General features: G+C 43.0%; 4 protein-coding genes across 8 annotated transcripts; 1 reads left to right on the top strand and 3 right to left on the bottom strand.

Moving 5' to 3' along the window:
* Positions 1-2,327: 2,327 nt before the first annotated feature.
* Positions 2,328-26,372, bottom strand: NR1D2 (nuclear receptor subfamily 1 group D member 2). Its single transcript, XM_050316477.1, is given in 9 exon segments — positions 2,328-5,375; positions 9,743-9,953; positions 13,829-14,014; positions 17,215-17,514; positions 17,516-17,832; positions 19,416-19,560; positions 20,497-20,585; positions 22,513-22,773; positions 26,093-26,372. Coding segments are annotated over 9 exon segments (1,722 nt in total). The 5' UTR covers positions 26,109-26,372; the 3' UTR covers positions 2,328-5,178.
* Positions 26,373-40,988: 14,616 nt separating this feature from the next.
* On the bottom strand, positions 40,989-46,732 carry RPL15 (ribosomal protein L15). Of its 2 annotated transcripts, none has more exons than XM_050316554.1 (4): positions 46,676-46,732; positions 45,053-45,234; positions 43,557-43,693; positions 40,989-41,628 (listed from the first exon to the last, which is right to left on the bottom strand). In XM_050316554.1, the coding sequence occupies exons 2-4, from the start codon at positions 45,222-45,224 to the stop codon at positions 41,323-41,325; spliced, it is 615 nt and encodes a 204-aa protein (XP_050172511.1). In that variant the 5' UTR covers positions 45,225-45,234; positions 46,676-46,732; the 3' UTR covers positions 40,989-41,322. The 2 variants fall into 2 exon arrangements, with proteins under 2 accessions (XP_050172511.1, XP_050172520.1); XM_050316563.1 differs by having other exon boundaries at positions 45,053-45,237; positions 46,676-46,718.
* A 113-nt stretch (positions 46,733-46,845) lies between these two features.
* NKIRAS1 (NFKB inhibitor interacting Ras like 1) lies at positions 46,846-62,079 on the top strand. Of its 2 annotated transcripts, XM_050316607.1 has the most exons (5): positions 46,846-46,910; positions 47,899-47,993; positions 48,685-48,811; positions 55,906-56,147; positions 59,001-62,079. In XM_050316607.1, exons 3-5 carry the CDS (start codon positions 48,718-48,720, stop codon positions 59,238-59,240), a joined length of 576 nt encoding a protein of 191 aa, XP_050172564.1. In that variant the 5' UTR covers positions 46,846-46,910; positions 47,899-47,993; positions 48,685-48,717; the 3' UTR covers positions 59,241-62,079. The 2 variants fall into 2 exon arrangements, with proteins under 2 accessions (XP_050172564.1, XP_050172573.1); XM_050316616.1 differs by lacking the exon at positions 48,685-48,811 and having other exon boundaries at positions 46,873-46,910.
* A 1,094-nt stretch (positions 62,080-63,173) lies between these two features.
* Positions 63,174-108,866, bottom strand: LOC126640591 (ubiquitin-conjugating enzyme E2 E1). 3 transcript variants are annotated; one of them, XM_050316543.1, is made up of 8 exons: positions 108,678-108,866; positions 108,522-108,558; positions 107,946-108,010; positions 106,498-106,676; positions 104,315-104,365; positions 72,420-72,552; positions 65,059-65,206; positions 63,174-64,121 (listed from the first exon to the last, which is right to left on the bottom strand). In XM_050316543.1, exons 1-8 carry the CDS (start codon positions 108,855-108,857, stop codon positions 64,024-64,026), a joined length of 891 nt encoding a protein of 296 aa, XP_050172500.1. In that variant the 5' UTR covers positions 108,858-108,866; the 3' UTR covers positions 63,174-64,023. The 3 variants fall into 3 exon arrangements, with proteins under 3 accessions (XP_050172500.1, XP_050172492.1, XP_050172485.1); XM_050316535.1 differs by lacking the exons at positions 107,946-108,010; positions 108,522-108,558 and having other exon boundaries at positions 106,498-106,586; XM_050316528.1 differs by lacking the exons at positions 107,946-108,010; positions 108,522-108,558 and having other exon boundaries at positions 108,678-108,796.
* Positions 108,867-144,179: the final 35,313 nt, after the last annotated feature.

The following is a 144,179-nucleotide window of genomic DNA, read 5'->3' on the forward strand; positions in this document are numbered from 1 at the left end:
GGGCTTCTGCATAAGCAGAGGGAAGGGGACCAAAGGGTACTTGAGGTTCTCCTCAAGATCCTCCCTTATTCTGGGACTGTGCAAGAACCAAGTCAGTCTCCAACCTAGGTCAGAGACAATCTTCAGCTGTGTTCTGGCAACTGAGCCCGCCGAAGAGGCATATAAGAGGGCATTAGTGTCAGCCTCATTTTATACAGCATTACCACTTCAGCTAATCCAGGGCTGCCTGCACAAGGTCTGTGGATTATCACACATGATGGAGAAGAGCTGTTGTACAGCAACAGCCTAGCAGCAGACCTCTCTAGATGTGCTTCCTTTTGAGCTGCAGCTCCTGAGGCAGATGAGCTTCCACCATGTATTTTTCTCCACTTTGTACCACCTCGATGGTGCTGCATGGAAGAATTCGAGACACAATCTTCTTAAACTGGGGTAAAGGGGAGGAGGGGGGTGGGTGGGCAGAGAGAAGGGCCCTTTGAGAAGATACCCCCCCAACCCCATCAAGTTTTAAGTATGTAACTTCACAAGTAACTCCCTGAGGGTCCTCCTCCAGCCAGAGGCAAAGGCAGCCCTGGAGCACAATGCAGGGGAGCGACTGTCAAGGATAACAATGAGGCCTGCCATAGGGATTCAGGAAGGAGACAGAAGAGTTCAGCCCCCTGTCCCCACACGCTCTGCCTTCACACAGAACTAGGGTAAGCATTTACAGCAAGTATAAACTGTTCTGTGATGGGATCTGGCATGGCAGAGCAGTGTCTGCACAGAGTGAAGTTTTCTGGCGTGGGTGGGTACATCTGTTCCAAATAACCAGGAATGTGCAGCCTTGCAGCCTCCACGCACACCTGCTCAGCTCTTCTCTCTCTCTCTCTCTCTCGCTGGTGCTGTGGCTGTGTCCTTGACCAACTTTCTTGCCCAGCAAGCATTGTCTCCACTGTGTTTTTAAGAAGCTGCCCAGTCAGCTGCCATGGGGGGGTTTCCAGGCTCTCCTCACACCTGGATGTTCCTCCCTCCCCACTCCAAACTTCAACCTTAAAAGAAATGAATTAGAAGGAAAAAAAAGGAAGGTATTCACTGATGAAGGCTCTAGGAGCTGCTCCCTGTGCTCATCAAAGAAGAGGAAGTGCCAAGTACTTCCTTGTAGGAACTGTTTCTGTAATCAAAGTGCTCTGCGGTTGAGCTGCGAATGCCGATTCCCTCCCGCCCAACACAGCTCCTGGGTCATGAGCCAGAACAGGAGGTCGCTGGCTGCCCACACCCTCGTCAGTTTACACTTTCACACAGCAACACTCATACCTCTGTTTTCCTTGTGACATTCACCATTTCCTGGTGGAGTGAGGACAGAGCCAGGCCAGGCTGCTGCTGTGAGCACATTCACACTCAAGGCAGCACTGTAACTCAGAGACCAAGCAAGATTCCCATGAAAAAGCACAAACGCTTCATTTCCCTATCCCCAAACCATCTTGCCAAACTGGGAGGGTGGGAGAGTGGTGGGAACAGAATCGTGTTTTTGCTGGAAGTGTCACTCCTGTGTCCCACCCCCCCCATTTGCTGTGGTAAGGCTCTTACAGCCAAACAGGGAAAACTTAATCATGGCCCATCCAGAGCATCCAAGTAAAAGCTGAAAAGAGGACTGAGGACCTCCCAGGCCCTGAAACCTCTGTGGCTCACAGCACTGTTCACAGGGCTCAGACTTTGTGGCAACAAGGAAAACCATATGCAAACATGCCACCAGAAAAACATGCCAAGAAAAAAAAGAAAGCATTTTTGAGCTGTTACTTTTTCCAATCCTGGTCAATCAATCATAATTTTGGGTTTTGTGTGTGTGCTTTTTTTTTAAACACCAATATAACATTACCTGGAGAAGCTTCTCTTATCTCCTAAAACAGTGGACACTCCAAACGACAAAATCAAGCTGAAAAGTCAACCAAATCTTTGCCCTTCAAGTTCTGTTTTCCATCTCTCTCTCTTAAAACTTGAAGACTTGTCTTAAACAGTATCCTTTCTTTTTTTTATCCTCTACCATATCCTTTTTTCAGTTACAAAGTTATATTCTCCAAGTTAATGCAGTGTTTAAAGCAACTATACCCAAAAAAGTCCTCTAACTTGCAGCAAATGAAGTGCACCAGAAAACTCTATCCAACCACTTGGCAAGTCAGACCAGGATCACAGGCAGAGTGAGATGCTGGCTCCCTGCCACTGTGCACCAGCACAGCCCTCGTGACCTTAGAGCAGCTGATGTTCTCATCCATTCTTCTGCTCTGTTCATCTCAGCGTGCCATCCTCCCCACCAGATTTTGTACAGAGAAACAGAGAGGACACAGGAACACAAGTTTAGCTTGCTGACATAATGCCCATATTTAATCTTTTAAAACAAGAACAAAATCAAGAATAAAATCAAGAATAAAAATTTCATTTAAGTCATACAGTACATTAATCTTTCAGCAATGACCCAATCTACAGTACTCAAATGCCTGGCATGAAGTCTATTATCTCAGCATTTAACAAGTGTATAACCAGTGACACAGTAAAAGAAGAGCTCACAATACACAGCTAACACAATGAGTTTAGATTTTCTTCTAAGAGTCCAGCTAGTGTTTGTAATACATGGGTCACTTCTGAACCATACTTTAAGCATCTTTTTGTTCAGTCAATCTGTTTGGGGCTTTTTTTTTTCTGTTATGTGAGTTTTTCCATTATGTACAGGAAGATTATTTCAAATCAAATTGCACAAGTTAGAATATCTACCTATAGGCATACATGGTCAAACTAACTAAAAAATTTAATAAGCAGTAATTACTCAGTCCTGGTTATACATTCCTAAAGGCTTAATAATACAGTTTTAAGAAGAAAAAAAAGTTAAAACAAAACACAACAAAACACAGTTGTAGGGTGGCAATCTCTGTATGAAGCCTCCTTCCCTCCCAAAACAACCAAGGGTTAACTGTACTTTCTATGTGTGAAATGGGATCTACAAAGAAGTAATTTCGGCTCCTAAAAACTATAAAACGTGACTGTGTCCTTCCTAAAAGTCTGAATGGTTCGATGCGTAATTCAGTGAAGCTCTCAAACAAATAATACTGGTAGGATGCAGACTGTTAACAGAAATTAGGACAATATGCCCCGATAGTACATTTGGGTAGCAAAACCTATGTATTAAGGAGCCATTATCCAGTGGTTAAAGCAGCTTGAAGCAGGACAGCTCTCCCTCCAGCAGTTGCAGAGGAAGAGAAAGGGTGGGATCTTCTGCTCCTTAGTCAAGGCTACAGCCGAATTCTGCCCTCCTCTTCCTGCTCTCAGCCCCGTACTCCTTTCTGAGGGGGAACCTCCAGCCCAGAGACAACCTGAGCACGGCAGGGTGCAAGCCACCCTCTAGCCATCCCAACTCCTGATGCTCAGGGACTGGCAAAGGTCTGCTCCCGCTCCAGCTCCACTGCAGGCATGAGGGCTCCCATCAGCTCACTGCAGTGCAAACAGGAGCTTCTGCAGTCTGGTGGCTTTCTGTGTCCTGGCCTCGACTATCACGTACATCTTGATGCAGTAACACACGGAGAGGTCCCTCCCTCCAGAGTAGTGTTACCAAGCACTACAGACCCAGAAAGCTACCTCTAAGGCAAGTTAACTAAACACAAGGGTGATGGAGCGTCTTCTTCCCACATTAGCAAAACAGAAATATAACTAATTAACACAACTGCTTTGACTTCTTTTAATCTCTTTTTTCTGGTGCCAGGTCTTGCTACAAATGGAAAAGAAAAACCCATAGAGAGCCACTTTCCTAGATGGAAAAGTAGCAGAATCTTAAGCCTTGAGGATCTGCTTTGTAATTTGCTACTGGCATAAAGAACAAAAAAAAAGTCCCATTTGTTTGGTTGGTTTTTGGTGGGTTTTTTTAAGAAAAAAAAATCCAGACCATCCAGTGCACCTTCTCTGCACGTCACACACACTCACATGCACACGCACTAACAGAGAGCTCCAGAAGAACAAGCATGAGAACCACAAAGCCCAAATGGTGAAAAGACGTGGGGAAATCTCACCTTTTTTTTCAATTCTCATTTAGCAATGAAGCAGCAAAATGATGTATTGCAAGAAATAATCTGTCACAGAACGCACATACACCCAAACGCAACCATGGATACGTTTTTCCCACTTTTTTTTTTCTGATACATGTTGTTATTCATCTGATAATTTCTTTCTGGCTGTGCTGAAGTTTTTGAAGAGCATCTGGTGCTTCTTTAACCTTTATCAAAATGCAAGAACCTCAGTGGCAATGGACATTCAATCTCATTAGTGCTGCAACCAACCATCTCCACTTGAGATTCTCCACAAGCCCCTTTTGGAAGTTGAATCTGACTCTGACTCTTCAGTGCCACTCTTGGTTGTTTGTTTTTTTTCTAAATTAACAAACACAGCATATTAATGCAAATTCGATGTTTTCTAAAAAATGCTCAGATAATTAGTTCAGCAATATGCAAAGTGCATCTATTTGGTTCTTTCCATAGATCACCTTCTGTTTTAAGTTTAAATTCCTTCACAGTTTAAAATATTGTGAAGAAATTATATGTATACTTTATGTATAGAACTATTTATATACATACACATATATACACACAACTCTGTACTTTATATAGCCATAAACACTCACTACTTAACTATTTATATTATATACACATGGCATGAACACACGCTCAGTGAAGAGTTGGTGCAGGCTGAAATCATTCCATTGCATTTAAATGGAATTACAGCAGTGAAACCATGGGTGAGTTATCAAGAGACACAGACATATATCTATTAGATAAGTGAAAGACCAATTAAATCAGCTCTTCCATTTTCCTATTAGCACAGGATTGCTACCACCCCATTCCATGCTCCGTATGCACATAGACAGTTATTTTGTGTTCAGTTTACGTTGAGAGGGCAGTGGTGGTTCTTTTTTTCCTAAATGAAAGAACAGTCCGTATTTACTCAGGCTCATTGCAACCTCTTCTGCAGAAGTGGACTCCGAATGCTGTGCCGTCTTTAGCTGAAAGCACCTGCCAAAGCTTTATTGCATGGTTATGGGACAGCTATCAACTGTTCACAGTCTGTGAACTCTCTCCAACAAGTGGTACAACTGTATAAATACATATTTTAGCACAAAACAGTTTAACACGAGGCAAGTCCAAGTACAAATTGAGACCTAAAGGCCTACGGGTGAACTTTAAAGGCCAACAGTTCTTCAGAGTGCATGTTGTTTAAGGAACGCAAGTCGGGTAATTTCAAAAGAAGTTTTGTGAAAATAGAGGCTTCGTTCGGGTGGTTTTTCATAATTAAGGTCCTTAATGCACGGATTAGTGTTTCCTGAAGTGCCTCCACAGAATTGACATTTTCTATTCCGGAGCGATCTAAACAAAAGGGCAGGGTGAGGAGAAGAGAAGGAGAGAGAGAAATTAAAAAACCAGGAGGGTGGGGCTAAAAAACAAACAAACAAAAAGACTGAACAGATGTAGTTTGCAACATAAAGTCACTGCAAGAATCACTCACCAAATTAACAAGCACAAGAAAAATTAGATACTTAAGCCAGAAGTTCCAAATCCATATAATGAAGGCTTTCAAACATTATTTAGCATTATCTTTGCAAGTTAAGGAAGCTCATGCCAAACTGGCAGCATTTGACCACCACTTCTGGTGATCAGATCATAATCCCCTATCCACGTGTCCAGAAAAGGACATACCGAAGCACACACTTAAATATGTTGCTGAATCACAACTTTCAACACAAGGAGAGAGACAGGGCACAGGAAAGTAAAAATTTCAAACATTTCTCAAAGCTGGACATAGAATCCTAAACCTAAACTGGAGGTTAGAGGAGGAAATCCCCCTCAGGACAAGCCACACTCATATCTGCACAATGGGATCCTCAGGGGCAAAGGGAAGATACAAGTGGCCACTATTTCCAAGCATGTTCTGAAGCACTCACAAAATGAAATATGAGGCACCCAAGAACTCCTCAACTGAGGAAAAGAAGAATGTCAACACCAAGATAAATATTATGCTTTCACATCCTGAACTCACCCCACCCCTGAAGCATCTCTTTCAAGAGAGCTGTATTTAAGACCACACCTGATATCCTTAGGTGGAACCTAAGTAAGCAGCTTAAAAGGATGAATTTTTAAGTAAAACATCTCACCTAATAACCATGAACAGTAGCTGGTTTTTTTCCAAGCTGTAGCCTCTTTTCTTAAATGCTATGTAAATTCAGCAGGACACGTACATACCCATGTGACGGACAGGAACAGAAATGTGCTTTGATGTGTACATGTACTTAAGCACTTTGCAGAACTGGGACATGGAATGACAACAGCTTTCTGGAGTAACACTGAGTCAGATCGTACAGTCAGAGTGGGAATCCCTTCCTTATGCTGTCAGTGTCAATCCAATCAGACCGCTCAGGTGAACAGAGTCTAGGAAGTCCTCCTGGACTATTCAGTACAGTTCCCAACTGCTATGGGAAAAATTATTACATAATCCACTTAAGGATGCATCTTGAAGCAGTTAATGTGTTTTGTTCCCTTAGGAAAACTGTTCCAGAATCTTCTACTGTTAACAATTAGGAGCTCTGATTACTACCAAACAATTCCACTCTGTGAAGACTGTCTGTTAGGTTTGATAGCTGCCGTTCAAGGTAACATGAGTGAAGAGATGTCTCTCTGCCTTTATTGATGAAATAATTATTTCTGCTTGCCCTGTGCTCTGCAAAAGGTTTGCTTTATTCCAAGCAGGTATGACAACATTTGCATAGAATACGTCTGATGAAGTTTCTCAAGAGCTCTGTACAGTGACAGTGGTACTGCCTTGCCTCCGGAGGTGGAAGAATGCAGTCCAACCTTTCCTGGCTGCCTTGGGCAAGTTAACGTAGCCTCCTCTCCTTCAATTAGTCCAAGTCTTTCTTTTCCCTCTCAGTCTACTTCCAGTTGCTCCCAGTGGCCACCAGAAGAGTCTGTTAGTACTACCCCAGTAAGAGAGAATAATAGAGGGTGTGTATTTTATATTCTTCTACCACAGTGCATCACCCTTAGTTAAGGAATCACCTAGTCTCTAGACCTGCATGAACCCCACTCTTTCAGCTTTGCTTCTACCTTGCTTTTTCCTTCTTCAGTGAGCATAATCCACCTTGCTATCTCCCCTCCCTCTTCACTGCATCCAATTCACTGAAACCAGAGGTGAAGCATTCTTTCCCTTTTGGAATGGTACCAAGGTAATTCCTTAGCACCACCCAAGCAGGACCCTGCCTTTTCTTTCTTTTCTACAGGATGTGAAAACAAGAGGATGTACAGAGTTATACGCAGTCCTTGCTACTATCCCTGCTTCTTCTGCAGATTCTAAATATCCCTCTTAAAAGTGGTTATTCATCCAGTGTTATGTGGAGATGTTTCTGACAGGTATTCTCCCCACTAGCACTACAAAGAGCCTTACTTCTTTTTTTCCAGTGGTGGTTTGGGTTTTTTTTCTTCATTTTAAGCAACTGAAAGTCTTCTAAGATTTTTAACTCATGCACCATGGTACTTTATCTTCTGGATCACCTAATCAGCATTCAACAGTCACACTCCTGTCTGCTTCTGGAACTGATATAAATCTTGACTGCTCTCTTCCTTTCAATATCCTCTCAAATAACTTTTATTCTGAGATGAAGTCTTAATGGCCTTTTTCTTTCACCTTCAGTTCTTCTCACATTTATGGTATATTTTGCCTTTGCCTGTATCTCCATGTCATTCTCTCTGATCCTGTTCTTCAATTCTTCCTCCACCTCCCCTTATGGAAAATGACTCTTTGCATCACACCCCTCCTTGAGAAGTGGGGTGCAGGGGATCTGTCTTTCAAGATCTGTTTAATCAGCAGATGCCCACAATCCTTCAGTTCTACAGATGCCTTTTCCTCCTGGCAAGCCCTCACGCTGTGAGCATCTTCCCCAGGACCTCTGTTCTCTTCAGTGCCTGCTCGAGCACGAAGTTTGCTCACTTACTCACTTGCACAAAGTAATGACTGCAGCATTTCAATCCAGTCACAAGCTACAGAGTAAAGCTGACCTGAAAATTTCTGAACTCACAGTAATCATCAAGGTTACTGTTGTGTCTGGAATACGGCCCCCACATCGACTAATGAAGCCGTACTTTATAAAACCCCAGAAGTATTTTGTGAAGATGTCCAGGAAGGCTGTGATTAGACTGCAGATCACGAGGTAGCTAAGATAGGTAGCAATAATGTCCTAAAAAAATATGATCTGAAAGATCCTCAGCATCTATGCAAGAAGCCTGAATACCAAAAACCTCTTTTTGTCCTGTTGCACAGCTCTGACATTACATGCTGTATATGCTACATACCATCCCCTAAGCTAATCCCTACTGGGAGTCGGCAATCAGAGCACTGCTTAAAAGCCTAAGGGGGCCTGACTCTGGGCTACAAGAACATTTAACAGAACAGATACAGCCATTTACATTAAGAACAGTTGGCACAGAGATTGTGATATTCCAGGACTCAGTAGCTGAGCAAGCAAGAAGAGCAGCTGTAAGCCTAGTTACATTGCACAAGAAGGGAAAAGTCCTGTCAGTCCTAATTTTAAAGGTTGCCTCCAGTTCTTGTCAAAAAGGACAAAATTTGTAGAGTCTGGAATAGTAACTAATACCCCAGGTTTCTCTCTGCTACCTGAACATTTTCACTAACAGATTACAGTCCCATGCCTCCTTCACAGTGCCATTTGTTCTGGCTCTTCAAGCTCTGTGTCGCCCTTCACTCATTATCATGGCTTACAGACTCAAGAGGTGACAGCTGCCCCCTCCTGTGCTGTAACCTTTCAGTTTGGCCATGCACAAAGCTGTTAGACTGAACTGTCCCTACCTTGTTTACAGAGGTTTCACGTGCCTACAGCACCATGCCCAGGGTGCCCCTCCCTGATAAAAAAGACGTGGGTCTGAATCACTTATGCGAAAGAGGTGCACTTGTTCAAGGACTTGAGTGCTCCCCAACTAGCTGGCTTGCTGTCTGAAGTAGGCCTTTACGAGCATTCCTGCTACCAGCCTCTAAAAAGCTTCTTAAACTGCAAGCCTGGATTCTGCATCTTGTATTCCAGGCATTATATGCAGAGCTAATGTGCCTAATTTGAGGCTTGAGATAATACTACAGAAGTAGGTGCTTAATCCTTCTTTGAATCTGGGCCAGGGTGTTCTGTACATCCAGGGACTGAAACAAGATAGGAGGCCAGTGAAGATGTTAGTGGATTGGCAGGCCTTTAGTGGTAAGAGGTCATGATGCAGATGACAGGGCTGTCTTGCTGACATGGGCAGAGATCAAACTGTTGGATTTAGACTTAAGTAAAATACGCAATAAACTTAAATGACAATACCTGGAAGTAAAAATACCACCTTATCTAAAGACTTCTGCTGTGCAAGTCAGGAGTAATTTCAGTGATGCTGTCCTGTGAAACTCAGAGGAGTCAGACAAATACCACCTAAATGGCCATGGGGCAGTTAGGAGATGTGTTTTTTGCGTTCTATAGAAAGCAGCAGGAAAACATAAGCCCATTGTCACATTTTTTCAAAAGGCAATACTAGAAAGACTAGGTATGTAAAAAAGTAGATTACAGGCTGCTAGTAGCTTAAAACCTACTTGATTACACTTCAACATGAAATAACAGCCTATAAATTTTATGGAAAACTTTTAATGCAGAGCCACATTCAAATCTTGACAAAGGTGCAAGTTAACTTTCTCTCCTTACCAGCAGATACCAGGACAACCGCAGTAAACAAACTCATTTCCTCATCACTAAGTTGCAGGGCATTTAATTTCTCACTGAATTCAAACATCGAGTTGAGCAGATCACCAGCTCCCATTGAATGCAAGTCATCCACACTGTACTTCTTTCCACTCAGGAAGGTGACGGTACGTTCCTTTGCATCAAACAAAGATGCAAACCGTACCATTAAAACCTGGTGAAAGAAAAAAAAAACAAAACAAAACAATAAAAACAGATAAATGCAAGTGCATGTCTAGAAAAGCCAAAGAAAAATATTAAACCTTTCAACATCATTCAAATCGTCTCATTGACTGCTCTACAAGCATTTTATACAGAAAGTGTGAGCATGCTGTTGAGCTGTAAAACACAGTGCAAGCTCTGGCCCAGTAATCTAAGAGAAACAAACAAGTGGCAAAATTAGCGAGTGGATGCAGGGGAGGGAATACAGCACATGAAAGGGAGGAAAATTAAAATTTAAACCTCAGACAGCCTGAGCCACACGGACCATGTCATTCATAAATATGCCAGTAGGACAACTTGCTTAAGCTACTCAACAGCCAAAGGCATAGAGAGCGTTAAAAGAAATATTTTTCTGGCCACACGTATGAGGAGCAAAATGAAGGTACCGAACCAGATTCTCGCTTGGCATAAACTAGAGCAGCTTACAGAAATAATGCTGATTTATACTACCTCATGATCAGGCCCCCTAGGCATTCTTTGGGAAAGTACCATGCCGCATCACTGTACCCACAGGAATGTTAATGAGCTCTGGTAGAAAGGAGCCACATGTGTGGCTTTCAGCTTTTGAAAGGCTAGGGAAGCACAGCTTGAGATGGCACCTGGTCTGTAGCAGCTGGGAATACCCCTTTGCTACAAGCACCAGGGCTGGAGCAGCTGATGTGAGCTAAACTTACCCCTCTGGGCTGAAATTTCTCCTGTGGTTTTGTCAGTCGTACTGTGAAAAGTTTCCCTCTGGAATGGCTTGTAAAGTTTCATTTGCTGATGTTCAACAACCTTATTTACATTTTCAACGTTTAAGTTACACAGAACAGCCTTCTTATTTGGAGAAAATGAACCAACTGGCATTGGTTAAAACTTCAGACTCACTGTAATCTGGTGTGACAGCTGTCTCTTCTCACTTAACCTACGTAACTGCATTAATTTAAATGTTTACTACAGGTGAGAGGAGCACTAGGGTTTCAAAGACTGGTGTCTTTGACAAGCTTAAAAACAGGAGTGTTCAAAACAAATGAAAACGTTTGAGAATTCAAATACCGTTCATGCACATCCCATGACCTGCGCCTAAATTTTTACAGCCAAATGACATGCAGCAACCTTGATGGACACATGAGCACTGTGCACTATTCACCTTCATCAGCTAAGCTGTATGTCCTGTGCTGACATTAACTACAGAGTGCAGAAACCTAGGTGCAGAAGCCCTCAGAATACAACAAAAAAAAGACAAAGGGCAAACAGACAAAGCTGAACTTGTGCATTAGCACAGATCCAACTGGGTATTCAACAGCCTTTCAGTTCCAAATGGTACTCTCCCTACAGAACTGGGCTTTAGAAACAAACTTTAAATAATGAACAACCAGTATTAACACTAGTATTCAAAACTGAAGCTGATTCAAAACTGAAGCCCATAACGTTGTGCTGACTTGTACTAAGGCAAAGAGATTTCAATGCCACCATTCTAACATATGAAGAACAGTTTAGACTATGGCATAGCACAGGATTGATTCATCCCATTTCACTTCAAGCCAGACTCCTATTTGTGCATGCTGAGGATATACCTGATCAATCCTAGCACTCAACCACAGCAACATAAGCACACAAAAACCTCCACACTTGAAGGTTGCTTGCTCACTTCCCTACGACCTGTAGTTAAATGACCAGGTTTGTGAGTCTGCCAAGAAACTGAGTCACTACTCAAATGGATCCATTTTAGTAGCGACTTGCTAGCTCTACCATCAACTACATTTGGAGGGAAGGTGGGGGAGGGCCCACTGAAAACCAGTCAAGTTCCTTATTTCACACTTACTGCTTTTTCTGAGCTGGCTATCATAGAAGCCATGCAAATGCCACCACAACACACTGAGCTCCCCAGTACTCCCAGTTCCAAGAACCTTTTTAGCTTACACGTGTGTGAATAAATATAGCTATGCAGCCTCTGCACCAACATTATCTCCATGTGTCTTCTTACCCATAAACGAACAAGCACTCCTTGAATTCGAGCTGCTAAGAAGCACAGTGCCAAGCCAGCCACACCAGGCTTGGAGGCAGCACTTTTACACAGGTTCTCCTATTAGCATGCAGACATCAGAACATCCCAGTTCAGTTACCCTCAAGAGAGAAATGACCTTGTATGCACCAGGCTTTCAAGATGCTTGTTGCCTCTATTGCAATGGATTCATAAATCCTGTTGTGTTTGTTGGGGTTTTTTTCCACTGCTCTGCAGCATCACATTGTTTTCTGTTGCTAAGAGGCCACATAGGCCTTTAACTACAAGTACCAGCTCACTAACAGAAATCATTAATGTTTCTTATTTATAAGTGAATAGTGAAAAGCATGCAGCCATATATTATAAATTCTCCTGGATACAGAAACCTTCTTATCAGCAGTGCTTGTAACTGGCAAAAAAGCATACGAATGAGGCCTGAGAAAAGCTTGAGGTGAAAAGAGGCCAAGACAAAACCTTTTACTTGCAAAACAGGAAGATTTGGCTTCACTTTATAGGAACAGTTCAAGCCCAATTTTCCGCCCTCCTTGAGGGCACTGGACAGCAGAGGAAGGAACCTCTCACATTTGTGTAATGTGAATAGCAGTGTAAGAGACTGTAGCTGAAGAAGTGAAAATACAGCCCCTTTGCCACAGGAGTTGTAGATGAATATTAAAAGGTCAAGAATAAGTACAACAGAAAAAAATACAGGACAGGAATATGAAAGCAACAAAAAAACTGACACGCTCCAGGCACCAAGTCTTCCAGTGTAACTTGTACCTTCCAACCCAACAATTATCCATCTTAGAACTGGGCTGTGTAAATGCAGACAGACGACCCAACACACTACACAAGAAATGTCTTCAGTTTGGGTAAAACCAAAATCCAGCACATCTCTTTGAAAGAATAAATCAAGTAAACAAGATCAAAGACACCACCAACTCTACCCTCTCCAAGAAAGCACAGTAACATCAAACACTTGGGACTTCAACTCCTCTGGCCCTCCATATTCAAATTTCACATCTGAATTCAAATTTCACACTTGAATATTTATAAAATGTGTATGATCTCCAACAGACACAAGGGTCTGAAGAACAACTAAAGCCTTAAGTAAAGGTCATCTTGTGAAGGTCACTAATTATAAAACAGCACCAAGCTCCGTGGTATCACTTCCAAATTAACACCACTAATTCACATATACGTCATGACCACAAGTGGATGAAATGAACCACGAGGACCTAGAGGGATTAGTCTAGAGTAAGTCAGGCTGCAGCTGGCACACAGCATCTACAGAGCTGCAGCAGTACAGCTCATTCCTACTGTTACTGCATCAGACAGGGAAGCTTCAGACACCCCCAGCTGCCACCAAAGGCTAGTGGTGACTGGTCAGGATAGATACTCTGGCTTTGGCAGGAAGCAGAGTGGCACAAGGAAAGACACAGAGAGCAGTAAACACATTTCTCGACAAAACTTGTAAGTCAATAGACAGCTTTCTAAACTATCCACCCTTTCAGATGCAGTACACTTCTCCAGAGTAGGCAAAGGTAGCTGTCAGTGTAACCACTACTATACAAAACCAAGAAACCCCTAATTACCCATTTATTAATGTCCAGGGAAGAAGAAGCGGTAGAAGGGCTGAGACGTTCTGAGCCAGCCGGAAGAGGGACAGTTCACCAAGATCTGACAAAACAGATCCCTTGGACACCACCTTCCAGGAGAGCTCAGAGCTACCACCCATGAACACGCTGGTTTCACCTGATGTAACCCAGTTCTATTTGGTTTTGTTCTTACAGGGTCAGACTGATGCACAGCTTGTCGGGTTCACAATATACACACAGTGGTCTCACCTCAAAGGTCCCAGCTTTCAGAAGATTGACCTGGTCATGCTGGGAGAGATCTCGGAATCCTGGGATGCGCTTGGCAAACTCCACCACTTCCTTCACTGCAGGGGTAAAACTCAGGGAAAACTCTTCCCACACTTCATGGCCAGATTTGTTTGGGTCCACATGGGGAGTCTTACTCATTGGGCAGACCTGATGTTTACAAAACACAGAAAACAACTTTTAAAGATATCACTCTGAATCCTGACTGAGAAGAAACAGTTTTATTCTTCTACAAAACTTAGCGATAATGACATATAGAGAAAAAAAGATCAGTATTCTTTAGTCAGCTCCCAAAGCAACTGGATTTCTCTCCTTTCCTTTAAAACAACCAACCAGCCAAAAAATTCGTGGCGGATTGTCAGCAATTCATTTATAAATTTGCTGACTTTGGAAACTACAAAAGTGTTCACTGCAGAAGATCTGAGTGAACCAATGTTATGTGATTCTTCCCTGATCTCAACTGATGTCTGACAGCTGGATTTCTCTTGTTTGTATTATCCTTGTAATTTCATGGTTAATCATGATTTCAAAATCAATTGATTGTAATCTCACAGTCACGACTACATTCATTTTCCTATCTGTCTTGTTTTGCAGGCAACTGAAGTGCTTCAGTCAAGGTGACAAAGGTGTCAACACGAGAGCAAGGAAGAGAGCCTTGGTTTCCAGAGTCACAAGTTTACACCCTCATTACGAGGATAACCTTCCTTTACAAGTTTTCTTTTACTTGTATCACTGAAGGAGGATCACCAAGGAACTGGTATTCCAACTTTTCTCAGTCACAGGATGACAAAATGCCCTTTCTTTTATACAAATATACGGTGATTTTTTAGTAACAAAGTCTGAATCCATTACAATGAGATCAGATGTATCAGTCAAGGCTGACTGCCAATAAATTCCCTTTGCAAGATCCAACCAGAAGCTCTGAGATATTTTCAGTTCTGCTTTCTAAAATTTACAACTTTTAATGAAGTTTAAACCTTTTAATATTCATTTCACCTGTCATCATCAAGGACGAGAATTCCTTTTAAGTATTCCTCACAAGTATACTAAATGGTCTATGTAATCCTACATAATGTCAGTAAAACAAAGAGAAAACAGTGAAATAGATTAGCAATTCCTCAGAGCTCTGTTGTTTTTGCAGGGTATCTTGAATATGGTAATTGCATAGCAATTCTTTGTGTGGAAGGTTCTAAGACTACAAGAATATATATATTTTGGCAAAAGGAAAGGTCTAGGCATACAAACAGAAGGGTGGCAGATGCTAACCACTGCTCTGTTCATGATACTGCAATGGCTCACACAGATATTGTTAAAAATACAGTATTCTCTGAAAATAAGGAATCTCTTGCTCCTCACTGGACACCAAAATCACCGTAACTTGTCATCCTACGATGGTTTAGCTTCACCCACAGGCACTCAGTCCTAAGGGGAAACTACCACTTCTCCACCCTGTGCATTGTGTTTACACTATCTTGACAGACCTCTGCCCAAGAGTCATACAGTATCTCAAGTTAGAAGAGACTCATAAGGATTGAGTCCAACTCTCCGCTCCTTGCAGAACTACCAAAAACTAAACCATATGCTAAAAGAGCGTCACCAGGTGCTCCTTGAACTCTGACAGGCTTCCTATGGAAGCAGTTGTCAGATATACAGTCAGCAGCTCTCTTTAGAAGAATGTCTTCAGGAACAACCTGTTGTGCTTTTTTGGTTACAGGGGTATTGAGTAAAAAATATCAAACCCCTGAATATCTGTCTCCATACTGGTTAAGAGCCTAATTACATGCCCTTATTGCTACTGACTCATTTTGGCTGGATCCTGATCTCAGTGAGTTCTCAGGTAAAACCCTCATTCACGTGGGGCAGGGAGGGGGAGCTGCAGTGCTCTGTTGGATTCAGTTTTGTTTCCTCATCGTTGGCTGTGTAAAGCTTCCCTGCAGCTGCCATGCACAGGTCAAACTGACTGGTTGAGCCTCTGCAAGGCAGCACCACTCCCTGCCCGCCCATACTGATGGGTTTAACCTCTGCTTCTCAGGAGTGCCAAGAATGCCATTGTAGTGACACCACATACTTTCCCTGCAAGGAAGAAAGGTTGGGAATTATTATGATTTGCCATGGTGTAGTGCCCAGAGTTTGCAATTAAGGTCAGACCCTCCTAGGGGTGGCATAGTCTCCATATGCAGTAGCCAAAGAAGGGAAAAATTCCCCCCAAAAAACAACAAAAAAAACCTCCATGAAAATACAGCAAAATCAACAAATAAACACTTTCACTGTGGAAACTTCCGGGGGTCTTCAAGAACCTGTGAAGGATCTTTATAAACTAAGGGGAACAAAAACACCAGCAGCTCAAGCACTTCAGAAAGGTCAGGGTCTCGCGCTTCACAACAGGAGTGCAGGATGAGAACGAGGATGTTATGTTCTCTCATCCCAGGCGGTTGCAGTGATAAAGAGAAGGACAATCTATTTTAAGGGACTTACAGAACTGGTTGCCTGAACAGCAAAGAAACAGCAGGTGCAAGGCAAATGAGAGGGAACTGTTAAGGAAAGACCAAAAAAAAAAAAAACCAAACAACCAAAAAAACCCAACAACTATATGTAAAAAAACCCAGGAAACATCCTTGTTAAGAATTCAGTGAGAAAATGCTCAAGTGAAGTCATCTAAGGTACCCAGAAGTGTGTCCAAAGCCTCACTCATGCAAGTACTACAGAAAAGACCCTGAACTTTTCTCAAGTGGTTTAGCTGTACACCTTTCTCCTGCCTCTGTTCATATCTGAAGATGTTCTAGGGTGAAAAGGATGCACAGCCTGTGGGCCCCATTAAAACAAAACAAACAAACAAAAAACCCCACACCAAAAAACCAGCATACCCAGCAAGAGAGATTTTAGAACACACCAGCAAGGCGTGTACACTGGCTTGAAATCCTCGCCCTGGGGTTTCACCCCAGAAATTTGCTCCGAATACCCTTAATGAAAATACAGTATATCTGTGTAGATTATTTTAAAGTCTTCAAAAGGATTGAGTGAAAAGGGGAATTTATAAAGTGTTATTTTCATTTCAAAGTCAATTCACTTAAAAAAACCACTGTGAGTTTACTTCAACCAATGCTCTCTGATGTTCACCTACTTTCAGTTAGCTAAAAAACAAGCCAAGAAACCCCATCACTTGTACGATTTCAGATCCTCCAAACAACTTGAGCTATTACCTCCTTCGTCACAATTTGTGCTATCGATTTTATGTCAACATTTTAAGTTTCAGCAGTGTGTGCAGCTCCACTGACTACTAAGACACAGCTGGATCACACCCACCACTAAGCGTTTCACTAAGTCAAATCAAGCAATTGATATCAATATACCAGATGCATTCTTCCTCCAGTGCTGCAAGGGTAAGTGGTATTCTTGTTTGGAGAAAAGCCATCTTCTGGGATCCTATCACACATTCGCTGAGTATAACCACTGGTGAAGTTCATGCAGTGGCCATTTGTGAAGCACATGGCGTGCCCGCTTGGATAATGCATTGTGCTTCTCCCTTTGTACTGTCCACCAAGGTGCTGCTCCCTTTCAGGGTACTGAGGGCCACCGAGGCCTCCAACACAGTGCTCACTGCTCAACATGTACTGCTCGGTGTTCTTCGACACTCTCTCCCCACTCTGGGGTCTGCATCATCTCTGCGGGGTTTTGGGACTGTTCTTGGTTGTACATGAAAGTGTCTTTGTGGGCTCTAGTGACCATCCCGATCACTTCTTCCTTAGCCACGTCAGAAGCAGGAGGGGGAGAAGGGCTTTTGATGGTTTCCCGCTCTTGTTTGGGCTTGGAGGAAAGGTCTTCTTGAGGTGCTTGGTCTTGATGTTCTGTTAATGCTTCGTTGGGTAAGTGGCCATTGAACTGACTGTTCATCATGGTTTTCATGGCACTCTGCATTTCAATCAGCATCCTCTGTTTTTCACGTTTGGGAATACGGCCAAATCGAACAGCTACCAAGGTGGAGAAATAGAAGGTGGTGGGAAGGAAAAAAAAAAAAAAGTCAATTCTGAAAGTGTTGGTACACACACACACAAAACACACACCCCAACAAAAAACCTTGCCTTTTAAGGAAAGATATTAACTGCTCTCACCAATACTACAGTAGGGATATTACCAGTGAAGTCAAGGAGCTTCCAGTGCACGAGACTGGTGTGAGGTATGAAATGCATGCTGTTGTTTGCATACAAAGAGAAGGCAGCTCTGAAGCACAGAGTCTATAAAGCCTTTTCCCCTTTTGCCTCAAACCTGGCTGTGGAGTACACATGCAATTGTGTTAACTGATGAAATGTTGGGCTTTAAGATTGGATCTATTAAATCAGTACAACTCTGTGAGCTGATAATTAGCTGAATGTAAACACAGTTTGTATCATATTTGAATAGAAGTCCTACAAGACACGTCCTCAAGGACTAATTATATAACTTGCCAAAACAAGAGAATCAATGCTGAACAAAGCTTACCTTGGCAAATTTCCTTGATAACTTTGCCTTGACAAGGACATTTTCTGCTGGCAAGGGGATGGGCATCATTGTGGCTGCAACACTTTTGACCCTGTCCTAGGGAACCTACAACTGCCTCTACCACCCTGTCCAACCACAGCTGCACAAGGGCTTATAACCAGTTTCGACTGATGTAATTATGTTCATGCAGTAGTCCATCATTAATGTAACTAAGTCTCTTTCATTAAAGCAGGTGCAATCTTATGCGCAAATAAGTGCCTAGGGGATGAAATAACTCCTATGCACGACAAGAACTCAGAACAATTATTTAAAATAAGTTTTAACACTCCACCCACTAAATTATTAACAGCCCAAGATTCCTAGTTCTTGTGAAATAAACACACAGAGAAAATTAAAAAGTGAAACAGAAGAAAGAGTCCTGGTTTGTGACAGTAAGTTGTAGCAGAGAAATTAACTACACTTTCAGCATTACATATTAAAAAGTCTCAAGGAGTGGACATCCAGCAAGGTGGTCAGAGACACAGCTCAACACTACCATTTCCTCCTTGCCTTTCCTCTCTCTCCAAGAAAAGAAAGAAAGAAAAAAAGAAAGAAAAATTCAGAAGCAGATACGTACTCATCCTATGTACCCAAACCTAACTCTTTAGGCTCTGTAGCAATTACTCTAAGGCTACCAGCTTGGGCAGAATTCCCTTTCATTGAAAAAGCAACAGTAACAAAACAAAAAAGGGAAAAAAAAAAAAAGAAAAATATGAGTCTTGTTCAGATTCAGGCAGGATACACAAAATTGAGGCACTTGTTACAACCATCCCCCTAACAGACCACTGCAGCATATCCCACTGCATCAGCCTCCACAGGCAGGAGAACAGCTCTGCAGCTGTCCGCAGAATTACGTTACCAGTCCAGGAAGAGTCATGGAGCAAGAAGACAAGCTGATCTAAATGTTCTCAGACAGCGAACCTGTTCTTGACAACAGGGCTGGCTGCATTATCTGCCATTAAGACTCTCAGCAATCAGTTCTGAGGTGGGCAGCAGATTCCCTCTCAGAGGATCCCTGCTCAGTACAGGAACGTACCATCTCTTGACATCCCAACAGACAGGCATTTTTTGAAACGACACTGCTGGCATCTGTTCCTATTCATTCTCATTATAGAGCAGTTGTTATTTTTCAAGCACTTCTTATACTGGATGTTCTGCTGAATGCTTCTTCTGAAAAAACCCTGTAAACAAACAAACAAAAAAGCCCCACAACTATCATTACAGCACATGTCAAATTCTTCTGCCAAGATTCATCCTCTGCAAGCACAGAAAACCTCACTGTCTCTCATCAACTGCTTCAGAGCCATCCGCCCCAAGTGATTTTAAAGAACCTGATACTCCTCATGACTTACTTCCCCTTTGTGTGTGATCCATATATAATGCCAACTAGTTATGATTTCTAATTACAGAAGACGCTAAGTTGTTCCCTGCACAGTCAGCACCAAAGAGCAAAATATCTCCAAGACCGTACTAACAGTTTGCAAGATGCTCTCAAACAGCTCTGACATCAAGTGCAAAGATGGGAATCAGAAATCAGATCTTTTGACATCAATCTCTGCAGTTTGGCAACAAAACCATCCTGCTGCACCACACGACCTTCAAAGGTGATTCTTTCACATAACACTTAAGCTGATAAACTCCTTCAAAGAATATAACATTTGCAGTGTTACAGATTCAGAAAATACACATTTAGTGATGCATGAGCATGGAAGCATCCAGTTCTGGTAAAGAACTGCTTTTCTGGTAAAGAATTGCTTTTCCAAAGCTGTTTTGTTCTGTGCCCCAGCCCAGGTGACAACCCACACTCACTATCTCTTAATGCAATTAACATGCACATGTCTTGCGTGACATGGTCCTCACCACCTCTGCCTCCAGTTCTTGTTCTCTGCCATGCACTCCAGGTCAGGTAGGATACAGGGGTGAGAACAGAAAGTACTGCAGAGCTTGGAAAATACTGTGTATTGCTAAGTGGTTTGCCTTTTCTTTACAAGCTCTGAAATTTGTCATATTTAACAGATAAATACACACACTTTTTTTTTTGCAGTATCACCCCTTTTCCCCAGTGGGGAGAACTTGAGCATTTCATCAGCAGAGAGGTGAGCAGAAATGTAACTCACCTTGCAGCCCTCACAGGCATGAACACCATAATGAAATCCTGAAGCGACATCTCCACAGACTTTGCAAAGAAGAACCATGCCATTAAATTCTAGAATCAGAACAAAAAAGTCAAGGATATAGAAAACCGATGACAACTGCAGAAATATGTTTCCAGCTTTTAAAACCTGGACTTAAAATACATCAGGTCAGCTCAACATACTAAAAAGTAAGCAGAAGAACAGACATCAAGAATGTACAAAACTGAACAGTTCAGAAGGTACTGAGGCAAAGGAGGGGGGAAAAGACAAATATGAAGCACTCAACAGAATAGGTAGAAAGCACAGATTCAACGGGCTTTCAATCACAGTAGCACTGCACTCAACTGTAGAAAAAGAAAGTCTGCTTACATTTAGGCACTTTTAAAAGGACCATTCAGTTAACTAGGCCACTAAAGTTCAGGCTCAATCTGTTTTTTCCATCAGGACAAGTAAGCCTATAAAGGGCTACAGTTTTCCCAACAGAGAATAAACATCTTTTCTTAAAAACCAGAAATATTACAGGACACTTTACTATATATTAAAAACAAGCAACACACTCCAACTGTTTGATAACAATTTAGGACTGCTAACTCAGTCATATCTACATATGTAAAGACCACTCATTTGAGTGCATATCCAGAATGGCATACTTGCACACTTGAACTTGAAAATACCTTCTCAGTCCTGTATGTATGTTCATGGTTTGTTTGGGTTTTTTTTTTTAAGTTTCGTCCCACGTTTTTTACTTCAGCTTGTCAATAAAGATTTTTTGCAAGTCCTAAGTTCTGATCTAACACTGGTTTCACCAAAGCCAACAGGAATTTTATTAGTGACTTCAGTAACCCCAAAGGTACCTTAATACATGAGAAAACTGGAAATACTACCACTATTCTACCAGAAAAGTGACTTATTTGACATTTGGGTTTCATTTGTAAAGAAGAACTAAAACATTTTTTTAAGGTTTTCAAAAAGAACCAAACCACAATTTTTTTTTTTTTAACACAACTAGTACTAAGCTAGAAGTGTTATCTATCTATCCATCTGAACAGTTTACAAGAGGTTTCATCTCAGGAAATTCTGCCCTGATACTAAGAAACAGGGAAATTTTTAAGAAGTAAAGCTTCCTAATGAACCTAGGGTAGGAACACCTTAAAAAAACAAAACAAAACAAAACAAAACCTTTTAAGGCAGAACTGCTAGATATTTATTCTAACTTCATAACAATCCAAAAGAATAAAACAATTCTGCCAATAAAAGAATTGAGCCTTCAAAAGACTAAATTCCAGCTGAGTGTTTGCTGAATCACTCATTACAGTACTCAGTTTGATTCCTACCCTTCCAAAACTGTTTAAATACAGTTCTCTACCACTGATCTTCTCCAATTACCAAAAGAAGTGTGAGGCGAATAGGTGAAGTTAGATTGTTAAATGCCTTTTAAAAGGCTATCCTTTAGTTCCAGTTTACAAATATTTTGTTTTTTACATCAACAAATTAAGACTTGGAATCAGAAAGATAACTGTTCCAACCGCAGCTATGTAAATACTATGTTTGGGCAATTTATTTATTTTGTTCCTCAAAATTGGAGGGGAAAGGAAAAGTGAAGGGGTAACGGAGAGCATATGAAAAAACAGAGAAACCAGATTTCCAAGACAGCTCCATAAATACTCTTGAAGGCAATTTCTGATTGCTATTACCTTTACTTCATTACTTCCTTTTAATTGTTTGATTTTACTAAGATCAGTTCTCACTAACGAAGATTTGAAGTAAAGCCGGACTGTATTTATGGACTGTTTGAAGGCGGCAGCAATGGGACCTCCATCTTATTAGCATTTGTATGGCAACACCAGCTGTATTACCACACACATAATGCCAAAAGATAAAAACAGAGGCTTTGCTATGTGTCTTCACCACAAGCCACATGGAGGACTTGGTTGTAACACATGAGGTTGTAATATAAAAGGGGGAAACAGTGTTTTAAGGAACCAGCACCAAACATACTTGTGACTCCATTATGGCCTTTTGTCAAACCAGCAACACTGGACTGGTTTGTTTTAACAGTCTCCTCCAGACGATCGTTCTTCGGTGCCCCATCAGAGCCTTCGCTGCTCCGGCCATTGCATCCGCTTTCCGAGGAGGAGCTGTTCGGAGAAGATGGTACAGGCGAAGAGGATGACTGGAAACCGCTGTCTGAGCTCTCACTGTGACATGAGGCTGGGCTAGATGCCGAGCTCGAAGAGCTGATGTAAGCTATCACACCCCCTAAGGCAAGAAAAAAAAAAAAAGGCGGCACATAGTGACATAACCAGCAGACATGCACCGCTGCCATGTGAGCCACGCCGTGACCCAGCACCACCAGATCAGCCATTACGTGCTCCTGGGAGCACTCCTCTCCCTCCCTCCCTCCCTCGATCCTGTTTGTCTCCATCCGTTTTCAATGGCTGATCTCCCAGTCTGCCCCATCCCCTTCTCCCATCTTATCAGCCTTCTCTGATCCAAGCCAAGATGAAACAGCAGAACCAACAGATGGAGCAACAAGCCATGGTGCTGTAAGGATGGGGTAGCAGGGACAGAGCACGGGGTGGCCCAGGGAGGGTTTCCCTGGCCACCCTCTGAGCAGAGCTCATCTGGAGCCTCAGCAAAGACAGGATCTTACAGTGCTGTGGAGCCAGAATGCAAACAAGCTAGGTTAGCAACAGAAATAGGGCAGAGAGAAAGCCTTCATGCAGGCTATGCGCCAGAGGCACAGAAAGGAAGGGCTGGGAGGTGCTCACGATGCAGAAGGGAAGAGGGCAATGGAAAGAAATAGCACTGCAGCCTGGTTAGCCTACTGAATGCCATTTGTCCGACTGCAAGGCTTTGTAGCTTTTCTAACAGCAGCCGAACTCCAACTGCCAGGCTGTTATTGCAAACAGTCTCTGTCCTGCCGCGTCTTGCAATCTGACACACTTGAGAATCCCTCAGATGAAACAGCTTTTTGTCCTCAGGCAGACCTGGGAGCAGTTCTGGCTTTTCACAGGCTCCTTCTTGCTCGTAAGCAAGAGACACTGTTTGCGCTTCATTTGAGTTTGTCTCCGAGACTCAACACTTCAAAAGTCAATATAAAATCATTTGATATTTCACACAAAAATTTCAACAGCCATAGCCATGCAACTGTTTAAATAATTACACTCAGTATCTTCTATGTTTTATGCCTCCACTGCTCTGTAGAGTCTCTTCACAGACAACTCAGGACATTGCAGCAAGGAACTCCACATGCCAGTAAGAATTAAAAAGGGCCAGGCACTGCCTTCTTTTAGAGATAAAAAGCACTGGTGTTTGTAGAGTCCTCAATCAACTGAATTAGCATCACAGGTTGAGGCTGTAGCCCCTTACATCAGCCATCACCTCCTCACAAATAAAGGCAGCGGTGTTATACAACCCTGGACACATCGCTGCTTGCAGGGAGCAATTCTGACTTACAAATTTTCAATACTTCTATCAGCTGTAATGATCCTCTTAGCATCTCTGCAGCAACTTTTCCTCTTTAACATTTAACTTTTTCTCTACCAAGGAAACCCTTGGTAAAAAGGTTCCCTAAAGAGCATGCAGCCCAGGAGCTCCTGGCAGAGCCACCTCAGAGTAAAAGTCAGACTAAGGGGCCGTGTGACACGTGCACTACACAGACTGCTGCTCACGTTTCTGGACACTGGTGCCCCTACACCCTGCCACAGCCGCTGTTCCTGCAGAGATTTTTCAAGAAATCCTCCACACAGCATAGCACGCATTCCGGATCAGGTTTTCGGAGAAAGGAGGATTGGCAACAGAGTCACGGGTTCAGCAACAGCATGAGAAACGAGGCATCCTCAGACACCCGTGGTAGGCTAAGACACCACCTGTTTGACAAAGGTCTGTGCCATCCCCCAGCGCTGCACGCGCCTCTGCCAGGTGCCAGGTCAAAGCTCGCAGTCCACCTGGTCCATGGGAGGCACCCGGTTTCTCAGCAGGCGCCATCCTTATCTGCAAGGGGCAGACCAGGACACGCAAGCACAGCCCCTGCAGGGAACTCCATGTTTCTCCACACTGCCACCGCGCCCCGTTATCTTTAAACCCTGCTCATGAAAGAGATTCCTCTTTTTTCCTCAGGGGTAACACCAATGTCATACGGAAGCACGGAACGAGTGTGTCTACGGTTTCACCCCTCTTCTTCTGAAAGCCGGAGGAGCCCCAGACAGCTGGGCTGCTCCTGCACCCTGGAGAGCCAGGCAGTCTTGTCTGCGTCACAGTCTAGATTCCCTGTATTTTTATTTCAGAAGCTGCACTTCCCTGTGAACTCTGGTTTTGTTTGGTCAGCAGTCAAAAGTTGAATCTCTCACACAGCGCAGGGTGACATCTCAGAACAAAGAGCACAGACACAGTGACCTCTGAGCGTGCCCGTACACGTGCACCCGCACGCCGCTGCTCTGCAGAACGGGGGTACCGGGGTGTTCGCCGGGGAAGGCGGCGTGGGGAATGGGAACTGCCCGAGCTTTGCCTCGGGAATCCGAGTCCTTGGGGCTACGTGGGTCCGCGCTGCTAACGCTGCTGCGGAGGCACCTTCAGCTGAGTGACAGGGACCCTTCGGGCTCTACCTGGAGGGATTTACTTAAGGGGAGGGAAGGGTATGGAAGGGGGGCACCGCGCGGTGCCGGTGTTTCATTTACACAGCGATCCGGGAAGCTGCACCGCCGCAGGGGCGCGCTGGCTTGGCGATGAACCCGGCCCCGGGACGCTGCGGCAGCGGGGTCTCCCCGGCAGGCACCCCCGACCTCGCTCGTTAACCACGCGAGAAGGCAGTGGGGACCGCGATCCCCGTGCCCGCAACTGCCCTCCCTCCCGCCCCATCCCACCGCACCGGGGCTGCGGCTTTTCCCTGCCGCGGTCACGCGGCGCCGGGGCTGGAAGCGCCGGGCCCGCCCTGCGCTGCCCCAGGCCGCCCCCTGCCCGTTACACAACGCCGCCCCCGCGCACCGGGACGGGCCGCGTGCCGCCGCCGCCGCACACGGCCGCACCGCGTGTCCTGCCGCGACCCCGAGCGCTCCTCCCGCCCCTCCCCGCCGACCCCGGCCACCCTCCCCCGCACTCCACCGCGGCGGGGCGGAGCCGCAGGAGCCGCGGGGGCGGGCCCTCCCGGCGCCGCAGCGGCGGCGCGGCCCCACGTGTCCCCGGCGCGCCCCCGCCGCCGCCGCCGCCCCGAATGTAGGTCACCAAAACAGCGCCCGCCCGCGCGCCTCACGTGTCCGCGCCGCGCGCTGCCCCGCGCCGCCGCCCCGCCGCTATTATGCAATGCGCGCGTCACCGCCCCGCGCGGCCAATGAGCGGGCGCGCCGCGCGGAACGTAAACACAGCGCGCACATGGCTCGCCCGGCGGGTCCATGTGAGGCGGCGCGGGGCCGTCCCGGCCGCCAGCGGGGCCCGGGCCGGGCAGCGCCGCCGCCCGCCGCACTCCCCCGCCCCGCCGCGCCCCGCACCGGCCCGCCCGCGCCCCCGCGCCCGCTCGGCCCTGCACGACCACCCCGAGCGACCCGCCCGGCTCCCCCCGCCGCGGCCGCCCCCCGCTTACCCGCGCTGACTTCCATGGCGGCCACCTCCCGCAGGGGCACGGGCGGCGCCGCGCTGGGTTCGGCCGGACACGGCTCGGCTCCGGTCGGCGCGCCGCAGCTCCGTTCGGTCGTTGTCCTCCCGGCTCCGTGCCCCCGTTGCCGCAGCCCTACATGCAGCCGGCGGGAGGGAGGGAGGGAAGGAGGGAGGGAGAGCGGGAGGCAGCCGCGCTGTCGCCTGTCAGAGCGGCGGGTGCGCGTCCCCGCTGCGGCGCCCTCCCCTTTACAACAAAAGCGCTCTCGGGGAGCCGCGCAGAGCCGAGTGCGGCACCGCCGCCCGCCCCGCCCCGGCCCCGCCCCGGCCCGGCGGCCGCCCGCCCGCCCCGGCCGCCCCCCTCACCCAGTGACACACTTTCCGCGCCGGCGGCAGCGCTCACGTGCGGCGGGAGCGTGCGGAGTGCGGGGCACTGCGGCGGCGGCGGGAGCGCACCGGGGGGGTCCCCCCCTCCCCCGGCCGAGCGGTGCGGCGGGGGAGCCCCGCTGGAGTCACCGCCACCGCCGCAGTCGGCGCTCCGCTCGCCCACCGCGGGGCACGGCGGTGTGTGTCAGCCGCTCCGCCGCCGAGCACTGGCAGGAAATGCCACCGCTCTGAGTGCCGCAGCTGGCGAGCTGCTCGCTCCCATCCGGACACGAGCGTGTGACAGCTCCCAGTTCCAACTGTCAGCGCTCCGTCCCCTGTCAGCCGCGTGTTTTCCCTTTGCCGGGGAAAAGGAAAATCCGGGAGAGACCCCCTTCGTCAGCGCACACACAGCACTGCAGACATGGTCTCTCCCTATGCAGCATAGGGAGAGGCCATCACGCTATTGCTCCCTATCTCAATCTCTCCTGTTTTTCAACCAGGACATGATTTTGTCGCTCCCAGAGAGATTCCAGCCTCTAATATCTTCTGCCATGCAGTGATGTCTCTGGGCACAAGTCCGCAGAAACGGGAGAGGGATGCGCTCCCAGAGGACCTAAGCAGGGGTGTCCCTGCTGGGGTCCTCATCTCCCACTGCCAGAAGAGAACCCGCAAAGAAAATGCACCACAGCAGTAAAGGGAACACGGAGTTGGGGAAGGTTCTCCATTAAGGGAATGCAGAGCTCAAAATGAAGCTCTGTCCCTCCTTGACCCCTGGGAGACAGAAGCAGATGCGTGGCTTCATGGAGCATATTGACCTCCAGACTGAGAAGGAGGCAGTGGGGTTAAATGAGGTTAACAAGCAGAGGTTAAATGCAGCTAAATGTAGTTTGCTGCCTCCTAATTTGGGTGAGTTTCCTCTCCACTCAAATGAGGTAAACAGGTCAGTTTGGGTGAGCTTTCTCTCTTTTGAATAAGGTAAGCAGGTGAGTTTTCCCATTTTTTTGCCTGTGGCTCAGTGGTTGGGAGGCATACAGCTTTCTTCTTGGTCCACAGACAGCATCCACCACTATCTCCAGACCCTCTATCCCCCAACCCCCATTTCCTACAGCAAAAGCTTTTTGTCCTCCTTATGTTCCCAGTTTTTCTCCTTATACCAACTCCAAACTTCATTTCCTAAGCCCTACCACATCCCTCTGGCTCTTGTACAGTCCCTGCCCAGTCGGCTGGATACTGGGCAGTGCTCTCTGCCCTGGCATGGCCAGGTACAGGGCACGATGTCCTACCCTCCCTTCCCATGCTCAGGGCACCTGGCTGGGTTTCTGCCTCACTCCTCTGCCTGGCTTCTGGTCTTTTGTGGACAGTGCACAAAAGATGTATTTGATATTAGCCTATTGGGACATGCCAGACTCCTCAACAAATTAAATTGGCCTACAAACTGAAAAGAAAAGATAGTGAATTAATCAGATGCTCTTACTTGAACAACAGGACCAAAAGCAGAGCAAGTCCTCTCTGCGCATTCTCTGTCTCTGGGATTTTTAATGTTATTTTTGGATTTCAGCAAAGCCGATGTTTTAGTAATATTTATTAACCAGTAGGGCACCAGCCCTAGATATTCACTGAGTCTACTAAAAAAAGAACTACATAAGGCAAGCTCTTGCTGTTGGATAAAGCAGGAGACTTTGCAGGTGGTGATGGAAGTACTCAGAGGTGAGTATGGAAGCACTGGCACTCAGACCAAAGGTCCACCTGGCCTGCAGGCAGGCTGTGGTGCTCAAGGGAAGCTCCAAGTTTTTCAAGTGCATGGACTCCATTCCTGAGAGGGGCCAATAAAGGGAAGGACTGCTCATTCACTTCCTCTGTGGGCAAAGATAAATGCTGTTGCTCCTGCCTGGCTGGACAAATGGGAAAGGCAATGTACGCAGGTTTGTAGGATGCTATAGGGAGAGGCCACCACGCTATTGCTCCCAATCTCAGTCTCTCCTGTTTACTGTCAGGACATGATTTTGTCACTCCCAGATTGATTCCAGCCTCTAGTATCTTCTACCATCTGCTTCTGAGACTCTTGAGGATCATTATAGCAGTTTCGGCCTCCTCTTGCCTCTGGTACTTCACTTTTCAGCCCTGGAGCCAACCCCCACCCATCTTCAAGAATGCATTTATTTTGCTTCTCTCTCCTATCTCAGATCAGCCCATTCCTTAGTGACCTTGGACTGCTCTGTGTGTTCCCATAGTACATTCTTTCTGCTTCCTTCCCTGAGGTGGCTCCACACACACACATGGTTTGCAAGAGCCAAGCGCTTCTCTTAGGGACAGAGTATGGCAAAAGGCAACTAATGGGACCACCACCCAGCCTTGCACTCAGGATCCTTGTCCACATCAGAGGACACCAAAAGGTGTTTCCTTAGAAGGTCCAGCAGGTAGAGCTGGCTATGGATAGCCACAGGATGATGCAAGCAGTGTAACTCCTGTCCTGGAGTTCCTAATGGAGGAGGTCTCAGAAATGGCCCTGTCCACTCCTACGCTGCAGGTCTGCTGGTCAGCACTGAGCTAGGGACTGCCACAGTAGTCCATGAGAGGCACTTCATTGTTTGGAGGAGAAAACTGTCTTAGAGAGCATTAAGTTTTTTATTCTGCCCTGTAACCTCGAAGAAGATTCCACTCTGCCAGTGCAATGTGAGGGTTCAAATTCTTGGAGCCTCTTTCCACCTATCTCCTCCAAACCCAACAAACAAACAACTGGCAACCTGGTGCTCTGGGTGCTGGCCAAGTCATGGTACCTGGGCTTCTTCTCGAGGGGCTGCTCTTTGATTGTAGCTTGGCTGCTAAAGCCCTGGTGGGGGGCTGCTGAGCTGCAACATTCCCTTAAAGATGTAATTCTCAGTGGATATTCCCTGATCCCCAAGAGGGACTCTGATTCCCTCCATGTTGTTCAGCTTTCCAAGAAGGGCAAAACAAATCCTTTTTATTATGGAGAGGCAGTGTGTTTCTGGCATTCACAGTGGCATGGCACTTCTCCAACCCAAAGGCCGGGCAGGCACTAGAATGATCCATGGAAGAGCAATTGGGAATCCATGTGTTTGGTTAGTCCTTAGACTCCTTCAGCATCTGTTTACTGAGGCTGCTGCTCTCTGCAGAAGACTCGTGGTTCTGGGAAGAGACTGAAGTGAGGCATTGAAACAAGAGGAAAAAAAGCACAGAAGATGGGACAGAAAGCTTCTTCAAACCCCTTCCCACCCCTGAGAAGGAACACAAATATTTCTCCCTCTTTCCTCCCAGCCCACACACGTGGAGCAGGTCAAACTGCATGTTTAAATTTCAGAGGTTGCAGAGTGGCTTCCATCTGTGCTACAAACTCTTCTGCTTCTGGGTGGGAGATGGTACGACGGTGTTGCACCAACTAATGCTGACTTAAATGTTAAGTGCAGCTGATAGTCGGACGGTGGGACAGGATGCACTTCGGCCACCTCACCAGAGGTATGTAGAGGCCAATGACTCTTTTTCCTTAGGCCTGAAATGCTGGTGGTTACTCAGGTTGGAGCAGAATGCCTGCACCTTTCTGTCCCCGTGCAGAGGCCCTCCTAATCCTGGTAAACATCCACACACCAGCCAGGAATGCAGGAGTTTCTATCAGCAGGCATATGTCTGCTTTTGGATGAGTTGGATTTCTCATTTTCCAATTATATTAGCTTGATACCCGAGCATAGACTTTGCAAAGAGAAAAACATTGTTTACTTGAAGAGTGCCAAGAAGCAGCATTTTTTCATGCCTCAACAGCTCCTGATGTTTTCTATTTCTTTTTAACTTATTACCTCAGGAAAAAAATTCCTAACCTCTTATTTGTCTTTTTGACTGATGCTCAGAAGAGCTCTGACATTTGCACAGATCTACAGTAAGTCCAAATTCTCTTTCCTGGTCATTTACAGCTTATAATGGTTATAACAGAAGTTATTTTTTTCCTCTTGTATAAAATTCTTTATCGCTCTTTTTCTATATGGTCAGTCTGTTTGAAAAGACACTTTTGAAACCCTCAGTAATCTGTCTGTCCTGAATAGTTTGTGCTCCACAATTGCAGGTGGAACTTGTTCATACAAGTACTCTTCTCTTAGGTGAGGCAACTGATAGCAAACCTATCCTTGCCTTTCCAGTTTCTTTAAAGCAAAGATTCACTTACTATCTTCAGTAACTATCTTAAATATTGCCCTCTAAAAGTCTTTATAAAGATAGCTATAACTGTGACTTCTTTTATACATTAAATGATATAAATAGCCATAACTCATCTAACTAATCTTAGCCTTTGGAAGCCAATGGAAATTTTTCTATTGATTAGAGTCAGCTTGGGTCAAGCCCTACACAGTGTTTTCTGACCTCTTGCCCTACTTTTTATCCATTTCTATTTCACATATATATCTAACTCTTTCAATTGTTGCACTTTTTTCTCTCTGTTGAAGAGAAATCCTGATAAGGAGATCCCAGAGAAGTCTTTAGCTTGTCATCACAACCCTTCATAGCCTGAATGTGTGCAGAATGCTTTAGGAAGAAACAAAAGCTAAATATAGAATAATTTAAAGCCTACCCATTAAGGGCATGTCTACATGACACAAATGCAACCAGCTTAGGTACAGGGAGTGGCGTAGTCACAGAGCTAAGTATAACCAAAACAGAGGATGTGGCTCACAAGCCATCTCCTTGCACTCACATCCTGTCTCTCAGTATCAAAGCCTTAGAGGAAGATATAAAAGCTCATAATAGACAGTTATATACTAACTTGCCCATAGGGTAACTCTCTTCCTGATTAAGCTCTTCAGCAGTCAGTTTATGGCCTGAAGCACATAAGACTGCCACTTTTTTCTCTTATCTAGTGTTACTGCAAGTGTGCTTTTTATTCACATATATGGGTAATACAATTGGTTGCCTAGGCTGGTCAAAATGATGGGAAATAACCTCATTCAATAGTGACCTATTACAATTAGCCTCAGCTACCCCTGCAGATTTTAATGGAAGGTGATGACTTGGACCTTTAGTCCAGAAAGACAAAGCATTAATTCTACATTAATTAAGCCTATCTTATATGACAGTAATATCACTGCCCACCTTCTCCTTTTTGTGATGTAAGTTACTTAATCTGTCAGTATGTCATCTATTTATCTTGAAATAAAATCATCAGCTAATGAAAAGAAAGGTGAGAATATATACTGCTTGACTGGGCCAAATGTGATTTTTATAGAGAAGCAGAATGGATAGTGCAAAGGATGTACAAAGAGCTACCCTTTACTTCTGCTAAAACACTGAGAGTCATGTGATTTAGGTACGGGTGATTTCTGACACATTGTCCTGTCTTGGAGAAGGCATCAGCAGTGTTGTATTGAAGGCACAGTCAGCAGACAACTGCTGCCTTATGTTCTGACAGCTGCCAATCCCTTTTCGCCAACATCCCAACCACTCCAGAGATAACTGCATTTCTCCCTCTGGTATCTTCTGTAATAAATATCCTTTTAAGACTAGATTTTTGGATTTTCCTCTGCCTTTTTAAAATTCTATCACAGTGTCCTGCAGAGCGCCTTATTTCAAAGCACCATTGCTCTCTAGGAAGCTAGCTAAGCTGCCAGCAATCATGTTGGCACTGTATGACGTGGTGCAGGCCAGGACATCCCCGGTGTGGTGTCATTGCTGTCACCAGATCAAAACCATTGCTTCAGAAGTCATGTAGCTCAGACCAACCATTTCCCTTCTGAACCCTCCAGGCCACCAAAACATAAATCCAGCTTGCTTTTTCTCTTAATAAGCTATGTTAATTCTTGGGGGGAAGGAGTGTAACACAAACACAGAGCTCACCCTGAGCAGAGCAGAGACGCAAATGATGCCTTCTACTTGTTTTGGGAAAACTCTGCAGGTTGTATGGAGGGGACATACAGTCAGAAATTACAGCCCCAGCTCTTGCAAGGTTTTGTGTGTCACCCTTGCTTCTCTCCTCTGCAGCAGCACAAGCTTACAGCAATTACTGGTGTAATTTACAAGGAGAATTCCAGAGTAAACTCAGCTCAGTCATGAAGAAAGGCAAATACCACTTGCACCTGGGCCCTTAAAGCACAAGTTTGTAGAAAATGAACAGCTTTCATTACAGGTGCCATTGGTCCCTGTGCATTGGCCCAGAGAGTGAGAACTGCCTTTACACATACAGGCAAAACAAAGGCCACTACAGTGAAATCTGAACGAATTCTCTGGGGTATAAACCAAAATGAATTTTGACCCCAAGAATTATTACCTGTAACTAACCAAAGTATAGTTGGCAGTTCAAGGGTCAAGGCAGCTTCAGACTCTATACAGTACAGTGGGTTTTCCCCTATCATTGTCTCACCCTGGCTAACTTGGAGGTCCAAAGATGACTTAAGGCCTAATACTTCAAGGTGCCGAGTTGAATCAAGAGATGACACACAGGACACTGTATTGCATCTTGTGTGCTGCTGAATTAGGCTCAACTGGTCAAATTCTTGTTTTGAAAAGCTGGTTTCTGTGTTCTGCTAAGAGCCTGAACAGTTAAAGTTATTAACTGGCTTCAGAATAAAATGCATTAGGAATAAATATGCTTTAGGATAAACCTATTAAATGGATAAAAATGCCATTACCAGGGGTGAAATATGATTGTGTGACCTTTTAAATAAATAAGCCTGCTATGCACCAAATTATGTCAGATAATAAGCTTTATACATGATAAAGTCATGCACTAGGTCTCAGTCTTCAGGCATTCAATGAAATATCGCTAGCCATAAAGGGCTCCTGAAATGTTACACTAAAGAAAATTGCTTCCAGCTATAAAAACTTAACAGTTAAAACAAATGGAGTTTCTCTCATAAAATCCTACGCAAGGCATTAATAGCAAGAGTGAAAGCTTACTAGAAACAAACCTGAGGTATTTGAACTATTTTGCAAGTACACAATGCTTCTTAAAATAATTCAGATTCCAGATAAATCTGGAATAACTCTATCGAAAGCAGAAGGGTGTAATCCTGAAACACTGGTGTAAGATCCAAATTGTGTTTATAGGGCCTTAGAAATACCTTGGTGGGATATCTCTGGATACAAACTCTGCTGTGTATCCAAACCAATCTGCACTTGCAGTTTTGGCACTTGTACAAGCAGTGGAAATCACTGACCTCTGTGGCTGCCTCGAATCTTGGGTCTGACTGCGTTATGCCTCAGCGACTTGCCCAGATTACTCCTGACACAATTATATTCCTATTAAGAGGCCATTCATATTTGATGTGATGGAAACAGAGCTGGATATTATCAACCTCGTGAATAAAGACAGATGTGCATTTAGTTAGATTCAGCTAACAGCTTCACACGTGGCAAAAATGGCCCTCTCTACATTAAGTCAGAGTAAGAACTTTCTTCTTTAAACCATTACAAACAAGAAGGAAGGAAGCCAATTCTCTCATTCGTTCTAGCAATCATGGGCAAACCAACAAAACCTCCTGGTGAGCCTCTTACAGTTTTAATAAAATCATCATGGTCACTTCATCTCTTGTTATGTGAACACCAGCAAATAAATGCAATTCCCAGCTAGGATCTTGTGCCGGTTTTGGCTGGGGTAGAGTTAATTAGTCTCAAACACAGTTCCAAGGACTGAAAATACTCTTGGAATTCCCTGACATAATCAATTATCTTCTGCAAAAGTTGATATCAGATAATAACAGAAAGGATCATTCCTGTTTCTTCTGGGGTTTTAGGGTTTGGTTTTGCTTTGTTTTGTTTTTTGGTTTGGTTTGGGTTGGTTTTGGTTTGTTGTTGTTGTTGGTTGTTTTTCTTTTAATTTTTGTTTCATGGAGGTTTTTTATGTGTGGTTGTTAGCTATTTTTTTCCCTGAACTGAGACAATGCAGGTTAGAAAGGATCTTCTTAACCTTCACCAACATACACTAGCAATTTTTACCAAAGCTCAATCCAGTACTGTCTTTTCCAGAAGGGGCACACAAAGAGACATAGTGAAATTCAAGTACTTAGAATAAGCCAGCCTTGATCCAGCTCCCAAAAAGATCACTCTCTGAACCTTAGCAAAGAAACAGGTATATTCTCCACATCTAGTGCCTCTGCTACATAGATTGAGGTAGACCATGCCAAGCACAACTTAAACAGGACCACTGCAAAGGAATGGGTGGCATTATGAGGATAATAGTGAAATTTTATCATCTTTTCCTAAACAACTGCAGTGCAATGCCTAGAAACAAAAGATAGATTTGTTCCAGGCAGGAGCTCGGTTGCATCCTGAAGACGTCTCCAGGCACTTGCCATTTTGTTTTACTGCTATTCTTCAAAACTGGTCAATTAAAAGCATCAGTCTCACAGAGAAGACAGGTTATCAGGGGTGAAGGACAACTGCTTGTTATATAATCCTGCCAAATCCTTGATACAGCAGTTCTCAGCAAACAACCATCTTGCTGTGAGTCATCTGGAAAGTCTCTGGTTCAGTGAGCTTCCAGGAGCAGACCATCAAAACAGGTTGTATTTCCACTTCCCATTTCAAATTACAGGAGGCACCCATGAGTCAAGGCAATAATTTTCTCTTTATCTACCTTCAGATGCCATTCTGCATAAGGATCCAGCCTGTGCACCTGCTGAGCCAGAAGCCCTGTGGGAGTTCCCAGTCAGTACTGGATGTCACAGCTGCAGCTGTCCTGGGTGGCTGCTGGCACGAGGGTAACCACAGCGTGAGGAAATCCTTACCCTGCCCTTCAGAGAACTGGAGATGCTGCACGTGGGCTTGGACTTGCTCTGCGCTCACCACCCTTTCTCCAAACACCCGTCGCTGGTCTCTGTCAAAAGTGGATACCAAGCCCCTTAGACCTCTGGGCTGGCCCTGCATGACCATTCGCGTGTTGGGAGGCCAGGAGCTGTCAAATGCTGCATCCTTGCTCTTGTCACCAGAGCCAGGGGTTTGATTAGCTCATACTTAATTCTTTTTTTTTTTTTTTTTATCTTTGAGGCAATGCCAAGTCTTAATCCAGTGCCAGGTCACAGATCCCAGCAGGAGACACTACACTGGGTCTGTCTGAATTAGGAAGTCTCCTGCCTCAGATCTGGCCAGCTCACGACCTACTCCTCTCCCACCTCTGCTCCTCCCCACTGTGCCCGACAGACAGTCAGAATCAGCTCTTGAGACAACAGTGTTGGCAACTTTGTGTTGGCACAAGAAGCTGAGCAGCTCATTTTTTACAAACCTAAACAACTACAACTTTGGCAATCTCACTCCTATTGAACAACAACAACAAAAAGGTCCGAGTCAGCAGCAAGCAGTAGCCTGTTGCACAGGGCTGTAAATAAGCCCAGAAGAAACGAGATGGGTCAGCTTGCGTTGGCTGGTAGATGCTGAAAGAGTTGATCTAGGATTACCACTTCAGGCTGGGCCAAAGTGGAGACAGATGGAAGCTAGTTGCTGTCCTGGTACTCTGTCTCACTCCTCTGCACAGGACAAAATTGCTTCAGCCTTTAATACTATTACAAAGTTCTTATGAAAGTAACATACAAATCATTATTCAAACTGTAATGCAATTAATATGATTTTAGGACAATTTGCAAAAACCATCAAGTTTCAGTTCCGTAGTTCATTTCCACACAGTCATAATTCGGCTAAAATAACTATTCATGCTTAAGATAAATATCTTCTTTCCTTATTTTAAAATTATTTTTTCTTAAAATAGATTAAAATTTCAGAATGTTGCCAGAATGGCACCTACTAGAAGGCAAGATTGATTGTTAGAGAGGGATTTTGAAGTTTTCGGTTCTAAATAGATGGAGCCATCACTAGAGAAAATAGAATTCATGTATGCCACATGTTTTACACAGTTTTATAATTCTTGTATTTTTTATTAAACTAGCCAGTGAAATTAATAACTATAGTGGAGTTTTTCATTTAGCCTTGGAAGTCAGAACACTGATTCAGTTGTTCACAGTGGGTTGTTTTCCTTTCTTTTTTCCTTCTTGGCACTATAAATCATAAATCTAAGAATTGGGGTTTCAGTGTAACATAGTAATCAGCATAATTCATGTTTCCCATTGATATGGTGAAACTATTGCTTTAAAATTGCAGTTTGGGACAGCAATAACCTTCCCAGTACAAATCATCAGTGAGCTTCTAGGAGAGAACATGAAAAACTTAGTATCAGCACATACAGGTTTTTAGTCTCTGTCACTTAAGAATGGATGACCAGGTATCTATCAGAAATAAAACTACCTAAATTAAATCTGGGGGCTAGATTCTGCAGATTCAACAGAACCCACTGAATCAAGTATTTTCTAGAAATCTAAAAAAAAAAAAGAATGTTCCTTTCACTTCCACCTTGACTTTCCTTGTGTAGCTGTGTCTTACTTTGTGTCTTTTTCTGTAAAAAGATCTTAAGCACCTATAACAGTAACTTGCAAAGTGAAAAAAATACAAATAATACAAAATTTTCTGTTTTGCTCAAAAAGTTTACTATGACTTTCTCTAACCATGCATTGACAAAACCACTTTCCAAATAGTCAAACATGACAAAGCAACTTATAAAACATCATTTTTATATTTGGCTCTGATAGAACTGAAAATGCAAAGCTCAAAACACAGTATTTATAAAGGTTGCATAACTTGCTATCTAAACTCATCTACTAATCATGAAACCCGTGAGAGAGGCAGGTGGATTGTAACAGCAGATGAGATGAAGGGCCGTGATTCTCATACAAGGAAAGGGTTCAAATAATTGCTTGTTAGTCACAGAAAAACAATGCTGGAAGAAAACTGTATGAATAAATGAATGAGTGAACACTGGACTAATGAGCTACTTCCTCTGCTTGGCTGTATGAGCTCTCTGGGGATGACGACTCATTTAGTTACACGTGTGAACATGATGCAGAGTTAACAAGGTCTTGGTTTCTACCTGCTGCTCTGACTGCTGACACACAGTCCACTGACAAGGCCTGGGAGATGGTGTTGGATGCAGTGTCTTTCACAGCACCAAATGAGAACCATCTTCCTGCTCTGGGTCTGGTGAAGTGCAGCTGCTGTCTGGGTTGGGGTAGCAGATTGACTCCAGCGACAGAGGCGTGTGGAGCTAGTTCTGTGCTGAGGACCTTTGGGTGCTGACAGGTTTATACCATGGGGACGGCACCACACAGACCTGGCTGATGAACCCTGCGTGACCCTGGCCATCTGTAGCCTCCTCTACAGCACCAGGCAGCACCAGAGTGCTAACTGGCTCTCAGTTTACTTGTCCTCTTCTTTGTTCTCCTGCTTTTCTTCCCCACCCCCACCCCCAAAATGCCTCTCTATTCTTGTGTTTCCAAGGGAACTCCTCAGCTTGCACATGGACAGCCAGTTTGGGTTCAGAGGCATTCCTCCACTGCTCTTTTGCAAGAAGATAGACTGCAAAACCCCTATGGAGTCAGCCAGGGCCCAGTGTATTAACTAGCAAGGGCTCTTCCAAAGCCTGGTACAAGGAAGGCAATGCAGGCAGCAGGCTTGGAAGGGGGCTACCTGCCATCTGAGAGAGCAATCTCAGCCAGCATTGGTCTTATCAGAGCCAGGCTTAATTTAATCACTCATCTGCTCCCATCGAGCTCCCTGATCTTCAGGATACCCCAGGTCTCCATTTCCCTGAATGATGGAGAGATGACAGTATTTAATGAGATTAAATGTCATCTTCATTACATAAGAGCCTTTAATTATATCATTGAACATCATTTGATACTGAAGAAAAGCATGCTCTCTTAAATTTCAGGCAGTGACAAGGGGCCCAGAAGAACTGGGTTCCAGTCCTGGCTTTGCCAGGGGCCTCTTCTGGCAAATTAGGTAAGAGCAGGATAGCCACTGAATTAAAGATTGTGTAAGCAGTGCAGCTCAGACACTTCCTAACTGTAGGGAATGAGACTTTGCAACCTAAACACTCTGTGTATAATTATTAAATTGAAGTCGATGCAGAACCTTGACACATGAACGATTCTCAAGCCCTCCATCCTTTCATACAGCTTTACATTTCAAGCAATTACTTAAAAAGGATTGGATCAAAAAGCTGGTGCTTGCTCAAAGCCTCAGAATAGACCGTTCAACTGAAATCCAAATTGCTTTTTTTCTGGCTGATGCTGTGTTTCCATCACTCTGGATATTTTGGCTTGATACTCTCAGAACTAGATCTGTGTGTGCTGCTAAAAAGATGTTCAGGGCAAAAATTACGATGTTTTTTTCCCATATCGGAGAGTGAGTAGATAATAGAGTAGGAATAAGGCTCTATTTTTAGAGTCTAGCTTTTTAATTCATTAGCTGTATGGAAGTCTTCACAGGCAGTCACTTTTCTCTATTGGGTCAAGGCTGGTGAACAACTGCTGCATTACAAGGACAGAGATAAGTGAGAAAGTAGAGCTGTAACTCTTCCCCATCACTAATTACTTCATTCTAAGACCCACACAAAATCACCAGCAAAATCCCATGACCTTCTGCTGCAAGGAAGGAGCCAACTGCCTCCTCCATCAGCATCTGTGCCTTCTGCAGGCAGCAGTCCCGTGTCCCTCGCCCAGCAGCACACAGCTGCCTCGCAGAGACAATGCAAGGAAACAATTACACTCCCTGTTGATTACCGAGTCCCTGCTTTTCAACACAGCTAGTGCTGCCAAGTAATGAGCACTTCTTTTAGCTATGTGGAAGGGAGTTTACTACTTGCTTATTTAAAGAACACCCTAAATCACACAATCTTTTTACACATTCCTCCCCTCAGGAGAGCAGAAATAGTGCCTTTTCTTGGCCCTCACCTTGCACCAAAAGCTAAGTGATCAACTAAACTGGGTGGCTGACACAAAAGTGAATCCAGCCTAATAAAAGCTTACAGTCAACTTTATTTTCAACAGCACTTAATACCAGGCTGGTACTGTACAGTCCCACTTCTCTGCAGTTTAACTGTGGTATTTTGTCTTGCCTAGAAACCAGACAGCTCTTTTAATTACATCCAAAACATGCCTGTTCAGACTGAGAAATGATCAGTCCTGCGAGCAGAGCTAAGTAGGTGGCTTGGAAACAGATTACTGGATTCCTCCATGTCTTAATAGATATCACTGGTGAAATTCCTGATGTTTCCTCCTCCCTTCCCCTGCTCTCCTTTAGCTATACCTTAGTGTCCCTGTTTCAGGGAGACCCTTGGTGGGGTCAACTCAAGTTACAGCCTCTCCGTAGGACTCCTTTCTCAGATGACTGCTTTCCATCACAATCTTATGAAAAACAGACTACTTGCTATCTGTCAAACTTGCACGACAGGTTAAAAAATCAAGCAGGAAAGGCGGAGATCACGTAACCTCTCTCTAACCCGGATTTCCCAAGCCAACAACCGGCCTCCCCCCAGTTCTTCCTCAGTGTTTTGCCTTTTTAAAATACAGACTTTAGTGAAAGATAATTAGCCTTTCTGCTTCATGTGAATACTGCAATGTCCCTCCAAACCCAAAGCACTGTTTAACAGAGCATAAGACACTTCCACTGGGAAAAGATGCTAAGGCAATCTGACTTATCAAATACCTGGAATGAGCCACCTCATTCACCGAATGTGCTCTGAGGAACTTCCAGTACCTGTCCGACACCATCACAGGAGCTGCTCTCAAGAAAACTAGTGCTTCTTCACAGGAGAAGTAAAAAAGACCTCCCTTCTCTAGAGCAGACAGCAGTTTTTAACAGAAGATTCCTTTTGAATTTTGTCTTGTTTGGGTCAAATGAACTGCCTTGAGCTGTTCTCCCTGGCTTGAGGAACACGCTGCCAAAACATCTCTTCTTCAGACTACCACCCTCCTGTAAGAACTGGAAGCAGCAAGTACATTTTCTCAACTGAAGAGAAAATCTTGACACATTCCAGCCCAGCATAAAAAAATAATAATAAAAAAAATCATTCCTTATTCTAAGTTGAAGTTCCAGGAAGACCTGGAAGACACAGTTAATTCTTGGGCCTTCTATTGACCTTTCTGCCCATCACTACCCTAATGGACGTGGTACAGAATCTGTGGAAGCTAGGACAGCCATCCATCTAATTTACCAGCAAGTGCAGTTACTCTCTGTGTTTCTGTGCAAGCTGACTTCATGCTGAAAGGTCATACTGTAATTTCACATAAAGTGTGAAAACCCAAAGTAAATTAATTTATGATCATAACTGCCATCCAAATGTGGTTATTTCTAGCCACCTAACCATACAGAGTAAATAAGAATGCAGTTCTCTAACATCAGAGACGTTCTCTGTTCTGGTATCAAAAGGCAGATTTAAGAAATAGTCTCCACCACAAAATAAACAGGTTGGAATCTTGACAAATTAAGCAATATCTAGTCTACAGTGAGTATTTTATTTAGCCTAAAACTTTATCACTCTTTATGATGTGTCCACACTTACAATACTGTGCACTTTAATGAGCAGAGCAAGCTTTACCTTTCTGTTCTGGGCTTAAGTCGATTTATAAATGTTTGTAGCTAAGACAGGCCCAAGAGCTGGTTCGACACTGAAGATGTACAAAAAAACAGAACTTGAAAAATAAAATTGTCATGAGTATTTAATCACCTATAAAAAATAAACAAGCACTTTCAGTTTATATCCCACTGCACAGGATCAAAGCTGGCCTTCAGTCTAAGCACAGGACACAGAGACCCCAACCTTCACCAAAAGTGAAACGCGTCACAAAATTCTAAACTTGGGGCCTACAACCTTCATTAAGCATCAACTTACATTTTCAAAAGCCTGACAAACTATGGAAACAACGGAGCTCCTGGAGAACTCTACACTTGTGCACACACACCAAGAAGCAGCAGAAGCACTTGTGGAATTTAAGAACCCGCACTGGCTTTATTAGGTGGTTCCGTTTACAAGGATCAGCGGTAGCGGTGCAGCTGCAGGGTGTTGCGCCTCCTCCAGGCGGCGCGGCGGGAGCCACCGATGGTGTGGTGGAACTTGTGGCCCTTGCCAAGGCCACGACTCTTCCGCCCGGCCGACGTCAGCCCACGCATCTCCCTGTGCTTGTGGACGGGCTTGGTGATCCATTGGGTATCGGGGTTGCGTCGGATGGTCTTGTGGAAGGGATCAATCAAAATCACTTCAAAAAACTTGTAAGTGGAATCTTCACCAACCCAATACGAGTTCAAGACTCTCAGAGCCCCACAGTGACGGCCAGCACGTTCCTAGGGGAAAAAAAATAAATGCAAAGGGCTGTAAAACCATGGATGTAGGGTACTCTTCATGCAGAAAGATACGACTTAAACATAACATTCAATTTTCCCCAAGAGATCCTCTTTTCCTGAAAGAACTCTGCCCTCCAGTTGCAAAGATGCAGGAAAAGTAACAGCTGAAAGGAATGCTGTGTTAAAAAAAACCAAACAAAACAAAAAAAAGACTGTCTGGATTCCTACACGAATCAGCTTTTAAAGAACATAAGCAGGAAGGTGCTTGGTTGACAAAAGAAAGAACTCTTTTTACACAGAAGAACCAACCAGTAAATACAGCATTAAAAGTAACTTTAATACGAAAAGACGAGCACAAGCCGCCACTTGGGGCCACAGAACAATCTTTTGTGGGAAGTTATGAAAGCCCAATCAATTTGCACACCCAAAGCTACAGGGGAGAAAGACATTTCTGCAGAGAATAAGCCTGTACTGGTAGGAGAAAAGGAATAGCTGATGTAACAAATCTTTGTACCACTGCTGGCATATTAGTGCTTGCTATTCCTATCATCACTTGTGGTTGGAAAGAAGCAGTCTTAGTTTAAAAAAAAAACAAAACAAGGCAGAAAATAACAATTATGCAACTCCATCTGCCTGTCCTGTCAGGAATGCTCCTAATTTAAAACACTCTGTGTTTAATTGTAGGACTTTATCACCACCATGGGAAAGTATGAACTAAGGGAACACACTCATCTGCTTCCCCAGTGTGATCCCAACCTCTTGCTCCAGGCTCCCATTAAACAGTACTTGACTATTTTCTGCACATGTAATAACATTTTTTCAAGTCCTTGTTTTATTCTAGAAGTAAGAGCAACACCTGTACGAAACACTGAAACACCAACCACCCTCAACCAGCTTCTGTGCGGGGATGGGAGCTCCAATCAAGGCTATGTATTTCTGTAATCTGAAAAATTTAAGTCTTCAAGGAGAGAGTATGTCAGATTGAGAAAATTTCAAGCTAAAACTGAGGGAAAACAATCTCTTGCATAGTTGTCACCTCAAGTGAGCATGTGAGTAGCCATCAGGTATCTGGGAATAGCATATATGAAGAGAATTCCACGATAACACAGAACTGCATTTTTAACTTGAACTCATCATCTGTGTTTCTTTCAAATAAGTTTTTTTTTTCCTTGGAAAAAATATCCCACCATATTCAACCTGATGAAGTCACTTAGGAATACTTCTGAAGTCTTGAGAACAGAAAAGTCTTCTGCTTCAAGACAGAAAGGCAACAAGCAGTCCCCCTGTTAATTCTAACCCACTGAAAAAGTTTTTTTGTAAAGGTGACAACCACATCTCTTCCACACTACTACTGTGAACACAATGTCTCACCTAAAAATAACCTCACCACCAATCTGTGTGCTAGTGGGGTACCCAATTTTTACAAAGAACCAGACAGTCTCTGGCAGGTGCTTTCAGATCCTACGATACAGCCAAGTACAGCAGGCACCACTCCTACTACACAAATGGGGGCTACAGGCTTTAAGACAGGAACTCACCTCTACTTTGTGAAAGGACCCTCACCTACAGCTGGTAATACATACAACACGGCAGGGAACAGAGGTGGGATTTACTGACAAGTCAGACACCTTAGCGTATTTGAATTCTTATTTCCCATGCCTAACTCTTTAATTTACTGTGGCTTGTACCACTTACCTATTTTTATTAGAAATACTGTGGCATACTTTAGAATTATACACTACGAACTTCAATAAACCACCTAAGTTTCCCGAGGTTCCCCGAGACCCCCGAGAAAGAATTCAAGATCTTTTACCCAACATATTAACAAAACAGCTGATTTGGGCTTTTTTTTTTTTGTCTGTGTTTTCAGCTTTTACAGACTAAGACCTTGCTACCCAGATTTGTTAGCAGTAACCAGAAAAACTCACCTCTGCAACAGACTGAAGGCTGCGGGCAAACTTGAGCTGATTAACACCGTGGTGCACAGGTTTGCCATAGGTGGCACCTTTCGGGACTGGGCGCTTGCGGCCACCACGGCGGACACGGACACGGTAGATCACGTAACCTGAAAGAAATGGCAATGTAAGAACTAGGAGAATTCTGGCAGCAATTTTGATGCCCACACTGCACTTCCAACCCCCAAATGTTTACATAAAATGCTGCAAGATTAAAGTCATTATAACAACCTTCACCGAAACTTACAGCTGGAGGTGGGTAGCACAAGATGTTTTCATTATTTTCATCACAACAGAGTAAAGGAAGTGATATCCTCTGGCAACTAGTTTTTGGTTCCAAACCACAGCTTATGGCACTTTTTCACTATTCAGTCTCAAACAGACTAGGAACAGCTACAGCTACATTGTAACATGATTACAAAAGTAAAAAATTTAAAAAAAAAAAAAAGGACAAAAATCACCCCAGAACACCCAACAAAGCCACCACCCAAACCCTGAAATTCCATACTCTGATAGCAGCATTGATAAAGCACTGAAGCACAAGCCATCCACAAATACTGTTGAAATCTAATCACTGAAAAATGACCAGATTAGATGAATGGTGACAGAAGTGTAGAGTCTCAGTTTATTTTCCTAGTGAATAAACATACTGTTTTTTGTAAAAGGATTTGCTCAAGTTACACACAGATGGCCACTTTCCCCACTCCCTTCCCTAAGCAATAACTGTTTTCCAATGACAAACTCCACCATCTTGCTTACTCAAGTGCATGCGGCTGTAACAGAGTCATGGAATCATAGAACGGCTTAGGTTGAAAGGTACCTGAAAGATCATCTAGTTCCAACCCCCTGACATGGACAAGGACGCTTTCTGCTAGAGAACGTTCCTCAGAGCTCCATCCAACGTGGCCTTGAACACCTTCAGGGATGGTGCAACCTGTTCCGGTGTCTCACCACCATCACTAACATTCTTCCTAACATCTAAGCTAAACCTACTCTCTTTCAGTTTGAAGCCATTCCCTCTTGTCCCAGTCTTGTACAAATACCTCCCCAGCTCTCTCGTAGCTCCCTTTAGGTACTGGAAGGCCGCAATTAAGTCACCCTAAAAAAAGTCAAAGTAACACCTGACAACGCTTGGGCAGAGAAAGGACAAACCCAAACCCAAGACAGGACTGCTCAGCTCTGCAGTATCAACAGTGCACAACACCTGGGGCCAAAGCCCACTTGATCTTCATCTGCCAAAACAGCCACAGAAGGGGCAGATGGAAAATTAAGGGGAGTTAGGTTTTACGCTGTGGATGTTGCTACCAATTGAACATGTCTATGATACTCAGCAGATTTTATACTGGACATGAAACGGTTGGTTTATTGGGGGACACTTCAGTTTCGGGTTATTATCCTGCTGTCACTTATGGAAGCTGATGAAAGACCAGGTCACTGCATCCATGGGCTTCACCTCTCCACGCCATTACCTTGCTTGGCCTTGTAGCCCAGGCGGCGGGCTTTGTCCGGGCGGGTGGGGCGCGGTGCCCGGTGCAGGGCCGACAGCTGCCGGTACTGCCAGCAGCGCACACGCAGCAGGAACCGCATCACGTCCGACTGCTTCTTCCTCCACAGCTCCTGGATGTACTTGTAGGCACCCATGTCTGCCTACCTGCTGAACAGAGAGAGGCCGGTGAAAACAACGCAGCACCAAAACCGGATCCCAAGCCCGAGCATCTTCCACCACCAACACTGCGTAAAACCACACACGGAACACCATGGAGAGACAGGGAGCTCACAGGCTCCTCTGCACCGCTGGCACAACCGGAAACAGGGATCACACTTGGCAACCCTCAGCAGTCACCATTCCCAGCAATTTTCCTCCTTTTCATGTGTCCTGAGGTGTTAAAAACTCCTCCACTGAGAAAGTTTCTGATGTGCTATGTCTGATACTACTGAAAACAGCATTCAACACCTGAAAGGAGCTGTAAATATCAACCTACACAGAACCAGGGGAGTGCAAGCACTGTAGTCTTTATTCTTAACACTTACTTTAGTTAAGGTTTCACTGGCAAGTGAAAGCTTAACAGCTGCCTAAGAGATGGAAAGAACTGCCTTGGGACTTCTGTTCCCTCTGTGCTATTCCCATCGTGCCTCCCACATCTCAGGAGAGACAAGGCCTTTCTCCACATCTGCTTTAAGCAAAGGGAGGTGTACTGCTTGTGTCACACATGGAGCAAAAAAGTAAGTGCCACAGCTAAGCGTCCTACTGATGGTGACACCTGAGCCTGCGTTCTGCTCCACAGATGCCTCGTGACTTCTTTTGTTTTAGATTATTTTTAAAAAATTATTTCTGATAAGTACCATCAGGGTCAATTTGTATTGACTTCAGCAGAGCAAGGACTCAACACGAGGTTCCTACTTTGCCCGTAAGAAAACAGCGACTATTACAAACCCCCTTTTCTCTGAGTCCAACACTGCTGAAAAGCTCTGGGCGTTTCAAAAATCAAGTACTACTTTATATTTTCACCACGTTTATAAGCATTGCTTTATATTTTCATCACGTTTATTGCTGGTTCCCTAGAAACCTGAGGTCTCACACGCCTGCAGCAACCAGCACGTGCACCTGCACTGCATCAAACCCCCACCCAACTCACCACCAGGAACACGCAGCCCATTTTATTTACATTAAAGGGAAAATAAACAAACCCAGCTCGTGTGCGATCTGGATACCCCTCGTGTCCGAACCCGCCCGGCTACGGCTCGTCCCTCCCCATCCCCCTGGAGGCCCGCCTTTCCCCCCACTTCGTTATCTCACAGAACGCCGCGAAGGAACCGCAAAACCGGTGCCAAAGCGCGGCCTGAGGGTTCCGTCAGTGGCCCGCAGCCGCCACGTCCCGCCACGGTCCCCCAGCGGGTATCCCGCGGGTGTCCCCGCCGCTCCTCCTCCCTTTCCCTTCCCGCCCCGCCGCGGCGCGCCGCGCCCGGCCGCTCCCGCCTGGCGGCTCCGCGCCTGGAGCAGCCCCGCGCCGGCCGGGTCGGGGCGGATGCGCGGCGGGATCCCGGGATGGGCGCGGATGGAGGGAAAGGCCGCGCGCCGAACATTCCCTCACCTGATGGCGCCCGGCACCGGAAGGGAAGGAGCTGCCTCCCCGCAAACCCTTGCGGCGGGGCCGCGCTTCCGGCGGCCGCCGCGGGGCCTCATGGGTGATGTAGTCCCGGCGGGCGCGGGGGGCCGGGCCGCGCGGGGGGAAGAGGGGGGCGGGCGGGAGGCAGGGGCGTACGCCATCGGGAGAGAGGGGGCGTGGCCAGCGCCGGTCAACGGGTCCGGCGCGAGGCTCTGCCCAGGTGCGCGCGCGCTGCCGTGAGGGTGGGGACGGGGATGGGGTCGCGCGGGGTCCGGGATCTGGGACAGGACGGGGTTTTCGGCGGGATGCGGCATCCTCTGGAAACATCCCCCCAACCCCATTCTCCCTCCCCCAGGGTAGGGATTGGGTGGGGGTGGGGCCTACGGGACTTCCCTCAAAATCCCGCAAAAGAAACCTTTAAAAAAAACCCTCCACAAACCTCTAAAATAATAATTAAAGAAATCATACATTTGTTCAGGCTCGAGAAGAGGAGGCTCAGCGGCGGGTGCCTTATTGCTCTCTACAACTACCTGAAAGGAGATTGTAGGGAGGGGAGGGGTGTCAGTTTCTTCTGCAACCAGAGGACCAAAGGAAATGGCCTTTAAGGCGAGACAGTGGAGATTCACATTAGATATTAGGAAAAAAAAATTCACTGTTAGAATGGTCAGGCGTTGGAATGGCTTGCCCAAGGAGGTGATGGAGTCACCATCCCCTAGAGGCATCTGGATCTAGAGCTGGGTGATGTGGTTTGGGGGTTACAGGGATAGTGCTGGATTGATGGTTGGACTGGATGATCTTGAAGGCCTCTTCCAACCTTGATGATCCTATTCTATTCCAAATAAGAAACCCTAAGGGCTGAAAAAGCCCTAAAACCAACTCCCAAACCTTATCAGTAGGGGTCAAGGGGTAAGGAGCCCCCAGAGCTGCAGCCCTGGGGGATGTTTCCTGACATGGTGAGCATGAGCAGCCCCAGGCTGGGGCCAAGGTCGTGACTTTACCCATCAATCTCCTCCCATCCCTCCTGTGCACAGCGTCACTGAGTGACCTGGTCTGGTGGGTGGCCTCCCTGCACGTGCCAGAGGGGCTGGAAGGAGAGGATCTGTAATCTCCCCTCTAACCCAAGACATTCTATGTTTCTATGAGTTAGGCTTTCCCAGCCTGCAATTCCTTCCTGCCTCTGGCTGCAGGATGACCTTTCTGTTTTTCAGTGTATGCTTTGCAGAGCACCCTGGCTTGTGAAGTGTTACCCCGTTAAAGGAATTGAAGAAGGACAACACCAGCCCCTCCTCATCCAAAAAAAAAGGTACTCTTCATCTCTCTCTGTGGCAAATGGCTCCAAACGACAAACCAAGTTGTGGTCTGCTGCCCTGCCGTGGCTCACTGGCAGAGGGAACTGCCCCTGGCTGCTGGACACCTCCTGCTAAATCCAACCCCCACCCATCCAAACTGGTTTAAAGCAGACTGAGAAAAACCTGCTTCTCCATTTGCTTTCCTGTACTTCTGCCTTTAACACTCCTGCTTTGTAGGTCCTAGTCCGTAAAACTTAGAAGCTTTCTGTGGGTGAAATGAAAGGGAGGGAACCACCATTTTCTTGCATTTCCAGAACCATCCTGGTACCATCAGGTACCATCAGGCCCACTGCAAAACCAGGCAGCCCAATCACACGGTGTTACGCACACGCCAACAAACACAGCCCCTGCCCCCGGGGCCTTCCATGCCGAATCACTCACAGCCTCCCTGAGCCTGACAGGACAGGCGTCGAGGCTGCAGGCAGGCATGAGCACCACCGGCAGCAGCCTAAAAACCTTAAAAAATGGTGTGGGAGGAAACTCCAGTCCTAAAAATATCAGTCTCTGGCGAGCGCCTGGGAGGGAGCTGTGCCTCCGAGTCACCCGCTGCTTCGCGCTTTGCCTCTCGCTTTCCGTGGGCTCTGCTCCCATCGGGAGCCGACCCCTGCCGCCGTGCCAGGCTAACAGCCTCCTGTGTCTGCACAGGGCTCGCCTGCTGACTCTGCTCCCCTGGGAAAGATGGGAAAGGGATACAAAGTGGTGGTTTGTGGAATGGCCTCAGTGGGAAAGACTGCGATTTTGGAGCAGCTTCTCTATGGAAAGCATACTGTTGGTGAGACATTTTTACTTTTGGGGGGGAGGTTGTTTCCTTTTCCAGTGTCCAGTTCTGTGTGGGCCCCAAAACACCTGTAACTGAGTACTCTCAACTGCAGTGAGGTGAAGGAGAAAATTAATGTGGTTTTGTTGCATGTCTGGTCAGTTCTTGAAATTTGTAGTCACTGGCAGATTTTTAAAAGAGCCTTGAAGAATAACCCTTTCCGCGATGTTCCCAGTTATAAAACATGAATGTTTAAAAAGAAACAAACACAAGAAAGTAGGTGATGTGCTTGCTGCCTATTTACATAAGAAATATCTCGTTCCCTGAAGATGCCATAGATGCCTGAAAAATAAATAGATGTCATATGATGAGTGGGGACACTGTTTAGACTTTTGTTTCATCTTCTTAAAGCTTTATTTTGCTTGGTTTTGGCTAACATTTAATCAAAGCTCTGGCAAGAAAAACAGCTCAGCTTTAGGTTCCGCGTTCTGTGCTGAAGTTGAAGGCCAGGCATCTCAGCTCTCAAAGAAATCCTACTGTGGAAAACAGACTTGACAGTGGAGCAGGGGATGTCTGAGATTTTCTGTGCACAAAAGAAAGGGAACAAAGGCAAGACCAGCATGTTTCCCTCTGTTTCCACATGACTTGGCTTTGAGAGGAAGGGCAATGATCATTAAGCTGACAAATTTTTCCTGCCTCACCCAGAAACAAGGGGTGGCACCAGGGTTTTGACAGAAGATGCCCAGTCAGTATGCATCTTTTTCTTGAGTTGTTAAATTAGACCTTGGTATAAGTTACTGCAAACACACCAGGATTTCTAGAACGGTGCTTTGCAGCACTGCACCTTTAAAATGTGTGGATGGGAGGAATTTGCTGGCAAAGCGTGATACAGAGCTGCTTGCTAATAGCCGTGTTTAAAAGGAGGATTTCCTCTAATGTTGCAGCAACATCTGTTTCCAGCATCCTACCGAGCGCCACGCACGTAGCCCCGTGTAGCTTTCAACGTGAAGGCTGCAAAACCCGGAGGCTGAAGGTTTTTCCCTGTGCTACCAACCTGCCTCTCTTCCGCGCTGGGCCGGGTGATTGTCAGGGACACCCGAGCAGCATGAGCAAGGCCACGTTACTTAAATCGTATTGCCTTGCATTAATTCCTGCCTCCTATTAGCAACCCAGGCAGGAAGGATATTCGGGTGTTGCTGATCAGAGGAGCTATTTATGGAGCCAGCCATGTACGTGATTATACAACATCATGGATACTGGCTGACATAACCAGAGGGAGACCTTGTGCCTGGAGTTTAGCTGTGGGTGTCCCTCTGTCGCTCCCAAATGCTCTGCTCCATCTTGGCCATTGAGAAACGCAGAGCTCCACCCCCACATCTTAAAAAAATCAGTTTTCCTTTCCTGCAGCTCTGCTCTTATTTTCTGGAATTACTAGAAAGGGAGGGAGCAGCTGGGGAGAAGGAAGAAGGTAGTCTCCTGTTTTCTGTGATTATAGTCAAATCTTATTCCCAAGACATTCAGAGAAGAGGGCAAACAGCAGGGTCAAGATCAGGATATGGAGAGGGCTCATTATGAAGCCCCTATAGCCCCAAAGGCTGTGGCCCAGCCGTTTTGATGTCACTCATGTGGGCCATCAGGCACATTTAAGGGGATGGACTGGTAAATTGATGTTTTTTTGGCAGTCTTCCTGAGTGGTCATCATCCTCCCTGCCTCTTTCTCAGCACATGGGCATTGTGGCAGAGGATGCCTGAAGTATGGGCTGGTGAAAATGTTTCCCATAAGATCTTCAGCTATTCTTCCACTCTGTACTGATTTAGCCCTCAAACTGCAGAGGCAGGACACCACTGTGAGGGTCTCACTGGGCAAGGACAGAGTTCGAGGAATGGCAAGTCTTTGATTGCTCCTTAGCTAAGCTGCTTTAAACTGCACAGACCCATTGCTGGTGCTATCATTGCAGGGGTAACCTTTCCACACTTGAAACATGATTACTGGGTCACGATCCTCGTTTCCTAAAGCTTGCGAGCGCCAGAAAGCTGACATGTACATTCTGGCTTCTGGCCTTTTTGGCAGGAGGCAAAAAAGACTAGTGTGTTTGCTGAAAGCCTGTCTGTTCAGAGCCAACCAGCAAGGCAGATCACCGGGCATGGCAACACGGACACAAGCTGTTTCAAAACCTGTGCTTCCTGACTGACGTCAGGAGCAGCTCCGTGGCCGGTCTGAGGTCCGGGGAGCCGTGGCGAGGACTGCTGAGCCAATGCATGGAGTCTTTCCATTTTGATGGCATGCACATCCTCCTCCCAGTGACAAGAGGCATGCCTGAACTTAGTTGGAGGCTCAGAGCACAAGGTCTGGTGCCGTCCTCTGAAGTGTTACGGCCATTGACACGAGGGGTTCCTCCTGGCTGTAAATCAGCCATGTGTCTATGTCAGTGCTCATATGCCTCCTAATGACTTTCCTGTAAAAAGAGTGGAGACACAGCTGCTGTCAGGGAAGTGATTGGAGTCCTTGGAGGTTTCACGCTGCTATGTAAAGGCCTTGGCTTTGAGCCCGTGCTCCTGGCTATGCGCTTGGTGATGGTGCTGTAAACCCAGTTGCACTGTGTTTCTTTTCCTAGAAAAATGTGCACCTTCAAGTCTCCCTGGCTTGTCACGGATGAAGTCCCTAAGTGCCGCTGCTGCTCACATGGTCAGCAGCTAACACTCTTGCAAAGGCACTAAGATTACTTGGGGTCAAAGAGGAAAAAGTACTCAGGAGGGAGGAATAACTCTGTGGCATATGAGCAACAATGTGTGGTACTGAATTTTGTGCTAGGCTTTAAACTGCAAGTGAAGCTCTTTGCCTTGTGCCCCAGGTTGGGAAGGGAGAGGGCAAAAAGATGAGAAATGCTCTCAGAGCCACATAAAATAATGTACATATTGCATGGCAGACTCCCTTGCTAAACTAATACAAGGAATCAGAAAAGAAACCAAAAGGAGATGTTTGAAATGGGTGCAGATTTAGCTTTGAGTTATGTAGAGACTATATTGCCATAGGTCAGGACAAATAGTTGTTAAGAATTGCACATATGTATATGATACATATAAATGCACAGCAGTGTGCCCAGGGGGCCAAGGTGGCCAATGGCATCCTCGCTTGTATCAGAAATAGTGTGACCAGCAGGACCAGGGAAGTGATTGTCCCCCTGTACTCGGCAACGGTGAGGCCACAACTCAAATCCTGTGTTCAGTTTTGGGCCCCTCACAACCAGATGGACATTGAGGTGCTGGACTGGGTCCAGAGAAGGACAATAGAGCTGGTGAAGGATCTGGATGCACAAGTCCCATGAGGAGCGACTGAGGGTTGTTCAGCCTGGACAAAAGGAGGTTCAGGGAAGACTCATCACTCTCTACAACTGCATGAAAAGGAGCTTGGAGCAGGTTGGGGTTGGGTCTCTCTTGACTGGGCTAACAGGAGAGTTGTTGCCTTAACTTAGGCATGGGACATATCTGTAAAGAGGATAGTTATTTTTCCTTAAACAGTGGCCCTGTTCAGTGATGGTACTGAAAGGAGTCTTCCTTCTGCCTTTACCTTGAAACCTATGGTAAAGCCTATCAGCTCAACAGGAGGAGATGAGAATTCTTCCTATAGAACACTTATCTCTGCCTCCTGGCTGTGTAAATAGCTGGTATGGCCAGGTTATTCACAAGCAGCTACTTCAGATCCTCTTACTAAGTGGGAATGAAAACACCATATATTACTGTGGTAGAACCCATAATGAGAGAATCTGCCTCACTTGGTCCAGCTGGAGGGATTTGGGGTTTTGGCTTATACAGCTCCAAAGATGTGGAGGCTGATTAACCTAATTATGCATTCATAGAATCATAGAATGGTTTGGGTTGGAAGGGACCCTAAAGGTCACCTCCTTCCAAACCCCTTGCCACGGGAAGAGACACCTCTTTATGTATTTGATTCTCGAATACAGATGTTCACAAATTAAAACTACCTCATGATAGAGGTGCAGTCAGCTTTGCATTTTAGAAATAGTTGAAAATGGAGCTGAATGTATGCAACTGAGGGTCACAACCTGGCTACTTGTTAGCAGCTAAATCTTAATAGGCCAGCTCCTTTTGAGATCTGCCCAGCTCTTCTCTGAGTCAGGGATCCTCTGACAGACTGTCATTTGAGACCTGAGTAAGCAAAGCCCCTTATCCTGCAGTTTACAAACATAAGAAATAGCAGGCTTTAGGAGCTCTTTGCTGAATTCCTCCAGAAAAAGGGAAAAAGAGATTACACAGATCTTCAAAAGTACTTCAGAAGACTCAAAATATGCACTGCATTTATGTTCAAGATTCAATTGCAAACTTATGAAATTCCATCCATTTTGAAATTTTGATTTACTTTGGTATTTGCGATATATCTGCCATGCCAGGCCTGAGTGTGCAGTATTCATTAGTATATTGAGCCTTTTCTTTACCTCATTGGGAAACCACAAAGGTTTGAACACCATCCAATTTATGACTGAGGCTTCCCTTTGCAGTTCCTCTGTGTCACAGTTGGTAACGCAGACGAAGACCCTTCTGCCTCTCCTAAGATTTGCACCAGCTAAGTAGGTATCAGAGAGTGGCATCACTCCTTTCTATTCCTCCTTCCCCTTCCTAACTTTTTTACACCTTTAGTTTTCAAAGAAGACATGAGATTGTGCACTGTCTTGTCAGTTCCCCTTTACCCCTGTGACTTCTGAACCTGAAAGGTGGCCCACTGTAGTGCTCTCCTCCAAAGAAAAGCTGGCAGCAGTCTGCAGGGCGGTAACTTCCCAGCACAAACTGCCCTTGCCCGCCCAGGTAGCGAAGGTGGGAGTGTGCCTGGGGATGTCAGTGAAGGAAAGGAGAAGCAGGGTTCCTGTGGCAGGGAGGGTTGGATGGTGCCAGCACCTTCCTAGGACACTGACTAGTTTTGCTAGTCTTACAACAACTTGCCTGGACCATGTTTGAATGGATACCAGGAAAGCATTTGAATGGGACGGTACTAACAAAAAGTGTAAATATCATTGTCAGCAAGATGTGGCTAGTACATGGTCTGGGCTTTATAAGCAAGCCCCTTGAATAAGGTGGCATAGGTATTTCTAAAAATTATCTGTGTTTACTTAGGAAATTACTTGCATATACTGCCTCCTCCAGTGCACATAGGTGAAATTTCACCTCTGAAATCTGATACTGGTGCATAAATTCCAACTCCCTCCTAAGTGCCCCCCCTATTTCACATCAAAATTTGTTGTTCTATTCTGCTGAATTAAATCCCAGGTCTTAAATTTTCCTCTTCGTTTTCAAATAGGATGTTAAAAACCATAATTTTCACTGCTGCTTTTAATGCCATTAGGAAGAGATTGTCACAGGATAACATGGATATATTAGATGTCATTGAATTACAGTGCAGCATTTAGATGATAAAAAACTGTACAACATTATTCATTGATTTCTAAAAAGAAAACTTAGGTACTTATGGTTCATTCCTTCTTGCCAAAGCTGTATTTACTGATGCTAGATATTTCCTTGACCTGTCTGTACAATGCAACGAGGCAGAGCAAGAATATAGTGCTATGTCTGTACAACAGTGCTATATCCAGAAAGGGCTCCGTTACTACCTCAGTCTTTAAAAATACCTCTATAACACATTCTACAACCACACAGAATGCGTTTTTGTGCTTCCTTTTTTTATTAACCTTTGTTTTGTCCTTCTGTTCTTAGATTTGCTCCCACACATTAGCACGGCTATATTTGGAGGCAAGATAAATTAAATCATTGGAAACCTAATAAGAGTTTGATCTATGCAGACTGCGCAGAGAGGGGCAAAAAGAACAGCTTGTGCCACTTTCCTGCACAGGAATGCTGCATACATCAGGGGAAACCATCAGCGTGGGTGGAATTCTTTAGCTTGTTTGTCGATGTGAAATATTTTGAATAGTGTCATTGAACATAGCAGAATCCTTATTTTCACAGGCCAGATAATCCCTCGTGTTTCCTTAAACAATGCACTAAAATGGTCCCTTTTTGGCAGACAAAGAGAATAATGCAGGATTCATTACTGTAGCCCTGCAACAGCAAACAGTTGTGTATAGGAGTGCAGTGGAGGCAAAAACATGGATTGCAGAGGGTTCATATGAATACTTAAAATCAACTCTGAAAGGGGCCCAGCTACACTATACATAGGTTGTTTGGACCTGTAGCCTTATGCACCTGCATCCAGGAGGAACACAAAGCTAAGGTGATTTATGTGTTTCCAGGTTTGTCTTGGGAAAAAAATAATGGTTTAAATTAGTTCAAAGCAAGCTGCCTTGAATTACCTCGCATTTATCATGGGGAGAGGAGGAGGGAAGGAGGGCCAGTATGTGGACAGTCAACATGGAACAGTTGATACACATATCAAAGCTTATTACCTTGTGCATGCTCTTACCTTGCAGTAAATGAACTTGCTCCTATTAGCAAATCTGAGTCATTTTAAATCCCTAAGGGATGGAAAAACCTCACTGTGCATTTGAGTAAATAGAGCATGCAACTTTTTTTGTATGCAAACATCCCCTTCCCTTTCTGGCTTGGTTTCACTTGGTTAGATGTACCACCAATGCACATTCATTTCCAGAATCATTCCTTTGGCTGTTGCTTCTGCAGTGTGATCCAGCTCATTATGAAACAAAGAAGTAGGCTTATGATGTTAGTACTTGACTATCTGGTGTTTCTCAGCTGTTCTTCCAAAACGGTATGTTCGGGCAGGCCTGTTTGCAGCATGTCTGGCACAGAACTGGTACACTGGGTGGTTGGAGTTTGGAAAACCTGGGGGGAGAACACGCATCTTATCCTATTCTGAATGTTGTATAGATTAATTTTACAGGCATAATCAGATGCTTATACATTAGGTGGTTGTATTTACAGTGGTGCTATTGGAAATAGCTAGTGCGGTCATCTATGAATACAATCCTCCATGGGAATGCCAGGCAAGGTTGGGTCCAAGTCAAGTCACACAAGAAAACATGCACTGAAAGCTATTGTGGGGTGAAATTCCACTGTCCTGCAAATAATTATTATAGTGGTGCTTTACCTATAGCAGTTGAACTTTCCTGCTTGTTTTCAAACAGGCTTAGAAGAGGGTGCCACGATGGAAGACGTGTATTTGGCGTCGGTGGAGACAGACCGAGGTGTGAAGGAACAGTTACGGCTTTATGACACCAGAGGTCTGCAGGAGGGTGTAGAATTGCCAAAACACTATTTCTCCGTTGCTGATGGCTTTGTCCTGGTGTATGCTGTGACCAGCCTTGAAGCCTTCCAAAGAGTTGAACTGCTCAAAAAGGAGATCGATGTCTTCAGGGACAAAAAGGAGGTAAATGCATGGTTGACTAAATGCTGTATCAGTGATAGGAAGTTAAGATGGCAAAGAACAGATTTTGTTTCTGTAAAAATCGCATACAAAGGAAAACAAATGTACCCACAGCCTTGGGCAACCCAGCAAAAGGAAGCTTTCTCATGGTGGAGGAGTCTAATTCACATGCCATGCAGGCCATTCAAAAGAATGCTTTTTGTTTTCTCTTCCTTATTTCCTCTAGTAGAGCTAAAATTCAGTCAGCTGAATGCACCAACCAGGACACTTATGACTAATAAAACATATGGTCTACAGCAGTGCAGCTCATATGTTTTCTTAGATATTGTACAGGGGAAGTCAAGTGCATAGAATAATATAGCAAAGGGCATTATCTTTGTTTGTTTTGTATTCATGTACTTGATGGCTTACAAACTAGTGTAATTGACAATGGGTCTCCCAGACATTAGTCAATTGGCAAAGCAGCTTTAATGTATTTTAACAACCATATTGAATCAATTCAATTGTGTGAAATGACTGCTCTATTTTCCCTCAGAAAGCAGCTAGTGTTTTCAGCTGACAGTGTTCCAGCTTAGCTAAACAAATATAACTTGCGTGTGGCATTAGCATTATGGCTTTTCCTACAGTATCTTTATATTCTCAAGTAGTTTTCTCTGCTAAAAGTCTTCAGCCTACAGCTTTCCAAATGCCTAGTTTATGCTGTTTGGGGGGAAAAAAAAAGTGCATGAAGAATTAATTGGATAATGATAGGGAGAGACTTTCCAAAAATGTTACTTGTTTTGCACTGACAGCGCACAGGGTGGTAGAGGAAGGCAGGCTTAAGTTTGACAGCAGAACGAATGTGCAGTCACAGGAGAGGTATGTTAGCTGGTAGGGCTGGTGTGAGCTGCAGACTGTCACGTATATCAGGGATACAGGAGTCAATCATAACTCCCCTGCAGGGCAAGGAAAGGTGGACAAGCAGGAAATTTTTCCCAGGTGCTGTGTTTGGTGAGGGCCCTGATTTGTTACTCTACAGCACGTTGTAATGAGGAGAGAGAATCACAGCTCCAACAGGATCTGCATCCCGCTGTTCTGTGTTACCTGTCAGAACTTCTCTCTCATTTCATGCAGGTATTTTAGAAAACAGTTAGTTTGATTATCCTTTTGTGATTTTGACTGAGGATGATATAGTCAAAAGATTGGTGCCCACAATAAAATGGATAAATTAGTGTCATTCCTGTGATTTCTAATCCATATAAAGTAGGCTTTGAAGCATAGAAGGTGAGATCAAGAGTCCTATCTTAAGACAGCTGTTAATCAGTGGATTAACAATTCTATGACTTAAAGTTTGGGCTCTGCTAGAATGAATCCTTAACTGAATTAGGGATGTATCTCCACATGTGGTGCTTCTGAGCTGGCAGAACTTCAACTTGTTGAGCGGCACCATCCCCTGTTGTGTGGTAGATGACAGAAGGCACTGATGGCTGGTTCCTTGTCTCTGCTGGTGGTGGGGGCTCTCCAGCACACACCCTAAAGTCTGGCGAAATTTTACACTAAATAGAGGTTGTGTCTGTTACACTGACAGGGCTTACCCATAGCTAAAATTCAGTTGAATAATGTGGTAAATGCACATGAAGATTATAGCTCCTTTCAAAGCCTTCACAGAGGGGGAAAGAAACCCCCAAACAGCATTTTTTCAAACATCCTGGAATGCTGTAGAAAAGAAAGGAAACCTCAGACCTCACAGGAACAGGACAAACTGCTCTAGCTGGAAAGAAACAGAAGACATCCTGGAGTTAGCCTGATGAACAGGAAAGAACAGGCAGGTGTGGCCACAGCAAAACCCACAAATCATCATTAAGAGAGGACTTTATGACTTGATCTCTGTCAAACCACTAGTGCAGAGATGAGACCAGAGTCTGACTAAGGACCTTGAACTGTACATGTAGGCATGGTTTCCCCTAAGAGCTGATGCTGGTAAAACATTTTTAGAAAATGGTTAACTTAAAGTAAGGAGGAGCAGTAACTTCACGTGTCCAGCACTACTTTCAGCGCTTCCTAGAACTGAAATACTGGGAAGGCTGCATATACCTACTGAGCTCAGCCACCCTGTACTGTCTCGGGTCATACCAAAGTCACTTGATGGATCCTTACAACTATGACTCTGACTTGATACTGCTGTGCTGCTCTACTTGGCTAATAACCAGCTGCTCTTCAAACTGCTTCCCAGGGGACAGTGCTGGCTCTTATCTCCCCTTTCAGCGGGCTATCCCTGCTTCAGTCCCTCTGGTGGCTCTTGATGCCCGGGGCTGGACAGCCAGCGGGACTGGGCTGGGAGAGGGGCCCAGCAGCCCAGCCTGCCCGGGCCACTGGCACGGTTGGCTTAATTTATATTGTGGGTTGGGGCTTGGAAAAGAAACAAACAGGGCAAAATCCACAGCTGTGGGGTCCAGGCTTTCTCTGCTGCCATGCATTTTTTCATCTCTCAAGCATCTGCTGCTCTGACCTACTCAGATGTCACGCTCTTATCATTTGCCTAGGACAGCTCAATTGCCAAGTAAGCGGAGAATCAGGCTGTTTAACTTTGGATCTCTTGGGTATTGTTTCCCTTCCAAGCAATTGGCAGGGGGAGCGGGGTGGGGAGAAGGGGGAAGTCCTGCATATCCTACCATGAAAACAAGCTCCCAGCCCACAAGTAGATGAGGCTAATTCAAATCCCAGACCCTGATCTTCCAAACTACATGTAACTTACCTTGTGCCAGGGCTAACTTAAAGGACAGGTCTGAACTGTGTAGCTACTTGCCTGCTACTTAAAAGGATTGTGACTCATGGATGGTTTTGGTGTAAAGCTCACCCTTCTCATTTGGTTTGTAGGTAACAGTTATTGTCTTGGGAAACAAAACTGACCTCCTGGACCAAAGGCAAGTGGAAACAGAAGCAGCACAGCAATGGGCAAGGGCTGAGAAAGTGAGACTGTGGGAAGTGACTGTGACAGATCGGAAAACACTGCTTGAACCCTTCACCTTCTTAGCTAGCAAACTGTCCCAGTCCCAGAACAAATCAACATTTCCCTTGCCTGGAAGGAAGAGCAAAGGGAATAACTGTGATAACTAGGCTAGCCTAGCATTGTCTCCTGCTGCCAGGTCACAGTCTAAGTCCTTTTTGTGCCATTTGCTTCTTGCAGTTTCACTTAAAGCAATAATCTCATTCAGCAATAAAATCAGAAAACTTATAGCTAAGAGGTATCCTTCCTTCTCACAGACTTGGCTTGAAAAAGTCTGGTGGTAAAAGCCTAAAAACGTTCTTCATGACAGCAGTTGCCTTGCAACGAGGGCTATGAAGACCAAAGGGATAGATGGACACCTCTCTGTTAGGGGCTTTCAGTATGCCTGGATACAGCCATGTTGAAGGACAAATCAACAAGCTTACCATTAAGCAATGGCCTCGCAGATCTATAGCCTCTAGTCACAAATAGTATTAGCTGCAATAAAGCATTCAATTTGGAGAGACAATATGTTTGAAATGGCAATAGTTCTTTTACCTTGACCTTAAATAAAGCCACAAAGCATATCGATGCTGCAGAAGGCTGAGGTCAGTGTCTTGTTGTAGGAAAAGGATATGGGGAAGGAGAAATGATTACCAGATTTAGCCACTGATATCCTGTTAGTGTCTGGAAGGAAAAAAAAAAAACCAAATCATACAAAAACACCCCCCACATGTTCTGGGAAATACTAGAACAGATCTACTCTGACATAAAGCTTGTCAACAAAGTCTGGCAATCAGTGCTTCCAGCTCAAGAACTCATTTGTATAAACCAGAAAAGCTCTCAGAGCACTCATTAATTTAACTGCGACTTGAAGGACAACATAGCTGTATGTGGGTTTGTTCCAGCATGTCCAGTACAAATCAGTCACATTCACATAGGTGATAATTGTACTGAGAAATTATACAGAGCAATTTTGTATGCAGGAGGTACTGCCTGGGCTCCGCTTAGTGCATTGCATAATGCTCCTACCCGGCTGCTCAGCCAAGCTGCAGCAATCCACCCCCTCTATGAAGCTACAGCCCAGATAACAACTGGTACAAAGTGCTGCACTGCTCCAAGAGAGCAGGCTAGGGAGTGCAGGAGGCTGCCTTTTGGGAATATCCCCATGGAAAACACCCAGAAACACTTGTGCACACGGCTCTGGACTTAACCCACTACAGTGTCCAGCAGCAGGAGCACAACTGCATCTGCCGTGTTGACTCAATGCTGGTAAAGGTAAACCTGTGCTGCAGGAATCTGCTGTCCTAGGTCAGCCTGTCAGTAAAGTTAACAAAAGGGATATATATATAGAGGGACAGAATGAGCAACTGTTCCCAGAGACAGTGGCCAGTTTTTGGCATCTTAACAACCTCATGTACTAAATGATGCTACCTTTTCTTTATATTTGAAGACAAGAGCGGGGAGAGGGAGTGAACCTAAATACCCAGTTCCTGCATTTTTCACTGTGTGAGTGCTGTTTTGAACAAATACTGAGAATTTCACTGTGAATCAGCAAAACCACAAGCAGTATTTGCAGTGTCATAACTGCTAAATAGCGTGCTTAACGATCACAATTAAGCTTATAGTATTGCTCTTCCTGAATACTGATTAATAAAGTCTGTCAGCATTACTGATGTCAGAGCAGCAGTACACTTCACCAAAAATGAAACAGGTATCCCTACCATTATAACGAAGGTAGACGAAACTGTTTATGTGCTTTGCTCAATATAGTTTGGATTGCTGTGGCCAAGGAGTAAGATAAGAGAGCAATTATGAATGAGCAAGCTCCTGCAACTGCCCTGCTAGAAACGTACAATTGTTTCCATTGCAACACTGCAGCTGAGTAAGCACTACAGCATGACCTCCTCCAACCTGGCTAGTAATAGTCATTGTCCCCAGTGATGCTGCAGGACAACACTCCCTCCTCACTCATTTCCTCCCGAACACATGTGTACTCCACGCTGCTCCCTGCCCAGAAGACTCCGTATCTGCCTGCATGCTTGGGAAGTAGAGGTGGCTTCAGAGCAGCAGTGGTTCACCTCCTTGCTGCAACCTCTTACCAAGGATTGGGTCATGTTCCCCTTCTTCAGCTCTGCAGAATCCTTCTTCTAGATTGGACTTGAATCAGCTTTGGATGAATCAAAATATGTGAAGACATCTACTACCATCACATCATCACTGAAGCTGACCCTTGAGCAAAGGGAGTACAGGTTGACAAGTCAGAATTAGCTTGAAATGCGTGGAGATGGAAAGAATGGAGATGACTGGTTCCTGTCCAGCTCTGCACGCTGCAGACTCAGAGCCAATTCTACTGCCAAGACTGATGTCACCTGTAGGCTGCCAGAGCTGTGCAGTGGAAGTGTAGCTTGTTCACTTGCTCCCCTGGACTTCCTGGACTTGACAATATTTTAAGACAAGGAGACAAAAAGGATCTTCTAAATGACTAAGGCCATTTTTTCCAAATATGTTACATAAAGGCAAACACGTTATCTTTAATTTGGTTAAATTCACTAGAAATGTGTTTAGGTCATCCAATGCATTCATGTAAGAAACCACCACCCACTGTTTTCTTTCATAAGCTTATTCTGATGCTTTTTAAACACTCAAATCGTCTATTCTAAATACCAGAGTATTTTATTGACAAGTGATGGAAAATGTAGTGTCTCCTCTGCAAACAATGTACATACAGTGGCTGGTACTGAGTGAAAATGAAACTTGCTGTAGTACAGTTTTGCAGAGGGTTAATAAGTAAAGTCCAGAGTATAATGTAGTAGTTAAAGGGCAGAACACGTATTTGTTCTTACTGTTCCACTGACCCAAACCCTGTTCTGGGTCACTGGGATCATTTACCTTCTGCAAAGCTAAGTCCCTTCACCAGATAATGGAGAAAAATTGTTAAAAAGAAGAAAAATAAATTAGTAAATTGAACTATCTTTCTCTGTTCTTCTTAAACCTCTATCCTGCTAAATACACACTGTACAGATCAGTCACCCCCACCAGCTACAACAGTTAATTTGGCATGTCCTGGTAGCACAAAGCAAGGAGCTGGCAAAACCCTACTGAGATTAAGCCATTTACATCTTTACGCAGTAGAGGAGAGGAGGGAAAGATGACCAGAGATGCTCCTAGTGTAATGCAGCTACATGCCAAACAGCTGAGGGGCCTCATACACCAAAACATACACTGTGTCAAAGGACTGCAGTTCAGCTGGTAAGGCTAAGGTACTACTACCCACAGCCACCCAGCAAAGGAAAGGGCACCTCTAATTAACAGCTTACTTTGGACCAAGTTAGATTGACTCTGTATCTAGACAGGAAGAGAAGTACATAAATAAAATATATACAGAATTTATTTTAAAGTACCAACCCAAATCCAAGAGCACAGATGACCACGTGGCACCCAGAAGAATTTCACAAGGTGAAGTACTCGCCCTGTGAAAATGAATCTGTGCTTCCGGCCTTTGCCTTAAGGGAGTGGTCTGAAATGCTGTATCCACAACTAACTGCCCTGTTGCTACACACCTCAATGTAAACACCATGTCTCTAGGAGATAATCTTTATAGGTAGTTAAAGGATCTACAGATTAAGTCTCCTTTACAGTGTCTCCTGCTAGCTTACCAGGACACGATTCCCTCTCTTCCAAGTCCGAATAGGCCACTCCATCAGAAAAGCATCAAGATATTTTTTTCTTCCTTTTACCTCCTGCCTCTTACCCTTCTAGATTGCCTACACTTTTCCAGTTGTACTTTCACACAACATGCCACTCCTCAAGAGGCAATGCTGTGAAAACTTAAGCTAAAAAGTAACTATCATGGATTCTGTGGCATGTTACCTCCTCACGGCCGTGCCCCTGCACAAGACTTAGACAGGGAACAATTGCGAGAACTGTCTTCCCAAAAGAGCAGCAGTCAGTGCACTCACCTGCAGATCTCCCTTGTCCTTAACCATACTGCAATCCTCAAAGTGTACTGAGAGACACCATTCTGGCAAAAAGGGGAAGCAAGGGACTAAGCAGAAGAAATATTTTCTTCCTTTTTTTTTTTTTTAAACATCTTTTTATTAGCACAGTAACAAATGCAGACTTAAGTAGCCCACAACATACAACCAATCCACTGAGTGACTCCTATTCCACACCTTACAGTTAAACAGCTTAAGGTATTTCACTACAGGTTACCATAAGTCCTGATTAAACCCTTTATTCTTTTCACAAAGATAGATTGGCTTATAAAATAATACATTAACTACTTCTCCTTTCATACATGAGGCCATATATCCACCTCTCCATATCACAGATCATGAGATGACAGTCTTTAAAAAGGATTTGTTAAATACCAATGTGCCCTCCATCGGGGAAAACAATGCCGACGTCTTTTTACAAAAAAACAAAACAAAACAAAAAAAAAACCAAAACCAAAAAACCAAAAAGCCCAAAATCAACCCAGAACAAAATAAATCCCCCAAACCCAAAACAAACAAAAAGCAAAAACAGTGTGTAGAATCTTGAAAGGACTTTTACATAAACATCAACCTATGTACCTGTACAAAATTAAGCTGTTTTAATCTTTTACATATTGCAAGCAAACTGAAAACCAAAGAAGTCTAAGAAGTTTACATTCTTCTCGGTACTATATGTGAGCTAATATTGCTGAACTAATTACAGTCTTAAAGTATGCTATTCCCAATCCTAGCTGTCTACTGTAGCAAGATACCTTAAGTTACAACAACAAAATCTTAGGAAATAAAAGACTGAATAAAATCTGTTATAGAAATACCCTACTCTTTACCAGCACCCTCCCTCCCCCCACCCCTTCAAAATCATAAGCAGCTCTTTTCATCACAGACGAATAATGTAAGAGTTTGACGAAAATCCAACTTATGTAGCATATCTTTTGGTCCATTGTCTGGCCATTCTGTCATGCTCTGCTCTGTTAGTCATATACTGAGTGGCAATGCTTCCAACCAGGGGGTCAGCTGAAAAGGAAACACACTGCTTATTGTAGATGAGTTACAGAATAAAAACTTTAAAATAAAGCTGAACTGTGAATTTAATACAAGGTAAGGTTCACTGTAACAATCTAAACATATTGAATTGATGCTCTGTATCCTCTCTGATTTTGTGTATTTATAGTGATGTAGTAGTTTATAATTTAATAGAGTGAAATGCCAGTAAAATTTTAAGGAGTTTAAGAGACAATAATCAGTCATAATGTGCATTACTGAGAACTTTCACCAATTCATGCATTTCAGGTTTATTTTACTCCTTCTAAAAGCACCTGAGACACACTCATTGCTAACTGTCTTTGTATCAATATAAACCTGCCTTCTAGGAAAGATCAGATCTCAAGAAGAGGTTCCAATAAGTTCAGTATACATAACACAGTGTGAAATCTGACATTTCTCTGATCTTCAGATATATAAAAATAAAACCTGTAAAATTGACTTTGAAAACCAAGACATATTCCTCTTAACTGGCGTGGATAGTGGGTGGGTTAGAGCAGCAGTGACGATTACTTATGGTATAGTTGGTCACTGGTTTTAAATGGATGATGGAAAGTAAGAGGCTAATCCCCCGTTTTCAGAACTGTTTGTGGCTCTTTCAGCTCCATTACTGAATTACTGCAGCTCCTACAGACCAGCAAAGAATGTTCAACCCTTACCCAAAACCAGGGTGGGTTTGGAAAGGGAAGACGTTTTCATGCTGCTTTCCTCGTGGGTCAGCCTGAAGAGTTGTGAACAGCAGGCTGTTCGGGTGTATCACTTCCACCACCTCCAGCCCTTCTCCAGCTGCCCTGGAGGCTGGAGCCATGCTGGCTGAAGCCGTCGGGGTGAGATGAGGGCCATGTAATATCTGGATGTCAGGAGGGGTGCAACGTGGCAGGCAGCCTGCGTGGCCACGCAGGGAACTTACCCGGGTTGCAGTCTGTGAGGAGGGAGCAGATGGAGAGGAGAACTTTAGAAATGGTTAACGCTGGACTCCAGTTGTCTTTTAAAATGTCCAGGCAGATGACGCCTTGGCTGTTAATGTTACAGTGGTAGATTCTTGTCCGGAACGTTACCTGCAAGAGAGGGGTGTGAGCATCCGTGCCGCAGCACCACACGCTGCGCTGCAGGGACAGGCGGCCCAAGGGGAGGGAGCGAAGCAGCGGCCGCGGGCTGACCCACCGCCGGGCTCCCCGGGCCGCCGCCGCCCTCTCGCGGCGGAAACCAAAAAGAGCCTGACTTAAACTAAAAACGAGTAACAGTCTCAGGAGCCAACTTCCACGGCTACCGCAAAACCCAGGATGTGGGGGAGTTAATTTTTTTTTTTCAATTACCTGTTGTCTTTTTGCTCACAGTGGCAAAGGGGCCCAGGGCTTTAACACAAGCATTTTTCTCCTGCTGGGTTCCAAAGGACTTGTAAAATCCCCCAGACAGGCCAGGACACTTGGAATCACAGCTTTCGTCACTTTTAAGAGCTCAGCAATATGGGAAGTTAGTTGGATTTTCTTATTTTCAAATCTGGGAGATGTGACTGAGTGGGGCAGCTTGCCACAGAAGTTACCCGAAAGCGAAACAAAATCACCAAGAGCCATCTTCAGAAGAATCTGCAGGGAGGCATTACTTTGACTCACTGGATGAACAGCAACAACAAATTTGGTGGAATTTACATGGATTAGGATTATGTGGATGAATAAAGGCTGGTGGGTTCATGCCCTAAATCCTCAAAATTTGTCAGCTACCCATACCCACATCCACAAATTTTATTGTTTGTTTATAGGTCACGGGGGTATTTACAAAACACACTTGGTAAACCTGCAGTGTAATAAGAACACACTAGTGCTTTACCTCGGGATGAGACCAGCCCACACATAAAACTTGCCAGTCAACCTTCATTTTTTCTACTGCCTTTCTGATGCAAAAATTTTGACTGCGACCCTCGCTCTCACTGGTTTGGGGAGCAGACACGGGTGAGGTGACACAGCTACAAAACCCTGGTGCCTGCTGAGCCCCTGTGCACTGAATCCATGCAGTGTTTCCAAGAATGCCCCCAATGCACAGAGCACACAAGCTATTTCTGGACTTGCAAAAGTGGTTACTTGGCACACAGGAGACACCCACACTGCACACTTAGAGAGACTTTATACTTTGTTTCTTGTGAGCTTCCTGGATTTTGGATTAAAACAGGAAGCGAAGGAAACCCCGAATCCCTGTATGTTAGCACATTATGGGTGGGAACAGCAAAATGACTGCAAGAGAGCAGAGATGTGTCATCCTCCCACACCTCCTGCAACAAGCTGCCATTCCAAACCCAAGAACCCCTGCTGCTTTCTACCTAGGGAACCTTAGAGGCATAGCAGACAAGAAACCAAAGTGACCTTTGTTTCCCAGATCATCTAATCTTCAGAGGAACAGCAGCAATTACTCCCTACAGTCACATGGAAGTCCACGTGCATCAGCCTGAGCAGAGGGCGGGCCTGCCTCTGCGGTACCTGCCCCAGCCCACACTGTTCAGGGCAAACCAGACGTCTGTGGCATTTGCAGTCGCTGGTGACGGCTCTGCCCTGGGTTGCCGAGCAGCCTGCAGCCCAGCCCCACTGCTTGTTCAGTGTTTCTCTATTTGACCTGCATCTTTGGTCTCCTTCCAAGAACGCTCTAAATGTAAACGAGGTAAGAATTTTGAGAGATTAAACACTTCCAGAAGGGGACGCATGGAGTATTTCCAAGTAGATACAATAAGGACCAAATTACCAGAGGTCAACAATTCTAATTTGTAAAGACAGAAAGTTGTTAATCCTGATGCTCAGCACAAAAGCTGAATACTCCATAGGCAGTCTCTCAGTCCAATTGACTAACAACTGATAGCAAAACATGAATCCTGTTTGCCTTTAAAAGTAAGACTGACTTTTAAAATATTATTCATGGAGGAGGGGAAAGCAAAAATGAAAGAAGGAGCTACCATATATTTGCAGAACAGGCTGGTTCTTTAACACACCGTAAGATATAATCCTTAAGGGATATATCCACGGCACCAAAAGCAGTTTTCTCCAGCTAGAGGAGCTCTACCAAAGCACTGTGGGAAAAATCTAAATTTGTTTTCACTTTAAAGCAGCAATTCAGAACTGGGATCGTGTTCGACACATGTAGTCCAGCTGTTTGACATTTACAATTTTTGCTGATGGTACAAAAGCCAGCGATGCAGGGAACCCAAATGGAGCTGGAAGAGGGTGAGAAATTGGAGGCCCTCTTGAAAGCAAACAAAAACATTTAAAGTAAATGTTCATTACACCTTAAAGAGGGGAAAAAAATCATCTAAACCTAGCAGATTAAGACCAAAATCAAAAGAAACCGAGCTACTTAGAAGGAAGTAAAGAGAACAGCATGTAGAATAGCAGAAAAATATAGTATAACTGAAGAATCCTTTGGAAATGCCCTACCTGAGATTACATTAATGCAGTAACTGCACAGCTTTTGAAAAGACATAAGAGAAGCTATTCTCAACCTTACCCTGAAGTGATAGCAGAGGTTAATTTACACAAGTAGCAGAATAGGAGTGGGTGGAAGGAAGTGCTTAGAGGTTATTAATACAGATGATCAAAGCACACACACCAGGTCAACACAAGCTACTGTTTTCACCTTCAATAAATGAAATCTAACCCAACTATAATATAACTCTTGGGAAAATGTCCATTGTAAATAGTACAAGTACTGAACTCTTAAATTCTAATTATACTTGTTTGTTGGATTCTCCTAAATCTGGGCCCACCCAGCACATGCCTGATTCAACTGCTATCTCAGACATAGGCAAAAACAGAATACCACACAAAATGAGAAAACATAAAAAGAAGAGAACAGATTAACACTAAAATCTTCAAAGTCGTGTATGGAACGCTCAATAAATGCAAAAGAACTCCATTATACATATTTAGGACATGAAAGAGAGTATCTGTCCCTGTATCAGATTTCTCCCACTGAAGTTCCTTGTACTTTGCAATGTATTTCCAAGTCAAACTTTAAGACTTTTCATTTCTCCACCCTCAAGTACAGTAGGGCAGTCCCTCTTTAAATCCTTCCAGGAACCTGTTAATATCACTTCCAGCACAGTCCTCTGACTCTCCAAAAATGTTTGCACCAACATACCGAATCAAACCCTCAGCTGGAACTAGACCCAGTCCTCAAAGGCTGCACCTGTATACCCTTTATCACACATCTCTAGGATGCGCATCAGCCACACAGCAGTTGTCAACAGTGGTTATGCCTTAACACCTTCTCTCATGCATATTCCTAAGGGCTTGGAAGCTTGCCAGGAGGACCATTTTCACCTCACTTTATTTAAGAAAGTAAATCCCTTAATGACATTTAGTTTTCAGGTTGTGAAATGTGTTTAACTACAGGCACTTCACCACCGGCCAGCCCACAGCAGGGACTGTCCTCAAAGACTCAGAGACACAGTAGAGGTTTTCTTCCACTGATCTTACAAGGCTTACCAAGGAAGATTCAAGGAAAAATAGTTCTTTCTTTAGAGAGTTTAATCTTTTCAGAGTTTTTAGGCTTTTAAAATTACATTCTTTCAGGCTTTTAAAATGACATTCTACTCTATTCTAAAATTACTCTACTGCTCTGCTAGTGCTTATCATCAAAGTGATACACTGGGTTTTGTTGCAGCTAGATGTTTCTTTATTTCTTGCCCTAAAAGACATATAAAGGAAGGCTATGGTAATTAGATTAGCCTACCACTTCAAGATGACCCACAAACAGTATTTACTGGTCACTGCAAGCAGTTGGAACAATCTGAAATCAACAAAATAGCAGGAATAAAGCAGGAGCAACAGGATAATTATATTTTCCGCATTACCATTTATTAACACTAGTGTAGATATTAACACAGAAGCAGAAAGAAAGGCTCTTCACTTAAACCTGGAGCACTCATGTAGCACAAGCATCTTCTATTAGAGCACCACTATGCTTCCTCCCATTTCCCATCTCAATGTGACTAAAACGATATGTATTTTATTTCCATACATATACATGGTTTGTAAACCAACTTGGACTTTGCTAGATGAAAGACTCCACTTAAATGAAACTGCTACAATACAGTGAATGGCCACTAAACTAGTCTTTCAAAGCCTCATTAAGTTGTGCTTGCTTGTTTCTTTAATCCCACCCTTCTTTTCATCTGGGTGCGGGTTTAGATCCAAAGATAAAGAGATTTCTGTCAGAAGCACAGAGCAGAAAGCAGGGCTGAGCTTGTATGACATAACTATATGTTTAGTTCTGCATCAGGGAACTCGGCATACAAGGCTGTCTCAATAGTACCAATAGTTACAATATGGTCCTCTAAGAGATCCTACCTGATCCTCAAGGCAGAATGTGGGCACTCAGAGAGCTGCAGCTCTGCCTGGGGCATCTGCACCCCGATGGAGCTGCTGAAGGGAGAGGCTGCAGGGCAGACCTCAGGCTCAAGGCGGTGCTGAGACCTTTCTCCTGAGGCAGGACAGGCAGCAGATCTGCCTGCAAAAGGTGCCCAGGTGGAGGACCTCCTGCAGCAGGTGTTTGAGCTGCAGGAGATAGTGAGAAGGCTCTGTGGCATCAGGGCTGCTGAGCAGGAGTTGGACAGCAGGTTCCAGGCTCAGCCTGCAGTGGACCCACAGCGTGCAGCCAAGCAGGCAGAAACATTCCCACAAGCACACAGGGAAGGGAGAGGGGCCAATAACACAGAAGAATGAAGCTTGCCACAGCAAGGACCTGCAGAAGGAAGAGACTTCTCCCAAAGCCTGAGGTGCCTCTGCAGAATTGCTTTGCTGCTCTGAGATTGGAGAGGAAAGACCCATGACATCAGGAAAGACATGGAGCTGGGAAAGGCAGCCCCAACCACTCCCTGTGTAACAACCAGCACAACTAAGAAAAGGCAACAGGTGCCAGTAGTAGGAGACTCTTCAAAGAGGTGCACAGGCACTCGTGTGCAGACCTGATGTACTCTCTAGAGAGATGTGCTGCTCACCAGGGGCTTATAACAGGGATGTCACAGACAGGCTTCCAGGCCTTGTACAGTCCACTGACTATCGCCCACTGCTGCTGTTTCACCTGGGCACCAGTCTTGGTGCAGGTACAGTCTTGGTACAGCCAGGACCAGTCTTGGCAGCGTCAAGAAGGATTACAGAGCCCTGAGAGCGACAGGAAAGAGCTGGGTAGTTTTTTTATCAATCCTCCTGGTCAAAGGGAAAGGGTTCAAAAGGGCCAGTTGCATCTGGTGAATCAATAGTTAAAGCACTGATGCTCCATGCTGATGGGTGTTTGGCCACTCAGACCATAGGACTTGCTCTGAGAAACGTGGTCTGCTGGGCACTGATGGGGTCCATCTGCCAGAGAAGGAAAAGAGATCTGAACAAGTAGCTCCTGGACAAGCTCAAACACATAAAGGAAGCCTATAGAGGGTGGAAAAAAGGACAGGTAGCGTGGGAGGAATACAGAGAGGTGGGCCTGTGCAAAAGCGTGAAGATCAAGGTGGCCATGTGCAAGGTCCTGTAACTGTCTTGGGGCAATCCCAAGCACTCATGAGACCTCATCTAGAGTACTGCATCCAGGTCTGGGGCCCCCGACATGAGAAGCATGTGAACCTGTTGGAGTGAATCCAGAGGAGGTCCACGAAGACAATCAGAGAGCTGGAGCACCTCTACTACGAAGACAGGCTGAGAGAGTTGGGCTTTTTCAGCCTGGAGAAGGCTACATGGAGACCTCAGAGCAGCCTTCCAGTACCTAAAAAGGGCCTAAAAGAGAGCTGGAGAGGGACTTTTTACAAGGGCAGAGAAAAGGAGTGACAGTTTTAAAATTAAAAAGGCACATTTAGATTCGATATTGGGAGGAATATCTTTACTGTGAGGGTGGTGAGGCACTGGAACAGGTTGCCCAGAGAAGTTGTGGATGTTCCATCCCTGGAAGTGTTCAAGGCCACATTGGATGGAGCTTTGAGCAACCTGTTTTAGTGGAAGGCAATCCTTTCCCATGGCAAGGAGGTTGGGACTAGATGATCTTTACAGTCCCTTCCAACCCAAATCATTTCATGATTCTGTGATGAGTCTGGATAAGCCTGGGGTGATAAATGCTTCTGACCTGCAGCATAGAAAGCAAAGGTGTAACAAAGCTCCCTCTTTAAATGCGTACTGGGCTCATGACATAATAAACTGCATATAGTTGGTTGGACAATACATTATTCTATGCAAAAAAAAAAAAAAAAGAAAAAAATAGAAAAACTATTCTAAACTGAATGAAGTTCTAACCCAAGAGAACTATCTGTGTTGCCAGAGAATCTCCAAAAAGGGATGGACAGCTGTCATCAGGAAAGCACTAGACATGCCCCAAGGTAGACCATGCTGTTTGTGAATCAGAGTCCTATCTTAGGGGTAGAATTTAAGGTCCTGTTGATACTACCAGAAACCTTCAAGTTATGCTAGGAAGAACAGTCAAAACATTTCTTTAATTTGACAAGCTTGTATTAATTTGTGTTGCCTGACCAATTAGCATTGTCTCTGCTGAGATGGACTGATGGCCTGAACTGTAACGAATCCTTTCTACTGCAGACTAGACCAAAGTCTGAAGATGGGGCAGTCGTCAGCGTTTATCTCATGAATCAAACAATTTTTATGCAGAGAGTTAAACATGCACATAAATGCTTTCAGATACAAAGCAAACACTGAGTGCATACACAACCACCTCTTCTTGTAACCAAACACTCTTCCTGTGGCCAAGTATTGGAACCACAAGATAACATTGACTTGCACTGGTATTTGCCTTATAACACTGGAACACAAACACACTGGAATGTAAGAGCTTCACAAATATAATACACCTACAGAAAGTTTGTTACTGTACAAATAGGTGAACAAGTGTCCAACAAAACAGACTAATTAAATATTACCTTAGTGGCCAAGACACAGGTAACTTATGGCTACAGTACCCAACTGGTTTGAGAAATAAGTATTTGTAGCCTTTCTCCTCTCCTCAAGTTTATTTACTTCTCAATTTCCCAGTCCTGTCCCAATGCTTGCACTAATTGCTTTGGACCTCTTATAAACAGAAGCAGGGAAAAACGAAAACAAGGTCCAAAATTACAGTCAAGAGGACCATAAAAGCTGTTAACATTAGCTAATAGAAAGTTGTGTAATGTTTGAAATGGGCTTAAGTTTGTTCTTAAAAAGAATGGCTTTCAAATGGGCTGCATTCCATTTACACTGCACGCTACTCAGTGGTCTGTTGAGCATTCATAACTTAAGGCATCAGCTACAGGTCTCTTACCTTTGGAGGCTTGAAAGGATATTCTGGTGTAAATGTGATGTCAAGGAAGAAAACACCTCCCTCATAGACTGAGCCTGGAGGTCCTAGAATGGTTGATCTCCATTCGTAGATGTTGTCACCTTTGGGGCCAGCACTAGGAAATAAAAAACAAAATTGTTTAGCAATATGATTACAGCTCAAATAAATACAACTTCTTACATTCTTCAAGTATGATATTGAAAAAAGTATTCAGTGTTAGTCTTTATACACTACCTGAAGTAGAGACAGGGATTAAAAGTAGATTGAATGCTTCCAAAATCTCCAGATCTTACCAGGACTCATCAGTGTTCCAGACTGCTTAGCAAAGCAGAGAAACTAGGGATGGGGCATAGTTTCCAGCCACTCTCTCCCGGCCTTTATAAGAGTAGCATTGCCCAGAACTACTCCCAAACATACTACACTATCAACACAACAGAAGAATTAAGTTTCAAGGAACAATTTCCTATTGTATTTCAGAAATGGCTCTTCCTTCTCAGTCTTAATAAAACTGTACCACATTAAAGACCATACTAAATAAATTAAGGACTTATGTTAATTTCATTAATCTTGAGTGTTCTTTAAAATTAAAATGTATTCCTGCAGTATTGCTAAACCAAGGTTTATGGTATAATTGAAGGAAGCAAAATACACAACGATGCTCTTATATGTCCAAATTTTCTACACTTTTATCATTTTGCTACACTGATTTCTAAAATGAGGCCACGTGAAATTACCCCATTGATATTATTTGCATTTGGAACTGTTTTTGTAAGGGGAATTAAAACAGCACTTTCTCAAATCAGCTTTGTCTAACTCTAGATTCTCCCTACCCTGCCAACAGCTCACTACAAGTGGTACAAACTAAAGGTGTTGCAGAAGTCAAATGTCTGCTTGTTGAAAATTAGTTTTACTGAGATCCTCAGACACTTGTATTCTGCAGCGTGCCATATGTCACTGAGTAATTGTAAGTATAGCTTAACCGGTAAAGCCATTAGTGGTTTAGGACTCCATTGCTGCCCCTTTTGTTCTGTGCTGCTATGGTAGTATTTTATCTTTAAGATGCCAGAACTGAAAACTCCCTTTGCATACAGGGAGGTGCTGACACAGCCTTTTCCATCATGGATGTACCATGGCTTTGGAAATCTCTTCTCCCCTTGTTCTGAAGGGAATGGATCTTAACATTCCTAATATAATGAAAATCAGCCTTGCTCTTCTTTCCCCATTCTTTTAATAAAGTTACTATAAGACAGAAGGATAGAACCAGGCTCTCTTCGTATTATAACAATCATGGAGCAGTATTACTTGAGAGGGAAGGCAATCCAGTAAATTCAATATATACATGACAATATGCATTTGATTAACGTGCAGGGAACCAGAGTAATCGCTAAGTGTTAGTAACAGTGTTACAAATAGAAATACAATTGCAAAAACATAAACTGTCAATGTAACTTCAGTGATCACAGACATGCTTTTTTTCCCCCTGCTCTCCGCAGTACTGGTTCTTGACAGCAGGGGAATCGGGAGGGAGAAAGGGAATTAATTCTGTTATCATACCTAAAATTTTATTTTCAGATTAGACTAATAATAAAATTTCACAATATGTTGGTGCTAGATAATTCAACAACAGTGAAGCTATGACTAAAATCATGCTTCCAGGGGCAGAAAAGCATGTAAGAAAGCAGTAAAGGGAGACAGATTCTCTGTAAAGTGATGCACCAGCCACGAGGGAAAGATTTTTCTCCCCAGAACATGAAACCTCATGCAGCTCAAGATCAGTACTAAATTAAAGTAAAAGCCATTCTATCCTGAACACTCCTAGCATCCCACTCCACCTTAATGACTTGTCCCTGTCCTATGCAGGTCTATATATCTGGACACTCAGTACTCTCCAGCTACCACTTGTGCATTAGACTGGAAGAGTGTTGTATTTCGACAGGAAGCTCTGCCTCTGGAAAGACACCAACTTAACTGTGCAAACTTACTGAAAAGGAGTCTCTGGGGCACCCTCAGCCACCACTCCAAGGAATCACCTCTTTATGTATACATTAGCAACCTACTGACATGCTGTCATTACTGCAAGTTGCACCAGGGATCATCCTGCCCTCCCTCCCCTAAAGATGGAGCTACTGAACGGGAACAGGTACATGAGCTTTGTTAGCACCGATTTACTGTTGGAATTTATATCATGAGAACTGCCAACTGGGAGCACTTCAGAACTCAAGAAATGTGATGTGCGATTAGCACTGAATACAGCCCTCTGGACCAATGAGAAATATTTCAACATTCCGCACTTTATTTCCAGCTTCAGCCCAAAGGACTGTCAATAAAAAAATCCCACAGACTTAAAAAATAATATATTATCATTTGTAATAGTCTTAGAAATCTCTTGTATCCTATTAGGTTTCCAATTAGAGCTATCACTGCACAGAAGTAATATACTGCTAGACCTCCATATAAAGAGTGCAACATCTTTGTTGCACATCAGTAGGTTTTAACAGTGATGTACTAAGTCTTACCTTTTAAGCTTTTCGTAATTCAATTAACAGAGTGAAACAGCTGTACATGTCCAATTTTTACATATTAACATTGATTTCTTATAAAGGAAAGACTAAAACAGGAAGATGCAAGCCAGCTTCAGAGTACAATATTGCTCAGATTTAACTTAGGATTAGGTAATATCAAACAGCCCATGAAGACCTAGTGCTTAACAGGAAAGTGACGATGCTGGACCACAGTGTAAGAGCAGTGGCATTAACTTTCGGTGGAGATATCAGAGGTTAAAATTACATCCTTTGTTTAAAATCCTTGCAATTATCTGCTTCAGAATGAAATTTACGGATGCATAGACACAGGGCTCAGAGGCACAGCCGCCACCTTGCCTGATGTGTGTCACCACTGCTCAAATTAAGTGTCTAGATCTACTAATACAACACTTTGAAGCTGTGCAACATACGACCACTGGGAAGACAATTTTAACCAATTAAATAGAAATTGTTTACACTGCAAGACAAGTGTAGAGAGCAACAACTTTCTGTATTAACTCAGCAGCCCACAGCCTCTTCACTTCCAAAGAAAGAAATGAGTAAAAGAGCTGTAATGCAGAGTAAAAGATGACATCCAAAAGAAAACTGAAAAGATCCCAAGCCATTATTATCCTACTAGGTAGCACGTGTTGCACAGCAGTGCAACTGACATCTCTCTTCCTTGGAAAAACAGCGATACGCTCAGTGAAGATATGCTGCACCCACTGCAGCAACTGTTCCTGATCATTCCCAATGATGCTGGCTTACATTCTGGACAGATGTTATGACAGAAACGCTCCTTGGGAAACTGCCCCATGCCAAGGTTTTGTTCAAGGACCATCTAACTTTCCAGGTCCAGAAGCAGGAAAATGCAAGGCATTACCTCCTGGTAAATAGAGAATACCATAAAGTCTTAGCAGAGGTGAGACCAGGCTCGAAGTTCTGCAGGGGTCAAGTCCCAACCAGCCTTGTGTTGCTTTGGAAAAACCTGATCTTGCTCTGCCTCCTTGTGCTGGCAGGTGCCATATTCTTTCTCAACTTAAAAACTAAACAGGTAAATTACAAATGCCTGCAGCAGAGGCTGGGGAGCAGAACAATGCCTCAGTAAATGAGCTGCAGATGCCTTGAGGTATTGAGCAACAGTAAACACAGGACTGTGCCTCAGAGATTCAGTGTTTGTGGAAGGAACACACACACACACACACACACTCATACTTTTTCATGAATTGAAAAGGCTGAAATGACAGTCTGCAAGAACACCCAGGCCGTGGCTTTTTTGTATTAAGCCATTCAGGTACAACCTCCACCACAGGCCTGCATTACATGATACCACCCTCATACTCTGCACACACAAACTCAGCTTCCTCCTCCACGCTGGCACCCCTGGGCAAATCACTTGACGTACGCCTAAGCCATGGAGGGAAGGCAGGACTTTTTGGTGCTCACCACATATAGCTAATGTACAAAAATCCCTGGGAACACACCGAACGGTACTTTCCAGGAGAATGACTCAGAAAGAATCCATTGCTTTTGTCAACATGCCAGTTTATTTGGAAAATACCTGGTCCTTTCTGGGGGTTGACCAAATGATAAGGTAAGTGCTCCCTTTAGTGAAATTTCAGGCTGGCAAATACTTTAGTTCCTCTTCTTTGAGATACAGAAAACACACAATAGCAGATTACCACAGTGATAAATAAATCAAAATGGTACAGACACTAGGTTAATACCCTGATATACTAAGGCAGCATATATTCCTTTTAAAAGCTAACTAATATAGCAGAGCAGTTAAGAAGTGCCAGAGACTGCTATCCATCAGGGTGATAAGAAGTGCAATTTCATGGTACGTGTAAGGAAATAACAGCTAATGAAAACCTACAATATGTTTCAGTTAAAACCACAAGTAACAAAACCACGAACTCATACTCCAACTACTTCATATCCCTAGTTGCTATTTTTGAGGCTATTTCGACCTGAACATGAAGAGCCTGATGCAAGTAGCTAAGCTGTTTTGAAGTTGCACACTTGGGGAAAATAAATATAAATTCTAAAAACACTGCAGACGTGACCTTTTCCAAGGGACATAGCTCAAATCAGAAAGCAAACAACATACTAAGGCCCATGAGAATTCCAAGGTGGCAGAGAATCTAATGATCTCCAAAATAAAGCTGTACCATTACAAACCATGACAGCAACATCAATATTTTTTTTCCTGTTGCTTTATTTTGTAGTAAGAAACCGTGAATGGCTGAACATGGAAGTGCATCTTGGTTAAGGACTCACAACCTTACTAGGCAGCTTTGGGAAATATTTAGTTGAATGTTAGAAGGTCTCTTTCTTCCCCTTTATTTCTTACCCCCTTCCTTTTTTTTTTTTTTTTTTTTTTTGTTGTTGTTGTTGTTGTTGTTGTTGTTGTTGTTGTTGTTGTTTTTTTTTGTCTCCAAAGATGCAAGCCCAAAATGCATTAGAAATTTTGGCTGCCAGAGAGGCAGCATATCATTCTCACATGAAGTTCTGGTGCACCTTGACTTCTGACCTCAGGAATGTTTTCTGGTAGCCCATTAGGTGGGTCCACACTGAATCTGCTCACTTACATTGTTAGGTTGAATCTGGTGCAGAGATTGGAAAAGCACCCTAGAAGATCACCCAAGTGATCATCAGTTTACAAAGAAGCAGGACAGTTCAGCCATTGGAAAACACACACTTACAAAATCCCCCACTGAAAGACATTTTGCTCTACAGATCTCGAAGCAAGCTGAGTTAAAATAGGAATGTCACAGAACAGAGTGAAAACCAACCAAACAAAAAAGCAGCCTTTGACCAAAACATCACTTCAAAACCTCCATATTAATGCAGAGTTCTAATTTTAGAAATAAATTGTCACCTTCTGCACATGCTTTAGCTACCAAAATGTATTATTTTTATTACTAAAGCACCAAGACACTCCATTCACAGCCAGGATCTCACTATGCCAAGCCTGCTACAATACAATCCAAAGACTTGTGTACACAACTTAAACAGGTTTCCCAATTATAAAATAAGCATTAAAACATTACACAATTACTAGGAAGAAATCCAAATAGACAAAAAAGTAGTAGTTAAAAGGATACCTGGGGGCATGCATTTAATTGCCATTTTTTGGTGAAAGTAGTTTAAAAGTGGGATGCCTTCCATTTTTAGTCAAAGAATGGAAATTAAAGGAAAAGAAAGGAAAAAAGAAATTAATCACAACATAAGAAAATCCCTCCTGGGCAATGGTGTAAAGTTAGAGGTAATATACTGGATTACCATGTGCCTACATGAATGAGAGTGACAATTTTTGCCCACTGTCATTATGTGCAACCAAGCTGCTCCTCTGTATTAACATTAGCCAAAAATGATGGATTGGCATAGATGAAATTCCTATGGGCTCACTGACAGATAAAAGGAAAAGACAGCAAGAGAAAAAGTTGCAGCTGGGATAGTTAGAAGAAGGGAGCAAAGGAGGGAGAGAAAGGTAAGTGAGCAAAGATGGAACATTACATTGCTACAGCAATCCAAACGAAATTGTAAAAACAGAACTTAATTTTCCTTCCATTGCACATTCTGGGGCATGGTTTTCAAGTACAAAGCAGTAAATATTATTATTTTTCTTGTAACTCATTGGAAGTACTGTATTTTCTGTCTTCAATTTAAAATGGCAGTCACAATATTATTGCACAAGTGTAAGCGCCTCACAAACCCCACATTTCTAACAGAGAATTGCGTTAGAAATAATATCATTCTTCTGTTCATTTTCATGCACAAAATTTCTGTTTTAGCATCTGGGAAAGCTTTTCCCTTAAGTATCAACCTAACGTAAAATTGCAGAGCTTTGAAAAATTGCACAAAACTTAAACTGGAGGATAAACAGTGCAGTGAATTATTGTCTTACTAGGTTAAAAAAGGAAATAAATAACTAAATAGCTCTGATAATGGAGCTGATAAGATCTTATGCAGGGATTTACGGGACTTTACGGAAAACTGATCAGGAGGATTTATTTGTGGGAGGGAAAAAAAAAGGACTATTTTTTCCAATTTATATAAAAAATACTTGGCAATAAGATCACACAATAACAAAGAGTCTTATCACAGGCAAGGTCTCACTCTTTTTCTATTACAACAGGAACAGAAATGCCCAGGAGTACTTGCAAATTTAGGACCTTTACCTGAAATATTTCAGTCTCTGCAAAATATTACTACTTAACTACTTGGTGAAAAGGCCAACCCTCCTGAACAATTTCACTGCAGAGTTTGATTTTTAAACTAGGCTTCAAAGATTTAAAATAAAATCTCAATTTTGACCTCAGGGAGCTCAGGAGGAGACTTAGAATATTCACAGAAGTGTGCTGCAGCTCTATTTAGTTTAACAATAATCACTCCAATTTAGGAGCAAGTCCTCATAAAAAGATTCAAGAAAAATTAATCCATTTAGCATTGGTTCCAAAACTGATAATAAATCCAGCCTGCTCAGTTCTCAAGGGTTTCCATTTTCCTCTGCAGTGAGGCTTCTTCTTAGCCTTCTCTACTGCAAAATAGTAGAGAACTGGAAGCTGGCTCCCCTACATGCACGAACATTTTCAGTGTCTAACTTGACTGCAGAGAGGCTGTTTCTGCAAGTCTGAGACTTTAGTATGTGAAGTATATACAGAAAATGCCAAACTAAGTAGTCAATGGAATAATTTTCATCGTATGCAATCCCTTCCTTTTTGCCTCCTAGTTTTAGGTTGACACCATGACCAAAACCTAAATAAATTAAGAAGTCTCATAAATGACCCTGCATTTCCCATTAAATAATACCCTGCACAAGAAACAATAAAACAAACTGGGAAAGAGCAACAGAGAATCTGACTCACCTAACAATTAGCAATGTCTTATTTAAAGTGACAAGAAGATGTGGTGGTAGAATCTGTGCTCTGCCAACTTAACCTTGTGTTATTTTTACATCAATTTCCTTCCTGCCATTTGTCAACCAGACTATTAACTGCCAACATGGGAACAGAAATTCCTACACATCAGACCTCATTTCCAAATTTAGTATTTACGACACAGATGTTCAATTTGCAATTGGTAAGCAAAACCAGGCAGTTTCACAAATGTGTTATTTCTCCGACTATACTATTTGTTTGGGGCCTTTACACACTCCAACAGGTATATAGAATGAAATTTGTATAGAAATATAACTGGTAAATTTATTTGTTTCTGCAATTTTAGTGCTTGCACAAAGCAAACACACTCTTTAACTGGTTGCCTAGCATCTATTTGACAGACCTGTAATTAAAAACAAATAAAAGACAATCAATACTATTAATAAATATGAAAGTTCTCGTGTCACTAATCTCAAATGTGGTATACTCCTCAAAAGAAAGCAAAAGCTCTACTTCCTGCTGGCACATACTGGGATACAGTAGGTTCTTCACACACGGTGAAGTAATGACCCCCTCTGACAACTAAACAGTTCAATAATGTCCCCTTTCTGCCCAAAAGCAGCCCTAAATGTGCTACAGTGAGTGACCGCAGGGCTCCTCCCTAAATACCATGATTTAACCATTAGGGAAAACAGAAATCTACCACAATTAACCTGCCATTCCACAATCAAGCTGGGACCTGTGTCTCTGCCTTTCATGCCCATCTCCTATTCTGTCCCTATCAATACGGGAATACGAAAGGTGATCTCAATCAACAGATAAAAAACCCACCCAGCACATCGTAAATATTCAGGTACCCTGTAGCACATAAACTGTACAACTGCTAGGTTTGAACCCACATGATCTAGAGGTTTCTCTCTCTTCACAAGTCACTTGCCCTGTTCAAAGAAAAAAAATTAGAGGACCCAGCTATTTCATAAGTCTGGGTATCCAGCACTGAGCCATCATAATGGACTGTTTAGTTTTGACTTCATCGTCAGTTTGCCGTATTGATTTCATTATAACTAGTAATTCTGCAGATCAAGAAACAAATACCCTAAATGAGTTAGAACACAAGGGCAACAGCAGCTACAAACCAGCTTGAAAAAAAACAGCCCCAGAAAGTTAAAGATGATGTGTAACACTTGGCAAGATGCCCCTGCTATGCTGAAAATTGAAAGCAGACAAGACTCTCAAACTTCCTCAAACAAATAAGGACAAGGTTCTTGTGGTTTCATCCAACTGTCTCCTCGAGCTAGCTTTCCTCCCCTTACTTCCAAGGGGAGGAAAAGGGCTAACTTTAAAGGGAGTAGACAATGGCACTGCCAGAGTAAAGGATGCACTATCATCATCTCTCTTGCACTGAACCGCAGGAATCCCTTTTAAAGTCTGTACTCAAAATAGATGATGAAGTATTTTAAGATTACTAGTTTACATGCGACTCTTAAGTTGGATAAAATCTGTTTATGTACCACATGCTCCTAAACTGTCCTACCACCTACCTACCAACAAACCAACTCACCCAAAAAATCATGCTACAAATTAAAACAAATCCATCAGCCAACCAACATCAAGAAAGTCTCCTTCCCATTAGATCACTTGACAGATAGAGTCAACATCACTTAAGAGCCAGGCTGTCCCAGTATCTTGGCTTCACATCATTATATTTCTTCCCATCAGCATACCAGTGCTGATACTATTATGTTGTTAAAAAATACAGTATGTTTTGAAGGACATATCTTAATCATACATGAAACCTAGAAAAAAAAAATCTAATCTAGATGTCTTCGCCTTTACCTCCATTAGACTTCCTTTCCTTGCCTAAGTTTAAACTAAATAAATTAAGATCACTGCATTGGGATTAACTTATTTCACTGCAGGTGCTAATAGCAAAATTACACAAACCAGCCAATACCAAACCACAACTGAGTCACTGCTCTCAAAGCAACAACAAAATATTCTCAGTTATGCTGCACTACCTAGAGCATCTCCTTCCTCATTTTCCACAATTCTAAACTATCAAAGTTATCTGGCAGAAAAGTAATTTGAGAACACTGCCTTTGAGATTTGAAACTGTGGCATGTACAAACTAGAAATTTTATCAGAAATCTAAGATGAGAGTTTCTTTAAGTAAAACAAGATTACCTAGACTGTAATACAGCACAGCTGCCAGCCAACTACACAGCAGTCACTAAAAATTATTTATATACCACTGCAAGTTGTTCTCATCAATAACAGTTGCAGACATGAGCCTGTTGCAATAGCTAATCAGCATTTACTGTAGCAGTTACAAATATTCTGAAGCTGACATGAGGGCAAAAGCTTAAAAATGCCCAAAACTTTCAAGAGACTTCAAAGAGAATTTTCTTTTTTTCCCCTAGCAGATTTACATCTGTAAGGATAGCCCAAACAGACATTTGTGGTGGCTTTCTAAAGTTTTTGTTATTTTTTTGTTTTCAGATTATTAGGAACATTACATTTAAATCCCCATTAAGAGCCACAGGCAGACTATGCAGTGCTCCTATGTAACATATATGGTTTTGGGGTCTTGCATGCCTTAACTTGAAGGAGAGATATAGTCCTTCATAAAATATTTTTTTTTCTTTTCTTCAGAATTGTATTTGGCAATTGAAGTTAAGTAACTTCCTCCAAAGCAAAAAACTGTCATATCATTGACTTTCAAACTTCCCAATGCCTTCGCTTCATGACATTTTTATTTGGAAGTCTCTCCCGAATGTAGTGAAACATTAACAGTGAAGTGCCAGGCAATAATAGTTCCAACTTAGGGCATTACATCACTGACACCTTTTATGAAAAGCACGTCACATTCACACACAAATCCAAAACTGGTGTCTTCTCCTCCCTGATTTCCACCAAAGAGAGATGACTTAGCAACAATTAAATAAGCTAGAAAGGCAACAGCCATGCATGGCAGTTAAGTTCTGCTGACAGAGGACCACAGCAGGCAGGTAACAGGGAGCTGCCAGGGAGTACAAGATGTCTAGGCATCCTCCTCAACATCACTCCTGGTCTCACACAGCTTGGAAACTTGCTCCTTCAGCTGATCACTGGTGTTCTTAGTTTAAACTAAATTCAAACTTTTTGCTGCCGTGAAAAAAATAAAAAAAAGAAATTTTTTTTAAAAAAACCCCTTAATTACTTGAAACCACTGATGCTAAATAATACTTCATGTATGTTCCCATGATTCAGAGGCTTTTCTAGCCATTCAAAAAGAAAGACATATTTTCCTCATAAACTTATGCAATCCAAGAAGTTCCCAAGTAAGTGTCTCAGGGGAATTTAGTAAAAATTTACATCATTTATTGGATGCTGTTAACATATTTATTGGTAAAAGTGCTAGCATGAGATTTTCTACTATATTTCATAAACAGAGGCAGAAGGAGGGGAGCACACATCACAGAAACATGCAAGCATTTTAATGACATACAGCAGCGTACATTTTCTAACCTTTTAACCTCAGCACTGTTACAAGTTGCACCTTAAAGCAAGAGTGACAAGATCAGGAGAGAGTATGTTTTGAGAGCTGAGCACCGCTTTTGTTATGCTGTAATCATTTCCATACAGACAGAAACAAAGAGGTGTGCCTACAGAACTGTAGAACTGTCACAGAGATAGATGAACAGTTTGCACCTTATTTTACACTATTAATTTTTGAAAACAAAAAGAACACATCATGTCTAATTAGGCACAAGTAGGAAAACAGTGTAATAGCACACAGTAGTATGGCAAAACACCTGGAAGAACTGACAGCCTTAATACCCATACTTGATGTAATTTTACATTGATAACAATATAAGAAGAGAAATAAATCTACCATTAGCTAAAAATCACAGGGATTTCGGATATGAAGGTAGAGAAAAGCTCTGTAAGAACAAAGAAAAATTATTTGTTTCCAGTCACTGCAGCTTCATTCACTTTGATTTTCTTCACTAAAAGGCTTTTCAAATATTCCTTTTAGTGAAATAAAGATGTTCAAACAGCAATATGTTTACAAGGTAAATATATTTACACTATGTTGGAAAATTTCTTAGCCAATCCAGACAATTCCACCTGAACTTTCAAGATAAAATAATAGAGGTACTTCTTCATTTAAGTTTTTATGTCAAGATCTCAGTTCAAAAAGGACAGGAAATAAAGCCCTTCTAGTACACAGAAACAGACTTCTTAATGAATCAGTAAGAATAAACAATTTCCAAGGGTAGCTAACTCCCATCACTAAAATGGACCTTTTTTTTTTTATTTATTTTACAATGGGCTTTTAATCCAATATAATTACAAGTTATGATGAGATAACTGGGGAAAAAAAAAAAAGGAGTTAAGGCAAACTAACTGAAAATAATTCTCTTCTGCTAAAATTAATTTTTTTAATTCACTCTCAAATACATGTCAAACTTCATGTCACACATGCAACTTTCAAGCCATGAGTTAATGCTACTACAGACTTGAAATCTGATCAGGCAAAGTCAACCTTAATCTTAAGTACTGGAGTAAGACACCAAAGTATGCGTGCCCTCATTTTCAGCTTCAAGACTTAATTGTCTGAGAGATCTATTATTTTGAGAAAAATATAACAGAAAATACTTTTAGATATTACTCTTAAAGGTACTTTGGTCACACATACATATATATGTATACTGATACATATGAGCGCATTTCATTCTGCACAAACCTTTTTACAACATGACTCACAAAGATTTTTTTTTTCTAAATGCAGTTTTCTCCCATATAAAGCAATGCTAAAATAAGGTTCAGTTTGCACATCAGTATAACAGAGACATTACTGCAAAGACTTTGAGTGAAAAATCTGTTCCTCTACTGGCTTATCAAAAGAAATACAGGAAACACCAGGCTCGATCTGAAGTCTACCTATTCTAACACCCCATCTCTCACTGGTTTCTAGTGTCAAATATGACAGAGACGGGAATCAGAAGGCTTCTGCCAGGTCTTCTGATTTCCCCTACCATAGCAACACCCTCACGGGTAAATGTCTGAGCCTCAAAACCAGGCATCTCTGTTTTCCTTCTGAAATCAGTATTATGAATAAGCTGCAGTAATTCTGTCTGGTTTTGCCCTCCACAGAAGGCAAAACTCAGAATTTTTGAGGCTTGCTTAATTCCTGGCTTCAGTAATTAATACAGCACGGAATCCCTGCGTCCAATTTCATACTGTTTAAATTAAATTTTAATTAAATTAAATTTTAAATCAAAAATTAAATTTCTCTATCTTTTAATCTCATTCCACATGCCTTTGTTCTTGTATCAGAAGTCAGAGGAAAATAAACTTCCCATCTATTTTCTCTAGCAAATGCAAAATAGGGAAATAAATACTATGTCTTTTTTTTTTTTTTTTAAGGGAACAATCCCTGTATCTTCATATAAGAAGTCTTCCAGTTCATTTTTTAATAATTTCCATCTCTCCCCTCCAAAATCCACCTACTTCTTCAATATTCTTTTTGAGATAAAGTGGACAGCATTTCATAGGAGTTGATAGACAAACCATTACTTTTTATGTATTTGTATTAAGTCTTCTTCTCATTCACATACCAGAAAAACCTACTGCCCTTTCTTTTTGCAAAACTGAAAGATTTATCATCATAGGTAATTATGTCCCTAATGAACACCAGACAAGTAAAGAGTAAGTTTCTTTCCCTACTTCAAAGTTTGCAGCAGACTACACATAGTTAAGATCTATCCTGTTGGCAAATACACGTCAAGTCTCTTTCTGGAAGCCAGTACTTCTGTATCAGTCTGGGCTAGTTGAAGTCAATGACAAAACTTCCATCAAATTCTGCAGAACTAATTCATATGCAAGGCAGGATAGAGAAACCTCTCCTGGGAACCTGGCAAACCAACGCCCCCCCAGCAGCAACTGCAAAAGCCAGATCGCTGCAAAGCACTTGGCTTGGGAGTTTACTTCATCACACTTAGCCCAGTTAGTAATTACAGCATTCCTCATTCTCACAGTCAGCAAAGAACATTTTTGAAAGCATCCTTGTTGTATCTATGTCCTATAGAAAGACAAAATATTGTATTCTTTATGGAAGAATAAACTCTAATAGTTTTTAATCAATCAATGTTGATGCTGAGCATTTTAGAAACAAGCAACAAGCTTTGCTTCTGTCATTAATCTGACTGTAATTTTTTGATAATTACAGGAGAGCAGAATCTTACAAAGAAAGCACAGAGCTCTACAGAGAGCTAAACTCCTCTACAGGAGACAGTTTAACGTTCTTTCCTTTAAAGCCACATGATTTATTCAAGTTACCTTTTCTACACTCCCAGTAACAGAATTTGGAGACTATTAATATTTGGTTAATGCCTAGGGATTTCTAAGTATTGTTTCTATTACACTTTTGCTCAACTACTTTTTTCTCTTCTTTCTGAATCTAGATGTGGGTTTGTTCTGGTTTTTTATTATTTTGTTTTTGATTTTTTTGTTTATTTGTGTTTTTTTGGGGTTTGTTTGCTTGTTTGATCAGGGTGTGTTTTGTTTTTGTTTTTTTTTTTAAAAAGAGCTTTAGCATATCACAAAGATATTTCTCCTCCCTGGTCCCAATGTGAAGGAACTGTGTAGTTTAAAGTCCTGCTGAGATTTGCAGGCATAAATGTCAACTATAATAACCTTTTAACATATTTATTACTTCACTCCTGATATTTTTCCACTCAGTGGAATTAATCCCATAACTTGAAGTGCCACTTATTAAAAAGGCAAGACACGGTAAAGAGCCTGCTACCATCATCACTTCCTGTGCAGAAATATAGTGATTTCACTCATTACAGCATACTCAAGTTTCATCAGCGCTGTGGCTCTTGCTCTGTGCAGGTATTAATCATTTACGGGTCTTCGGATTCTATTGCTCACTTTGTAGGTCATTTCCGTACGCTTTCCCTTGCAACCTGATCAGACATGATGCATAATGCCCATTCCTGGGACAAGCTGATATGGAAAGGGACATGGAAAAGATGCATGAAAAGGGATAAAGACAATACGTGAGGAGGATTTCCAGTTCCAAAGGGATACAAGACAGGTGTGTACATGTGTATGTGGAAAAACACTTGCAAATGTACAAGCTGGGGCTGGACAAAGATTTCAGTGCAACGCTCAGAATTCAAGTAAATTTTAGTGTATAGGTAAGTTTAACTGGAAGAAACAAGGCTAACTTTGAACATTCATGGTAGCCACATGCCTGCCCAATTCTATTTCAAATTCTGTTATGTTCTTGGCCTCAATAATTTCCTGTGACAGTAAGTTCCAGAGACTAATGATATGTGTGAAAGCACATATAATACCTTCTTTTTATTGCTCTTATATTTGCCACCTTTGATTTTAATAGAATATATTTCTTTGTTCTTCTGTTATGAGAAAAAGAAAACAGATGTTTCTAATTTATTTTCTCTTATACTACTATTTAGTGCAGCATGAAGTTAACAGTTAAATGATTGAACTATTGCATCCTAACTGTGTTCTTCCAAACAGGAGTAAACTTGCCTGCCTGCTAGGAGAATCAGAGAAAGATGAACAAGTAAAGGAAGTACAGAAATTAAAAAACTTACGAACTTTGAGCATAAGGCTCATGACAGAAAATGAGAAAACAAATACCACAAGTATTAAAAAATGCTCCCCCTATTCAATGCTGGTATGCCTATATTTGAACAAGAAAAAAAACAAACCACCCAACAAGCCACAACTAACCAAATGAAATATAGCACATGTGGCTGAAGATACTAGTGAGGGAGAGTGACAATAAAAAAAGGCAAAAGAAGAGAACTTTACACGTAATGTCAGCCAAACCTCTAACATCACACATACTCAGTATGCTATTTTAAACCTCATCGTAGAAGCAGTTACAGTCAACAATTCCAGCTTCTTTTGTAAGTGTAAGCAAGTTCTCAGGTGCCATCACCAGGGTCAGGGATGAATGGCTTAAAAGCGATCAATGCCACAGCTTTGCAATGACATTTCTGGGCCCTTGCAGGAAGGGCCTACATCTATATTTGTGTGTAACTACCATTATCTGGGGGTAAGCTGCATCAAACAAAAGCATGACTTCAACCAAAACATTTAATAAAATAGAGATGTCCATGTAGAGGCATTAACTTCATAAAAAAGCAGTGGAAGTAGATTTCAGAGGGAACTCACCGGACTGCAGACTGATGATATTGGTGTTACAATTTCAGTGGAAACCTTGCTTGATTTAGTTATGGTAGAACAGGAAAGGACCATTCAGAGAAATTACAGAGCGTTTATGTTACCTCAGCTACAGGACTGATCCCTACATATAAAAGTTGCCTACTCTCAGATCCAGTGACAGCCTGCACTGCATCTTACTAAGCCCAATTCCAACTTTCCTCAATTTAATGGAAACAACACTGCAGTTGAGGAAAAATACACTTAGACTTCAATGCCTCACTCTGCAGTATAATGGCACCCTTGATCTTTACATCAGAATCATTAATATATATTTGCTACACGTGAAAAGGCATCAGCTGTATGTGCCCAGCTTTGAGGACTTGAAGACAAATTTTGGGAGCAGAGAAAATCTTGTTGACAACTCATGTCATTTGGATTAGGGTTTTTTTTCTTTAAAGGTGTATTTTCAACAGTGAAACAGATTATAAACAAATAAAGTGTTCTCATACAGTTGAGAAGTTCATTGTTCTGAGTCAAAACTCGGCAAAGACTGGAGGAAAGCCACTAGTCTGCTATGATTAGCCAAGGGCACAAGAGCAGAATTAGTTCTTACTTGCTGACAGGACTGGATAGAAAAAGGAAATGCAGGTGAGTGAAATACAAAATGAGGCATCTTAGTTGAGTGTGATGACATTCAGACTGAATTTTCTTAAAACGTCACACATGTTTTAACAAACTTGTGTGATAACGGAACACTTACCTCTAGTTCTGATCATACAGACCCTACTTCATATACAGAATCTGAGTATACGTGTGTACAACATGCATACACACACACAAAATCTGTACACCTCCACAGCTGGTCTCACTCAGTTCAGTGGCACACGGACACACACACTCATATATGATCTTCCACAGTGGCAGACCTAGAACTGTATTATTATTTTTGCTATAAAATGATGACAGGGAGACACAATACAGCAGCACTGATCTCAGCTAGTGCCTTTTGCTCTCAGTCACAAAAAAGAAGTTTGACTTTACCCTTTATACCACTGGGATTAACTGGCAAGTCAGCGTTATCCTTGGAATCTGTTTTGCCCCTGCTTAAAGAGACTTTCCCATGTATGCTTCTCGTGGGTGATGCAATGTTTGCAGTTTAGGAAAACGTGTTCTGTCAACTGCTGCAAGTCATACTAAATGCTGAAGAAAAGTAAAGTTGATCTTACAATAATTCTTTTCCACACAGCTACTTCTGCACATTTGGTATGGGAAAACTAAGCAAAAAGCAACTCTACTTTCTCAGAACTACAACTGTGCTCTGCTAAGTGAATGCAAAAGGGGCGTTTGCACACACGTGCACACCCTAAACACACTGCTGACAAAAAGCAGATCTGATGCAACACTGTGCCACCAGAGCTGTTGTACAGATAATATCTAATGGTTTAAAAATGTGCAAATTATAATGAAATGGTGAGCAAAATAAAAATCAAGCTAAAGTTTACTTCACTTATTTCTAAGTTGAAGTCAGGCAGCTGTACTATATTCTCAGTCTTCTCTGACAATTCAACTACTGCAAAAGACATATTGAGAGGCACTATTTAGAGCCTTCCTTACTGTAAGGGATTTACCTTTAACTGCTGGTCAAATCCAAGTATACATTCCCCTCCTGAGCATCTTTTAATTTTTATAGTTTATGTTCCTTTAATCCATGTAAAGTAGACCCCCACCAAGTAGGTATATCTCCCCAGCACAGGCTACAGAGGAAAGGCAGCTCTGGTTCAGTGGTGACTGAGTTCAGTGTATTTCTGAATAGAAAGGAAAGCATGATCTAAGCTGTGCACGCTCCAATTAAAGCAGAAAAACAGCTTAGACTAAGAAAAAGTCTACAAAAAACATCTTAGCAGATGCGACCAGCACAGAGGAGAAATCGTGAGAGAGGTTGCCCAGTGGCTGTTGTGCTGGTTTTACACACTTTTCCCACTAGGGCAAAGAATGATCAAGAGACTCGTCATCTCAATGAGTGTTCTTACTAGAAACCGCTTTTGTGGAAAGTCAAACCCTTAATAAATATATGCATTTCATAATTTTACTCCCGAGACTGTTCTACTGCATACCAAAAGAGGTACAGAAAGAATCAAAAACATAAGGTAATTTAAGCCTCTATTTTCTTCAGTACTGCTTGTAAAGAGAAACTTGAACACATAAAAGAAATCACCTTTCATAATCCTGTGACTGTGCTAAGGATGCACACGGGACTGACTGCCTACAGGCATGCAGGTATTAAAAAAACAAAACAGTTAAATAGACCTCCCCTCATCCAGTTCAATGTCTTACTGCACATACGTTTGTCTTCTTTCTTTATTTGCTGTATGGTCACTTGGTCTACAACTGTTGAAGTTTCCTAAAGAGGACTTTAACAGTCAAACCAATGCAGAGAGAACAAAAAAACCCCAATACTCCCATCAAAAAAACCCCAGCACAGCACGTTCTAGACCTTCTTATAAAGAGAAACAGGATAATAAATATGAATAAGGAATCAATGTGAATCTATGCATAGCAATCCCCCTTTTTTTTTTTTTTTTAACAGTCTATATGTTTGCTTTTCATAAGCTCTCTGTGGTGGCAAAACTATGGATGTAAAAGTTAAAGACTCAAAGGGAAAAAATGAAGTAGCCAATAGCAAAGATTTCAAACACACACAACTACTGTTTGTTTTACAGCTGCTTTACATAACAATAAAAACGTAATATACTGTGGGCTTTTGGCAGTGTGTAGAGAGGCAGCATCAAATGGCAGTAACAGAATAAGCACAAATGATCTCTTTGGAAATTAAACAATTTTAGAAGGACCATTATGTCCAACAACTAATGGGTCCAAAGAGACAGAAAGGTCAAAAGTGAGAGTTTCTGCGTATTGACCAGAGATCTGACATATATGACCCTCCGGAAGAGACAATAACTTGATAATCATCTTATATAGCCCTTACTAAAGAATAACCTTATATAAAACCCAGGACACTAAACAAAAAGAGAGATCTTTCTTTCAGAAGCCAAAGGCAAGATGTATTCTTCCATCCAGTTGTCCCAGAATAATTCATAAATAAATAAATAAGGAAGAAAAAATGTTTACCCTCTGTGTATAACTAGCTGAGAAAATCACGGGCTATCTATAAAACAGTAAAGGGTTCACATAGTTCAGTAAACAGTCTGGCACTTTAAAGAAAAAATAGGTAAATCATATGTGTTGCACATTAAAACTCACAACTTTTTAGTGACCTTGAACTCTAGTAATATAAACAAGGACATACAAACCCACTTATTTGTGGACACAGTTCATTCACTATCTCCAGCATGGACTGAAATTTAGCACTTGACCTAATGAAACATTACGATATGACACATTATCTTTCAGGAAAGCCAACCTAAGCAAACATTACAATTCCATTACTATTTTAATATCTAAACAACAAGATCCTCTCTCTGAAAAGAAACCATTTTCTAAAACAGCAACTAGATGACTTTCCAGATGTGTCATTCAAATACTGCCCAAAAGAATCTTTCACTTGCCTGGCATACAGCTGTCTGCTGTGTAAACATTCATACAGGTTCACCTATTGCACATGTCCAATGTCCTGATAACTCCCAAGTGAAGTTTAGATGTATCCTCTTGACTAGAAACCTTTCAAGATAATAAAATACATTTTTCCAATGGCAAAACAGTACTACACATGGAAAGATGACAAATGCCAATTCTTATGTTACCTTGCACTCAGGATTATCCCTACTGCCCATTTAAGTACTTCAAAACCACTTTCCTCTTTCCCTTCCATCAAGCTCCTTTGATTCATGATTCAGGTACTTTAGCAATTTAAAAAAAAAAAAAAAAAAAATCTATATGCACATTCAGTAGCTTAGCTGATCACTGCTACTTCATTTGCAAGTAAATTAATACAGCAAGGATGGTTATGTCTGCTTATTTTTTAATTCCTAATAAATATTTTCTTTCTGTCTATGGGACAATCTTGCCTCTTCGGTTTGCTGTAGGCGTGGGCTGCGGACTTAAGACAGATGTAATGGCTTACTGCTGAATGGTCAGTGCAGCCATCAGGAAAGAGAAGGGACCAGAATGTGCTCAGCTCAGAGGGATAAGGAGGTAGAAGACACTAGCGCTGTTCCTTACAAGTCTGTGATGGCTTGCAGAAAGAGGCCCAGCTCCATGGGCCAGAATGGGCACACTAGCTCCCTTTTGCAGAACTCTTGTCACACTGGTGACTTGGGACACCTTGGAATGTGGTGAAGGGAAAGCCTAGAAAGTAAGTGGAGAGAGAGCTGAGAATCTCTGCAAGAGACTGGAAGGTTTACTACTGGAAAGGGATCTGGCAAAATGCTTTTTTTTCTTCTGTTGTTCTCTGAATTTAAGGGTCATGTTTAACCCCACCCCATATCTTCACTCTTTCCTAGTATGTCATAGTTCAGCCATCAGCTCTAGCTCCATCTTTTTTTTCCTCGTTTGTTCTGAATCAATCAAGACCTCTGCAAATACAACAGACTTTGCTAGGTAACAGATAAGTCTCCTTTCCAGACCCAAACCTCAATCAGCACTCCTTCCTTATCTCTTTCTAAGCTTTGAATCCCTAACAAATCTCATCCAGCTGTTCAGCCAGCCATGAGAGAGGTCACAGCACATCCCCACTCCCCCAGCCCTTTACTCTGCTGCTACAGCTTGTGGCTGGACCCTGCCAGTTCATCACATCCCTGCTGCAGCATTACCACATAAAGCCTCCACTATCCAATCCCTGTTTTTCAGTCTTTCCTGACAGAATCCAGTTCTAGGTAATAAATATGTCCTAAATTGCTAGTTCTGTGCTACTTAACACTGGAGTGAAACGTGCACCTGAGCTATCTCAGAGCTAAATAATTTGTCTGGACTTCACATCTCATCATAAATAAGACTCCTCTATGAAATACAAAGTAAAATCCTCGTAATGCAATGTAGAACATACAGCTTGAACAGTCCATGGGCTAGAAAATTTGCATTTTCCGTGGGAAAAACAAGGTACAAGACACACCTGATATATTACAAAACCTCAAATGTAACATAATATTTATAGTCATTAAGAGTACACACACTGAACACTAAGTGCTTTAAACTGGAATGTCTCAGCATATGTAATAGCTCTGCAATTTAACTAACATTTCCCTAACAAATAGTTACAGTCCTCCTAGATATTGAGGTGGAAGGTGAAGTAGGGGCACAAAGATGCCAAACAAAGAGATTAGCTGTTGGACAACTTTCTTATTTCTCTGCCACCATCCAGGAAGAAAAAAAAAAACCAACACTAATATATCTCAAAACACATTATCCTATTACAGTGTAGTAGTATCACAAAGTAACAGCTGTGATAACCTTGATGTGCACAAACCCGGAAAATAACCAAACCACATATTCAAGAAAATACAATAGCTGCTGAATAAAACAACCTGCTTATTTACCTCTATCAGATAAGGCAAAAAAATGCAAGATCACAACATAAGCAGAACTTTTTTGGGGAAGGGGGCTAAGGTGACACCTACAAGCCCAAAGACTTTATTACTAAAGGACATTTAAACATAGATGGAAATTTACATACCACTTTGCAAACAGACAAAAATTAAAGAAGTCCTCTGCCCTGAAAATTTACAATCTAAATTCAGCAACACAAATGCATGAAGGTTAATCCTTCACAAAACCACAGAGAAGTGGCTGAGTGACAGCAAGCAAGGGCTTGCTTTAAATGGCAAAGTATAAAAAGAAGAGATGAAAGAATGGTTCCATAAAGGGCAGAAGCTGAATGTGTTGGGTAGCTAAAAACCAGGTGAAGTGGAGTAAGGAAACAAAAAAAGAGCCTGAAGTTAGTGGACTGGAACGAGGGACAATGGGCTGAGGGAAGAAGGTAATTTTGTGGGTATTCCACATAGAATTCAAAAAGACCATTTGGGATCATTTAACTCAGCACCCTACTCCTGTCAGTGGTAAGAGCAGATACTCCTCAGAATAGGTGACTGTGGACACTACCTGTAGTCCATTCCTCTTGTACTCCCTCAGCGTCCACAACCACTGGATTAGAGGTGCTAAAGGGTACATGCCTGAGTTCTCTTTGTCTATTTATGGACCTGTTGCTCATGAATTTATTTAACCCACCTTTGAATGTGCTGATACTATCTGCCTCCACAACCTCCTGCGGGAAAAGCTTCCAGTGCCTACTGGGTAGTAGGACTTGATCTGTTACAAAATGATCTCTTAACAATTTCAGTGAATATCTCTGTTTCCAGTACTATGGAATTTAGTGAATAACAGCTCTTGCTCTGGAAAAGCAACTGGAAGAGAAGCATGGCAAGGTGTGCTCCTTTGGGAGATTCAGGTTCACAGGACCTTCAACAAATTAAATTCGCAATTTTCTGTCTTTAATACTGGTCTACTTGATTGGGATTGACTAAACTGCAATTGGTTTTTTGAACAATTCTACCCATTTTGCTTGTTTACTTTTTTCTCTCTCCTGTTTCTGCCCCCTTCCTCCATTTCTCCCTCTGCCCTTCTCTCTGCTCCTTCTCTGCCATAACTCCCCCACATTCCCTACTCCTCTCATCTCACTGATGCGCTTCTAGGAGGGCAATCCATGGTTCAAGAGCCACATGTGGCTCAAGCAGCAACTGAAGGAAGCCTGCAAAGATACAGCTGGGCACCCGTTACTTATATTCTTTAAGGTATTTTAGGTTGTACCTACTGTAAGACTGTATAAGTACACTGACTTCATTGCTATATGAATATTTTGCTTCCCAGGTGGGGGCGTAAAGCAATCAGCAAAAACTATTATTGCAGCTTGCATGCTTCACTGTTTTAAAAATTCACTCATGCCCAAGAAGAAGTTGGCCCATGGATGGTCCCCTCCATTCACTCAAGAGGAGGATGCCCCATCTCTTCTGCTCCTTACAGAAGGCAATACAAAAGCTGAGCAAAATCTCTGGAGCAGAGAAAGCATCAGTCTGTCTCCGCTTCCACCTTTGCTGCAACTGTTCCAGTAATCAGGGCAAAAATTGCCTCAGCTGCCCTGATGGACCATCTCTCTGCTGTCTCTTACAGTCTCCATTAATGCCCTGCACAATCTTGTTGTCCATAGGAACATAACATTCTTCTGCATTCAGTAGCTTTATGTCCCTTTTCTGTTTCTTCACTACAACTCATTCACACTCCCAGTCTTACCCATACCTGCAATCTGATTAACCTCACAAGGAGAGTGAGGGGATGGAAAAATTGGAAAGATGTTATTCTAAAGAAAATAATAACATTTCACAAGAGATTTTAATCCTGAGATGCAAATAAAAGACAAGCAGCAGGGCAGCTGAAGGCCTAACACTCAAAACTTAGATTTCCTAGGTCACTCTTGACACTCTTACACATCTTCTTGCCTGATTTCCTACCTCACAAGTGTGTTGTTGAAATTAAATTTAAATTAGGAAAGCATCACCACAACTTTAATGCGATGGAGAACTCAGTCAGCTTCATCACGTTTTGAGACTTGGCACAGCTATTTAAAGCCTTCAGTCTTTTCCTCTCTCACACAATCGCCCAAGTATAAGTAGGCATAAATACTTTTATTAGAAGTCAAAGCCCTACAAAATATGATAAGAGTCTCAAATTAAGAATTTGAGATCAATCAAAGACAAAACTAAGCAATTCTTGTTGATAAACAACTTACAAGGAAGTCAAGGAGGACACCAACTATAAATACCTCCATACATCACCTAATTTATCTTTAAAAAGGTTACAAGACATACAGAAAATAATGTGCAAATATAGTACTACAATAATCAGTTTGATTGATCAGAAACTCCTGATTAAATGACCTTTCATGTTATACAGTATTGATATAGTTGCTTTAAAATTATGTTATTACAACTGTGTATATTTTAGCAATCTTTCGAAACCATCTGAAACAGCTAAACAATGCTTTAATGAAATATGTTGCACTTTCTCCACCATTTATAGGCCACTTCTCAGAGCAGCTACAGTTGTTCAGAATATAAAATAACACACGAACTTTCTAGAAGTTGTCCACTTGAAAAGCGCAAACACATGACAAACCACAATAGTCATGCAAATTAGCACCTTAAACTGTCAGTGAAGATATTCAGACTGCATATAAAACTTTTGAGACAGTTACCCTGGCAGGTTTCCTTGAAGAACAATCACTACTGCCCTGAAACTTTGCTGTTGACTCCAAAAAACTCTGTCAAAGTTCTCAGACCATACAGTGTACTTATCTTTTTTTTATCAGTTCACCTACTGTAAAAAGATACTTTCAATTTTAGAATTAATTTTTAACGCTTAGGGTCATTTTTACCCCTGTGTGCAACTCTCTGTATGATCCTAGGCATCAAAAGAAAAAAGACACCAAGACCCCTCTCCTGATTTCTCCCAAATAGACAGACACAGTAATTAGCTCCCTGACCAAAATGTATTGCTCAGATAGTCACAGCAGAAAAATCATTAAATATTAGGAGCCCACCTGCCCCAGGAAGGGCCTCCCCTCTTAGCACAGAGCATTTACTACTGCCTTCACAGTTCTCAGTACCAATTCAAGATTCTCTATGTTCCAGTAAATCCAGCAGCTCCAGAGAGAAAGATGAGAAATCAGCTATTTACACTGATACAGAGAAAGTACAGAACACATCTACTAGCGTGTTGCGATAACATTACGCTCACTTTTGACTCTAAAAAAGTCCCTGGAGGAATTGAGACCTAAATTCTGCATTGATTCACAGAAATACAGAGGCAAAGAAATCTAACAGGAATCTACATCCTTAATCGTACAGACTCTTTAATCCAATTACTTTGTATTTTCTCTTAAACAAATGAACTGCCAAAACTTGGCCTGGACCCAGTTCTCAAAACAGCTCAATTTAATCTTACCTGATCTATATTTTGAGTTGGGAAATCATGAATCAAACTGCAGGGAGCGGAGAGAGTCAAATACCATAACTATACCGAGCTATAGTCTGCATGCATCTCTCTCCTTTTCTCCCCCATCTCCCATCCCACAGAGTCCAGGTTAATAAGGAACACTGCATATTGGAAATTGAAGTTATGTCTACAACTCTGCAATATATTTTCCTGGTAATGCCAGTCAGCCCCTCGCACACAGAAGATATGTATTAAATGCATGGTGGTAACCATTACACTTTCCACAAATGCCTGGGAAGTCCAATTGCATGTTGCTGAAATTTGCAAATTGGCAAAAGAAACAAGAAAACCCCTCTGAATTCCAGAGAGTACAGTACTTATTTTGATAGTTTTAGTTTATTTATAGTACTTGACAATACGTGTTCCCTTCTTCATCTTGTAAAATAATGAAGTCAGTATTTAGACCTCTGCTGTTAAGCCTCAGAGGGAAAAATAAGTATAAATTTATTTCATTCAAATAAATGTACAGATTGGCAAGATTCTACTTATAATAACTAAATTGCACTATTAATTTAACTTAGTTTGAAGCACTTTGTTTTGTGGAGAAAGTATAGCCTTTAACTTTGACTGTGGTGTGCAAGCCTGCACAGGTGTGCAATAATCTCTTAACCCGTTCACATGAAATGGTATCCTTTTTGTTTAGTACATTAAATACTTCTAAAAAGGTGCTCTATGGAAGTCTTGTCTTTCATGTACAACTACAGAAGAGTGCAAGCAGAGACTGCAGAAGTTACACTATGCACAAACTCACCAATAACCTTAATCCACTGATTTACAGGTGCCTGTGAGCTGTGTCTCCGTTCCCAGCACAATTCCCTCCGACAGCTGGACCAAAGTTAACATCTTGTCAGACAGCACGTTACCGGCTCTCAAAACCAAGCCATTCTTCAGAAACCACAAAGCCCTCAGTCACTAGCAACCTGCTCTTTTCGAAATCCTCAAACACAAAACTATCCCCTACCACTTTCTCAAGCCCCTAGATTAGCCAGTTCTCTGTGAATAATTTTGCCTTTATATAAAAAGGCAAGACAGATTCAACCCCTAAAGTATAGATACCGTACATACATTTATGTCTATAAAGTACCATACACATACAATGCATAATTCATAAAACAAAACCAGACATAGAACCCGCTGCAATGCACGTATCCAATATCAAAATCTAGACAAGCAGTACTGGAATACAACAGAAACAAACCAAACAAGACTGCACGACCAAGAGGAAATACTAGAATTTGTCAGATAAAACATATACGTAGCATCATAAACACAGTTGCACAGTGCCCTCCAAGGGCAGCAAAGCCGAAAGTCAAATAATAAAATTAAGTGGTATACAAGAGAGTGTGCACAGAAGGGATTTCAATCCTCTTTGTTCTTAGCCATGACACAATTTCACAGCCTCTCTCAAGATTCATCGTTCCAATGTTTGGCATGCACAAGCACAGAATGCAGTTCATTTGGGAATTACCGAGCCAGGATGTGCCAAACAAAATCTACCACAGCATCAGCCAGCTCCTGCCACAGCATCTGAGCAGCCTGGCCATCAGAACATTTCTGACTGTTAAAATAAAAACAGAAGTAGCTTCAGAAAGGTTAATTCCTGTAATATTAACTGATCGACCCACAGTAAAGAAGCTGTTCCTGTGCAGTTTTTGTCTGAGTACATCAGGCAGAGGACTTTGCCTGCAGGAGCATCTACCTTCACATATTTCAAATTCACCAAGTGTAGAAATGTATTATTTTTATGGTTTGCAAGCCAGACCATACACAGCTGCAGAGGATCTCTAAATTAGTTAATACACCATTTCAAAAGGAAGAGTTATTTCTCCAGGGATCGTGTGCCAAACAAAGCAAGGAGAGAATGCTGAACCACTGGTAGTTTATACGACAAAAGATATTTTTCAACTACACACAGCACTAATTATGAAGGTGCTTCCTTATCCTGCATCTTGAAACTTCTCACAGAAAACACTCACATTTAGAGAAACAACACAAGGGGAGGGGGAGGAAGAAAAAAGTTCTAAAACCACTTTTGTAAGCTGATAATTTTCATTGAACATGATCTGTATTTTTTATTTCTACAAGGAAGTAAAACCCGGCATTCGTGTCATTCTTGATCTAATAATTTAGTGTGCACATTGAGAAAAAAGGTCATACTGAAATTAAGCTTTTTAATTACAAAATTTAAGACCAGAAAGTTTATGCCAGAATATGGCTACGTTCAGGAAGGACTATTCCAAGCACAAAAATAACAAAACCAACACTGATATTAAACAGTGACATATTATCCTTAGATAATATACTAGATTTGAAAGCAAAAGTACTTAAAGCATTATTGGAGTTGGAAGTATTGAAAAAGTACATTTGCAAAAAATTACGAGCACCATAAAAAACAAATGTAAGCAAGACAAATGCCAGACTTGCATGGTATGTAGATGAAATATATTAATTATAATATGAAACTATTGAGTTCAAAACTGCCTTTGAGCCACACATTTTATGGAGACTTCTTCCAAGCCAACAAATTTTAATTCCACACTGCAAAGTTTTGAAAGCTATTAATATTCCATACATTATAATGCAGAGCACTTCTCCCCACCATCTTTACCAAGACACATATTTATTAAGTGCTGACAGTTAACTTTCACAAGACTCTCCGGGAGATCTGGTCCTTATTCTGTGAATTTACAAAAACTGGACTGAAAGTGCCAGGAAACACAACTGTATTTTATTATTATCTAAATAATGAATTTGTGATGGCATTTTACTCTGAAGCAATGGTAAGCCTTGCAGGCAAATGCCTCCTTCAGTAAGGGTTTGAAAATTATTTTTGTTTAAATAACAGCTGGTCTTGCCTATGTGGACTTAAATGAGCCATGTGGAGACAAACTTGTTTCAGTTTGGGAAAGAAACATTAAAAAACATTAATTCCAGTTAATATCCATTTTGGTCCCTCTACACAGATGGGAGAAATAACATTAAATTACCATGCTTACATACAGTCAATACCAGACACCCAATAAAGCACAAATTCAAAGCCCTGCTCATAATGCAACTGATGCACACAGTTCCAGCAGAACAGCTCAGCTGCTAGTTAGCTTGAAACAAAGGAGATTTACATTCATTTCTCCACTTTGCCAGAGACTTCTTGCGTGACCCTGGACAAGTCACTTGTTTTTTGTGTGCTGTAACTCCCCATCCCTAAAAATGAGGGAAAAACCTTTATTTCATAACCTCAACAAGCAGATTTACTACAAGGAGATGCTTAAATACATTGATCAAATACATGACACAAAGTGAATAAACAGTACTTAAAGCTTCAATTAACTTCTCTTGAAGCTTTGAAAACTTTATCACAGGGACAGAAAGAAAGTTTTTTCACAATACAAGTGTCATCAACAAAGATCAGGACTGCCTACATATCAAGATGGAACCATATTCTGACATCTACGACAGTCACAGACACAAAGCAAAGACATGACATACTCCTCTGTCACCAGCATATACAGAAGATCAAAAGTAAAAAGTCTCTAGGTACCTTCTTTGAGTTCTAAAACAAGAGTTATAACTTTTTGATATAATACAAAGTAGGAGAAGAAATCACCAGGTACACCCTTAAAAGATTTAAAACACTTTAGGTCCAAACAGTCATTCTCCAATTCATATTAACCACTAACCACCTTTTGAACTTGAAAGCCACATTTAACTTTCATAACTCAGTATTAATATCAGAAGTCAAATCAACTTGCAGAAATTAAAGACCTCTAGAGCAGCAGGCTACTGCAGATGATGAAGAGGACTTAAATCCATTCAGAGTATCTGCCACACATGTATTACACTAGGACACTTACAAGGACAGCATTGCTCCCATCAGAAACCCATGATTTTGTGATATGTTCTAAATGTATCTTTTTTAGAAAACTTCTTCAAGCCCAAAAATCTGTTTTCTGAATGCAGGCCAAACAGAGACTGTGTTTCCATGCACACATTCTGCACCTCTGCACAAGTAACTGTACTAGCCTACATAAAATCAAAAGCACAGCCTGGGGAAGGATACAGGAGGGGCAAAGGGACTTTGAGAGACAAAGCAGTAAAAGAGAGACAAGCACAGGTAAGTTTTTGGGAGATACAGGCAAGCTATGGAAAACCAGAAGCAAGAAGAGTACTGAGGAGAGAGGAAGTTCTGGGATACACTTCCCGTCATATTACCCACATATGTCTAAAGCCCACACAGCTGCTCAATCACAGGGTGTTGAATGTGCTTGGAGTTTGGGTTTTTTGGTTTTTGTTTCTTAAACAGATGATCTGTGGGTTACACACATGAAAATACAGCCACTGCAAGCTACAAAAATAAAAATGAAACATTTGTTTTTAAGCTTTTTTTTTTTAAATATCAAATGATTGTCATTATTTGTAATTGTATCTTATATGTCATATTTTATAAGAAAAAAAACCCCAGTTCTTACTAAAAATCATTCACAACCTAGAGCTTTGTCTTTCAATATGCAGAGCTGCTCTGGCATGTGCTAAATATCCTGAACTCCCATTACTGCAATAAGACTGAAAGAAGAACAGCACTTTGCAATGAGGCCAAAAATTAAAGTACAGCCAGCCATGAACTGCTATCAAACACTGGGCATGGAACAGGGAAAAAATACAAAGATGGTGGTGAGGTGTGTAAGAACAGATGTCCAGAAAAAAAGATTATGACACTTTCAGCATAACACAGGATACAGTTTCAGATGCACATTTTCAAACATGACTTCTGATGCTGTGGCACCCCTAAAGTTAACAACAGAAAAGGTAGTACTTGGTATCGTATATAGCTCCCTGAATATGTAAGTTTTGAGATTAAACTTGCAGAAGAGTGAGAGTCTAAAAGCAGAGGACTGGCCTCCCCTCCAGTGACATTGAAAAACATCTGTAGAGGCACAAAGACAGCAGAAATATGAGGGGCTGGAGGTCAGAGGAAAGGTGAGAATAAGCAAAGTCATAAAGGCAGGAAATTGAAACTAAGTTCTCAAACTATGTATTTAATACCTCCCTCACAGCACGTCAGTGATGTTCATATGAAGGAAAAAACATAAAGGAAAGCAGTGTCACTGCTAGCAGGCTTCCCAAGAGCAAATTCTGGCAACCTTAAACATCACGCAGCAACCAGAGTCTCTCACTTGCTTAATATCCTCAGAGTCACAAACTGTTTCTATTTCTTTATCCACGAGAGGTGAACTTTCCCCATAACTGCGATAGCTGAAGCTCATCTCACTGTTGTGGCAATCAGCACCTGCTCACCCTTTTACAGACCCGCTGCTACAGAAGCAAACTCCCAGTGCTTGACTGCACAGCTGGAGCCTTGTGAGCCATAAGCAGAGGTGCTCTTCGCCACTCTCAGCACTGTCTTTACTCCGTTGGTCACCCAAACCCCCTCCACTCATGTTTTCCTACCTATCAACATACTAAGGGACATTAACAACTACATCATGTTCATATATTATTTGCAAGAGTTGCCCGCCTTCATCCATTGGAAGGTCCAAAGGAATGCAGAATACTTGTAATTCCACTACGGGTGAAGATCACTATCTTCATTACTTGTACTAGGATCCAGTTTTTACCATTAGAACTATTTATAAAGGCTGAAACAACACAAACTCACTATGTGGATCCTGAAGTGCATTATCCTCAGTGGTCTATGTAATTAAAAAAGAAAAATCAAAACTATACTCTACTGTGACAGGTAGCCTGCTAGCTCATCTCTACCTGTGAATTAATCCAATTGAAACAAGGACAAATTAGGGTTCTAATATTATTTACATAAACCTTCAGATGAAACATGCAATATAACATACTCATACACTATCACAACTTTTGGGTAGATTTGCAAAGTTCAGACTGCAGTCCAAGCATCTTGATCATCCAGACTCAATTATCTAGACAGCAAGGCACAGTGCCTTTCTGAGCTGTGTTTCTGTGTTTCTTTCCCATGAAAATCAGGTTATGGTGGGAGGAGGAAGGAAAAGCATATGGACTTCATCCTGACACAGAGCCAGGACGAAGACAGGACAGACGCCTCCAGCCCAAGAACTGGAAATTCTTGTAATATTCAGGTAAGTCATTACTGTCCCTAAAACAACACTGTCACAGCTAAAGATTTCCAAGCTCACTGGTTATCTTCAAAACAGCACAAAAATCCTAGTATCAGACTAGACATCACATGTCACATCCAGTCCCTCTTTTCATTAATTACGATCCTTGGGACTGGTACTGAAAGGGCAGCTCTGGACCTGTCAGGCCAACTCTTGTGCTAATGCCTCCCTGTAGACTAACAGTGGCAAAAAGTTTCAATAAAAGGTTTCAATAAAAAGGTTCACATATTTGCGGGTAGCAACTCAATACTAAAAAGACCAATTTAAACAGTTATTTATAAACATAATTTCCTCTGATTTCTGCTATTACCAACATCAAGAGGCATCAAACCTCAGCTATAGCAAGAAGATGGGAACAGAGTTGGGCTTTGGCAACTACAGTGAACACAGACCAGATCAAAAGCCTTTTTCCTCTTGAATGAACAAGCACAATCAAAGATGTTACACTACTACTGTCTCCTCTCCAAATGCCAAGAGGCTCAGGGACACCATGCAATGACTCAAATCAACCTGCTAGATGCTTTAAAAAAATAGTACAAGTTTCTAAAACACACTTAAAAACAATCTGCTCTATAAAGGGCAACAGAATATCCCTGCTTTCTATTTCATCAGCTAAGATGTGTGCTCCTGTGGGGCACCCACTGAGTGACGAATTCACGCTTCTCTTCCACTGTGAGCTGCTGTTCACAACAGAACACGCTGAGCTAAAAACCTCATAGCATTTTACTATTCTCTGCTTCCTTGGCAGGACTCTTATTTATATAAGATTAGTGCAGTCAGGCATTAGATTTATAAACAAAAAAAAAAACAAACAAGGAGAAAGTTTTCACACTCTTCTTTACAGGGCAGTTTCCGAACCATACACACGCAAGCAGTGTAACTTGCTTGAAATGCAATTGTTAGAAAAACAAAACAACTCCCAAAACAAACAGAAAACTTATCAAAACACATACAATCTTTGGAGGTCTCCCCACCTGGAAACTATTTAATGTCATCCAAGCATTCACAAAATTACTGCAGGCCACCTAAACAGCCATTCCTCTGCTCCATCCAAAGCCTCTGAAGGCAGTTACAACACACAGACACACTTCAGCCCCTCACCTTCCCCCACCCTCCTCAGGGAAGGACTCAACACCAACCTGCAGTTGGGAGGTGGATCTAGGGTGATGTCAGCCAGTTCCTTCTGAATCCTGTGGCAATAAAAGCAAGAAGGTACAAAAGTAAGTCGCTGTGTGGGACAGCAGTTAACACATAGACCTTACAGACACACTGTCACTGAGTTTGCAACAGTACATGAGAGAGGCACTCTCAGATGAAGCCTCACACCAGTCCAAACCCACTAAGCAGGACAGGTGTCCTGCCCTGTTACAGAGACAGGCAGAAAAGCACACAGGCATTGTGCACTGAACCCAGAAAGGTGCACTGCTGCATGCTCCCATAAAGATGCCAGCCACACAGTGGAAAAGACTGTCTGCTTTGCTCTGACAACCAGCCTGTAAATGAGGGGAAATCTCTGCAAATGTGATGCACCAAGTGCTAGAAGGAAACTGCAGTCTGAAAATTGTCTGAATTTTGTCTTACAGGATTGAGAGAAACAGTCATTGCCAAATTGGCTTCCCCTCTCCCCCCAGTTTCTCATCACCATCCTGAGAAAAAAACACACCAGCCCTGAGGGAGTCAATAACTGCGCCATTCCCAAGGACACTTAAAGGAAGGTGAATATCTATTTCTGAAGCTCTTGCACATTCCTGCCATCTTCAGTTCTCCCCTCTCTTCACCCTCAAGAGCCACACAACATGCCCAGGTCTCCTCCCTCAGCACTCCAGACGGTCCCTTTCTCCACCCCGTTCAGCCAACACCCTGTCCTCCCTGCCCAGACTATTCTGGGCTTACACTGCTTTTGCCACAAAACGCCCAACCAGCTATCATCCCCTTCCCTGGAGTCCCATTACTGTCACTCAGGCTTCCTTTCCAGATTTCCCCACCCAGCACTCAATCTGCCTCCCTTCTCCTTTAAACTCAGACAGCATCTTCTGCCTCTCTTCCACTTGTCACACAATAACCACAGCCTTTCCACATTAGGCAGTTTAAAATCTTCTTAAAAGAGTGAAGGGCACAACATGTAAACACCATTTGCCAATATCTGTGTCAGTTTGCCATGGAAACCTGCTGAGTGGAGATGTGGAATAACCAAACTGCCTAAATTCTACAAAGCCACAGAGAACTTAGTGCAACGGCAGGGCATTTGCATAAAACCCCAGTCCCTTTTGACACCTTCTGATACAACCTCTCTGCTGCCTGGCAAAGCTGTTCAGCGAGATGGTTTATTATTCTTACTGAAGCACTGCAAGTTTGCTTGAAAACTTCCATTTGTCAGCTTAGCTCCCTGAAGCAGGATGGTGCTGAATTTGGGTGAAACACAGAATAAACAAGAAAAGGTAACAATTTATTAAAAAAAACCCAAAAAACTAAGTAGCTCTAAGAATCTGTCCAAGTGAAGAAAACTGACTGACGCTGCTGTTCTGGAATTACTATTCTATGCAGGCATGTCTCCCTACACATTATTCTGGAATAAAAATTATTTAATTCTCAAAAAAACCCCAACCCACTCTGTGCTGTGAGCAAAGACTATTATAGAGCAGAATGTCCACAAGTGGACTGGCTGTAGACTATTTATTCTAGTCAGCATCCGACCATATACAGAAAATTCAATGTAAGTGTTAAGCAGACAAAAATAACAGAAACATATTTGTTGGAAAAGATCTGGGGCTATACTACACCACTTGCACTGGAGTGCCCTCCCCCAATGCAAGTGAACTCAGAACTTCACAAACATGAATTAATCCCCAAATCAGTCCTGGAAAGTTAAAAAGCCATTCTAGATAATTTCAACCTACAGAGAGGGAAACTGATGTTGAAATGCAATGCCTTACTCAGGACCACATAGCTTCCAGCAGCAGAGAAAGAATTGTCAGTCCTAAACCATCCCCATAACAGATGCCAATAAGGAAAAAGGAAAGACAGCAGAAATAACTGAGGGTCAGAATAACAAGCCGGAGGAAGAAAAGACAGGAAAATATTTGGGATGGAACAGAAGAATAAACAGGAAGAGAGTCCAGCGAGCAGTGAAGTTGGGCAGAAAGTCACTGCACTGAGACACTGAAAAATGTGAGACAATAGCAGATTCATGTGGAAACGTTAAGCACAAGGGCTAGAGACGAGGAATGGAAGCAGCAAGGGAGCACTAGGGGTACAGAGCAAAATAAAATGAGGAAGGAGGAAAGATGCAGTGAATCAGTGCAAAAACTGACTGCAGCCTCACCTCTTGGCACTGGTAGATTGCAGCTTAGAGTTTTTACTCATGCTGACTTTGCTTTCCTTCTTCTTAGGCGTGCTTGTCTCTTTTTCTGTCTGTTGGTTGGAGGATGAAGATGAGGAGGAGCTGGTGCTGGCCCTCGAATCGTCATCCGACATAGCGACCCCCCCACCACACACCCCAACCTGGAGAGGAGACACCATGGGGCGTGGGGAACAAACAGTGAACACAAACACACACAGAGAAAGGCCGCTGACAATCTCGCTCTGTGTTTGGGTCATGCTCCTATTAAAGGATCCTCGTGTCTCCCTTTCCTCTTCAGGCCCTACCGCTGTAGCAGGAGGAGCTGTAGCCTCGCCTGCACTAGTAGCACCGAGGAGCAGGGGGAAAAGGATTTTTAAAGCTTCCTCTCAGAAAGCAAGTGCGAAATGAGAGGAGACTGGAACGAGGACGACTGCGAGGATCAGGGAAGCTCAAAGCAATTCCTTCTAATCTCCCCCAAACTGCACACACAAGAGGAGCCATCACCACCCACCACTATCCAGCCTAGGGGTGTAGAAGATAAAAATGGAACAGCTCCGGTCCCTTGGGTTCCCGGGAGGCACGTGGGGGAGGGCAGGAAGGGATGGGGCTGGAGGGGGTGACCATCGCCAGCTCTATAATGGAAGTGGGGCATCACTCATAACACGGGGAAGACCCTGGAGAATCTGTGACCTGTGGTGGGGAAACCCCTGCCTGCTGGATAACCCCTGCCTGTGGGATCGAGTGTTGTAAGCGGTGGGGGGAGGGAGCAGGAAGAGGGCAAACGAAGGGGAGCGGCTAAACAAGGAGTGGGGTGCACTGATGGGACCCACCGAGGCCCACTGCACCGAGGGGCATGTGCCAGCAAAGGGGCCAGGGAACAGAGGGTCTGTGCTGCGGGGGTGCGTGGGAGGGAGGAGGGCCAGGGCCTACGAGGGGCGAGAGCGGAGGGCCCGGGGAAGCCGGTGGCGGGGAGGGGGGCAGCGGGGTGCCAGGGGGAGACAGCCCGGCTCCATGAGGGCACCCCGGGGACACGGGGGAGGAGGGCGAGCACGGCGGGCTGTCCGCGCCTGAAAGGGGCAAGAAGCCGTCGGGAGGGATGGGAGTGCTGGCAGGGCACCCCCAGGAGAGTTCGGGGGCAGGCGGGAGACGAGGACGGCAGCCGCGGGCCCGGGGAGCCGGCACCCGGCCGCCTCCCCCACGGGGACACGGTTCCCCCGGGAGCTCCCCGGCCCCTGCCGGGCGAGAGCCGGGGGGGCCCGGCCGAGCTGCCCCGGCCTCGGGCCCGCAGGGCCGGGGGCACAGCGATACCTGACAGCCCCGGGCGCGACCCCCCTGCCCCGCCGGCTGCCGCCCCATCGCCGGGCCGCGGCCGGCCCTGCCCCTCGCCCCTGCCCCCGGGGAGGGCGGCGGGGGGTGCCCCGTCCCCCTACCTCTCCCTTTGTGTCTGGCTGCTCCTCCTCGGTGCGGCTGGGCCTGGCCACTCGTGTCTCTCTCGCTGGGAGAGAAGCGGAAGTGCTGCAACAGCAACTATTAAACAGGCAATGGCTTCCTGGCTGCCTCCCCACCGCCGAGCGGGGCTGGGGGCGGCGGGGCCGGGCGCCACCCGGCGCGGAGCGGGGGCGGGCGGGGGGCGGGCGGCGGAGCCCCCGCTCCGGGGATGGATGGAGGGGGGATCCCGGCGGCCACGGTCCCCTCTTCCCTCCCCCGCCCCCGGGGAAGGGAGAAAGGGGCGCACGGAGGGGGACGTGAGTTTTTAATGGAGACCCTCTGAAAAGTAACCTGCAGGGGTGTCGTGGGGGTGGGACAGGCGCCCTCCCCGGCTCCGCTGCTTCTTCCGTGCGGGAGCTCCGCGAGGACGCGGTGGAAGCAGGTGGCTGAGAGAGGGGCAGTTCCCGGGGCTGCTTCTTTAAAGCTGAGAGGGGGCTATTAGGCTCGGCGGGGGGGGTTGTTTGCTCTCCTCCTATTCTTAAAAGTGTTTCAAACCCAAAGCTACTCCCCTGCCTCACCTGCTTTGTCCGTCCGGCAGCAGGAGCAACTTCTCACCTGTCTCAGTTGGAAAGCAATAAGGGGGGGGAAAAAGAAAAAGAAGAGCCCATCCCAAAGCCCCCTCGCCCCAATCAATCCAGGCAAAAGGAATCCCCGGCAGCTTTCCTGTCTCTCACCTGTTTCAGCCCCAAAGCAGCAGCTGTGTCCTCCCTTCCCTCTCTCGACTCAGCTCTGAACCAGCAGCAGGAGCAGCCGCTTCCCACTCGCCCTCGCCCGGAGTTCAGGATTCCATTGTCCCCCACACTGCATTTGGTGACATCACTGACACACAAAGAAGGGGCACTTCGTGATGTCATCAACGCATGCTGGGAGAGAAAACAAAATCCTGGGCTTGGCAGCACGAACACACACCCCCACACACGCACCCCCACACTCTTCAATTTTTCAAAGGTAAAAGTGTTGGGGATTTCCCCCCGCCCCGAGTCTCCTGATGGGGAACCCGTCTGCGGAAAAAGGCGTGTTATATTCGCTAGCGTGTTGTATTCGCGAGGCAATTTACTCATCTCTCCGAAACCTCTGCTGCCCATCTCTCCCTCCCTGTCCACCCAACGGAGAAAAGTGATTTGGCTGGAGCCACCCACCACCCCCAGCCCAGACGTGGGTGAGAGGAGCAGCCCCGGTGGGCAGCCGCGGCTCTTCCTGGAGGTGCCGGACCCACTCGTGAATGGACAATGGGGACCGGCATTCCCACCGACCTCGCTCGGGGCACATTTGGCTCGGTGCCTCCAGTTTCCACAGCCTATCGAGGTGTCACCTATCGAGTTACTTGGTGTCTTCGGTGGCCGAAAATACACAGCACTGTCACCACCACGCACCACGTTAATGGATCGGAGTCCTCCCACGGGAGGACCTCGGGGTGATCCGCAGGCACACACGACTGGCTGCTGGCTCGACAGGGCGCTGTTGCGACATGACGCCTGGGGACTCCCTAGGGGTCAATTACAAAAACCGAAGCCGCCGGAGCGGCGGGGGACGGAGGCGGGGGGACACCCCGAGGCCGGACATCTCCGCCTCGCAGCGACCGGGGGCGGGGAGCGGGGGGCAGCCGGGGCTGGCTCCTCCTGAAGCCCGGGCTTCCCGTCTGACGCTGCCAGGTTCTGCCCGTTCCCGGGATGCCAAGATGGCCCCAGCGGGCGGTGGCTTGCGGCGGGCCCGGGTCCGGCCGTGGGCTGCGTTAGCTAACGGGTACCCCTGTCTTCTTTTGGGGTCAGCTGTCAGCAGGGCTGCCTGGGCATGCTGTGCCCCTCCTCCGTGGGACAGCAGCTTCACACTTTGTGACTCGACACAAGGATCTGGTCGTGGCACTGTTTTTTTACCGTTTGTATCCCCTAATCCTTGAGTCAGAGGTATCCCTAGAGGGGACATCCATGCAGAAACAGTCTTTCCCATTGTCACACTCTCCTCTGTTTCCTTGGACCGCTGCATATGCTGCTTCTCTCTCCTTATCCTCTCTTTTTCTCCCATTTTCTGCACATTATCTCAGCAGCACCTCATTTCCCCTTGATCCATCCCAAAACTACCTACACTCTCCAAACTTGCTGCCCAACCTCCTGGTTGAGCCATGCAGTGTGTTAGATGCATACACCCCAATGACACTCGGAGCATCACCCTGACAACAGAAGGAATTCCACTGGAGTGTCAACTTTAAATGGTCTTTGGGGGGGTGTGTGTTTGAATTTGGAGATTTTTTTTTTCTGCTAACCCTCCTCTTCAGCCTTCATCACCTGTGGTACCATGTATTAGGCCTTGGTGAACTGTCCTGCAAAAGCAGTTTGCTATCAGAGACAACCTGTCTAGTTTGACCTGTAGGAATGACATTTAGGAAGCCATGACCATTCTTCCCTCTAGTAACTGGAGCTTTGACATCTCCACCATTAACCATTGCCTTGAAGACACGTAAAACTTCATGAAAAATGACATTTAGATAAGGTGGGTTATCTGATCGCTTCATGCCCCTCCTTGACAAAAGGGGGTCAGAATTCAGCTCCTGTAGACTTAACAGCAACCAGCTGCTCTGTCAGCATTCTCCTAACTGACCCAGGGGGCTGTGGAGGATGGGGTTGGCAGTATGGCGATATGTGTCAGGCGACAAATGCAGAAGATGAGAGGACACAAAACATAGTGACCATGCTTCACAAATTTTGTTGCTTATGGAACAACTCTTTTAAAACAGAAAATCTTCACTTTCACCACAAAGAAACCTCCAGCCCTTTCCTGTCATCACAGGAAACATGCACCAAAGTCAAGTGGAACAACTGATATTAATAATGAAAGCCCTCCACTTCTGTAATAAGGGGCAGGGAAAATGTAAAGTTTGCTGCAAAATCACACAGGCACTTTTCCTAAGTTACGTTAATAACCTTGGTAGGGGGTTATCTGTAAACTCACCTTTTCTGCAGTGCACAGTCCTTGGTAACCCTGTTCAAAGTAATAATACGATAACCAGCAGCAGCGGTTATTTACTTTGAAGCCTACCCAAAAATGCTTTTGCTGAAAGCACCTACTAATGTCATCCCTTGAGCAGCTGTTACAGTGGCAACTCCCATTTTATGACTAGGTCATGGCTAGGATCAGCAGTGGGCTGTTCTCCTGTGCTACCCATGCCGTACCCACAGCACTGGAGACGGGGAGCCAAGAAGCTGACTTCTGTGCCCAGAAATGTTTTTGCAGCTTGCCTTGCCACCATGCTTGGCCTCTCAGCTTTGCATGGACGTGGAAAAACTGGAAAAGAGTGTAAAACATGTTCCTGTTTTCCAGCAAATAAGAAAACTAACTTGTCTAATCAATTTCATCCCATCTTAGGAATTTGGACAAAATCTCAATGATCTGCTTGTGTTTCTTTCCTGTGAAGTGTGTGCACTTTATTGGGTGAGCTTTCTTTCTTATCAGTGCTTTCTCTCGCTGACTCCCTACTTTTTTTTTTATTTTATTTTCTTGAACAAGTTGTGCAAAGGACTTGCAGAGCAAAACTGACCCAGATTATTCATTTTCCCTGTGCCCCAAGCTTTTTTAATCGATGGCACTAGCTCAGTGTAGCAACTGAATAGGATTAGTCACTTTTCCCTCTGGATTGAGTTTGGAGGAGGCTGCAAAGATAGATGACTGAAATCAAGTTGCCTTCGGGGCTTTGAGCTTAATTCACAACAGAAGGTAGCCAATTCAAATCACTCTGAGCCTTCTACTAAGGGAAGGTGACTAGGATTAGTCCCTTTGTACCATCTCAGTTCCAAATACATTTTCAGCATTGTTTCTGGCTGGTCTATTTGAGTCTGAGCCAAAGCCCTTTATATTTCCAGCAACTCCAGTGAGTTTTGCATCAGACATTTTATGGGGAACAGAAAGAAATTATCATATTTTTGGCTCTCCTAATGTCAGCTTGCCGATAATGTCACACTTGCAAGTGACAGCAGCAAATCCAGGAACATGCAGAGACCTGACACAGGCCTGGGATGTCACATTTTGTCCTTTTTGTGTGCCCCTGTGATACAAGGTGAGGTGGCAAGGAAAAGCTACATTAAACTCAGGATTTACAACACAACTTTTGAGTGAAGTTGACAGTTGAGTAAAGTAGACAGAAACTCTGAATTGGGCCAAAAGAGGAAGGAACTTCATTCAAATGAGGCAAAACGCAACAGAGAAAACGCAAGTGGCTTATTTATGTGACATAAGGTAGTGAATTTACAGTATCGCCCTATGGTTTCCCACTCACAACTATCTTGCCATAACTTAATAATGCTATCCAACTTGCCTTGCTGTAATTTTTTTCCCACAATACAGCTCTTAGTCCTTAGAGTTTTATCTTTTTCATTTCCTTACAGAAGAATGAAAGGGTCCACAAGCAGAAAAATAATTGTTTTCTCTCCTTTTATTCCAGTACCAAAGAGGACTCAGTTGTGAAGGAAAAGTTTAGATCTCATTGTCAAAGAGACAATGCTGCTTGCTACTTGGTTTTGGTTTTGTTTGAGACTAGTCCTGGGACCTATCTGAAGGCCTTGCTGTGAGACTGTCGTGTGGGCAGAAAGACTTGAGACCTGTTTCATGTTTTGGCCTTATTGAAGTCCTGGCTGAACTCCCATAGACATGGAGAGCAGCTGGCAATTAATTCCAAAAGCTTAAGCAGAGAAGCATGGCTGCATATAACTATACATATCTCCTGCCTCTACTGTGCTTCTTTTATGCCTCTACTGGTATATGGTCTGGTTCGTTTTGGTAACTGAAAAACTGGAGATGCTTAGATCAGTTCAATTTTGCAGCTTCCTAAGAAGTTTCATCAGGTATATTTCCAGGAGTTTCTGCCTTGCTTCCAGGTGATGAGTTTGAGTCTTAAAATTGCTTTACCTTGAAGATACAATGATTCACTTCTTTCTCAGTTTGCCCACTCTAGCAGTTAGCAACCAGGACTGAGAGCTGTGTGGTGCTTCCCCTGTCTATGTCTCTAGCATTGATTCCATATTTCTGATCTTCATTTTCCATCCTGTAAAAAAAGAGAATGATGTTAATCTGGAGTTAGACTGAAAGTGTAAATAGAGGTGCACATTCAGACTTCACCCTTAGCCACTCAGTAGATTTTTTTTGCTGCTTCCTTCTTCTGCTTGATGGATTTCCTTTCCTGCAGAACAATGCTTCTCCTCTGTCCTTCCTTTGGGCTTTGCAGTAGCTGGCTCTGCTTTTCTTCATAAAATCATAGAATGGTTTGGGTTGGAAGGAACCTTAAAGATCACCTACTTCCAACTCCCCTGCCATGGGCTGGGACAATTTCCACTGGATCAAGTTTCTCAAAGCCCCATTTACGCTCTCTGGATTGCTGTATTCCAGACTACTTGACTTTTCTGGCAGTGCATGCTCACCTAGTTCAGATGTTTTCCTTGTTTCTGCCTATTTTTCAGTTTGCAGGAACTGGTGCTTTATTGATAATCATCAGCTTTCCATTTCTACATACCACTTTCCCTTGGCAGCAGTACTCAGATTCTGAAGAAACTCAGATTAGTACTAGATAAGCAGCAGATGGACTATCATCAAACAGTAGGAAAGATCCCAGGGGGATGGCATTCCTATTGGCAAGAACTGTGGGAGAAGTGAAAGATGCTGGCCAACATGACCCACACAGACTCCTGTAAGTGGTGGGTCAAACTGCAGCAAATGCAGTTTGCCACTCTTCTTCTGCTAGCTTGCAGGAAAGTCCAACTTGACATTTAAACTCGTGTTTGCTTTTTATTTGTCAACACTAATGGCCAATGGTGATGTCTGCTGCTGGACCAAATCTGTAGATGAAGCTTTCCTCCGGAGCAGTAAATGGTTAGGTTACGACATGCCTATGCTGGCGTAACACCAGGTGTAGCCCAGTAAAAGCCAGTCTAAAAGACTGGTTTGCCACCACAAAGTGTACCTCCTGATGTTGCATTTTGTCTGTACTACTGTATTGCCTGCACAGCTATCTCAAGAGATCTTTTTCTGGTGTAAGCTTAACCTCAGAGTGTCTCTGTCTTGAAACAGAATAGTCAGAGAGGAGGACTGGTGGGGATGGCTTATTAACAGTGTACACTTACAGTTTGTGCCTCTGTTTTTGTAGGGTTCTTTGATAAATTCAGATGCAAAAGGACAGTGTTTATTATACAGTCACCAGAATGTTACAAATTGATCATAGACTCTTAATACGTTCCCTGGAAAATCACTCGTCGTGAAAATGAAGGTCTGCAAAGAGACATATAAAATGTCAGTCAATTGTACTGAATGTGGTATTTAAGAAACCAGTAATAAGTGGACAAAACAATTCTCCTAGTTTTTGAAATAAAAGGGTTTCTCACCTTATCAATAATATTTACACCTACAGTCCTTTTTTTCTGTCCTTTCAAATATTTCTCTGTTTCACAGTATGGGGCACTGTGGCCTAGATGGGTTAGTACAAGAAATTCTGCTTTGCTTGCTCATATGCTGAATTGGTAATATTCTAGTCTATTCTTTCTATTAAAAATGAGAGTTTTCCCACCTGCTCCAATTCTGTGGATTTGTATATCCATGTGAGGAAAAAATCCACATGTCCTAACTTCTCAGAAAATGCATTTAGTGAGGATTTCAATTGAGTCTTTCAACCTCTGCCTCCTCATCTAACAAAGGTTCTTCTCAACAGAGAAAGATCAGGAGAGGTGTTCAGGGCTCAGTAATTTCACTCTGTGGCTTGACTACAGTTCAAGACTTCAATGGTCTTCAACTGCAATTTTTCTCCCTAGGCCTCCTTATTATTAGAGCCCTTCAAAAGGAAGCAATAGAATCACTCAGACTTTTACAGATCCCTGATGCTGCATTCTTGAGAAACCAGTGTATTGCAATTCTTTTCTTCTCTTTTTGTCTGACCAGCACATGGAAGCAAAGAATAGAACATGCATCTGATTGTTAACCATTACTTGTACTTAACACTTGAATCATATATTTTTTTGTCTTTATTGAGTGATAAAACCTTCTTCATTTCCCACATGAAGTCCATAATTATACAAAAAGTTGTATGCTATTAAAAACTCCAGCATTATAGAGCCCTTCATTTCAAGACTTCTTAAACTTTGTCTCTTTTTTTTCTTCCTGATATAGGCCGTGGTAACTCTCAGATTATGCCAAAGGTTATAGAAGTGTTCACAGCATGGACTAAAACTTCACACGTAACACTTTTTCATCATCCTTTCTCACGTTCATGTTCACAAAAGTTCCATCTTGTGGCACCTTCCACAATTGCTGACATGGAAGTATAAGCTTAGGAAACCTAAACATTTCTGAACACCTTTAAAAAACTTCTTTTCTTTTTTTTTCTTTTTTTTTAAATGTTAAATAACCTTGGGTTGTTCTATTCTGTTCCCATGCAATCATAAGAGGTGTCTTTGAAATGTGACTTCTTGCTAAGCTAAAGAACGTTGTGTCTATGGCCTGAAGGGCAGCTAGATATTTCAGGTTTTATCCACACAGATACGTTTCACCCTTCACATCAATACAATCATACAGATAGAGTTAAGCAAGCGTAACACTATCTGTGAACTCCTGTTCCAACATAAAAATGTTGTCTCCAGTTCATCTAATACCCTTTCCAGAGCAACATAAGTCAAAACCGGAAAAGGGCTCACTTCTGGAGTGTTCACACAAGGTACTATACCAGTACAATTATATAACATTACGTAATATAATAACCTCTTTTGTTGCATAGACATGCTTTAGGAAACTTTAGCCATGGTGTAATGAAGTTTCCTTGCCAATCTTTTAATTTAATATTTCTGTTGAGTTAGAACAGGATCAGGAGGACCTTCTTTTGATGCTGTGTGGTATTTATTGCACCTTTTTTAGCCCTTTGACTTTTTCTTTGCTTTTCCTTCCGCATAGTCTGAAGCACTGCCTTTCTCCATATTTGTGGGACCATGATTCCCTGATCATTTTTTTACCTTTTCCACTTTTTCTTCTGTATACACTTCCTTGTTTCTGGCATTTCTTAATTCTGTGATTCCCTGAATTTTGGTCAGTGTGTCCAGTCAGCCAAGTTTTTTTTCCCCCCATCTTCCCCAGTCATGCAAAATGATCAATTAGTTCCTTTCCCCTCTTCCTTCCCTAGCAAATGCCACTACATGAGGTCCTTCTCCATATTCCTGCTTCTCCCAGGCTTACAGACTGCTCCATGAAGTGCCTTGCAACTGTCCATGGAAGCAGCTTTCTCTCAGTGGATCAGTAACACAGCAAATGCTCTACAGCCTCACGGGTCCACTGGGGCCTGTAGTTTGAGAACCACTACTGATTGCATTAGTCTGTGTGATAAAAATAGGAGCCCTCTGGACATGAACTTTTCATTCTTACAGCAGAACTGGGCTTTAGGCATTACCACTATATGAACAGGATGTAATAACGTAACTGCAGAATTTTAATTTCTGTTTCAAGGGTCTTCACTTTTTTTTTTTTTTTAAACAATACCCCAAAGTCAATAAATATTTTTATAGAAACAGTTTTACTAAGATGTCTCCCAGCCTAGACATATGTGTGTGGTAAGAATCCAGTTGTGTCTATGCTTAAAGCAAAGCAGAAAATCATTCTTCCTATACAGTATTCGATGTTCAACTGAAGGTGTGAGTGAAACTGCACAGGTCTGTAGCATTTTGGGTGGCAATTGTACCACACCCTGGAAGGGTTTGTCTTCAAAACTGAGGCTGAAAAAAAAAAAAAGACACTGAACAGTAGATGTCAAGAGTACTTCCTCTACTAGGTATAGTCAGAAGGAGAATTGCTCTTTGAAGATTTGCACATAAATTGCCGTGTCCTCAAAAATGAGATTTGCATTTCAGATCTCAGAATTCATATATCGAAACTACAGGCAGTCTTTACGGTGTGGGCTGATCTGAAAGGCATATTCATATGATTTTTTAAAAACAGCTAATAATGAAATGGAACATTACCATTTTTTCTAGGAATTTGTTGGCAGTGAATTTGGAGATTTTTCAAATAGCAGAGTCAAGACTAGCACCTTTCCAATGCCACTTTTAAATTTTGCCATTACTTTTGCTTTAAACATCTGCTAATCTCAAAAGATGCCCTTTTTTTGTCAATGCCATAGAAAGATGATACTCACCCTTCTAAATATACAGTGTCACACAGGTCAAACAATGCAGTACAATCATCTGCAATCTGGGAAACTGTGGGTTCATTTATCATGATGGTATTTCACCAGTGTACCTTTTATTTAAATTCATCAAGCCTCATGCACTGACTGATGAAGTCAACAAGATTCTTTTCACTAGTTTAATCTGTTTCAAATCAAACCATTGGATAAGAGCAGATTTTTAGAAGCAACTCATTAGTGGAGATGATGCTGCTTTCTGCAACTAGAAGATTGCCATTGGGAGAATCTTTTATTTGCCTTAACATCTGTACTGTAGCTGTGTGTTGTGGACGTGTTACCCAGATATTGTGGGTTTCTTTAATTTAAATGCCTTGATATCCATTCAGTTATGGTTTTTTCCACTGCTGTGCAATATTATTTTCCTGTCTTCCAGTTTCTGTGCTATTGGCAGTCCTTCCTCTGTGCTTATCAGAAAAGCAAGAGAGAGGACAGTGTCACACTTGAATGATTTTTTATAAGGTTGGGTTATACTGTAGGTTTCACAATAAGAGAACCTGGCCAATGGAGTTTGTATTTATAGATTTTTCAGTTTTGCTGCAGCTATGGGATTAGGCAGCACAGTAAAAGAAAAAAAAAGTAAAGAGAGGGATTCTGACTTTGCCTTGACATAACTCTATTGAGTTCAGCAGGTTTACTCCAGATTTACACTGTAATAAAGTGAGCTCAGAGTCAAGCCCAATAGATCAGTTTACGGTGCTTTTGGAGGCATCAATTTACTCAGTCACTTGGAAAATCTTACTCCCCTACTGCCAAGGATCTGGGACAATTCACAATTCTAATATATTTTGTGGCCTGAACTGTGGTGTATAGATGTGTTTGCTTAGTAAAATTAGGAATCAGTAAAGCAGATTTTATACAGCAAGTCCTTCCCTCTCTTGTGCTTGAGGGCAAAGTAGAGAATAAGATGCACAGGGAGTTTCCTGCCCCTGTAGAAAGAGAAAAAGCTACTGAGTGCTGCTGGCTTGAAGTAGACCTGGATGTAGCCTTCCAGCCAGTGATCACTTATGCAGCCCTTAGAAGCAAATTCTAACTGTACACAGGTCTGAGTGCTCTTGTTCATGGGGAAAAGGATGCCAAGAGCCTGCTGTGAGGAATCCTGTCCTGACTGGTAGGATTTCTCCCATGCTGAACAGCATCTTTTCTCCCTTTCATTGGATGGACAGTATTCTGGTCCTGCTATTAAATGGCTTAATAAATTATCCTTGTTCTGTAATGGGACAGGCTTAAGCAAGCTTGTAGATGTGAGGGAAAAGGCTGTTAGCTTCCTGTATCAGTGGCAATTACATGAAGTAGGCTTATCAATGATGACCACACACTACTACCATTACAAAAATGGACTCTGTGAAAGTGAAAATAGGTGAATGTTGCTGTTTGGACTGTTTGGAGGTTTTTTTGACAGATTTTTTTCTTTTTCTTTTTTTTTTTTTTTTGTCCTCCCCATGGTGTGAAATGGCATTTGGCAAAAAGTATTTGAACACTGGAATGTGTCGTTTGATGCCCTAAATGTTTACGTCCAAATGATGACACAACATGCCGCAAGAACAAAGGTCTGTTGGCTGGAATCTGAACTGGTTTCCTAATTCACACCTGTGCATTGGCAGACAAGCAGTCATCAATCACAGACTCCCGTGTATCCTGGCTACAGTGCTATGGGGAGGGCTGGAAACATTTCTCAGAGTGATGATGGGAGGGTTCCAGTAAGAGAAAACGGAAGAAGAAAAGTAAGAAACCAAAGGTAATAGAATTACAGGAAACAGGGCTGGAAGGGATATCAGGAGGCTGGATTGACTATACTTGTGTAATTCCTGACAGATGAGATTAAAAAAAATCTCTTTGAAATGCATTACGACCACAAAACCACAGATACAATTTGTTAGAAACAAATTACTCTCTGCATCTGCTAAATCTTAAAGCACCATTGCAAAATGGCAGACAGCAGTTTGAATTGCTGTACAAAAATTCCTATGTCTTGCTTCATTCAGGTGTATATAAACTGTCTGTATAAAATATTTATCTACAGGATGGCAGACTATAGGTGTGCATGCTTTTGTAGCACACTGACAAGCAATGGAATTTTCCCAGAGTAAGACTTGTATAGCATGCTTGAAACTGGGCTTATAACCATCTTATACAGCTTTCAGTTTTATGGATGGATTTTGTGTTTAAGAAGTAGAAGTAAATAAAAGCAGATAAAAAAGAAAATTAACTACTATGCAGCTAAATCATCTTTACAAAGGTATCAAGGCCAGGTCTCCTCATTAGTTTCTTTCTTCATTAGTACTAGAAGAACAAAGAACAGCATTTACTTTATATTCTAAAGATTAATTGAAGTGGGGGATGGAGCAGTGAAATTGAATTAGTAAATTATTAACCAATTTCTAAGTAATAAGAAATAATCTATTACAGAGTCTATCCCTCCATCTAGAGATTTGTCTTAAGCATTTGTCTTTAGGAGAGAGGGTGAAAGGAATAAAGGGACACAGACTAGAGACAATCCATCAAGTCGGCTATTGGAACATGAATAATGAAGACCTTTGAACTTGGCAAATTTTCCAGATATCTCTCTCCTTACTGTGACTTACAGATTGTCTGAGGGTCGCTACTTAATCTAATGCCCTCTTTTTAATTTTTGCCCCAACGTTATTAAAAATGCTCCCATTATAATCTCAGCAGCTGACAGTGAAAGCAACAGTTAAGAGGCCTGAATCTGGCAGTATGTCAGCCCAGGAACTCCCTCCAGCCTGCAAATACAACTCCACCCATTCACATTTTCAGAAGAGGAGCCTAGTGCCAAGGCAGCGCTGGCGAAGGTGGTGACTGGGGAAGTGGAGATTCTGGCTTCTTTGATTTCTGAGGCTGCCTATGAACAACCAGGTTCTTTCTTCCTTTTTGAGTCAAACCTCGCTTTGATGGCTGGAACATTTCCTCTTTGCTTATTTCTAACATTAAAACTCTGATTTACTTTGAGAAACCATAGTAAGTAACACCAGTGTCCGACTGAAACCAACAAACTTGCCCCGTGTAAAGTTCTGACTAAGAGGAAGGGTCTGGCTTTCACTATGCATAGTTCTCAATAGCCTCGTGGTTTAGAGGTGTTTGGAAGCAGCTCACAGGGGTGAGATTTTAATCTATCCATCCCTCCTGACTCCTGGTGTATGTGATGTGCTAGCAGCATGCATGAAAAGATGGGGCAGGAGGAGGGGAGAAGGCATGTGGGGTACAAACAAGCACCTCCACCCATCACAACTGCCTGATGGAGGTTATGGCTCTCCTAAAACCTCCAAGGCCCTTGGTCTGAAATGGTTTAAAGCCTTTACACCGGGTGTAAAGCTCTATTCCTCTCTGTCTGTATGATGATCTCCTTTTGACTTCAAATATATATCTCTTAGTTCACAGCTGCAGCCTGCAATGCAGACACAGTCTCTGCTCAGAAGTACAAATGTGTTTTGTCCTGTGGCCTAACTGAGCTCCACTGTCTATAGGGCCCTATGAATGGCCTTAATGGATTTTAGAGACAGGAGAGCAGAGGCCGGAAGTAAGATTTTTTGGAAAACCTCTACCCAGAGGTACCTGAGTGACAGATTTCTCTGGCTGGGCTGCAAACTGTGCAAACACACATTGCTCTCTCTCAGACTTTTGCTTAGGCTTTGGTGCTAGCCCTCAAACAAATAAAGTACTAAATTCTTTACTCCCACCTCCAGTCTTAAATGAATAGCTGCTTGACTCACTGTACCCCATGCACAGCTTTAATGAATCACGTCAGCTCCGGGGGTGAGCCTGTCTCCCCCGCCTCCTTCGCTGTGTGTCAACACCACTGTCTCCTCCATACTTTGGCCTAATGGCTTAGACCATCTTCCGGGCACTTTAGGGCCTGCCAGGAGCGGGAAATGGCAAAAGGCACAGACGAAAATGTTCTGTGCCTGGGCTCACTTTCACCCCAAATGATGCTCCTCTTGCTCTGTTTTAGCTACAGCTCTCAGTTCACATTCAAGAGGGGCCTGAATCCAATTTCTCCCTTTCACCCCTCCCTCCAAATGAGTGTTGGCTCTGGTTTGTAAACAAGAGAACAGCTCCACACCTTGAGCAGTTGGTTTATAGTTGCTTCAGAGTGCATCCTGCCACTGAGAAAGAGTGAGAGGAAACTCCTGGACTTATTCTCTCAGCTTCACTGTGTAATCGGACTCTAAACCGTGTCAGATCCCAGAGTAGAACTACAGTGATTGCCTGTTGTCTGTCAACACTGGCAGGTGATGATTTCTCAGCAGAGCTTTCACTTGGAAAGCTTCATTCCTTCTTAAAATGCTCTCACGATGCTGTGAGTGAAGATGAGCGACAGTAGCATCCACAGCAAATGCACTTCTGGATCTGGCTCTCCTATCCCTCATGCCTGGTGTATGCTATGCAAGGTTCTGCTCATACTGCTATGTAGAGACATGCTGCATCTCGAATACATAGATGGGGAAAACCTGCACAAAATCATTCTGACTACAATGCACGTGGTGCCCTCTCTCAACACAAATTTGTATTCGCTTTTCCTCTGTGCCTGAGAGGCAGGCTTACAGTCTCTGAAAAATTCTGCTTTCTTTTTCTTATATCCCAAGCCCTTTGAGTTAAACCATTACAAAGGAAGATACAGAGATAGTAAAGGAACAAGGGATTTTCTTGTAATTTTAGCATTTATTTCCTTCTTAAAGATGCAATTGTATAAAATAAGTGATGTCCTGGCAAAGGCTAGTGTTATCCTGCGCCAGACAGTTTTATCACCCTAGTCCATGAAGGCTCTAGTGTACAACATAAAGCTGCTTTGCTTTCCGACATGCCAGTTTTTTCAATGCCAGACCTCCCTTGGCGGAGCGAAGGAGTTTTCCTTCAAATTTAGCCCCTCTTCAGCATCCTTCTGCCCTCCTGTAGGTACCACCCGCGCCGAGCCGGAGCTGCCCCGAGCGACCGGCTCGGCGACAGGAGGGGGAGCTCGCAGCGCGCCGGCTTTAATCGGCGACTTAATTTAGCAACGCTGCAAAATCACCACTGCGGCTGAGGTGTCCATGGGGCCCTTCTCAACACCTCCTCCCCCACCCACCGCAAAAAAAAAACCCAAAACAAAACAAAAAACCAACGGAAAACGGGGAAAGGGGGAGTTTACATTGGGGTTTAGGTGAGGATGGAGAATTAAACTAAATTAAAGGGGAGTTGAGAGGTGATGTGGTTGCTGGGCAGTGATGGAGAGGGTGGATCTTAATATATATTTACAGTGCTAGCAGCAATGAGTAAGATGCTCCTGGTAGTAAACAACACTTTTCTTCTGGTGAACTGGGGCAGGCATAACTGCTGTTATATGCTCCTCAGTTCAGCTGAGGTATCAAGGGCTGTGCCCACTTACACTAGCACTGAATTTAGTTGTATATCTGCTAGGACACCCATGAAGAACAATGCCACGCTGGTGGAAAAGTCTTTGTTTCCAAAAGTGAGACAGAAAATTGTTGACTACCAGTCTCATCATAAAGTCACAAGACTGATCAAGCTCTCCTCTTTAGAATAAATTCAAGTCTGTGCTGTTACACAGACTCATAGGGACACAGTTTGGGTTCATGCACAAACTCTGCCACACCTTTAGGCCTGACACAAGGCTCAGTCCAAGTTAATATCACGCTTCATAAAGTTAGGATGCTTTTCTGAAAAACTCCTCTTGGACTTTGAAGCACCACACTTTTCTTCTTTTGCTTTCAGTGTTTTTACCCTTTTCTCTGAGAAGTCAGCTGAAGGCATAAGCTGGGAAAAAATTCCTAACCCATCAAAGCACCTTCCTGAAGATATTTCTCCGTAAGGATGCAGAGGAAATCACAGCTTTCAGATTGCATTTGTCCAATTTGTTAGACAAAACTAACATCAGCTTTTAGAGGTAAGCCAAAGGAAAACCTGTGTTGGTTTCACAGCAGTAGAGAGAACAGCTTTTTTTGGTGATAAGACCAACCACTGCCTACTTTTGAAGACAACCTGCTGGTTCAGTACTGCAGCTGAGCTGGTCTTTTAAATGGACAGTATTTTCCTTAGTGCAGACAGTCGTGTAGAAAGTTAATCTCCCAATATTGTAGTGATATGTTAGAGAGAGATTTATTTTAGAGTCCCCTAAGTGCTTGCATTATTCTCTTCTGTATAATTTCCATGAATATTCCCAAATTTGGTATCTGGTAATTTCTCATAAGGTAAAATATCCCTCTCCTTGTCTGTAAGGTCATGACCTTCATTATTGGTGCAAGCTGAACCTACGACTAGTAAAAAAGAGCCTACCTCTTGAGCTAGAGGAGAAAGAATCTAGATAGATCAAAATATTTAGTGCCAAATTAAATAATTTCCTGATGAGTTTTCCCAGATAGATGTTTGTATCTTCCCTTGCTGTGGAATAGGAACAGGGTTCTCTGCAGGCACAGAAAGCTTTCTACAGATACAGCCCTGTGATACATTTAAACAGAATGAACCTCATTCTTAAACCCATCTAAAAATGTTAGTGGAATCATGAACACTGACCTTAAAATGAAAAATGATTTGCAACCTTTGCAGAGGTGTCTTTATCATAGTGCCATAATTTAAAGTATTTTATCCACTCAGCTACACAATCTTACCATTCATTTGCAGTTGTCATTTTACCGACAAAAGCATTCACTTAATATCCCCCAAAGCAAGAGAAACTTAACGAGTATTACAAGGGGAAAATTATTACTAGTATATTATATAGAAAAGCTGTAAAGTTCAAACAGAGGGAGTTGTGTGTGCACACCACGTTTCATGCAAATTACACTTAATAGTTTAACACTGCATTACATTTTGCCTCCTGAATAAAAATGCTTCTTTAGTTATTTTTCTAATAATCTATGTAACTTTGGGGAACTAATTAAGGCAAACCATTTCCAGCATGCCTGTTTAGCTGCCTATATCAAGTGGCCTGATTTTCAAAAGTGCTGACTACTGAAGCTATAGTAAATATTTAGCATCCCTTACTACCTGGTAATTTTTATGTGGTCAGTGTAAATTTAGGAGCCCTATGCGAGCTACCTATGTGATATTTGTGCTTTAATTATTTTAACTGCAAGTCCATAGCTCACAGTAAGAAAATTAAATCTAAGAAACATTTTTAGTAAGCTTATTTCTCCTCTCCTTTCCCCTCTTTCACTCTAGGAAAAGATGCCAACCTACAATTCTTTCAATGTAAAGGTGCTTCTGTAGCAGCAGAAAAATGCTGACGTTGCTCCTTTTGCAATCAAGAGCACATATGACACACTGGATTCAACACACATGGTTCACTAGGACTTCTTGGCTGCCTCACATCTGGCTGGCTCCGAGCGCAGGCAGAACCGCATATGACTGCCTGCCTGCCTTCTTTCATGGAGACCTTGTTGAACTGAAGCCTTCAGTTTCATCAGCTTAGTGAGTGCTTAAGTATGGTTTATCTTGCCTGGACGATGGTTTTGAATGTATTCATTTGCTTCCAGTGAACTAACACAATCCAATATGTATATTTTGAATCCTAAGCCTTTGGCTCAGTCTATACAGAGATTCTGTACCCGTATAACTAACAAAAGTGCTAGCATGATTTTTTTTTTTTACTTTCTTTTAAATCAAAGGACATATCCCCCAGAATAAAATCTCCTCTGGCAATTGACTTGAAAACTGCATACCAAAACCTTATTTTGAGGGGCCAAACTGACTGCTGCTAAAGATGCCAAATTCTCATTGGCTTTAGCAATCTACTGATCTTTTCTGATCTACTTAAGAAAGGATGGGGGTATTGTGTTTTATATCACTGTGTTGGCTACTGGAGGCAGCTGTGCTTTCCAGTCACATGGAGAATTATCGAGTTCTCAAACAGGATGCTGAGATTCCCAAGGCTGAGCACCTCTGGAAAGGTTTAGATTTGGTTTCCCAGGAACTTATATCTTTCCTCAAAATGTAGATGAACATGAAGACAAACTAATTCTTCATTGCTGGATGCCATGTGTTATGCGAAGATTTACAGAGCTGTTTGTGGCAGGTGCTTTGGCTGTGCTGTTTACTGCTTCAATGAGAGACCAAGTTAGATTTTTATATTCTTCTCCCATAATATGTAATGAGCAATATTTATGCTTATGTCAGAGATATGCTTTGAGCCATGATTATTATCTGCAATTTTGCACTGTAATGCGATGTCCAACTTCAATACTCACTGTTATGAGGCACCGTTACGAGGCAGTGGTCCTTGTCATCTGATCTTACAAAACGTAGAGAGTGGTTATGGTTTTGGAGGCTGGAAAGGTCTGTGAATGTGAGTAGTGAATTATGAAACTGTTGAATTTTTTATGTCCTGAATTTGAGGAGCAGCCAACCAAAGCAATGTGCCTATAATATATACACACACATACAAATGCACACAGGTACACACACATAAACAATATAGGTATGGATACAAAAATTCAACTCTGTAAGTGTGTCCTGAATCAAATATACTAAAATAAATCTCAACTACATTGTCTCAAAAGCATCCCATAAATAGAAAAGTGCTCAGACATGTTTGACCCTGCTAGCAGGGTACCGTGCATCACCTGCTCTGTAATACCTCACTTGAAGTATCTGACTCATCAGTCATGCCGCCTCCCTTTCACAATGGGCTAAGGGATGGGCACAGTCTCCCATCTCATGGGAGGCTATTTATTGGGCCCTGTAATGCAAACAGGAGCCTGGACTCTATTTCTGAGAGAAAATGCTGACATGAGGCTAATTCAAAGGAAGCACATGGCACAAGATGCTGGTGGGGCCAAATCATTGTAAATGTATCAAAGTGGAAATTTGCAGCAGCTCAAGACAAGGGCTGATGTACTTTGAAAACACAGAACTTTAGGGAACAGAATATTGTTTCTCTTTAAATATCTGTTACAGGTCAGATCCAACGAGCACTTCAAAATGCAATTGAGGGGCAAAGATTGCAAAAGTACTCCAGGCTTCCCCACGAAATTCATCTTAGTAGGACTATGTTTGAGGTACAAATCTTTCAGAGATCTTCACACAGAAGCTTTTAATTATTTTCATGCAAAAATGGTGAAAGGAAAGTAGACAGTGAGCAATACTCATGCACAGGTTTGTGAGAGAGGGGGAGGGAGGGAGTCTAATGTCAAGGAAATCGTCAAATCTGGAAAAAAAACTGTCAAAAAGGGCTTTCACAGTAGCTCTCTTTGTGAGAACAGTTCTTCAAGCAAGTCCTCTTGGGGCTGAATCACACAATTCACGAGAGAGAACTGGTGGGTAAAATAGTAGCAATGATCTTTGAAAAAGAAAGTCCAATTTCCACTTCCCATTTTGTCATAAGCTGTCAGGAAGTGTTACACAGTGCTATTAAACAGCTGTTGCCTTTCTTCTTCAAGATGGGTGATGTAATGCTGGTAGAGAGCACTGCTCTCAGTAGATCTGTGAACTGTGATGGAAACCCCCCTAACACCCACCCATACAGTGAAATCTTAGTTGCCTTGTATGGTTTTTCTTCCTAAATTCAAGAAATTCAGTGTTGTTCCCTGGGACATTCCTCGGCTGAGATTTAATATTTTTCTTGCAGAGATGGATGCTGTGACCATCAGCTGCCACTTTGGATGGTTACAGGTCTGAGTGAGGAGGCAATGGAGAAACTGGAGAGAGGATGGTGTGAGGAGGTAGCCCTTGAATTAAGGGAAGCTGTTTTTCAATAGCTAGTCCTAGGAACTACTTCAGTATGCTTTTGTTTGACTGCTGACAGGCAACAGTTCTAAAGTGGCATCTACACTCTGTTAGGAGACTTGGAAAGGAATTAAGACTGCACTTTAAACAAGGTCTCACTGACTTTTGTTGACATCCTCCTGATTGACACAAGCATAGATGAGAAGAAAACCTGTCCTGAGGGCTAATAAAAAGCCCCCACATTTCTAAACTAATTTTTTGTGTGATTAAAGCTGGCAGACTGCTGGTGCTACCTCAGAGAGAAGTGAATCAGTACACAGTCACTTGGCTCCACATTCCTACTGTTCCTCGGGCAGCCAAGTGACAGTGAGAGGGGGAGGGAGGAGCTGTGATGAATGTGTTGCAAAAAGCACTAGAGTGCAAGAGCATGGGGGAAGAGGCAAGCAATTCCCTGCTTCAAAGCACCATCCAGCATAGACTTCTAACTCACAAAAAGTGGTGTGGTTGAAGCTGTCAGCCCGTATCTGATGGAGATGGTTTGGATGGCTACACTGAGTTGGTCCGTGCTGACTCCACTACATGAGTTGAGCTGATGCTACGAGGCTTGTATACCTGAGTCACCATCAGTGCTTTCAATCCATTGCTGAATGGTCCCAGCCAGCAGAACCGTCATCCTGCTGTTATCCAAGTTATCCTCCCTGCAGTAGCTAAAGAATGTCTTTTGTTGTAATGCATCACTAGGTGCTTGCGGGATGAGCCTCTGAAGATGGCTCTTGTAGTGGGAAACTGCAGCGGACAGCTGAGTTCTTCACCAAATTCAGCACCTGCTGGATTCATGTGCTGTGAGGAGATTTTTAACCCTGCGTGCAGACGTTAGGTGTTACTTTGAGAGAGTTTATATTTAAAAATCTCGCAGTCATTTGTTTATATGGACTACCACATTTCAGACGCTCCCTTCATCATACAGCTGCATAGGAGAAATTATTGGGACACCTTTACTACTGATCCACAAGGAAGACGGTTCAGCAGAGCAGCAGACTGTGCAAGCTAAGACTCCTAAGAGGAAAGAGCCAGGCTCTCTCCGACTGCCGTTGAAGACAACATCTGTTTGCACAGAGCGAGGGATCAAATGACAATGGGAAGAATCATGGATTTTCAGGCTTCTCAGAGGAATATTATAAAAAAGCAGAGTAAAAGGAAAGGTGTATAAAATGCCTTGACTGTGCCTTTTAAGAGAGTCACCATGTGTTATTTTAGCCAAGTCTTTATTCATTTCTACTTAATGCTGTGTGCTAAAGTTCTCAAAGCTGCTGGCAATACTCAGTGGAATCATTTTAGAGTAACCTTAATAGGATGAGCAGAATAAAGGATTGTTCAAATATATTGTAGCAAGATAGCTTTTTAATAGAACAAGTTATTCAAAACACTGATGTCTAGGGCTTGCAAATGGAAAAAATCTCCCCTGTGTTTAATTACCCCAGCCTGTCTTTATTTCCTTAGTACAATTCTAAACACTACTCGCTAGTGCTGGATGTAGTCCAGTTGGAAAGTTGGTATTGGATCAACGATGTGTCTTGTTCACAGGCTGGAGGTCCAAACAGAATGACTACAGCCAACCATCCTATCTGACCTCACGCATAATGTAGGTTATGGCATTCCACCCTGCAAGGCCTGCAGTGGAAGGAATTACTCTTCACCGCTATTCCGGATTCAGGAAAGCATTTCTATTTAGAGCAGTACTTAAGCACACACTTGATTTTAATGATATGCTTAATTCCCATTTAAACATGCAGTTAAGGGCAAGTTTGAGTTTATACCTTTGTAAGAAAACATTATGGGATCCAGTAACTCAGTCATACTGAAAAGTGTACTTTATGACTCCCAATGCAAAGTTAAATCTGAAGAGTTTATTCGAAAATGTCAGATGGCTTGCTATTGTGACCTTCAGAGAGGTCTGATTTGCTTGGGGATTTTCAGGCCTACGAGGCTCCAGTGGTGTTGCCAGTGGAAGTACGAAACTGCTCAGGAACTATAAGTGATATCTCCTTCCATTTCACTTACTAGAAAGGATATATGAATCAATAATATTTCATTAATTCAGTAACAACCTCTGTTAAACCTCTCTAAAGACAAGAAAGAAGAGAAGCTGATTTTGTCTTAATTTCCAAGGTTTTTTCACTTGCTTGGGGAATGGAAAAAATCTCTGCTGCACCATAATACCTTACCTAATTGAGCTCTTAGATTAATGTTTAAACTTCATTTGCAAGTCCATTACCAAATCTAATCAGTTACAAAGGTACCATCAAGGAAAGGATTTTTTTTTCAAAACCACTTCTAATTCACATTTCCCCTCACAATCGTCCCAGGCACTGGCAGTGGCTGCAAGTACTGCCTTACAGATATTGTACTTATACCAGGAGGGAAAAAGAAACTACAGAATATTTTCAGTGGAGATGATAATATACAAAATTACATTAAGTTCATATGCTGGTGTGAGCCAAAAAGGAATTGGTTACATCTTAAATCTACTGAAACTTTAAATTATCAAAGGAAAACAATATTAATGTTCAGCCTCTTTTAAAGTGACAATACCACCTTTGAGAAGGTACGAGATTGATTGCACTGAAGGCTTTTCCCTAGATCTATGACCTGAAGGAGATGTGCAGCATTATCCATGGCATCTTCCAGTGAACTGAAGTCCTGGCACAGCCCAGAAGTTTCAGGCCTGCTTAATTTTCCATGTTCTCCTCAGCCCTGTTGCTAATAAATCCTCTTCACATTCAAAGTAAAATGTCCCTTTTGAGTTACACATGAGAATAGGACCACCAAGTTCTCAGTACTTGGGATAGCAGACAATATAAACGTTAACACAGCTGACCTGGCTAAAGCTGAATGGGTGACTTCAAGCCAAAGACTGTCTCTCCCATTACCTAATCCCTGAGACATCCAGACTCCCATCCTCATCAGCACTAAAAAAAAAAAAATAAAAAAAAAATCTGGATTTTATTTTTATAACTGTACTCAGAAGATAAACAAAGCTGAAATCAAGAACTAGAAATGAGCAGTGTGATATTATACAGACACCACTACTTTCAGGGAAATCAAAATTTTGCTGCCGTGTCTGTGTAATTGGGGAAAGATCTGCCTACCCAGGGTGGTCGGCTCCTAGCTTTGGAAGGGAGGGATGTTTAGTGGTAGTTGCTAATAGTCAGGGGTTTAGTGACCTCTGCTAAATCTCCTGATGCATCTATTCATTTCTTGATCCCTAGGCATCCTTTGCAACCTGCTAACCCTGTCAGCATAGTAATCTCTACAGGAAGCAGTGGTTGGGAAGGAGTTTTGCAAAGTGCTGAGAAGAAAGTAACCCTACTGCTACTGCAGTGAAGATAATATTTTGCTGCACTGGCTTGTCCGCTAAAGCAAGGGTGTCTTCTGTTTGTCAGAAGGTCTCTGATGGAGGACAAGAGAGGCTTTTCCTCCAGGCTACTTGGCTTAAGAAACACAATGCACAAAATCCAACATGATAAAGAGAAGCTGTAAGGTGTCTGCCACCCTGTACCGTGGGCCTGCTGTGTGTCCTTGGGTTTCTCTCTTAGCCTCGCTTCTCTGGTTTGACAAACAGGAATGATAATTGTTATATTAGCACTTACCTTTGTAGAGCACTTGGAGATCTGTGGATAAAAAAAGTGCTGTGTAAGTACTTCTGCAATGACACACTGCTGCCTTTCAGTCTCCCTGTACAGAAAGGAACGAGAGCAAAGAACAAAAAGAGAAGCAGGTAACAATGATTAATAAATATGCAGCCTACGATAGCCTCTCTCCCCAGATAAACGTAATAGTGGCAATGAATGCAGAGGAGAAGAGGGGCCAGCATATGGCAGAAATGAAAGTGTAGACAATGCTGCTATTATATCCACCGATTCTTGTCTCCGTGGACTTCAGTCACTGCTGTGTGCTTGAAGCTGGTCAGAAGAATCCCCAGTAGAGGTATCTGACTACACACCCTTAACATAGGATCACTCTGCCTGCTTTAAACATGAAGAAAAAGGAGGGAGGGAGAGCCCCAGGGTTCAACGTCAACAAGATATAAACTGCTTGACATTCTCTTTCTGAAATGCCAGCTCTGAAATTATCAAGGCCTTTTTACTTTCCTTCCCCCCCCCGCCAGTTCTCTGTATTTCCCCATGTAACAGTGTGCAAACATTTTATCAGCAAATACCAAGGGGGTGGGGTGGGGTGTGTGTGTGAAAAATCGGCTATCTAAAACTGATAAAGCAATTTGGCACGGACACAGCAGCTATCACTCTTAAATGGCTATGAGCTCTCTGAGGTTTAACAAGTTGCAGGGATAAAATTCTGGGGATTGACTGCTCCAAGGGTGAACAGGAAGCTGTGCTCACTTGCCCTGTGACATTTCTATTTGCTCCACTGCCCATGTTACTGGGACTGTGCCCTAATGAAAGAGGTTATACTGCTCTGCCATATAGCAACAGTCCGTGACACTGTGCTAACAGTATGTTTGGGACCATTACTTAAGTGATAATCTCACTGCTCCTTTGTTTTATGAGGCAATAATCTGATTCCCATGTGCATAAAATGAGGCCAAAGGGTAAATAGTTTGTTATAATGAGGGAACAACATTAAGACTGATGAAAACTAGAGGTCAGTGTTATTATTTCTGTTATGACACCCATTCATTTAATAATCCTTCTGTTCATATCCTAACAGCAGGGATCCGTGTCCTGGCTTTTCAAGGCAGTATCTGTCCCCTAATAAAGGCAGATATTATCCTGCTGTCTCTCAAATCTAACTCAGATCTCTCGATATGGTTCCTCATTACAATCAGACATGAGAGCCTCGCAACATGGCTGTGTGGTGAAGAACGCCTGGAGAAGGAGCAGAGACACTAAAGAGACATTTTCTGCATGGCCTCGAGGTATCAGTGGCAGGATAGGGAACTCATCACAGGTTTTATATTTCACAATGAGCTTCCCACTTGGTGGATTCTCCTTCCTTTCTGCTGCATCTTTCCCTCCCCCCAAAGTATCTACTCTACTGACAGTTTATCATTCCCAGCTGAGAAAATATTCCCATTAGGCATTAGTGCATCAGTGATGCATTCCTATGGGTTTTTCTTTTTTTTTTTTTTGAAAGAGAAGAGGACCATAGTTGGTCTTCTTAGAATGGGCCTGAACACAGCAATATTACAGAGTGTTCCTAATAATAGAATAGAGTAGGTAGTGTCAGGCTTTCTGAATGAGAAAAGTTGCCATGCATATGAAATACATATAATGGTCTGTATATTTTCATAAGCCTGTTACATTAAAAAAAAATTTTAACACAGACTTTTAACAAAATATACACTCTCCAAGTACCCTGGATCCACCTGTCCCCATCTTAATCTCTTGTCACGGAGTTAATCTCCTGTTAGGTGAATCCCTTCATCTTAATACTGGTATGTATTCTTCTGCTTGAGGAGTTTTTTTTGTGGAGTATTATTATCATCAATACTATCATAATTATTATTTCTTCTGATGCTGTGCTGGCTAGGAGAAGCAAGTATGAATCAGATCTATGCTGGACTAATGCACATAGAACAGTGGATACTTTTTTTTTTCCAGATCAGCTATAGGCAAGAACTTTATAATAAAAACAGATGGGTAATAGAAAACACCTGTTAAAGAATAGGGCCCTTATTTTATATATTCTAGCTCATTTAATGTACAGTATTCAGTATTACTGCTACTTACAGAAAAAAAATTCTTACTGGTTAATAGTGAGAAAATTTGCCTTATAGTTCCAGTGAAATCAGCAGAAGTAGAGTTGGCTTGAACATTCCACTTGCAAGATCTTTATTTTGCTTAAACATCTTTTTTTTTTTCCAAGTACTTGGCCTAAAGGCCAAGTTTTCAAGAAGTTGATGAAGAAGAGGGGCAGGTATGAAGACAAAAATGATAATTTTAAAAAAGGGCATTTTTATTGTACGAGCTAAATGAAAACTATTGGGATTAATTCTCTTCAGGTCCTCTAGAATATTGTCGCTTGTTTTGAGAGAAAATAGAGAAGCTTAAAAAAAATTATTTGGTACTGGTAGAGTGAAACTGAGCTTTATGATGAAAGTCAGCACTGTCCTAACTGTGGAAAAGACACTGTATCTACAGAATAACACAATTCTTGGTAAAATACAATTTGCTCTGTGGTTTATTTAAAAAAAAAAAAAAAAAAAAAAAAAAAAAAAAAAAGAGATCCTACAGAATGTAGAGTTTGAACCAGTGCAGATGGGCTTCCTGTGTGTGTATCCAGATCTGTGTCAAAGTACCTGAAGTCTATTCTGCTGACCCATTGTGGGTACTAAGAGACTGAATAATGACTGCCTGAATGTCGGTAAATCTGATAAAACTTCCACTGGAAAAGTGGAAGAGTTTCAATGGTCTTTGGACTGGGATTAATATTAACTGTCACAGATAGTAATAGGAACCTCCGGATGATTTAATTCATTTGCTAAGCAAATGAAGACATTTGTTGAAGCAAAAATTCAGAGTAAAATTTTTGAGATAAGGAAATAAAGAAAATTTGTTTTCCAAGCCTCTTGTTAGGAAAAAATTTAGCAAAGGGAATTCTCACCCTATCCCACCCCCCAAAATAAATTAATTTCTTGGCCTCTAATATTATTACTAAAGACTAAAGTTATAACTAAAGTAACAAGCATCTGATCGTTAGAAGCAACCTCCACTCCTCTCTGGATGCCAAAAGCACTAGTTCATCCTTTCCTACTTGGCAATATCCTGTAGTACCTGAATTCGCTCCTTTAATTCACTGATGCACAGAAGTTAAGGTGAAAAGGGATCATTAGATATCTGGCATGGCCTCCTGTGCATCACAGACCATTAAATTCCTTGCAGTTATGTCTGTAATGAAGCCAATAATTTGCATTTGGCGAAGGTACAGGCTGATTTGAAGATGCCATGAAATGGAGAACGACTTGTTCCTTTGGTCATATGTTCCAATGATTGATCACCTTCACTACAAAAAAACCCAACAACAACAACAACAACAACAAAAAACCAAACCAAACCAAAACAAAAAAACCCCTTACTTTTGAACTTGCCTGGTTTTAGTTTCCAGTCATTAGTCCTTATTACAGTCTTCTCCTCTAGGCTGCCTACAACAAAGGTACTTCTGTGCTATAATTCATTGCCTTTAACATGCTTTTCAGTAAGCTAAAGCACTAAACTCTTGCTGCAAAGATTTCTCTCTGTGCCGGTTTAAAAGTAAACCAGTGGGAGAAATGAACCCAACTCAAGAGATTACAAGTCAGAGTTACAATTTACTAAAAAGATTACAATAAATACAATGATACAGAGAAAACTGGTCTAAACCCCCAAAGACAGATGTATAACCCAGCACCCTGGGACAAGAAGAGAACAGTGTTTGTTAGCTCCTATGCTGAGCACTACGTGGCCCTCCTGGGTGCAAAGTAAAAGGAAAGGAAAACCTGTTGGTCCACATGATGGTGGCAGTGCTGTTGAAGTCATGATCACAGTCCTGTTGGAGTTCCAGTCCTCCTCTCGATCCAATGAGTGGTACCAGAAGTCCCCAAACCCGATATTTATATATGCTCAAGTTCAGGTGGGAATGCCCAGTACCTCCCCCAGGGCGGGGAGTTTCACAACAGGTGATTTAACTCTGTGAGTCATGCGATATTTTTGGAATCTTGGATGGTCTAGGTGTTGCAGCTGCCTATTTTGCCAGTCCAAGGTGGCCCATTAGCAGAGATGACCCTGCAGGCTTGGTGTGAAGGTGTTAATGCCTTTCTGGAGGGGAGTTATCACAGCTGAGTCATTGGTATCAAAACAAAAGAACTCTCCCCTGCCTCACAGGGTTTCTTTAACACCCAGATTGTAGCCTGAGGTATCAGGTGTGCCCTGGGCAGCTGCTGCAAACTATCTATTTATTAACAGTCCATCAGAAATAACATAGAGGGTGCAGAATACACAGTTTTGATTATACCCACATAATGATAAACTGGTCCCGGTCCCTGTAACTAGGACATTCTCCTTTTGGATTTGTTTCCAAAATCCTTTAAACCTGTGTACACCAAAACCAGATGTTGTATTTCAGTATAATTTGGCCCAGTGTTCTACCCAGAAAATCACTTCCTTAGTCCTACTCAGTAATCACCAGTCTAGATGTTCCAGGGTAAGACTGGTCATGTTTTATCACAGAATTGCCTTTGGAGTCCATGTTGAATTGCCTTTCTACTATAATCTTTTTCAGATCCATTCTTCTACAGGATGAAGCCTATAACTTTGGCTTGGTTCCATGATGCTAAATGAATTACTTTACATTTCACTGCATAAAACCATATTTTGTTAGAAAGATCCAGGACTGCTAAGCTCTTGGTCAGTTTGTATGAGTGATTTGTCCTCATAATTGTCTTTATGTCATCCGCAAATTTTATTAGCAGTGATTTTATATTCATTTCCAGGGCATTAATTTAAGATGCTGAATGCCCTCAATCCTAATGTTGATGCTTACAGAAATCTGATAGAAGCCCCCCAGTACCATGTCATTCAGTTATTATTACTTTTTGAACTCTTAGTAGTGTGTTTCCCAGTCTACTGTAGACATACTTTGTGGAAATTTTATAGTGCTAAATTTAAAAAAAATGGCATGAAGCAGTATGTCAAACATATCAGCTGATAAAAATAACTACATAGTTATAAACCATTCAGTTGTTGGACCCCTTTTCCACATCATCTGTTGACTGGCAATTATTATATTTTGGTACTCCAATTCATTATTAATTGAGCCTTGTGTCATCACTTTCTTTTTTTTTTTTTTCCCTCTGGGATTGAAACCTGCCCAACCAGTCTGAATATCATGTGGTTACCCTGGAACCCTGGGTAGACATCTGCTAATGACCAGCACAGCAGCTATGCAATTTATTGTCTGATGTATATTCAAATGTAGTACTTCTGTGGAAGTCATCTCTGTAGCAATTGAACTTACAGGTGCTGCTGAAGATCAGGCGCAGCTTACCGTAAAATACCTGAGGTCACAAGGTATTGTTACAAACGTCTGGGGAGTTCGACAGGACTGTGGCTTGTGTGGTTTTGGGATGCTTTTAGTAGCTAGCACAGGCCCATGCTGCAACTGAGACTGTCCTACATTACACTAGGACCTCTGTCAGCGTCCAAAGCAGGCAAGACCATGGGAGCCTTCAGGTAGCCCTTTTTTCAGCAGCAAGAAGTTTTCTGTGGGTACTCTCGGTACATGTTTGGATGGGTTTTTCTGCCTCTGCACTGCTTGACACAGATATGTATTAAGTACTTGCTGGCAGTTTTCACAAGGACTAATATGATGTTTGTTCTCTCTCTGTACTCTCTCTCTCTTTCTCTCACCTTCATCCCAAACACGAGTGACACAAAAAGTTAGCATTAAAAATTACAAGGTGCCCAAAGACGTTAATGCCTCTATTGAACGGTATACACATCATAAGACATACGAAAAGTATGAGACATATGAGGCAACTGACAATATCTTTTGTTCTGTCTTATCTACAAGTCTTTGCAATTCTTTCTCTAAGTCTTAATTTCCCTACTTTCTACATACCCAATAAACAGCCATTAGCATCTGGTGTATTTTTATTCTGTGGCTGAGAAAAAAAAGTAGTGACAAAAATAGAAAATTCACACAAGGAAATAAACACTAATGCTATTTAGCATGCTGAATAAAACCAGAACTTGTTGGAACCCTATGCAATATAGATAGCTGATGGTACCAAGAGTACACTGTGAGCCTTCCTGAGCTCAGTCAAAGTTTTTCTGGTCTAGTTGGAAAGAGCAAGGCTTCCTTTTTTTCTTATTACTTGTCTTTATTCCCATAAGTATCCAATTAAAATTGCTTGGATCAGGACTCTGGTTTCTTCACAGTGCCACTGATGGAAAAGCTCTAACTCTTAATTAGGCCTGAAGTGTGGTAGTAAGGACCCACCAACAAGGTGGGCATTGTACACCTCCTGAGAACCTAAGTGGTAGCAGGAGTGTTGCAACATGCTACACGTAGCTCCACAGATGAAGGAAAAGAAAGCTCAGTGGTTCAGTCCAGGGGATCAGGAAACCATGTGTCTAGTGATGAAGGGCAATATTTTACAGTCAAATGACAGACAGTATATGATGCAGATGATGATGGACAGAACAGGAGAGCAATGGCTGAAAGGTGATACTGTAGTCATCAGCCTTGCTACCGGCGGTGCTGTGAGCTTGTTTCTCCACTGCCAGACTTGTTTGCATTAGGCAACACAACAGCTTTCCGTACTTTAAAGGAAATATAAGCAGCAGTATGGTATCACAAGGTCAGCTGCAATCCTATATGTTATCGGCGGTTATCTGGAAACCACATGAAAGAACAATCTCTTTCCTTACACCAGCTCTGTGCTGCATTTTTGTGTAGCAACAGCTTGCAAAAGAGGAGCTGAGAGCGTGTTTATTTTTCTTCCTCTCTGTGCAATTCTTTCTTGATTTGCACAGCCTTATGTCTTGAAGAGTAGTTGCTCAAATTTGCTCTGTTCTCACGAACAGTTCTGAAGACAATAGAAGTGGAAGTGCTGCTGTGGGAAGCTCATCCATCCCTGCACCTTCTGCAGGTTGTAAAGGAGGTTTTGGACCAACAGCTCAGGGGGCAGAGAGAGAAGTGGTGTTGGCTTTCCCCAGTTCTTTCACGATTTCTCCAAGGAAGGATGACAGCAGGAACATGCACCGGGCAAGACATGGGCCAGATCTACCTAGTGTTTGTCCTAACAACAGCTTGTCTCCAAACAGCAGAAATAACCTCCTGCTTCAGTTTCCCTGCTTCAGTGAGAATCCATCCCTTGCAATAGATTAAAAAAATGTTTTAAGGTAGGCCAGTTACCCTTCTTTGATGGGTGGTATATGGAGCCTTGCAGGTGTAACAGTTCCAGCCCTTCTGACCCGCAGCTGTCCCCAGAGGTGAGGCAGGTGACAGGTGCAGGTGCTGCTCGAATGGGCAGCCCATGGTTTCTGTAGGTGTGCAGCCTGTGCAGGGACTGCTGCCACAAATTCTTTTCATGGGAGGGGCAGGAAACAGTGTTTCTGTAGCGCAGTGGAAAGCAAACCATTCATTGCCGTCAGGGTTTCATCTTCTCACAAATAAGATCTTTGTTTATAAATGTGGCTTTGTAGTTCTGTGAGAACCGGTAGAGTTCCACTTCCAGGAAAATATTAATGATTAACCATGAATAAGTAAAAGAGGATGAGACCTTTGTGGTGTCTGCTGAGAGACAGAAGTTATTTTGCCATACCTGACAAAATCCTGAGCCTGTGGCATGTGGATGCTTGGTGCAAACTTCCACTTACCCAAAAACAAGGCACGCACCACATAGTTCTTCCCCAAACTTATCTAGGAATTTGCTTACCCCTCTTTAATACGTAACCCTGGAGATTCTTACCCTGAACCTCCCCTGGCCCCCTGCAGCAGACCAAGGGGCAAGGACTTAGATTTGCCTAGATTCAGTGAAACTAGGCAGTAAACTTTATTAATCTTTCCAAGGTAGGAATTAGTATCTGTGTTTCCTCCTTATTCTTCCTTCATCAGCACCAGCTGCTACAACGTGTACTGCCCTATAAAACACTTTCTATTCGATTCTGGTGCCCTCAGGTGCCCTTCTCCTCCCCCGTCCTCCCAGATGAACACCTGTGAGAGGCAGATGGTACAGCTAATCCAGAATATATTTCTTGAGTCCATGTAGAGAAGCTGCCAAGCTGCTGATTTTTTGGCACCATGCCTTGTGGCATCCGTGGCTGGTGAGAGACGCAGATGCTGCCTGAAAATAGCTGAAGAGGAAATTCTCCCAGTGTCTCCAGAGGTCTGGGGAAGGCGGCTGCTGCTGCAGGGTTCATGGGTAGACATCCCACCAGCACCCTTGCTGGCAATGCCTGGTGATCAGAGCTTCCTTGCTCATGTCTTAATCAGCCTTTCTTCCAGCTCTGTTTCAATGGGCTCTGTGAGCACTGCCTTGCCTTCTCGCAGTGAAGGGCAAGGAGCCCTTTTTTGTTGGACATGGCCTGGCAAAAGGAGTAAACGTGTTTGCAGGGAGCTGGGAGCTGTTGTTCCTGCCTGCAGACTTTATGCACACTCAGAGACTGCAGCAGCAGACATCTCCGTTTGTTTTCCTAAAAGATAAGCACATATTTATGTCTGCCAGGGGTATATAATAAGCACCCTCTTCAACGCTGGGCTTTGTCAGAGCAGTTGCAGAGAGTCACACAGGTGAGTGAGGACAACCCCACTCCAGTCTGCATCACTCAGCAACCAACACCCTCAGCCTTCTGAGCTGCAGCAACAGGGTCCCTGGGACAAACCACTACCATTAGTGGCTCAGCTCCTTCCTGACAGGAGAAGTGGTTTTCCAACATGTGATTGTGCCTGGGAAGAAGCCTGGTTCCCTCATGACGAAATGAACTCTGAGGTAGGAGTCATGCTCAGGCACAGCCACGGCAGTCCCCCTAAAATTCAGATATTCATCAGAGCCTATTACAACTGAAGCTGGAGCCCAGCAGTCATCAGGAAGAAGAACTGAAACCAGCTCACCAGCATGTAAGACCAATAACAAATACTAAAGAATCAACACACTGTGCTCTTTCTATTGTATGGTGCTTCAGGACAGCATAAATCCGTGCACTACTTGGTTGGTTTTGAAAGGAGTGCTCCTACTGCCCAAGGTCTGCCAAACACTTTGCAGACATGAAGGAGAGCACAGTCCTTGCCTGAAGGGGCTGATGGTCAGTGGCAGACTAGCAGTGAGGAAAATCAACCAAATAAGATGAAAAAAGCATGTCAGTATTGGAAAATGTGTGGTTTGCCCCAGTATATTTTAAGAAGCTGGAAGAAATGTGGGAAACATTAATTTTGTTTCCACTATTTATTCTTTATAAGTTCTATAGCCTTCAGATATGTAATTCAGGGTCTAATGTTCTTCATTTCCAGTATTCAGTCCTTTCATGCACATTTTGCAGAAAAACAACTCTTGTTCCTTGCTCCCGCTTCCTCCTCTCCCCAAACCAGAACACTACATCCAGCTCCTTAAAAACATGGGGGTACATAACCCCACAGGGATCAAATAGGCTTAACCCGATTTAGTTGCCTAAACACCTTTGAGGATCTAGGCTTTAATCAGCTCATTTAATGAGCTCAAAATGCAGTCAAAATGCACAAACAAGGTCTTAAAGACAGTGGCTCTGGGACCCAGTGCAGAACAGGCTCTCTAAATGCAGACACCAAGGCAAAGGGTTGGAGAAAGTCCCAGAAAGCAGTGCCAAGATGGATGCACTTCCCAGGCAGAAACAGTGTCTGTATCGGGTGATGTAGAAGTAATCAAAAAAGAGTCATGCGGCATTTGCAGCAGACCTGCTTTCTGCATCCCCTGTAAGGCAGTCCCCCCTTCCCCTGTGTTCAGAAGGAACCTAATTTCTTGCTGGTGATCTGGAAGCAGGAAGGCACCATGGAGAATTTTGGCTGTGCCAACAGGGTTTTGGGGGAAAACCTTCTTCCCATTAAAGGACATAAGTAACAAACCAACTAACTTCAGCCACAAACAACTTGGCATAGAGACTTGAAACTCACGGCTGTGGCTGCTCTTGTTGCCTTACCACAGAATGGAAAAGAAGCTCCCTCTTAAAAATAGTAATGCTATTTCATTACCACAGAACTTGCACACCAAACCCACTCTACTACAGAATATAACTCCACCAGGTAATGTATGAACAGAAAACAAAAGAAAAAAAGAAGAAAAAATAGGGGTGCCTTTTGCCTGGAGAAATTTAAAAGAAGAATAAGTGGTGCTATAAGCAGCAAGAGGCAGTATTGGTGATGCAGCAGCTTAACCATAAACGAGTCTGGGCTGTGGTTTTTGGTAAAGTGTCGTAAGAAGAGACCTTCCAGGGAAAAAAATTGGTAGGAAAATAGCAAAATAGTTTATGGGCAGACTGTGGGTAAGAGGATGTAGATGATGGAGGGCTAAACAGTGGGATTGTCACTGCCAGCACTCACAATATGGCTAAACAGTGCCATATTGTGAGTGCTGGCAGTGACAATCCCAAGGCTCATTGAGGGCTCTGCTCTCCCAAGCACAAGGACACTGACAGGCATGGCAGCACCCAGCCTCTCCAGGAAGTCACTTATCTGCCACCTTTCCTGGGAGGTCTGATACGACCACAGACATGATTCATGCTTGGGTTGCTTTGTTGAAATGCAAACAGGTATTATGAAAACAGAAGATAGTCCTCTATGTCTTTCACAGGAGATGTTTGCTCTGATCATGTAAGAAATCAAAATTCTACATTATTCATCATAATCTTTCACTGCCTCTGAATTAGCTTGATGGATCTCAGAAGCCCTTTCTAACAGTGTGGGGCTGGGAAACTGTGGGTCCATGACTTTTGCCTGCTGCACCTAAACACACTTCACTTTAACTCATTACAGGGCACAGTTCACCTCTTTTGGTGTTTATCATGCAGCAATGGGCCTGGATATTACAGCAGTGTCTGCAGTATACATTGGAAGGGGCAGAGGAAGTAGGGGTAACCACTGCTCTACTAATAGCAGTTCTCAGAAGAGCTGACACTCATGTAATATGCAAGTGACAGTCACTAGGCCTAGGGCTGTGCTGGTTTTTGGCAGCAGGCCTCCTTCGAGGTATCTGTTTTAGAAATTTTTGTGTATTTCATAGGTTGCTCTCCATTCAGGTTAGTGCACCAGTACCCACCCCAGCTCTTCTCTTGCTCTAAATGATGCAAGGATGCTTGGACCAACAGATTTGGAAAAGAGTAAATGGTAGCAACACCTTTCCCTGTGGAAGCATCACTACACCCGACAGTACTCCAGGCTACCACCCTCTGTCAAGGCTCTGCTCATTTCCAGCCTTCTAGCCCAATCCTCAAAGCCTTCCGACACAGCAGCTTGGATGGGAACCACCTGTTCCTTAAGATGCAGCCAAATTCCACTGGATAGCCTAACCCTCTGCTTGCAGGGGTGGCAAGATTTCTGAGATTACAAACATACCTGAAGACTAGTTGGGCACTTCTACAAATTCTGCAAAGTATTGGTGCAGAAATAATGCTGAACTCTTGAAATCAAGGAGACCTGAGGGCTTAGCCTGAAAAGCTATTTTTAGAGTGGAGATATCTCAAAAATATATCCTGTCTGCCTTTTCAGGAAACTAACCTCCTTTCAAGATCACCCTCCATGGTTTCTATATCATTCTGCCAGTGCTCAGAGTGTTACGTAAATGTCACAGCATTTACAGAGAAAAGAGGCATTAGTGCAAATCATAATCAGGCCTGAGGATTCAAATCCTCCCTCCAGAAGTATGTCACTGTGACTCTGGTTCCAGGGGGGCACTGCTCCAAGTGTAAAATGGGAAGTTCTCTGACCTGTCAGGGTCAAGATGGATTAGAAATTTAATTCAAGCCCCACACAGCTGCACTATAACTGGCATAGGAATCCTTGCATCTGTATTCACCTTTTAGGTTAGCTTTCACTGTTATTAATTTCCTTTTATAATATCACTTTCATGTTTACCAGCACCAGATTCTGAGCTGATGTAGATCAGCAATGATCCATTTCTATTAAGTGAGTGGCATTATTTTACAGCCATTGAGGGGATGGCCCCTAGCTATTAATTTTTCTTTGCTTCCCCCTCTTGACAGGCATAATCTCTTTTAGAATTTGAGACTAAATAAAAAATCACCCCTTGGATAGCTGAGTCCTATAATTCCCTCCTGGCCTCCACTTCTGCTTGCTGCCAGTGGAAATGAAGAGTGCTGAGCACCTGACAGGATCAGGCCCTCGGGTGGCTCAGTGGCTGTGCCAGCCCTCTAATTCTGGGGTAATGATAATAATTGGGCTTGCACTGAGTGTTGACACATATTTATTAATTGCAAGGTGCGGCTGGCTCTGCACTTTGCTAAGACAAACACTCGCAGAACAATGTGCACAGAGGAGGCTGGAAGCCGTCCAGCCATGTGTCAGCAGCAGCTGAAAGGGGAGGAAGTTGCTAACTGTCCCACACAAGGAGACAGGGTGCTGAAAATCCGTCTGGAGATAGAAAGATCTCCTTTTCTTGGGTTCAGTTTTCCTTTTGGAGAAACCTTTCCTATTTCATCAGAAAGCCCCTGACCTTGCCATGGCCCTAGCAGCTTGTGACACAAGACCAGGATGACACAATTGGAGCCAGGCTTCATGCCAGGGCTGGCAGTGATTTAGTGACGTTCCTAGAGAGCACGAGGAGGAAGGCCCAGGCCCATGAGCTGAAGGTTATTTGAACAGTCATATATTTAAGGTGGGAATCACATGAATCCCAGAGCAGTAGGAAGGGAAGAGAAGCCTACCTACTGGCTTGTGAAGTGGCTCATCCTTACAGAGGTAAACTGCTGGATACTCAAGGGAGAAACCAGCAATGGAACTGGGACAGAGAAGACCTTTCATTCTTACTTTTGGTACTAAAATAGTAAGTAACAAGTGACTGCACTGTATTTACTTACTGCCCTGTAAATGGCGCCCAGTGACTCACTCCTTTTAGTGCTTTCCTTTATCAATGATGAAATTACTCTCTCTTGAGAGCAACTACTTTCCTTCCTCTTCCTTCAGCCTGAGGATTTACATACAGCAATACCAGATAAGCGAAGCCAGTGCAAGACAGCTCACTGAGTTCATACCTCCGCTTCAGTTGAGTTATGCCTGGCAAAACTGCAGCTAGCTTGGATGTGTCTGTAGGCTCTTCCTCCCTGTGTCTCTGCTTGCTGTGTCACACAGCTCAGAGCACTTCGAAGCTGTGCTAACTCGTGTCACTTTGAGAGATTTTCGAAGCCCACTTAACTTATCTGCCCTGTCATAGCTGCGACCAGCCTGGCACTAATCAGGATGTTCAAGAAATATCAGCCAGTTACTCACAGTTCTCTGAATCAGCGAAGAGGAGAAACTTCCTTTCTCATTTTAAGTAGTTTCTATATGTCTAGAAATGTCTTACAGAAACAGAAACTATACCTGATAAAGTGCCAGCATTAATCCATTTGATGTATTTAAGTGCGGCTGTTTAACAGCAACATATCAAGTTAATGTGATACTGATGGAACGAGAAATGGCATCAGAGGGTTTCAAAAGATTTCTTATCACAAAGGAAAAAAAAAAAGGATTTTGACTTCCCATTTCATTTCTCTGTGAATGAAAACACCTTTGCTATTTACATTATTTACTGTTTACCGTAGTAGAGTCACTACTAAAA

The sequence above is a fragment of the Myiozetetes cayanensis genome, unplaced genomic scaffold, assembly GCF_022539395.1.
Source record: "Myiozetetes cayanensis isolate MyiCay16 unplaced genomic scaffold, myiCay2020 scf1, whole genome shotgun sequence".
NCBI classification, from domain to species: Eukaryota; Metazoa; Chordata; class Aves; order Passeriformes; family Tyrannidae; genus Myiozetetes; species Myiozetetes cayanensis.

Coding starts and splice junctions, on each gene's coding strand:
- RPL15 (XM_050316554.1), bottom strand. CDS start 45,224: ATGGGTGCCTACAAGTACATCCAGGAGCTGTGGAGGAAGAAGCAGTCG. Junction 43,694..45,052: donor GGGCTACAAGGCCAAGCAAG/GTAATGGCGTGG, acceptor CATTTCTTTCAG/GTTACGTGATCTACCGTGTC. Junction 41,629..43,556: donor GCCTTCAGTCTGTTGCAGAG/GTGAGTTTTTCT, acceptor TTTTTCCCCTAG/GAACGTGCTGGCCGTCACTG.
- NKIRAS1 (XM_050316607.1), top strand. CDS start 48,718: ATGGGAAAGGGATACAAAGTGGTGGTTTGTGGAATGGCCTCAGTGGGA. Junction 48,812..55,905: donor CTATGGAAAGCATACTGTTG/GTGAGACATTTT, acceptor GTTTTCAAACAG/GCTTAGAAGAGGGTGCCACG. Junction 56,148..59,000: donor TCTTCAGGGACAAAAAGGAG/GTAAATGCATGG, acceptor TTTGGTTTGTAG/GTAACAGTTATTGTCTTGGG.
- LOC126640591 (XM_050316543.1), bottom strand. CDS start 108,857: ATGACATCACGAAGTGCCCCTTCTTTGTGTGTCAGTGATGTCACCAAA. Junction 108,011..108,521: donor CTGCCGGACGGACAAAGCAG/GTGAGGCAGGGG, acceptor CTTCTCTCCCAG/CGAGAGAGACACGAGTGGCC. Junction 72,553..104,314: donor GATCCACCTCCCAACTGCAG/GTTGGTGTTGAG, acceptor TTTATTTCCTAG/TGCTGGCCCCAAAGGTGACA.